This window comes from Scyliorhinus torazame, chromosome 17 (genome assembly GCF_047496885.1).
Source record: "Scyliorhinus torazame isolate Kashiwa2021f chromosome 17, sScyTor2.1, whole genome shotgun sequence".
In the NCBI taxonomy this organism is placed as follows: Eukaryota; Metazoa; Chordata; class Chondrichthyes; order Carcharhiniformes; family Scyliorhinidae; genus Scyliorhinus; species Scyliorhinus torazame.
Window position 1 is genome coordinate 33,186,006 of NC_092723.1, and position 131,194 is coordinate 33,317,199.

The 131,194-nt window shown below is 43.0% G+C and overlaps 1 protein-coding gene across 3 annotated transcripts; it reads right to left on the reverse strand.

Moving 5' to 3' along the window:
• Nucleotides 1-990: 990 nt before the first annotated feature.
• On the reverse strand, nucleotides 991-86,807 carry LOC140393817 (SRSF protein kinase 1-like). 3 transcript variants are annotated; one of them, XM_072480294.1, is made up of 16 exons: nucleotides 86,639-86,807; nucleotides 86,459-86,519; nucleotides 37,158-37,276; nucleotides 33,355-33,463; nucleotides 32,562-32,649; nucleotides 30,657-30,744; nucleotides 24,890-24,996; nucleotides 23,143-23,308; nucleotides 22,189-22,214; nucleotides 20,450-20,687; nucleotides 19,302-19,727; nucleotides 18,157-18,257; nucleotides 17,848-17,955; nucleotides 17,369-17,438; nucleotides 5,924-6,016; nucleotides 991-2,974 (listed from the first exon to the last, which is right to left on the reverse strand). In XM_072480294.1, the coding sequence occupies exons 1-16, from the start codon at nucleotides 86,652-86,654 to the stop codon at nucleotides 2,790-2,792; spliced, it is 2,001 nt and encodes a 666-aa protein (XP_072336395.1). In that variant the 5' UTR covers nucleotides 86,655-86,807; the 3' UTR covers nucleotides 991-2,789. The 3 variants fall into 3 exon arrangements, with proteins under 3 accessions (XP_072336395.1, XP_072336396.1, XP_072336397.1); XM_072480295.1 differs by having other exon boundaries at nucleotides 20,453-20,687; nucleotides 86,639-86,806; XM_072480296.1 differs by lacking the exons at nucleotides 86,459-86,519; nucleotides 86,639-86,807 and adding an exon at nucleotides 55,294-55,419.
• Nucleotides 86,808-131,194: the final 44,387 nt, after the last annotated feature.

A 131,194-nucleotide genomic window follows, 5' to 3' on the forward strand; every position in this document is an offset into this window, starting at 1 on the left:
AAATGAACCAGCAAGGCTTTTAAGTCAGACAAAACATTAGTGAACACAGCCATGCAAACGGTATACTATTATATTGCAGCCAAAGTGACATGCCACTGATCCAGAAGTATGTAGGAAAAAAGACTATTTATTTCTCCTGTCTACCTACGCTCACCCATGAAATGGGCAAACCAATTCATTAAATATGTTACACGAAAAATAATGAAAAACCACATATCGTTATTCCCATATTTACTCCTTGCAATGATTTTGCAATTTTAACGTAAGGAATCCTGCAGAGAAGAGTATGCATCTAGTTTAACTATTTTTCACTTCCTTTCAGTTCTGCAATGTTGTTCTTCCTGTGTTTTCTGTACTTAAATTCAAAAGATTTTTTAAAAATGAAAATCTAGGCTATTTTGCTGGTTTTGGAATCCCATCTGTCAATGGCCATTTTAAATTTTTTTAAAAGCTGGTTTCCCCCAGCACAGCCGGCGTGTGTATCATGCATGGTATAGCTGCCAGTGGACACTTGTATGACCACCAATTGATCTCCCGAACTTTAATTCTACGATTAATTTTTTTTAAAAATTGTTCCTTTCAGTTACAAAGCCAATATGCAAAGCGGACAGGGCAAGCCCCTAATCCATTTCCTTGCTTACTTCAAAAACCTATTCAAATTCAAACTGAATGCAATCATATTCTCCGCAAGAGAAACAGTTCCAAGCTGATAAGAGCTGGCACTTCACCTGATCTCAGACTTAGTCCTACTCTTGATTTTAGCCAAAATGATTGGAAGGTGAAGGGACATGGCATATCAACACATCTCTTATGCCTTAAAAGGTGAATATTAATTGAACCACTTGTAGCATTGCCATTAATGTGATTCTGTCATCCTATTTGCGTTAGTTTTAAATATTCCAGAAGGATCAATGGTGAAATCCATTCTGCAACAATTTATAGGTGCAAGTTTCTTTTCGGTGGGAGATGGTGAAGAAAAAGAACTGAGAATAGTGCCCGATCTGCTTTATTTCAAAATTTGCACAATTGGGTTCTTACTGTAAGCAGGAATTTCGAAGGGATTTACAAAACGACAATTGCTGCACAATTTAAAATTTAGATTGATCACTGTGGTGCTTTACATAAAAGTGCATTTCCAAAAAAGGAAAAGAAATAAACAGATTACTGCACCTCACAAATGTTGCTGGGACAATATATACAAAGAATCTTTGACAGAATATCTAACAGGCAGTTAATAAAGCAGTTCCAACCAATATAGAACAGAGTTGTTACAGGTGGATTTTTGATATAGCATTTTAAGGCTCACTTCAAGTGGTAGCAAAGCCATAACCAACACTGCCTGACAATATAGGACAATAGCGACACTGAAGGGCAGCACTTATTCATTTACCTTAGATTTTCTAAATATTCATTAAATACACAACCTGGTTGAATATTACTGATAGCAAAATAAAAGTTCAGCTAGCTGCGTTGGTCAAATGCAATTAATTTGAGATGTTCCACAGGATATTTTTCAACTAGGGGAAAAAAAAAAAATCAACACCTTTTCTGAAGATTTTGGATAAAGCACGACTTAAGAATAGATACCAGTGTAACCTTACATTATAGCCAAAAGCATTTTAATTCATTATTTAAAGGCAGACTTTCACTGGAAGTGTTTGACTGTCACTGGTTGAGGATCTCTTCCTCCAAAAATAGAGAATACAAGTTACAAACTCAACGTCCTTTCATGTATAATATTCACGTCAATCATATGCAAAAAGTTCACTTTATTTTTTTGAAATATAGTCTGTTCAGGTAAACAAGCCACATTGCAATGCAGTAGAACATGACCAAATTAATGATTAATTCCAGTTGGTTTTCCTGGACTATGCAGTGAAGCAAATTTTAAAAACATTTTCTGGACAGATGTTACACAAAACACAAAATGGGGAACCTTCATTAGAAAACAGTAATATTTAAATACAATGTTATCATTTCTAGATCTGCAGTAAATATAAACACAGAAGGGACAAATGGAAAGGATCAATTTCCTACTATATATCTTATAGCTCTTCCAATAATAAACTTGAGATTTCAAGTACTGATAAGTACTTTGGAACTTCAACAGTCACTGACAGAATGTTTCTTCTAAAGTGCTGTTCCAGGAATGGCAGTTGGGAAGCTGGTAAGTATGAACATATCTTAAACACTCAACTACATGAGTTACTCAGCCATCAACCTACCTACAGAAAACATGGTCAGAAGGCCAAGTGCACAGCCCAGATCTTAAGCAGGCTAACTTGAAAGCATGCAGACTGGCCACAAGTCATTCCAAAGCAAAAGCAGTTAATTTACTGGATACCTTAATCTCCATTTCAACGGTCAATATCCTACGTGTAAAACACAGCTAGCTATCTCTTTGGTACGAGTACAAGGTAAGATTTCATCTGGTTTCTACGTCGTATGCTGACACTTGTAGATTTTACAGTTTCTTGGCAAAAGACATTAAATTTTGAACTACTCATTTATACTCGCACTCATCATATACGTCATGAACAGCACAACTGGTGAATGTAGACTAAATTAGTGTTCATTAGCAGCTAACAACCTGCAGCTATTAATGACTATGCATATTTATCTGGAATCCAAACCCCTGCATAATCCCTTTTCTTGTATATATTTTTTTCAACTAAATATGTAAAATTTGCCTAAAGATTGGAGTAGCCTATACAGATATATTTGTACCTGTAAGACAATGAACCAGGTGCTGCACTAGTTTAAGGAAAGAGCAAATATGAATTTGGTTGCTATGAGTTAAGCCATGCGTGTCTGAGGCATTCTGCTGCAGTGGCTCGCTTCTCTGGTATCAGTTCCAGCATTGGTAACAGGAACTCTGTAAACGTAGCAGCTTCTTCCTGTGGCCATTCATACTTTTCCACCAGCACTTCATAGAGTCCCCAAGGTTTCAGTTTTGTGATGTGCCTCAGCTCACCTAAAGAGATAAACACCTTGGTGAGCATCTTAAATATTCCAGAATGATGAGTGGAATTACAAAAGATTATTAACTGAGTTTGTGTCATTTTCTTCAATGTCAAACTTCCCCCTCCATCAGGCTGTACAAGGCTTAGAGGGTACATCATGTCTGAGCCACAGAGCTCTTCAAGGCTGTCAATATAACAATGACAAAAACAGAAGAGCTATGCTCTGGGATGACAATGGACGTGTCAGGTTTCCCTCATATCACTGAAGATGAAACACTGCAGTTGCATCTAAGAAATTTACTGTAAATTAATCTAGGTGAGAAAGTCACATCTTAATTCATACATCCATCCACGAGACTTTAGTCATCTCAACTGCAGGCCTCAATTATTCCTTAAATTATTCCTCATGTGTTGATCGTATGAGTGTACTGATTTTGGTCCTAAACTTATCTTATACTTTGAATCCCTGTTCCTTAACCCTAGTTTTGCAACTTAATTTAAAGTAATGATCTAGATTTATCAACTCATTTTTACTAGTCATGTCTCTATCACCTTGCTAGACTGAAAAGCTGATGCTTCACCATTCGGTCTTCATTATTCAGACCCTCAATATTACTGACCAGCCTCATCATTATTCTTTGCACTGGCCCAGTTTAGGAATATCATCCTTGCATCTTGGCAATCAGCAGAGACATAATTCATGGTATAGCCAACCAGAGCACTGTGCAGTTAAGATTACAACTTTATCGGACTAGTGTGCCATTTTCTGCTGACTTTACTGAATGCTGCTCTACGTTTTCTGGACCTATTAGAAACCAAGACTATTAAAATTCCTAGTTATTTCTATATGCATGGAATATGTCTCACCTATTTTTCTTTTATACTTTTATACTTACCTACAATAAATTTCATCTGACAAGACCATGCCCACATATAAATGTTTAGATTTTCAAAGGACTTTTCATCAAGTACCACAGATTAGTTACTAAAGTCAAAGCATGTGCAGACAGTGTACAAGTAGCAGAATGGATAATAAGCTGGTTGTAAAACAGGAGGGTAGGTACAGAGACTGGGAAGAGTTGGGAAGCAGTGGGAAATAATTTTAGAAGATTCAAAATAAACATTGGCATGTTTCATGAGGTTTTCAATGTCGCAGAAATCACTGCTGTCCACGTTTTACAAAAGTGATTCTGACTCAATTTGTGGACACGGAATTGGGAATTAATCATTATTGAGGAAGATTATTGCAAATTGTAGAATGGGCATTAATGGGCAAATGAACTTCAATACAAATAGGAGTTCATTTCCAGAGGGAAAGGGAAAAGGTTCTGTTAAACCTTAAGAGTGCTATACACAGTTTTGGTGTCCATAATATAGAAATGACAGATGCACTGGAGGCAGGACAGATGAAGGCAGACCAGGATGAAATCATGTTCATGAGGGCAGATTGAACAGGCTGGAGCTCCTTCAAGAAAAAAAAAAGGACCAGGGTTAACCTGGTAGAGGGCTTGGAAACTATGAAGTGGTTTGAAAGTGTAGATGTGAGATATGCGAGAGAGAGTCCAAATATAAAAATAAGACAGGCACCAATAAATCCAATTGGCAATTCAGACAAAATGTCTTTACCCGGTGTGATTATGTGGAACTCACTTTCAAATGGGAGGAGTTGAGGTAACTAGCATTGATGCATTTAGGGAAATGCCAAACACAAGATTGAAATGATTGGAATGTTATGCTGATATGGTTCGATGAGGACAGGTGGCAGTAGGCTCATGCAGAACATAAACACTTTTTTTTTTTTTTTTTAATGCTGCTAATTCGACTACACATCTTGCCTAATTCATTCTGCAATTTCTGAGCTGCCTCAACTCGAGTGCCCCTCTTAGAGGGCAACATCTGAAAATATGACCTACTTGCCTGAACCTCATGTATTTATGTCATATAAATAAATTAACAGCTGTGGTCTCAGCATCAATCTTTGGGGCACGCCACTCATCCTCTGCACCATTTATAAATCTCATTAAACGGATTGTAAAATTTCAAACATTTTTGGAATCCTTTACGGACCCGAGCTTGCTGCACTATATACGCAACAACCCATAGCAACAGGCATCAATTTAGGCACAATGTTGGTGGCAGGAGAGAAATGGAATAGGTTTGCAATGTGTAACCGTCTATTATTTATAACAGATCTACAGCAAGAGCAGTGCTGTTTTAATTGAATACACAATTCCTTCTTCAAAATTTTCACTTCAAAAATTTACTTCAAGTTTTATTTAATAGAGCCACAATTTAAAAATGTGCAAAGTTAGACTATTACTATAATCTGAATTTACCTTTTGAGGTTAGATACCAAGTGACATTTCACAAGTGTGAACTATGTACAATTATACAAGAAACACTACAGACCTAGTTGCTTTCATTACTATTTAATAGCTGTGGAGAGGCCGGTGTTGGACTGGGGTGAGTACAGTACGAAGTCTTACAACACCAGGTTAAAGTCCAACAGGTTTGTTTCGATGTCACTAGCTTTCGGAGCGCTGCTCCTTCCTCAGGTGATAACCAATTACTGTGGTCCTAAACCACATCGTGCCACTCAGCCCTTGGTAGACCAATTGATCGACGAGATCAACATAATTTCGTAGGCCGTAGGCCATCACAAAATATGCAACAATTAAACAACTACCAACACTTTACCAAACTGAAAACCAATGGCTCATGAGTAGCATTGAATAAAATTGAGCATATTGGAACCTTGCAAGAAGCACAGTTGCTAAAGTACAAGTGTTTAATAGTTATTACTGCAAATTAATGATGGAATCTTTAATCATGCCGAGTTACTAAATTGTCTGCCATTGCATTCTTATAATATCCACAGAAATATCACAGTCATCTCTCAAATTCAATACAAGTTAAAAATATGTTTAAAAGTCTTACCATTACATTCTTGGATACTTTACCTTTTTTGGTGAAAAATTCCTTGGAATATTTCCCTGCGAGAATAAGCTTCCGAGGCATTTTCCCCAGCAGTTCAATAATCAAAGCAATGTGATCTGCATACAGGAATGTTGACAAAAACAAAGTAAGTTTTAGAAATACAGCTCCTACTGCATTACACACGAGGTTCAGACCCTCATGTAAATTAATTTCTAACTTTTCCAAACAAAGTGACTATGTTACATCCTTAAATATGGAGTTATAAGATATAAAAATGCTACCCCACACCAAATTTTGAACTTGCAAAATATTGAAGAATACACAAGAAAAAAGTCAAGTCTATACGGTTCTACTGGTAGCAGGCAAGTTATCCCAGATTTTCTTGGTGCCATTCATGCACTCACGCAAGGCCCTTTTAAATTGACAGCGAAAGGTATTTGAGTCAGGTTTATACCTGAATTACCTATATTGGATAAATGTCAGCTCAATTACAAGGCAAAAAACTGCATGGATCTCATTATGTAATAGGGCATGATGACCTATATTAATAGGTTTGACTTTAGCACTGACACTTGTAATTTTACCATGGGATTAGGTGACTTTAAATTCTTAACTTGAAGAATTTCTCTGAAGATGATGGAACACAACTGGTTCCAATATAAAAGATAACTAAATGAGTTGTATTTATGGGTAACAATTTACATTTAAATTCTTGAGCAATAAAACAAAACCTTCAACGCTCTACAGATATTCAATAGTATATTTCCCAATGTTACTGTCATTAAACCTTCAATGTGTGTGCACAATACAGAGCACTGCAAAAAAAGAAAACTGGTGATGCATCTGCAAGCCTAAAACAGATCATCTGGTCATTTACTTAATTGACGCTGGGTACAAATTGATTGCACATTTCCTACAGCACAGTAGTGACTAAAGTCTTTCAGTGACTGAAAAATGCTTTAGGATATTGTAAAATTGTGAAAGATTCTATATAATGCAAGTCATTTTTTCCAGTGTGCAACATGGTCCAGAAGAGAAAGAGATGAGGAAAGGGAACAAAATTAGGAATCACAGAAAACTTAACAAATGTGTACTTGATCATTGGGAAAATAAATTTTATAAAACAGTCAAACCAATTTGACATCTGCCCACGGCTAGTAAAGGAACAAAACAGTCGATTGTAGTCTGGATTAGAATGCATTCTACTCTCAAGCAGAAACAGATCTATTTTGTACAAACTGTCACACTGTCACACTGTAGGAATCTTATTGGTAAAGAGAACAGAATGGGTGACAGAAAACCTTGGAATGAAAAGGGTAACTGATCAAGTTAGCAAAAGCAGCGAGTAGTTGACAAGTAGTATCAATACAAAGTGGTGACTATTGAGGTAACATAGCAATTGTTTATTGTAATTTTTGATTTTGCTGAATATTAATTATTTGGAGAAAGGAAAACAATGAAATCGGAAAGCTTGTACATGCTACCAAATTAGAAGGGTGCAAATAATAGACATAAAAATTAGATATTCTTCAGAAAAAGGTATTATGAAGCTGGGAAGGAAAACAAATCATGGGAGTATAACACAAATGAAACCGTACAGGATCTGGAATTTTAGTGGAGTTTGGGGTTAATGATCAAACGTCCCTGTATCTTAGAGCAACAGGCAAGCGTTTTATGAGTAACATGGACAAGAAATGCTTGTGTGAAAGTTGTAAGTGATGGTTATTAGAACTTCACAAAAAGATTAGGGAGCAGCTAATTCAGGAAGACATATCTATGATGTACTTTTGATGAAGGCAAAACATGTCATACAAAAGAACAAGGTTTTCAACAGTTATTTGGAGGGCTTAGAAACTGAAAATGTAAATAGGTCAATCACCTGAGCTGTTATGAATAAAGCCTACTTCTTACACTCCACCATTAAGTGTTTTGTGGTGATCCAAACTGTATCATAGACATCCCTCGTATCAGTTGATTCTCAACAGGAAACACCATTTAAATCAGTAGTACACTATGCAGTGGCCTAGTGGCATTGCCACTGGACCAGCAATTCAGAGAATCAGTGAAATTTGAATTGAATAATTAAAAATCTAATGAAACAATTGTCGATTGTCATAAAAACCCATCTGGTTTCCTGGGGAAAGGAAATCTGCCATCCTTACCTGATCTGCCCTATGTGACTGCAGATCCACCGCAATATGATTGACTCTTAAATGCCCTCTCAAGGCAATTAGGGATGGGCATAAATGCTAGCCCAGCCAGCGGCACCCACATCCTATGAATGAACCTTAAAAATTGCAGCGGTAAAAGTAGGAAAAGGATTTACGGTGTTCAGGATCCCGCTGTTCCTGATCAAAGGGGGCAAAGGTATGATTTAGTATAGGATACCTCTGCCTCTGAAATCACCATGAATACTATTGTACAGTTCAGGAACATACAGAGGGAACACCAGCTTTGGAAGATAGAAGTGGGCAGCTGGACTTATTAGGGAGTCTTTGAGGTGATCTTATCGAAGGATTTAAAGACCTACAAGGGTAGACAATTGGATGATTAAAACCTCAGAAGTTTAAGTGAAATACGAAAGACCATTTCCTAAGTGCGTCAGTGACAAGCGATTATTACACGACCATAACAATGCATAACATGACATCATAAAGCAGCTTCCACTGATTTTGCTGAAACTGGCCACATTTTTCTTCTGAAATATATTGCATCCATTTGTACAATAGAGACAGTAAAGAAAATGAGTAATAAATGCAAGCTGTACATCCCCTAGAGCCTATTCTGCTATTCAATATTACAAACTTCACCTCCATCTCATCACGCTATCCCCCATCTCCCTCAATTCCCTTGATGCGCAAGAAACAGAGTTTTGAATGTATTCGTTGCTAGACTTAATATATACATATATAAATAGTCAAAATCTAGCAGGCACAATCCAAATTGAAATTCAGCTCACATGGCACACTGCAGACTTCCTCCACAATAAGCTTTCAATCGGTGATAAATGTCTCGTTCTGTGCAGACACTGGTGCTCACATGCAAAGTGTCAGAGTTATAAAGATTCACAACACATTGAATGAAGAAATTTCACATCTCAATCCTAAACAGCCACCCAGCCATCCCTTTATCCCGAAACAAAGCCCCCCCCACCCCTCTAATTCCAGACTCTTCCAGCCAGGAGAATCAGTCTCTCAGTATTTACCCTCTTAAACACTAAGAATCTGGTGTTTCAAAATGCCCATTCTGTTCAACCTCCCCTGTCCTCATTCCAGAAATTGATGTGATAATAATATTCATCTCAATCCTGAATGACTGACCTCCGATCTTGAAAGTCCAAATAGTAGATTCTCCATCCAGGTTAACAAACGCTCAACATCTGAAGAATTTAATTTTTTAATTTCTTATACAGTAACAATGATATAATACATAGAAGATAGGAGCAGGAGGAGGCCTTTTGGCCCTTCAAGCCTGCTCCGCCATTCATCACGATCATGGCTGATCATCCAACTCAATAGACTAATCCTGCTTTCTCCCCATAACCTTTGATCCCATTCTCCCAAGTGCTATGTCCAGCCGCCTCTTGAATATATTCAAAGTTTTAGCATCAACTACTTTCTGAATGAATGAATGAATTCCACAAGCTCACCATTCTTTGTGTGAAGAAATGACTCCTTATCTCTGTCTGAAATGGTTGACCCTGAATCCTCAGGCTGTGACCCCTGGTTCTGGACACACCCATGTTGAAGTGGGCAAGTGTGTGGTCAATTCCAGGCCCACTCGTCCCGGAGTCACAACACAATTGAATTAACCAATAGTTCTTAGAAAAATACTTGGCCCGTGGCTGCTCAGCAATTACAGGTTTGCAAGTTGAAACAAAATTACTGTTTATTTATAACAGGAATATGTATAACTCCTCTTATACATATGAAAGATGAAATATGCAGTAATTACAACTGGATAACAAGCTAACCTACTACCCCCTTTTACTGTTCCACGCTCCACCCACATAAAGACAGGCAAAAATTTGGGGGGGGGTGAAAACAATAAATATCAAGGTCAAAAGATAAGAGTCTTTGTTTCAAATGGTGGTTCTGTTGCAGGCATTTCTCACAGCACACTGGTTGATCAGTCATTCATTAAGTGCAATACTTTATAGACGGCAGGCCTTCTGGAGAGTCACTTTAGTTCTTATCAAACTGGGCCTTTAACTCAAGGCTCACACAGGCTTATTTCTTTCTTGAGGCACCTCATCTCACATCAAGCCCTGCTTCCAGCTCGTAGTTTGACTTCAAGCATGAGCAGTCTCAAGAGAATAACACCAAGTCTTGCTGGAGAGAGTCAGCTCTCTGAAGAGAGTTGAGCTGGATATTTTCAGAGAGAATTAATTAGAACCCTCCATCCATGCTGCAGAAACAAAAGTGAAACAAAAAACTCAACCCTTGAAGCTCTGAAACACTCCACTGGGATCAGATCTAATCCTCACATGTTACTGGGCAGAGCACAGCCTTTTGGGCCCAGTCACTGGCCTCCAGTGAAATCAAACAGAGTCATCAATGACATTGGCCAATAGGCAATCACTAGTGTAAGTCAGCACAGCCTCATAGATCCTGCTGTTTGAATTAAAGTTACAGGTTGCTTAGATCATAGAATTTACAGTGCAGGAGGCCATTCGGCCCATCGAGTCTGCGCTGGCTCTTGGAAAGAGCACCCAACCTAAGCCCACACCTCCACCCTATCCCTGTAACCCAGCAACCCCATCTAACCTATGGGCAATTTAGCATGGCCAATCCACCTAACTTGCACATCTTTGGACATAAAGTCACAGGGCCATTAAATATCCATGGATCAAAAATGTAACAGCAAAAATAAAAGGGGAAATAAGGGGAGAAACAGGAAGGAATAGTTTAACAGGAAATAGTGATCATTTTTGATACCTATTGCCAGTTTTTTTGATCAATTTATCTTTTCCTTTAACTTTACATCATACTTCATAAAACTGACATCAGTGTTAAGAAGTTGTGAAGAAATGAGAATTTGATGAAAGGGAACTGGTCAAGGAGTCAGCTGGACTGAGAGCTTGGATATGCAGATTAGCCAAGTAATGGTGTAAATAGATATTTACCCAAGCAAAGTGGATAATAATAGGGTGTAATAATAGGGTAAAGTGTAGGAGTTAAAGACCGACGGCAAGAGTTCAAAAGAGAATACAAGGATGGATGTCGTATTTACATGCTAAAAGGGGGAGCTCATGTAAGAAATATTAATGTAAATGCATAGCCTTCTCTCCCCTTTGAAAGCTGACTGGTGGGTCAACAGACCTCAGGCATGGTTGAGAAGGTGGCGCCTTGGCCTCGGGTTGGTCCCCGATTCGGGAGAACCATCGTTTTGTCCCGGGAAGGATGGATGGGGGTTTCGGAGCTGGCATCGGGCAGGGATTAGAAGAACGGGGGACCTGTTCATTGATGGGACGTTTGTGAGCCATGGGGCGCTGGAGGAGAAGTTTGGGTTACCCCCAGGAAACGCTTTCAGGTATATGCAAGTGAGGGCGTTTGTGAGGCAGCAGGTGAGAGGATTCCCGCTGCTTCCGGCACGTGGGATTCAGGACAGGGTGATTTCGGGAGTATGGGTTGGAGAAGGCAAGGTTTCGGCGATTTATCAGGAGCTGCAGGATGAGGAGGAGGCCTCGGCGGAGTTAAAGGGCAAGTGGGAGCAGCAGCTTGGGGAGGGGATAGATGAGGGTCTGTGGGCTGATGCCCTGAGTAGGGTTAATTCTGCCTCCTCTTGCGCCAGGCTCAGACTAATACAGTTCAAGGTTACTCACAGAGCGCATATGACAGGGGCGAGGTTGAGTAGGTTCTTTGGAGTGGAGAACAGATGTGGGAGGTGCTCGGGGAGCCCGGCAAATCATGTCCATATATCCATATGTTCTGGTCGTGCCCGGCACTGGATGGGTTTTGGAGGGGTTTTGCGAGGACTATGTCCAAGGTGGTGAATACCCAGATCAAGCCGAGCTGGGGATTAGCATTATTTGGGGTATCGGACGAGCCGGGAGTGCAGGAAGCGAAAGAGGCCGGTATTCTGGCCTTTGCGTCCCTGGTAGCCCGGCGGAGGATTTGGCTACTATGGAAGGATGCGAAGCCCCCTAGTGTGGAAGCTTGGATCAATGACATGGCAGGGTTCATCAAGCTGGAGAGGATAAAGTTTGCCTTGCGTGGGTCTGTGCAAGGGTTCCTCAGGCGATGGCAACCGTTCCTAGACTATCCTGCGGAGCGTTAGGAGGAGGTCAACAGCTGCAGCCCAGGGGCGGGGGTGGAGGGGGGGGGGGATTCTCTTGGGGTGGTGGTTGGGTTAAGGTGCTTTTTTTTTTCCCTATTTGTGCTTTTTACTGTTATATGGGGGGTTACTGTATATGGGGGAAATCCAATGTATAATTTCTACTTGTGTTCTTGTTGCTTTCTTTTTGTTTTGGGGGGGGGGGGGGGGGGGGGTTTGTTGAAAATCTTGAATAAATATATATATATATTTTTTTTTTTTTTTTAAAAGAGAAGGTGGAGTCTTTATGAATAACTTCAGCTGGGAGTGAACCCACGCTGCTGGCATTGCATCACGAACCAGCCATCCAACCAACTGAGTGGCTACTAAGATAGGTTCCTCAGATAAGTCAAGATCAAAAGGAATAAGCAATACATCAGTGTTGATTCTATAAGTGGAGGAGAGCTGACGTGCACCAAAGATCACAAGTGTGTTCGCTCCCAAAACAAGCTTTTGCCTGGGAAGTCCTATTAAGTCACCAGTTGTTGCTACTCTAAACCAGAAGAAATATCCCAAAGAGACATACAGGTCAAGTGTGATAATTATTGCTGTATTTGGCTCAGTGTTAAAACCTATGGGGTGTTGCATTGGGGAGGTAGATCTGTGTTTAGGAAAGTAGAGGGATTTAGAATGGGACCAATTAAAGTATACTCTGGGTGTAGCCATTATTGTAGTTCAGTGCAATCTTTTTCCTTCATTGTGGCCCAAGTGTGTTTTATTGCATAATAAATGTTTATTATTGTTGAATTATTACAACAAGGTTGGCACCTTCCAAACTGGTCTTCATCTCTTTCCTCACATTAAACAAATTGCAAAACAAACAGATAGGAACCGGTATTCCAGGTTTCCCTTCAGGGATTTGGAATACCTTAACATTTAATATCAGTAGAGTTCTTAACAGATACTCAACTATTATCCATATTCGAAATCACAAATCAATCTCTGGCTTTGACTCACATTTTATGAAAAATAAATGCTGGACTACTTATACCGTACTACTAAACTGGTTGAAAAGTGTCAAGACAATGGTGTGCGCAATGTGGATAAGGCATTTAGTTTCACTGGCTGGTGAAATACCCTGGATTGTTTTTGAAAAGGAACACTAGAACTCCAAAGACACGTATTTTTAAATGGCTGGACAAGTCAGCTGACCTTAATCTTAATAATGTAGGCTTACATTAACACTGCAATGAAGTTACTGTGAAAAGCCACTAGGCGCCACATTCCGGCACCTGTTCAGATACACAGAAGAATTCAGAATGTCCAAATTACCTAACAGCACGTCTTTCGGGACTTGTGGGAAGAAACTGGAGCACCTGGAGGAAACCCACGCAGACACAGGGAGAACGTGCAGACTCCACACGGACAGAGACCCAAGCCGTGAATCAGACCCTGGAATTGTGAAGCAACAGTGCCATCGTGCTGCCCCACTACAAATTGATCAAATTTCTAGTAGCCTCCAAAAGGAGATTACCCAAAGAGACATGTTCAGCCCCTCCCCAGGCCCGATGGATTACACACCTGCCATCGTCTGAACTCTAAAACCCAATGACAATAGGCCACAGATTTCTGGACTCCAGAAAATGCCAGGAACAGAGGACTAAAGAAACTCATTATGCAAGGAAGGTTCCAAGGCCCTATCTGTTTTGATGACATATTGAAAGCTTTGACAATCAGAAATTGAAACTTCTTCGTCAATATGGATTGCCCATTTGTAAACAAACAGTCTGTAGAATGCTTCATAACATCAAAGTAACTACAGACTTATGCCTGACATGCAATGTACATAGTAAATATTCAAGAGTATGACAGGAGTGGAACAGACTTTTTTGAGACAAGTCAAATTTTACTGCTCTCCTATTCAAGTTGGAATGTGCTGCAATGCACTTTTACACATTTTATGAATAAAATATCTTGCTGGAAAAGACTGCAGAATATATCATCTAAGGTTTGAGGACCTAATTTCAGAGATCTATGGACAAACACGCCAAGGTCCCTTTGTTCCTCGAACTTCCCAGTGTCAGGCCATTAATTGAATACCTCGTCAAATTACTCCTTCCAGAGTGTATCACCTCACACTTTTCAGGGTTAAATTCCACCTGCCACCTTTCTGCTCATATGACTATCCCACCCATGTTCCTGTAACCCAAGACACTCACCCTCACTGTTAACCACCCGGCCAAACTTTGCATCATCCGCAAACTTAATGATCCTACCTCCCCCCCCCGCCAACATAGTCAGCTATGTCATTTATATAAATGGCAAATAATACGTGACCCAGCACAAATCCAGGTGGTATGCCACTGGTTACGGACTTCCAGACAAGCAACAGTCTGTCATCACCCTCTGATTCCTAGTTCAGCCAATTTTGAATCCACCTTATCAAGTTACCCTGTATCTCATGTGCTTTTGCCTTCTTTACAAGTCTCTCATCTAGGACCTTTCAAAGGCTTTGCTGAAATCCATGTAAACTACATCAACTGCAGTACCCTCATCTACACCTGGTCACATGCTCAAAAGATTCAATCAAATTGGTTGGCATGACTCCCTCTGACAAATCCATACAGACTATTCCTGATCATACCTTGCCAAGTGGAGGTAGATTCTCTCTTCAGAATTGTCTCCAATATTTTCCCTACCACTGATGTGAGACTCACTGGTCTATCATTCCCTGGCTCATCTCTACAACCATTCTTAAATAGTGAGATCACATTAGCTAATCTTCAGTCCTCTGGCACCTCCCCTGTGGCTAGAGAGGAATTAAAAATTTGGGTCAGAGCCCCTGCAATCGATTCCCTCGCCTCCCATAGTATCCTGGGACACAATTCATCTTGACCTGGAGATTTGTTCACTTTTAAGCCTGCCAAATCCTCCAATATATCATTCCCGATGTCAATTTGCTCAATAACTCTCAGTCTCTCTCCCAGAGTTCCATATCTACCCCCTCATTCTCTTGGGTGAAGACAGATGTGAAGTATTTGTTCAACACCACATCAATATCCACTGGCTCCATCCATAGATTTCCACCTTGGTCCTTAATGGGCCCTACTCTTTCTCTGGTTAGCCTCTTCCCAATGATAGACTTTTAGAATATCTTGGGACTTATCCTACTTTTACGAGCCAGAGCTTTCTTGCAGCCCTTTGCTCTGCTAATTGCTTTCTTAAGCTCCCTTAAGAGTCTCTCTGGAGGAAGACTGTCAGCCCTCAGGCATGCAGGGTCAGCCATACTTACCACGTGGACGTGCCCCTGCATGCCAGGGTTTCCTTTTGTTGGTTAGCCATCCAAAATTTGTTCTAGTTGCCTTCATGTGTGACCTGTTGTAACCATCATTCTGCCCCCCCCTCCCCACGCTAACGTGGTGTTTTGGTCTCTTCCCCCCCTCCCCTCCCTTTGGTGTACATTTCCATCCCCTCATTCCTGAGTGGTTAGCATAATTGCTTCACAGCTCCAGGGTCCCAGGTTCGATTCCCGGCTTGGGTCACTGTCTGTGCGGAGTCTGCACGTTCTCCCCGTTTCTGCGTGGGTTTCCTCCGGGTGCTCCGGTTTCCTCCCACAGTCCAAAGACGTGCAGGTTAGGTGGATTGGCCATGCTAAATTGCCCTTAGTGTCCAAAATTGACCTTAGGGTTGGTTGAGTGGGGTTACTGGGTTATGGGGATAGGGTAGTGTGGGCCTCGGTAGGGTGCTCTTTCCAAGAGCCGGTGCAGACTTGATGGGCCGAATGGCCTCCTTCTGCACTGTAAATTCTATGATTCTATGATTCCTCCCCCCCCCCCCCCCCCCACAAAGAAATATTGTTAATGGTCCATTTTTGTCAGCTATTACTCTCTTTCCAGCTGTTTTTGCCGCATGTTCCCCAGAGTTTTGCCAGGTACATGTCAAAACGCACCTGTTTCTTGAATAAAGTCACTTTGGCCTCATTGAACCCCGCCCGGCACTTGGTCAAGTCAGCCCCAATGTCCTGATGATTGTGTCGCCCTCCCACGAGCTTCTCCTCAAATTCAGAATTCACGCCTAACCCTGGTATTTATGGAGCTGTGCACTAATCGCCGGTGGAGGTTCTCCTGCTTTGGGCCTTTACCAGAGCAACTGGTGGGCCTGGTCTACCTCTGGGGGCTTGAGGAAGCGTTCCTTCTCGACCAGCTTACCGAGCATCTACGAGACATCAGGTTTCTGCCCTCAGGTAGCCCGAATATCCTTTATTCTGCTCTCCTGATCTTACACCTTCCACTTGGGTCCAGCATGAGGTCCTCCTTGGAGTCCCTGTGTTTTTGGAATCTGTGCAAGAGCTCTATCCACTGCCCTGTCGGTGGGTGGGCCGTCGTTCACGTTGGTGATCCCTCTCAGTCTGCTATATTCTGCCATACTTCGCTCCATGTGTCTGAGGTCTGGATCTTTCTCTCCTGACTTTTGCTGCACTATTTTTCTGCCTCTGTGACTGGTTTGAGGACATTTCCTCAGGTGGTTGTTAGTTTAGGGCGAGGGTGGGGAGTTTTTTTTGTTTCAGTGTCCGATTTATGGGTAAAAAAAAAAAGTGTCTAAATTGAGGTTCCCAAGGGAGAGCCACCTTTCGTGCAACTGCTCCGGAAGTCCATTTTCTGTGAAGTTGATGTAACTTGCGTATTCATTAATAAACAAACCATGCAAATTAATAGCGCAATATGCAGAAAGGTTTAATAAACAAAAAAATGACCCGTCACATGCTATGATTCAAATATGATAAATGCAAACAATTTTTATACAATGGATGAATTGGAGCAAAACATTTTATGGAAACACCCAACATTAAAAAAAACTATGCAAAAAATACATGTTTATGTAATTAAATCAGAAATGGCATTTTGAAGGTAAAATTAATCTTTGTGCACGAAATGCATACCATTCATACGAGTACAAATCAATCTATTACTGATAAAGGTAGAATTGCATTAATATTCTTAAGTGGTTTAGCAAAAAAAATAAGCAACCCAATTTAAGTTTGCAGATGATAGCAATTGGCAACAACAATCACAACCATCTCCAGCATTCAAATTATATTAAAGACTTAACTGGAAGGATCTTATCGTCAAGCTGCGCATGCTAAAGCAACACTTATCTCAGAAATTAAGAGGGAAGAGCACGATTAAAAATATTCATCACCAAAAGATAATCACCTTCATCTCTGGAATAGTCTTCACCAGAATGAGGCTCAAACAAATAATCTCCAGTTGCAAGCTCAAATGCCTTTGGAGAGAAGGAAATGCAAGGAATATTATAATGTGTTTACCAAGGACACAATAAATACAAAATTTATTAAAATAATTCTGATCAAACATACCAGAAATGGGATTTTAAAAATACCACTTTGATTTGGCGCATGAACCTTTCTTCAGCTTTAATTTAAATAAAGCAAAAATAAACTGGACTAATTTCAAATAGTATAGCTGGTGTTTTAGGATTATTACTACATACCGAATGGAACTGTAGATCCTAAAGATAACAACTATTAGTATTTACCAACATTCTAGGGAAAGACTTTGAGAACATTAAATACAACAATATACAAATGGTTCTCATCTGGGTGGGCACAACCGGAAAATCCACTCCATGGTGTTTTGTCCGTGCAAAGTTTTCAGTATCCCATCTTACATACCATGCAAGCAGTACTCCAGATATCTGCAGGCGTACTGTATCCAGCACCAATTAGAACCTCCAATGACCGATATTGTCTCGTTTGGATGTCCTCTGTAAAATGTTTGTGCTAAACGAGATAAAATTAATATTCACCATAAGCAATGAGGTGCCAGATGTCTCGACGTGTTCTTGAAATTCCTTCCCCCCCAAATTTCCAAATAATGAAAAAATTACATGTTATCTAAGCTAACTACTTTAATTATCTAAAGAAACACACTTTGAAATAAATATAAAAGTAATTCAGAAATGAATCAAATTGCCCACTTACAACCCAGCAAGCATTTCCAAGATCTGCAATCTTAACTTGGATACCATCAGCATTCAATGGGTCGAGAGGATTGATGAGCAAGCTGGCAGCATCTGATTTTCCTACAAAATAAACACAATCCAAATATTAAATTCTTGGAAACATTCTATAATGACAAAGCAAGTTAATTTAAAATTAGACAACAGTGTGACTTTTGGAAAATTAAACTGTACAGAACAGGAGGAAGATTACTACTCTGGATTTCATGGAGTAGATATACCTCTGCACAATGGCTTCCTCAACCTAAAAGTGTGTAAACGTTAGTGTTACTATAGTTTGAATTAAACCAACACACACCTCTCCCTGTCTGCAACAGAGGTTTTGCACAATAATTCTAATTAATATTCCATCTGTTCAAAACTTAATGCTGAGTATGAACAGAAATCAAGTTGACCAAGCTTCGTAGAGCAATTGATGAAAAGCAGGAAACAAGTCATTTTAGAAAGAATTACAGAATAACGTTCAAATGCTTAATTTGCAGATGAATAGAAGGTTCGAGAGGTAAAAGAGACCCTATGAAAAGCCAAGAAAAAGTGAAGCAGAATTTTCACATTTGGCAGACTATAAAGAGTGGTGCAGAGCAATTTCAAGCACATTATAGAAAGGACATTAGAGCCACAGAAAGTGTACCAACACCATTGTTGGCAACCAAACTGAGCAGGCAAGCTTGAAAAACTGGACATTTCCTCACTGGAGCAGAGATGATTGAGGATGATGCTTATTAATGTTTGTAAATTTTGATATATTGAACAGTGAAGTTTTGTCCCATGTCAGATGGAACCGTACTAAGGAATAACATCCAAGTTTGTTGCGGATATAAAATTCAGAAACATGAGTTGCAGGGAAGAATGTATGCTGTTAATTGTAGGAAGACAGCCAGGATTCCAACTGGAATACTGAAGGATTAAATTAATGTCTTACAACCTTCACCTTTTCTACACACACATATTTATCATCACTATGCATAAAAAGTTAGCTCTCAGTAACTAACAGCCCATGCTGGAATATCTAGATGGAAATATAAATTAAATCCAAGACATACCAAAACTATTGTCCTACTTGTACCAAATATCGCATGCGTTTTACGGAATTGAAACAAAACTAACCATTGTCTCCAGAGCTGCAGACAGAATCTTCCCTACTTCTATTCTGCTTGGTCTCATTTTCATCTAATGGATTTCCATCAGAGTTCAAACTACAGGTCATTGATTCCAACATTCCAGTTATTAAAGGTCCACACGTTTCGGAGTAATTACTCTGGTTGTTTTGGTTCTTCTCTGTTCCATTTTGCATTAGTTCATTTAACACGTCATAAGCACAAGGGAAGGAGAAGTCTCCACCTCTGTAGGGTTCCTTGGGCTCACAATTGTTGGTGTTTTGATTAACATCTTCCTTATTTTCTTCTTGTCCATTATTAACTTGATTGGAAAGGGGACCAACCTCTACATGTCCATTGCAGTTTATTGATTCTGTCCTTGTGTTTTCAGTAGTAGTAACTTCTAAATGTTCTTTCTCTTGTGGTTCATTTTCATCTATAAACATTAATATAGTACAGAAATTTTAAACAATTTTCCGGATTTACAAACAAAGCAACCGTGCAACTGGGATACGAGAGAAAACACCACTGTTTATCTATAAAAAAGGTGGTTTCAACAAATGGATGCAAAAATCATTGGTATGCCAGTTTTAGGTTTATCAAGACACATTCAGAATTAAGAAATTAACAAGTCTCTTGTAAGTAATTCTAGCTGTCAGTAATTACAAGAGCAGGTCACAATATCAATACAATAACTCTGTATCAACTTCACCAATGCCCAATGTTTACCTCAAACCAGCTGTTAAATATACTTCGAACATTTCAAAAACATTGAACAGTAAAGCTCAAAAACATGAGAAATATAAATGCAATCATAAAGCAGAGAACCAGTCAATGTCAAGACAATAAAAAGCCATGGAAACCCTGTGCACTGCATCAACACAGAATTCTTGAAACAATAAAAAGGTCCATATACATTTTAAACATTCCCAAGAAAGCAAACGGCTTTAGATGCTCAACATCCAAATCACACCCAAAGCATTTAACCGAGCAGACAAAAATTCCTTCCATGAAACTTATGAGAAGCATAGAACACCACATTTATCCCTTACGTCAAAGACTTCATTCCCAATATTCAGATAAAAACGACAACTTGGGAGGAAAGCACTGAAAGTGCAACAGGAATTATTTGCAGATTATTCTAAGGGGGCTACAAACTACCTTGTTCTTCATTGGCCATATTATCCATTGTTTTATCCATTTGCTCGATGACGCATTGAGTCTCTTCATTTTCTGGCTCTCCATCGTCACCATCCTCCAATTCTTGCTCTTTATCCATATTTCCCGTTCCTCGTTCCAGCTCTTCAATTTCTTGCATTCTTTTCTCTAATAACTCTGCTTGCCGCTTCTGCTTTTTCTTGAGTTTCTTTTTTTTATTTCTAGACATTTTTCCAGCCTACATGAAAATGCAATATTTAGATTTACATGAATACACATCTGTTTTTTAAAATCTAAGTTTGAATGTTATTTCTATCATACTCAAGTCATCCTCAGGATCATCAATAGCCAAAACTCTACAGATTCATAATTAAATAGACTTTCCTTCAAGAACAAAGCTCTGCCATTTAGTTGCTCATTTTTTCTTCCATTTTTTTCTCACCTCGCAATTGTATTACATGCATTGGAGGGTGGCAAATGTAATGTGGATAACTGGAGTTATCCACTTCTGCAACAAAAAAAGCATGGCAGAGTACTACTTAAATGGTGAGAGATTGGGAAATGTTGATGTACAGGGATGATGCTTCCTCTGACTAGGGGCTTTCCAGAGCAAGAAGTCACAGTCTCAGGATATGAGGGAGGCCTTTTAGAATTGAGGGGAGGAGAAACTCTTCACTCAAGAGGGTGGTGAACGTATGGAATTCCCCATCACAGAGGCGGAGGACGCCAACCCACTGAATGTATTTAACAAGGAAACAGATACGATTTCTAGACTCTAAAGGCTTCAGGGAGAGTGCAGGAGTATGGCACTGGGATCAGCCACAATTATATTGAATGGTGGAAGAGGCTCAAAAGGGCTGATGACATACTTCTGCTGCCATTTTCTAGGTGTCTAAGTAGTGTTCCGAACAAAATGTTATCACCTGACAATTTTCCACCACCAGTTGGCAGCTTGTATACCTAGGCTGAAAAGTAGCTTTAACAATTATAAATGCCTGTTATCTTCAGCCATCAGCTGGATTGGTAGAAACTATAATTGTTCATATGTTTTGAAGTACTGCACTTAAAACTGTATTTCCTCATCTGTTGACGATAGAAAAATGGATTGTGTCTTGTTTAACAGAGTACAATTGTAGATGAACAGTTGAATGCTTAGGCCCTACGTGCTATTCAAGGAGATGCATTGCTGTAAATGCTAAATCCGTGGTTTTTTTTTTTTTTGCTCAAAGCTATTTAATATTCAGATGTGAGACCTGGAGATAGCAAGCTGTGAAATGGTAGCATAGAGGTTGAGCAGAGCAAACTGTTTTTAAAGACAATATTAGTATATGTTTCTAAACAAAAATAGATACCAATATCATAACCCGAATTGAGAAATCCCTCAAACTTTGAACAGGATTATTTGTAATTTACATTCCCATGTTGCATAACTTGGGCTGAATTTTCTATAAAAATCAACCCGAGGTGTCACAGAATTGAGACCTGGGTTATTTTTAAATGTGATGCACCCATTACTTGATTACAACGTGATAAACTGAAATTAATAAAAATCAGTGGGTTAAATGTGGTTCATATTTAGAGTCTATGTAAAACCTTTAGGATTTGACTGAACATAAAACAATGCCGGAATCCTAACTGGTTTACATTGAGGAAAATAGACATACATGTCCAGCCGGCTTTAAACAAAACTGCTAATGAGAACATTAAAACTCCAGAACAGAATCGAGAAGAGTACTTACAGGTTTTGGCTGTGGTGCAGTACTCACTACAAGAACAAGGAAAACAAAACAAAAATTATAAAGTTAAAATATGATTTTCTAAGCTTTGGCAAATCAGCTGCTCAGATACTCTGAAAAGAAAAATTCCATACACAGCATAGAGTAAAACAAGCTGAGCAGAAAGTCAAAGATTTATTTCCCATCACATATTTTGATACCATGACTTGGTGCACAAAAACATCACAACAAAAAAGCACAAGTCCTCCAAGCCAATGTGGCTTTTGCAGGTTCAGCCGAATAGATTAAAACAAGATAGAGTGCTTTATGAGCATAATGACAAAACTTTCCTAGCAGAGGCACAAAGGACAGGTTTGAATTTGTAAGGCATTCTTCCTGTGCAGGCTTCTTTCCCTCTTCTAGATTAATTCCTGCAACATTTGCCAGCAAATAGTGCCGTCTACCTTTCAAATGGATAGAAAAGTGGAAAAGCAGCATCTGAAGTGGAGAGATAGTTAGGGCAGAGTTGGAATACCAGATGCAATTTCATGCAGCCAGGAACAATTCAGATCACCAAGATACTCCCAATGATTGATGGATATCATTCAGAGCTTTGAAAAAAAATCTGGTTAGTCACCAGGAGCGAAAAGATAAAAGGGATGTTACGTAGAAGCATTCATAATTAAAAGGTTCGAGAAGAGCAGTCAGTGAGCTGAAACTTGAAACAAATGCATAAAATACAAGATTAACATTGGAAGCGTAAAGGGAGATGGCAATATTTTTTTTTCTATTTGGACACTGAAAAAGTTAATTGTGACATTTAAGAGGAAATTGGATAAATATTTGAAGAAAAATATAAAATCGCATAGAAAAAGGTCTGGAAAATGATTAAGTGCTGAAAGTTTGGATAACAGCCACATGAGATGAATGGTCTTCTCCTTTAATTTCTATCAGGAGCTGTTTTGATTAAAAACTCACCTGCAGAACCAGATGGTGGAGGAGCACCAGCCTTTTGCCATTCTGTCGCCTCTGCAGCCAGACGCCGCACGTAAGGCTCATTCACACACAACAGGATGTTTTCTGGTTTTATGTCCGTGTGGATAATCTTGCACTTGGAATGTAAATAATCCAGTCCTTGAAGGACCTATTAGGAGTGAGTTTAAAAAATGTTACACTATACCAGATCATGTTCACAAGTAAATCCCAATTGTCTTATCGGAAAGAACACATGACATTTTTGATGTTGGTTACACCCTTATAACCACCATTGGAATGTGAAGGAACACCTGAAACTTGAAGCTATCTTCCGGCTTCAGACTTGGGTGCATTTTTTCACCTTTTTGTAAATTTTCAATCTGGGCACACAGTGGCTAGCACTGCTGCCCCACAGCTCCAGGATCCCAGGTTCAATTCTGGCCTCGGGTGATTGTCTGTGTGGAGTTTGCACTTTCTCCCCATGTCTGCATGGGTTTCCTCCCAGTCCAAAGATGTTGTTAGGTGGATTGGCCATGCTAAATTGCCCCAGAGTGTCCATGAGGTTAGGTGGGGTCACTGGAATAGGGTGGAGGCGTGGGCTTAAGTAGGGTGCTCTTTCTAAGGGCCGGTGCAGACCAGACAGGCCGAATGGCCTCCTTCTGCACTGTAAAATTTTATAAATCAGCTTTTCTGTAGGCTTACTCAATTCATATTCAAGTTTATCGTATCGCCTATAAGAAATCAAGTGGTAAAACCTTCACCACAAAACTTATCCTTAAATTTAATGATAATTAAACACGTGTAATCAAATTCTCTGACAGCAGCCAATATGCACACAGCAAATACTCAAAAAGAACAATGTGGTAATGACTAGATAATCAGTTTGAGCGTTGCCAATAGCAAGGAAACCATTGCCCCTCTTTGAAAGTGCTGCAAGATGTTTTATTTCTACACAAGTGGGCAGACCCTGTTCAATATTGTATCCAAAAGACACAACACTCCAACAGTATTTGTTCAATATAACACCCGAACGTCAGCCCTGATTTGTGCAGTCAAGTCCAAGAGTAGGACATGAAGTCCCACAATGTCATATTCAGAGCGTGAGGCTGTTACTAGCTGAGACACAGCTAATGCTGATGGTTGCATACGAAGTTCCGAATTATATAACAAAAAATTCCCGGGGGGGGGGGGGGGGGGGGGCGTAATAAAAACTAAGCACAGATTCAGAGGAATTCCTAACCCCCATCTATCATACAATTTTAAGTTTAGTTACATGGAATAAGTAACATGTAAACCAAATAAATATTTCCTGCAAGAAATTGTAACACTGCAGTCCAGAAGCAGAATCAATGCAAACATCTCCAAGCAATGTGAGCTAATGTTAACAGAGCAGCTGATTATAGATTACAACATGAAATCGACAATGCAGTCTAAATTTCCGCATTTTAGACAACTATATTTTCAGAACAAAACTCACGGCCAACTTCCAAGGGAATCAGCATGCAACAAACCTCGCACAAATTGCTTCATACTGTGCAAGGAAATACATTCCCATCGGTAATCAGAAAAATGAACTGACCATGATTGCCACACGAGGGAGCATTATACAGCATAAAATTCAGTCAGCTACTGTGGGATTTAATTTATTATTGTTCCATTAATTTTCTAACGAGACCCCAAACTTAGGGATTTATAAATCCTCCCATTTATAATTTCCTTTTCTTAATAAAAATAAAAAGCACACACTTACTTGTCGAATGATGCTTTTGACACAATTGATAGGAAGTCCTTGGTAGTTTGATTTGATGATCCACTTTAATAGATGATGACCTAATACCTCAAACACCATACAAACATCTTGAACTAGGTCAAGGATACGTCCTACAGCCTTGAATCTTCAGATGCTGGCTACAATTAGCATTAAACCAAGCATGTTATCCAAACCAGAAAACTCACAATACTCCGGAGGGACGCTTACTTAGAACACAACGTCAATTACAGTTGCATGTACTGAGCTCACACTTATTCAAACAATTCAAATCTTCCAAAACAATCCTAAGAACATTGATCATATAGGTTATTCAAGAAGGTACTTTCACCAACACCACCCAAGCATTACCAGCACCTCAGCACAAAATCCAGAATAATGGAAGGATAATCATAGACTGCAGGTCACTTGTTCTTTAATACAAGATGAGTTTATGCAATATCTAACTAGTTTCTAATACATGTGCCTACATGCTCATGTGGAGGGTAAGCAACAGTGTGCACTGTTTGGGCTGAAAAGTCTGATTCAATGTGCTTACTTCTATGGCATGCAGACAGGTCTAAATATGGCTCGGAAATTAAAAAGATCCCACGCTGGTATAAAAGTGGTTGCTTTTCTGAGGCATGCTGTTGAGGCAGTGGGACAGTGATCTGACTGTATTAGCTGATCTACGAGTGTATGACATTGCATTTCTGAAGTTATTGAGCACAATTTATGAAATAAAAAGTTGTGCTTTTTTTTTTATATGACAAGAGTAGATGTGATTGTATCAGTCAGACAAGTAAAATCAGAGGATACACCAACAGGTAGTTCCAGAATATGGCCATTTTGTTCGCTTCATAATAGTTAACCATGTCTTGCTGCAATCATACAGGGCCTTGGCGAGGCCATACCTGGAATATTCGGTGTAGTTTTGGTCTCCTTATCTCAGAATGTTTTTGCTATAGAGGGAGTACAGAGAAGATTTACTAGACTGATTCTTGGGATAGCGGGACTAACGTATGAGGAGATAGAGTTGATTATATTTGCTGGAGTTCAGAAGAATGAGGGGCGAATCTCAGAAACCTATAAAATTCGAACAGGACTAAACAGGGTAGATGCAAGAAGGGTGATCCCGATTGGAGGGGTGTCCAGAACCAGGGGTCATATTCTAAAGATATGGGGTAAACCTTTTAGGACTGAGATAAGATATTTCTTCACCCAGAGAATGGTGAGCCTGTGAAATTTGCCAACAGAGGAAACAGTTGTTGCCAAAGCATTGTTATGTTTTCAAGGAATTAGATGTATCTTTTGGGGCTAAATGGATCAACGGACATGGGGGGGGGGGGGGGGGAGAAGAAGAGAAGCAGGGACAGGTTACTGATTTGGATGATCAATCATGATCATAATGAATGGAGGAACAGGCACAAAAAGCCAAATGGCCTACTTCTGTTCCTATTTTCCATGTTTCTATGCATTAATGTAAAACATTGCTCATAGCAACAATAAAACGCCCCACAGATTTACATTGATCATTTGAATGACAAACTAGATCAATCTTCAGTATTCTTATTTCTCCAACTGTCAGGAAAAAAAAAAACAGGCTTTCAGCTAAACAGCAAATATCCAAATGTAGGTCTTAGTTCCAGAATAGACCGTGGAGTAATAGAGGAACAGAAGACTAACAAACCAGGAATGGGCAGTCAAGAGGTAGAAACCCATCAAGGCAGAGAGGTCACTCAGCTAAATCTTCAGGCATGTTTATGAAATTGTTCTTGACCATCCTTGGATCAGTATGTTCTTAGCCCAACTAGAGAAGAGGCATTGCTGGATCTGGTTCTGGGAAATGAAGTGGACCATTTGGACAAGTGTTTTGGGGAAAAATTGGGCAAGAGTGATTATCGTATCATACAGTTTAAATTCGTACTGGAGAACAGCAAGGAACCATATTATACGGAACTCCTAAATTGGAAGAGGGCTAATTTCAATGTGATGAGAAAGGATTTATCTGGGATAAAATGAAGCCAGAGACTGCCAGAAAAAACTGTAACGAAGCAATAGTTGATCTTTAAAGTAAGTCAAGTCACCATAGACCCAGGTGACCATAGGCTGTTCTCCCCTTTTGAGGGGGAGAGTTGACTGGTGGTGATTTAACAGGAGGATCACCACACCTCAGGTGAGACGAAAGGTTGAGAATGCGGGGCCTCCATGAAGTGATCCCAATGAAGAAACGTTTCAGGTACAGGCTGGGTAGATTCCAACAAGGGTGATAGACAAGGGAGCCAAAAACAGAGTTCCTTGGATGACAAAGGAAATGGAAAGCAAGAAACAAAGAAAGGGAAGGGTATTTTGCTGCATGTCTGGTGAGAAAAGCATGTCAAATACAACAGGTTAAGAGGGGAGGTAAAGAGGAAAGAAAGACAGGCTTAGAGAGAGCATGAGAATAAGGATCACAGTCAATATAAAAGGAACCAAAAGATCTTCTGGCAGCATGTAAATAATAAGCAGGTAGCAAGAGGGAGTGGGTCCTAATAGGGGAAAAACGAGTGATGTATGCTCAGAGGCACAGGTCAATGTTAGAATACTTAATTTACATTGGTGCTTATTAAAGAAGAGGAAACCGACAAAACATAGGCAATTGCAGATAGTATAGGCAATAGATAGTGAATTGAAAGGGAGGAGGTACTAGACAGGTTGGCTCTGCTTAGGGTAGATAAGCCTGGGATGCATGGTTTTGGATATCAGGCAACAAAACAACATAGGGGTGGAGATAAAGGGCTCAGATTCATTTTGAGCTTCCTTAGTTGTGAGGAAATGGAGTGGGTAAAAATTGATAAATCCCCGGGCCCAGATGGGCTACATCCTAGAGTTTTAAAGGAGATAGCTGAAGAAATAGTGGAGGCGTTAGTTATGATCTTTCAAAAGTCACTGGAGTCAGGGAAAGTCCCAGAGGATTGGAAAATCGCTGTTGTAACCCCCCTGTTCAAGAAGGGAACAAGGAAAAAGATGGAAAATTATAGGCCAATTAGCCTAACCTCGGTTGTTGGCAAGATTCTAGAATCCATTGTTAAGGATGAGATTTCTAAATTCTTGGAAGTGCAGGGTCGGATTAGGACAAGTCAGCATGGATTTAGTAAGGGGAGGTCTTGCCTGACAAACCTGTTAGAGCTCTTTGAAGAGATAACAAATAGGTTAGACCAAGGAGAGCCAATGGATGTTATCTATCTTGACTTCCAAAAGGCCTTTGATAAGGTGCCTCACGGGAGACTGCTGAGTAAAATAAGGGCCCATGGTATTCGAGGCAAGGTACTAACATGGATTGACGATTGGCTGTCCGGCAGAAGGCAGAGAGTTGGGATAAAAGGTTCTTTTTCGGAATGGCAACCGGTGACGAGTGGTGTCCCGCAGGGTTCAGTGTTGGGGCCACAACTGTTTTCTTTATATATTAACGATCTAGATGGCGGGACGGGGGGCATTCTGGCTAAGTTTGCCGATGATACAAAGATAGGTGGAGGGGCAGGTAGTATGGAGGAGGTGGGGAGGCTGCAGAAAGATTTAGACAGTTTAGGAGAGTGGTCCAAGAAATGGCTGATGAAATTCAACGTTGGCAAGTGCGAGGTCTTGCACTTTGGAAAAAAGAATAGAGGCGTGGACTATTTTCTAAACGGTGACAAAATTCATAATGCTGAAGTGCAAAGGGACTTGGGAGCCCTAGTCTAGGATTCTCTAAAGGTAAACTTGCAGGTTGAGTCCGTAATTAAGAAAGCAAATGCAATGTTGTCATTCATCTCAAGAGGCTTTGAATATAAAAGCAGGGATGTACGTCTGAAGCTTTATAAAGCATTAGTTAGGCCCCATTTAGAATACTGTGAGCAATTTTGGGCCCCACACCTCAGGAAGGACATACTGGCACTGGAGCAGGTCCAGCGGAGATTCACATGCATGATCCCAGGAATGGTAGGCCTAACATACGATGAACCTCTGAGGATCCTGGGATTATATTCATTGGAGTTTAGGAGGTTGAGGGGAGATCTAATAGAAACTTACAAGATAATGAATGGCTTAGATAGGGTGGACGTAGGGAAGTTGTTTCCATTAGCAGGGGAGACTAGGACCCGGTGGCACAGCCTTAGAATAAAAGGGAGTCACTTTAGAACAGAGATGAGGAGAAATTTCTTCAGCCAGAGAGTGGTGGGTCTGTGGAATTCATTGCCACAGAAAGCGGGAGGCCGGGACGTTGAGTGTCTTTAAGACAGAAGTTGATAAATTCTTGATTTCTTGAGGAATTAAGGGCTATGGAGAGAGAGCGGGTAAATGGAGTTGAAATCAGCCATGATTGAATGGTGGAGTGGACTCGATGGGCCGAATGGCCTTACTTCCACTCCTATGTCTTATGGGTGCAAAATGTTATGTTTATTTCAAGAAATAGTGCAAGGACAGTCAGTTAGTCTAACATCAATGGTTGGAAGGTTTTGGCAAATTTGATCAGGGAAAAATCAACAGGCACTTGGAGGGGTTTCAGTTAATTAAGAAGAACCAGCATGGATCTGTAAAGTGCGGATTGTGCTCGACTAATCTAATTCTACTTTTTGAAGTAACAGAAAAGCTTGATGAACAAATGCGGTGGGTGTTATTTGTATGGATTTTAAAAAGCATTGACAATATACCACTTAAAAGGCTGGTTAACATAAATGAGGCTTATGAAATAGGAAGGCCGGTGTGCAATTGGACAAAATACTGACTTTCGGACAGAAAGCAGCGGGTTGTGGTAGATGGTAATTTCCAGATTGGCATATGGCAAATAAAGGTGTCCCCAAGTGTCAGTGCTGGGACATCATACTGGATAAAAATGACATGCTTCTTGGAATATGGAGCAAAATGACAAAATTTGCCTATACCACCAAACTTAAGTGTGAAAAACAGAACATGATATCAACAGGACATGGCTAAGCTACAAGGGATCGAATGAGGGCTGGGGGAGAATGGGAGGGGAGGGGAGAATGGGAGGGGAGAGGAGAATGGGAGGGGAGGGAGGGGAGAGGAGAATGGGAGGGGAGGGAGGGGAGAGGAGAATGGGAGGGGAGGGAGGGGAGAGGAGAATGGGAGGGGAGGGAGGGGAGAAAGGGAGGGGAGGGAGAAAGGGAGGGGAGGGAGAAAGGGAGGGGAGGGAGAAAGGGAGGGGAGGATCGGTTTCAGTTACACAGTGTTAAGTTGGAACGGCTGGGGCTGTTCTCCTTGGAGCAAAATATATTGACTGGAGGTTTAATAGTGTACAGAATTAAGTCAGGCTTAGATAACGTAGAGACGGAAAAATTCTTCCCATCAGCTGATGGCACAAGGAATAGTGGTCAAAGCACGGGGGGGGGGGGGGGGGACACAGCCTTAAAATTCTTGGCGAAAGATGCGGGGAAACGAGGGGAAAAACCTTTATATGCAGCAAGGAGGACCTGTTTCCGTGCTGTAAACATCTTTAACTCTATAAGTGGCAAAGATCTGGAACCTACAAAGACGGTGGATGTGGAAACAATTACTGATTCCAAAAGGAAAGTGGATGGGCACTTGAAGCAAATAAATCTGCAGGGCAACAGAAACCAAGGAGTGGGACTGGCTGGATTGCTCTGCAGGGAGCCAGCATGGGCTTGATGGGCCGAATTAGCACTTCCTGTGCCGTAAATGGCTATGACTTTACCACGGATACAGTCCACTGCTTTAATTTCAAAAAAGTACCCATCATTCAGCTGGGAATGCAAAACATTATTAAAAAGGATACGTGAACCATTCACTCCTGAAGTTTTGAAGTCATCCAATAACTGAACCACCTTCTCTTTATTAGGGTCATTGGGGTCACTATTGCGAACCTGAAAAAGGTGACCAAGAATTTTTTATTTTTTTTTCTCATCAACTTACCATTCTATATACGCAAGCATGGGCTTAACACAATAATATAAAGTTTGAGAGTTCAAAACTTATTTTCAAAGAACAATTATGAACAAAAGGCACAAACCCATACCACAACAGTAACAAAATGGTCACTGCTCACCCAGCAGCTTACTTAGCATATAACGCCTCTTCAGTTCATAGAAATATGTGCTTATCAATGAAGGCAGATTGTTTGTGAGGCCCAGGAGACATAATATGTGGAACAATCTCAAATCATAACAAGTACATACTAATAAAACTTTAGATCTGCAGCATTTGTAAATTAATAGCTAAATGCTTATTAAATCAATGAAAATTGCAAGTGGATTTTAATAAGTGCTTTTCATACAGAGGCCCCAGATCCCCAAGGAATCGTTGTTGGACCAGATCGATGCTTAGTAATATTTTAAAATATAATTAAAGTATGCTGTCATAACTGTTTTTGCTATCGATCTTACAGCTACTTCGAGAGGGAAGGTTTCAGCCAAAGAAAATGAAAATCCTGTCACATCACTGCTCACATTCTTGTTGGCAAAATTAATATATTAGCACCTGTCTAGCCAAGTCTTTAAAAAAACATTTTTCATGCAAGTTTAATTATAGATGCTTCAATTAAAAAAATAACTACTGGAGAAAAATAAATAAATGTCCCCAATCTAGAAATTAACTTGATTACCTTGCAGCGATCATAGGAGCAGACAATTTAACCCCGAGTCTGTTCTGTCACTTAATTAGATTAGAGCTGATCTGCCCTTAAGCTCTTCATTCCATTTCTTGATAGCCTTAGCTAACAAAAGTTATTCAGTCTTGAGCTTAAAAATTATATCTGTTGTAACAGTAGCCTTTGGGGGGGGGGGGGGGGGGGGGGATAATTTGCAGATTTCCACAACCCTTAGGAGTGAAGTGTTTTCTCTCCCGAGTGGTCTAGTTTGAATTTTAAGATTATATCCTCTTGCTTTTCACTCCCGCACCAAAAGGACATTATTTATCTATCCTAAATCCATTTTTATAAACATTGACGACATCCCCTTCCTCCTTCTATTGACTGTGTTTTATGACTTCCAAGGCCAAAATATTCTTTTTTAAGGCTCAGTGCCCAAAACCAACTCTAGTTTCTGACCAAGAATCTGTACAACCATACAAGATCTATACTTTTAAGAAACACATTTACTTGAAAACCTTTGTCTTATTAGTGGAGTGCAAGATTCAAAAGTGAAGCATAGTTTTTAAAAAAAAAAAAAATATTTATAATTTGGTAACAAACACTTGTGAATGTGAACGTAGGAAATACTGGGACTTATAACATGTCAAAGCTTCGAGATCTGTATTGTATGGAGCACTGTACATGAAGCTAACTACATTTTAAAAATCACTACAAAATGTACACCACATTCTTTTAACATTAGATGTTATTTTGATCTGGTGTGCAACTGCCAGAATTTCACATTGTACAAGCTCAGATTATAGTTGTTTCCATTTGCACCTGGACAGGCTACTTAAATTTATTGAAAAACTGGTCATCTCGGATAAGCCTCAATACTCCTCACCTTTTCACTACCATCAGAATAAACAGATCTCTCATTTAAAGTGATGAAATCAGTAGGGTCATTGTATAACTAGAAATAGTCACCAAAACAACTGGGCTGCACGTCCTGTCGCAATAACCATCAACAGGGCCAAGATTAGAGGCTGGGTTTAAAGGCCTTTATTAAGATGGCAGTCATTATTTATGTTCAAATTAAAAACCTATACTTACTGCTTTCAGTAGTTTTATTTCATCCAGGGCAGTTTCTGTGTAATGTTCAGCACTTTTGACAACTTTCATGGCAACAAACCTTTTCCCTCTAAATAAAAAAAAAAAATAGTTCAATATGCCTTTCAATACAAGATATAGAAATAATCTTTCATTTTTGACCATACTAAACACAATTGGCAGTTTGATACATCTCCCCAAGTTTTAAAATCAAAAACAAGTCTTGTGCTTTTGTTTTAATTTCAAGTGCAAATAATACACAGGAAACTTGAACCTCCTCTCAGATTTGATTTCAACTGACCCAAACAAAAACACACACTGGTCAGCCACCAATTATTTTAGTGATGGTAGGAGTGACATGATGACTGACAAGGAACTTCTCACTTCGTTTCCACAACAGTGTATAAATCCTGTGTATTAGATGATTGAATAGGACACGCCTAGAGACAACTCTAACCAAGACAACATATTAGGACTTCAAAGTTTGCAGAATTCCCCCAAATCGTAAGTCAGGTGCATCCATTTATGAAAGCAAGATTGCAGCACCATATTTGTTATGAATAAAGTGTGAAGTTAAACAATGCAGTTGTAGAGCTCCGCTACCAGTCAGTCTGTTAAATATGGTTGGCCTGGACTCTAAGACACCACCTGCACATGGGTCTTATGCCGCTGAACTCCAAACCATAAAAATATGCCTGCAGTAATCAATTGCACAAATTACTTAAAATTATCCAACATGGAAGCCACCACAGAAAAGATAGCTAGAGGTGTAAATCATTTGTTAAAATTTACTCACTGAATATCCCAACATAGCCAAACTGTAGAAAAATGGCCCCATCCCAGCTTTCGAATCACATGGTATCGTCCATTAAAAAGATCACCAATCTTGACATGATGATATCCACCTGTAAGATCCAAAAGGGACAATGTATATTTAAATACCAGCTGTTAAAATTTAAGAAATCTGTACTTTTGGTTTCATTATTGGCAGCAGCTTATGTATACGTTCTTGGAAAATAAAAGTTAATAACTAAAGTTAATACACTAAAATGCATCTAGTAGAATGCATCTCCACAACCTTGAGCAGAGTGCACTTTCACAGCTAGAGTAGACCTTGCAACCCTTCGATCATGCTTAATCTGTCAACTAAACTAATCTTCAACTCTAATTATCCACCCCGGCTTCATATTCCTTGATATCGTTATATAACACATTTTGTGGAGATGCTGGGCATTAAACCCAGGGATTTGGAGCAGTGATGAAACCACAGGAAGATTAAAATAAAAAGGATATCGAGATAGACATCATGTTTGCTCTCCTCCCAAACTACATAAAACCCATAAATGGGAGCCACTACACCAATTACGTTTTACCTGAAGTCAAACCGAAAACTAGGTATTTATTATTGGGGTAGAGTTTCTGCCTTTGGCACAATCAGCAATTCAGAAGGAATAGCACTGGTTTAGAAGAGCTCTTTTTGCATCTGCCATGAACTGCAACCAAGCAACTTCTAAAAACACAATTTTTTAAAATTCTGCTTTGAAAAAATATTCCAATATATTTAAGAATTGTAACTCAGTGCAGTTAGATTAACACAGCTGACAATGATAAAGCCACTGCATCAATCCACCACCTGTGAGTAGCTAATTAAAATGACCTGGGAAAAGACACTTTGCTCATCATCTTGGAGTACATTAGTCAGTTATTTAGTAAATTAAACAAAATTCAAAGATTTTTAAAAAGATCCAAAACTGTCTTTTGTGGTCAAACCGTTTGCTCAGCTTAATTTTTAAGAGCATCTATTAAGTGCTTCAAACAGATGCAGTTAACAAAACTCCTAATGGTGATAAATTTGTCCTGGGGCAGAGCTAGCTTTGTGGGTAGGGCCACATTCTTTAAAACTTGTGCAAAAAAATTGCAGAAACATGATTTGCATTAATCGGTGCTTAAAATTTCAATCTTTTAGGCTGATTTCACCAGATGTTTGGTGAAATGCATGAAAAAGGGCAAGGCCATTAACTGTACAAGAATTATTTTCCAGCTATGACTTGGGTGGTGGAATTCTTAAAACAAAAATGCATGGATTCTTGTTCCAGATAAAATAGAGAAGCAGCCTTGGCGAATCCCAAGGATCCGCCTCTCAAGGCCCAAATTAAATATAGCTCATCTGTGATAAGTGCTTGCAATTCAGTAACTCCTCGTCAAAAGTAACACCAATGTATGATATCCTTATATTTTCTCGTTAGAAAAACAAGTTCACACAGGCTCAAATAGTGAAGGTATTATTTGTTAAATGCCAAATTAATTGGGAAGTAGTCATGGACTAACTGGAGAGTTTAAAAACGTGCACGCAACAGGATATGAATGCATAATTCACTAACCACCCAAATTAGTCATGCAAAATTTTGTTTTTGTCTCCTGCATAGAAAGCAATCCAGCATAGTAAAATAGTCAAGTTTGAATTTATGAAGATGACAAACCAGGACAAGAGGGAAAGTGCACAACTGGTACTTTTTCCTAAAATCTAGAAACAAATGTCAACCAAGGAAATTACTGTAAAAACAATCTAATAATAATCTTTGTCACAAGTAGACTTGCATTAACACTGCAATGAAGTTACTGTGAAAAGCCTCATGTCTGCTGGCATAAGGTTATCTACAAATTGAGCTGCTTAATTTGAGGTCTTTGAATACCTCCAAGGTTCTTCAATATTTTGTGCTTTCAAAGATGATACATATCACATTAATGAACTATTAAAAATGTGCTTTCCAGATGACAGCATGGATAGGGTGGTGTGTGATTATAAATCCATGCTCAAAAAGTTCACCAAAAATGGCATATTAATTTCTTCAGAAGGCTTTATTACAGCAGCCATCTATTCAAGAGGTGATGCTGTCAGCACAAAACAGTTATTACGTTTCCATGCTGCAACATTGCGAGTCATTAAAGTCTACTCTTCTACGCTAGTCCTCTTTACAGATGGTACTGCCGTAAGTCACAGGGTCAGATGATGAAGCATGTGCAGTGTATTATTGTCCAGTGCAAGATCCTGGATATCAGGTACTTAAAAAAATGCATCAACTATGAATGGATAGGAGGATCTAGTGCCATTAGCAGTGCAATCACTAACCATGGGGTATAAATTTAAAGTAGCTTGCAGAAGAATAAGGAGGAAGTTGATGAGAATGCTTTTTACCCAAAAAGTGAAGGTCTGGAACCCGCTGTCTGAAAAGGTGGCAGAGAGAGCAATTCTCAACGTAATTTAGAAGCGCACGGATATTCACTTTACATGCCGTAATCTACAGGGCTACAAATCAAGAGCTGGAAAGTGGGATTATGCTGGATAGTTCTTTTGGCGAGCAAATACACGATGACTTTAGTAGTCATCTGTAGTCATAAGCTTATATATCTATGATCATCTCATTTTTAAAGATTTCTCAGCATTTCTGCCCACTTTACATTTTTTCTGCTTGGTATTCATGTACATTCTCTCATAATCACCTCCAAAATGTCACCCGACACTTCCCACATCCAACTAATCTCCTAACCAGTCCATTGCCCCAAAGTCACTTGGGGAACCGTTAGCAAATTTTGATATTGTGTTACCAATAACAAGTCCAGATTTTATGTATTAACCTCACCTGAGGGTCATCACTGGTTACTCTTTAGCCCAAAACATCGATTATTCATTGCATCCTTTTGGCACCTTAGGCAAAGCCAGTTTAAATGATTTGCAATGACCCAGCTTATCCCTTTTTACTTTTTTTGAACGGAGATACTGCAAATGAAACTCCCACCCTCAACCCTCTGGCACATCGCTCATATCCATATTGCACAAGACTTTATTTCCTCTTACTTAGTTGTCATGGATAGAGAGGGGCATAAAGAAATTGGAGATTTTATCAGGATGAATTGAATAGCTGCCTTCATTTGTACATCATGATTTTAAACTGCTGATACCAATGGATCTTGGTTATCAGACATGGAACTTGCTTGAAATGGGGTATATTTAGGCACAATTGCTTCATTGGTACATTTAGCCCCAGGAAAGTCCAACAACCAATTTAATGGTCTTAATGGGAAGGCCATGTCTCCCGCATAGATAATTATAGAATCCCCAAACACTTCTCTGGAGCAGGAAAAATGATGTCAAGGTGGTCAGTACAAACAGTCCAAGGACGCTCTTTTTTTTTTAAAAAAAAAAAGAGCCTTACATACATACATCTGCATTGCAGATGACCTCTCAGGGTAAAACACTTCAGCTCAGCAGACAAGCATGAAAATTTAGTTAAGTGCGTTTCAATGACCATTTACACCAGTCTCTCAAAATCTGATGAGTCCAGTGGGAGGCAAGAGGTGGTGAAGCTGCAGGAATTCCTCCAAGCACTAATAACAATAGCCAGTTCTCAGATCACCAATGCTGATCTTGCATCAGACTCTACAGCTTGAAGAGCAAGACAAAAATTATTTACTGCTTGGAAATCCATGAACACGGCTACCATGACGTTTGGTCTTCATGGGCTATACTGGTATGGCTTGTGGCTACAAATAAACTCACCCTTACAATAGTTATAACAGTACTGACTGAATTAAACTCGCCTTTACAGTAGTCACTTGGGTCTTCTTGTTCTTCATCATCAGACCCCAAAATTTCATCCTCTGGTTCTTGTGCCTCAGACTCTGCTGTAGTAGGATGGACTCTTTGTTGAGGCTCAGGCCTGAAAATAATAGCCAAATGTTTATTTACAAAATACTCCCACGGAGGAATTCCATAGTTACAGCTAAAACGGTTTTAACCTACCCAAGATTTATTTTTACCACTGTTGAATATCAACATCGAGTGGTGACTTACTTTCTATAAGATAATTTATTCCTCAATGTACCACTTATAAAGAGTACAGAATATGTTAGCATTCAGAAGCATTTGGAGACAGTAGAATCACAGAAAGGCAATGTGTAGGGACAGCAGGTAATTAGGAAGGGAAACAGTTGGTTAGGCTCTAATGCACAGGATTGCAGTTCTAAAGGAAATCTGGCTACAATGATATCGGGCTTTGGTGAGAACTGTGTACCGTTTTGGTCCCCTTACCCAAAGGAGGATATATTTTCCTGCTTGGACTTGCAATGAATGTTCACTAGATTGATTCTTGAGACAAGTGGGAAATTCTGCAAGCAGGTATGGAGTAGAATGTACAGGGGCCTCACTGAAACGAGTAATGCTTCGCAATTATCCTGTTGAGGCCTCAGAGACATAATTTCCCCTGGCGGGAGAGTCTCATCTCAAGGGGTTGACCACTTTGCACTGGGCGAGGAATGATTTCATTTGAGTGGATTGGGAATAATTAGAATTCCCTACTTCAAAGACTGTAGGCACTCAGTCATTAAATATATTCAAGATAGAGATTCATAGATTTTTGGACATTAAGAAAATCAAGAGATATGCATGTGGATGGAGCAAGAAGGTTGATAGTTCTGGTTAAATGGACTGTCAAAGCAGGCGAATTAAGGGGTCAGTTACTGGCAAGCTCCTATTATTGAAATAAGCCAACTTTTCTGGAAAAGTATGATTAGTAGATCGGCTGTATCCATGAATTTTTGCTCACAATACAATGGTACAATGCGCTGAAAAAAAAAATCATCACCGCACCAATGTATTTCAAGAAAGGGGCATTTCCCATCTTGCAATTATGTGGTGATGCATGTTTCCACTTCTCTTTCCAAATAAAATTTGAGTGCAAGCTACAGTATGACAGGAGAAAGCATAAGCTACCATAAACATTAAAAAAAAATAATTTCATAGGGCGTAGTCATCGCTAGCTAGCTAGGCCCGCATTTGTTGCTCAAGCCTAGCTACCGAGGAGTCACCTTCTTGAACTGCTGCAGTCCATGTGGTTAGGGTACACCCACAGTACTCAGTGACAATGAAGAAATGGTGATATACATGAAAGCTGGGATGGTGTGTGGCTTGAAAGGGAACTTGCAGAGGGTGGTGTTTCCTTGCACCTGCTGCTTTGTCTTTCTAGGTGATAGAGATCACAGGTTTTGGAAGATGTTATCAAAGGAGCAGTGTGACTGCCCACTGCTGCTGCCCCTGTCCATCATGCTGGAGGGAGTGAATATTTAAAGGTGGTGGACAGGGTGATAATCAAACAGGCTGTGTCCTGGATGGTGTCAAGCCTTTTGAGTGTTGGAGTCGCTTCATCCAGGCAAATGGAGAAATTCCATTACACTCTGACTTGTGCCTTGTAGGGGGACAGGTTTTGAGAGAGTAAGGAGGTTATAGTTACTCACTGCAGTATCCCCAACTTCTGACCAGTCCTTACAGCCACAGTATTTATATGGCTGGTTCAGTTCTGTTTCTGGTCACTGGTAACCCCCATAATGTTGACATGGGGCGATTCAGTGATGGTAATACCATTGAATGTCATGGGGAGATGGTTGGATTCTCTCTTGTTGGAGACGGTCATTGCCTGGCACCTGTGGAGTGAATGTTACTTGCCACTTTTCAGCCCACGCCCCAATGTTGCCATGGTCTTGCTGCATTTGGGTACAGGCTCCTTCAGTACCTGAGGATTCACGAATCGGGTCAACAATTTTGTAACCATCAGTGAACATCCCGCTTCTGACGTTATGATGGAAGATCATTAATGAAGAGGCTGAAGATAGTTGGGCCTAGGACCCTATGCTGGCCTAAGGAACTCCCAACAATGCCCTGGGACTCAGATGATTGTCCTCCTACAACCATGTTTTTGTGCTGGGTATAACTAACCATTTGAGAGTTGTTCCTCTCCAATTCCCAAAACCTTCAGGTTTGCCGGGGTTCCTCAATGCCACACTCTGTCAAGTGCCTTAATATCAAGAGTAGTCACACTAGTTCAGCTCCTTTGTCCATGTTCAGATTAAGGCTGTAACGAGGAGCCAAGGAGTCTTGGTAGAACCCAAATCAAGGGTCAGTGAGCAGGTCATTGCTCAATGTCGCTTGGTAGCACTATCAATGACCTCTACCAACACGCTGATGATCAAGACAGTAATTTACCAGGTTGCATTGTCCTGCTTTCTGTGGACAGTTCAGACCTGGGCAATTGTCTACATGGACGGGTGGGTGCGAATGTTGCAGCTGTGCAACATTCGCCCATAGCGCTTGCAGTCTCCAGTGCCTTCAGCCTTTTTTTTTTTAATCATGTGGAGTGAATAGAATCGGTCAGACTGGCTTCTGTGATGCTGGGGATATCCTGAGGCAGAGATGGATCATCCACTCAGCACTTGCAGCTAAAGATGGTTCAACCTAGTCTTCACGCTATGCGCTGGGTTTCCCCATCTTTGAGGAAAAGGTTATTTGTGGAGCCCCCTTCTCCAATTAGTTGTTTAATTGTCCACCACCATTCACAACTTTTTTTCAAACTTTGTGTCTTAATGATAAACTATTTATCCATAGTGGGTAAATTAGTAAATCAATATAGTCAGGCACAACCAGTATTATGTCCATTCACAATTCAAGCAAGTCATCTTTGCCCCATTTTCTGTCATTTTAATTTCACGCAGGAGCACTTAAATTACAGCATTCATTTCACCTCGAGTAAAGGGAACAATATCTGCTCTATATAAATACACGGACACGAAGACTGCCTATTTCCATCTCCCTTTCATCATCCAACTTCACTCTTGCTGCTGCTCAACTGAGGCTGAAGCCCTCATCTTTGCCTTTGTTCCCTAGAAATTTGATTATCCTGACACACTGCCCTGCCAGCTTTTACCCTGAGTAAACTTTAGCTCGTCAACTTTGTTGCCCACATTCCTACCCTCACAAAGTACAAATCACCCATCACCCATGTTCACTCAGCTACAATGGCTCATGATTGAACAACACATTCACTTTGAATCTCAACTTCATTTTCAAATCCCTCTACGTCCTCACTCCTCTCCCCCGAACTTCTACCAGCTCTACAACATATCATTTGTCAATGTGATTTAGGCGTCACTGGCCAGACCAGCATTTACTGCCCATCCCCAAGTGCCCTCAAGAAGGTGGTGATATGTTGCCTTCTTGAACCAATGCAGTCTAGGTACTATAGGTACACCCACAGTGCTGCTGGAAAGGGAGTTCCTGGATTTTGACCCAGCTGTGAAGGAACGGCAATATAGTTCCAAATCAGGATTGTTTAAGGCTTGGAGGGGAACTTGCAGGTGATGGGGTTCACATGCATCTGCTGCCCTTGTCCTTCTAGGTGGTTGAGGTCACAGGTTTGGAAAGTGCAGCCGAAGCAATCTTGGCGAGTTGCTGCAGTGCATCTTTTAGATGTTACACACTGCTGCCACTGCGCCGTGGCGAATGGGGTGCTAATCAAGCCAGCTGCTTTGTCCTGGATGGTGTCGAGCTCGTGTTATTGGAGCTGCACTTTTCCAAGCAAGTGGAGTATTTGCACTCCTCCAATTCTGGCATCTTGTACCCCCCAATTTATTTGCTCCATCATGAGCAGCCATGTCTGCAGCTGTCGAGGCCTTAAACGCTAAAATTCCCTCCCAAAACCTCTCCACTTCAATATCCTCCTACCAAACTGCTCCTGTGAAGTGTCTTGAGACATTTAACCATTTTAAATGCACTTAGATAAAAAAGTTGTTCAACCACTTCCTTTAGAAACTGAACTGAAATCTCGGTATTCCATTCTTAACTATCTCATGACATGGTAATAAAGCAGAATTAAATCCCAACTTTTAAATGGTTGGAACTCGATTCAGGGCATGTAGAGTAATTTACCCGAATTCCACAAAAACTAAGCCAGTTACTCCGAATGCTTGATATGAATGATTTAATACATTGACTATTATATATCTCATTAAATATTCACAACTCTAAACTATTAGAAGCTGCATCCAACAAGATGACAATAGAATAGCAAGAACTGTTATGTTTATTAACTGCTGCAAGCACAATTCTCTATTCTTGTGTATTCTGAGCATGTGGCTAAATGCAAAACATATCTGCTCAAAGATCTCTCAATAATCCCTTTATTCTGCCATTCAGAGAACATAAAATCATGAGAAGCTCTCCACCCAGCAGTGTACTCTTTCTAATCACTGCAAAGATCAACTAAAAAATTTAAGTTATTCCAAATTACTGAGCATGTCTAAGCACAATGTACGGCTTTTCTTAAAAATGCGATATTTGGGCAGCACGTTGCGCAGTGGTTAGCACTGCTGCCTCATGGCACTGAAGACGCGGGTTCGATCCCAGCCCTGGGTCACTTTCCATGTGGAGTTTGCACACACTCCATATCTGCGTGGGTCGCGCATCTACAACCCAAAAAGATGTGCAGGGTAGGTCAATTGGCCACACTAAATTGCCCCTTAATTGGAAAAAAAGATTGGGTACTCTCTTTTGTTCTCAAGGTGAAAATTCTAAGCTGGGAGTTCAATGGTTAAATTAATGAAGGAACATCTTAAGTCGACCAAAAGGGAAAAGCAATTTTAAAATCAATGATTCAATAGTAGGCTATATGTACAAGTGTTCTGGGAACAGTACTTGCACTTTGCTTTCTTCTTCCTAGATGTTGAAACTATTCAGGAAACATCCATTTTTTTTTTGTATTGGTCACTGGTAAGGTTTAAATATTGTATTTGAAATAAAGTAATCCAAGCTTTCTGCAAAGCAAATAACTGCCTTCAAGGTGAAACGTCCATAAATGGATGAAATTAGATTTGCTTCACCAAAGACCTTGGGTTATCAGGAAAACATCCTTTGTCTTCAAGATTGGCAACCAATAGGCTTAGCAATTCTCCAACACACCTACCTAGTTTTAGTCTAAATCAAAACCACTGGAGAACAGCCAACATTTAGCTTTAATTGCTACAACATACTTACAGTAAGTATTGTTATTGAAAATATGGAAAGATGTGTCATTTGAAACATGGAAGTCTGGCAATATCTGGTCTGAGAGAAACACGAGAGGATACAGGGAAAGATCCCGCAAAGGGTTAGCAGCTGCCAGGGAAGGATTGTAAAATGCAGGTATCCTTGGTCAAGCAGACTTCGCAAACAAGACAAATAGGATTTTGAATGAAGCCAAAGACAATGGCTCACACCTTCATTGAAAGTAACTATCTTAGTAAGGAGCTGAAAAAGAATGGATGAGGTTCAGTTGAATTTGGTGATAATTCTAGGTGTGAAAATTTGCTAATACCAGGACTATCATTCTACGAGAAACATAATTCGAAGCCAAATCAAAGTCAAAATTGAGCTGAGGACACAATTGGAAAATAAAACTATAGAAATGACAGGAATTAAAAGTAACACCTCTTGAAGTCAAAGCATTTTGAACATCACAAAGGAAACAATGTAATCAGATCTATGAGATGAAGTAATGTCAAAATGTATACGTAGTTGGATTAAAAGGGTTAGATCAAAGATACTTTTTACAATCAAAGAAAATAAGAGTTACTTTACATTAACATCATAAAAACTTAATTGTTGGCAAGCGAATATAAACCGAGAGACAAGAGCAGGAACTACCAGAACAACAACCAGAGCTCAGAGAGAGAGAGAGGGGAGAAGCAGAGACAGATTACAGTCAGCTCGGTCATGGGAAAGAGACAGGGCAGAGCAGCCGAGCTAAAATAGCTAAATACATCTAAGGAAGACTAGAATTTAAAGAGTAGCCAGAGTCAGCTCAGAGATAGCTCTCCCAGCTCTGAACATGGGAAAGATAGGACACAGCAACCGAGCTCATCAGCGAATACACCTAAAGAAGACCAGATTTTAAAAAGAAGATTGATTGTCAAGTTGGGCCTGAAGGTCCCTTCAACCAACCAGGAGGATACAGAAGCAAGATCTTTTTCCTTTCTGTAAAGAAAGTATTTTCAGCTTTTAAAAGAAAATATATAATAATAAAAAACTTAAAAGTTTTAACCTGAAACAGTGGTTATTAGTCTACTTTACTTACTTAGCAATGCGGGACCCAGGATCGATGCTACTAAATGGTAAGTAGATGAAATCTTCGGTGAAGGTATGGGTTATACCGGGGGAAAACTTGAAAATATAGTTTGACCTGAATAGAACCCACTGAAGCTTGCATCGGAGTCGGGGAGTGAGAATCCCTGATCACCATTTAGAATGTCGGCCCTTTTTGGTATAGGGGGAATTCTAAGAATAGTGGTGAGTTTTGAAAAACAGTATGCTGGGATTCACTCAATTCAGAGTCTTAAAAGAGATAGCTACAAAGATTATGATTGTAATCTTCCAAATTCCCTAGATTCTGGAAAGGTCCCAGAGGATTAGAAAGAGCAAAAATCGCACCTCTATTCAAGAAGGGATGGAATCAGGAAACAGGGAACTAAAGGCCAGTTAGCCAAACATGTTATTAGGTTCTGCATTTAGAAAATCATAATAAAACCATGTTGACTCTGCTTGATTGAATGAAAGGGAAACTGAATTTATGAGAATTCTTTGAGGATGTAACAAGGTGGTGGATAAAGTGGCAGCCAGTCGATAGTGTATTGGATTTTCAAACGATAGCCAAGACAGACCTTAAGACATAGAATTAGGCCACTCGGCCCATCGAGTCTGCCCCACCATTCAATCATGGTTGATATTTTTCTCATTCCCATTTTCCTGTCTTATCCCCATTACCCCATATTCCCTCATTGATCAAGAACTTATCTGTCTTAAAGACACTTAGTGATTTGGTCTCCACAGCCTTTTGTGGCAGATTCACCACCCTCAAAGGATCGCCCCTTCAGTCTGAGGCTGCACCCTCGGATTCTAGTTTTTCATACGAGTGGAAACATCCTCTCCACGTCCACTCTAGCCAGGCCTCGCAATATCCTAGTTAAGTTTCAATAAGATCCCCCCTCATCCTTCTAAAGTGTAACAATGCAAGTACAGCCCGAGTCCTCAATTGCTCCTCACATAACAAGCTCTTAATTCCAGAGATCATTCTGGTGAGCATCCTCTGGACCCTTTCCAAGGCCAGCAAGATCCTTCCTTCGATACGGGGCCCAAAACTGTTCACAATACTCCAAATAAGGCCTGACCAGGGCCTTATACAGCCTCAGAAGTAAATCCCTGCTCTTGTATTCTAGCCCTCTCGACATGAATGCTAACATTTCATTTGCCTTCCTATCGGTCGACTGAACTGGCATGTTAACCTTAAGAGAATCTTGAACTTGGACTACCAATTCCCTTTGTGCTTCTGATATCCGAAGCATTTTACCATTTAGAAAATAGTCTGTGATTCCATTTTTCCTTCCAAAGTGCATAACCTCACATTTTTCCACTTGTATTCCATCTGCCACTTCTTTGCCGCTCTCCTAGTCCTTCTGCAGTCCCTCCGCTGCCTCAATACTACCTATCCCTCTGCATATCTTTGTATCATCTGCAAACTTACCTCCTCAAAGAATTCTAACAGATTTGTCAGACATGACCTCCCCTTGACAAAGCCATGTTGACTCGGTCCTATATTATCATGCACTTCCAAGTGTTCCGCAATCTCATCTTTAATAATGGACTCTAAATGACCGAAGTCAGGCTAACCGGCCTACAATTTCCTGTCTTCTGCCTCCCTCCCTTCTTAAACAGGGGTGTTACTTAGCCACTTTCCAGTCCTCTGGGACCCTCCCCTCGGGTGATTCCTGAAAGATCACCACTACAATCTCCTCAGCTATCTCCTTTAGAACCCTGGGGAGTAGTCCATCCAGTCCAGGTGATTTATCCACCTTCAGACCTTTCAGTTTCCCCAGAAAGTTCTCCTTCGCGATGGCCACTACGCTCACCTCTGCTCCCTGATTCTCCTGGAGTTCTGGTATCCCACTGGTGTCTTCCACCCTGAAGACTGATGCAAAGTAGCTATTCAGTTCCTCTGCCATTTCTTTGTTTCCTATTACTACTTCTCCAGCCTCATTTTCCACAACCAATATCTATTCTTGCTTCCCTCTTATATATTGAAGAAAAACTCTTCCCATCTTCTTTTATATTACTAGCTAACAATCATATTTCATCATCTTCTTTCTCTTGTTTCTTCTCTCTCTCTCTTTCTCTCTTCCCCCCCCCCCCCCCCACAACCTATTACTTTTTTAGTTGTCCTCTGGTCACTTTTAAAGGCTCCCAATCCTCTGGCTTCCCACTAATCCTCACCACTCTGTATGCTTTTTCTTTTGCTTTAATGCAGTCTTTGAATTCCCTCGTCAGCCATGGATGCCTCTTCCTCCCCTTAGTAGGTTTCCTCCTCCTTGGGATGAATTTCTGTTGTGCCTCCTGAATAACCCCCAAAAACTCCTGCCATTGTTGTTCCACTCCCCTTCCAATCAACTCTGGCCAGCTCCTCTCTCATGTCTTTGTAGTTACCTTTATTCAATTGTAATACCGTTACATCCAATTCCAGCTTCTCCCCTTCAAATTGCAGGGTAAATTCTATAATATTGTGGTACTGCCTCTTAATCAAGTCTGCCTCATTACACATCACCAATCCAGAACTGCCCATTCCCTAGTGGGCTCTGTCATAAGCTGTTCTAAAATACTATCTCTTAGACATTCCACGAATTATTTTTCTTGGGATCCATTACTAACCTGATTTCCCCAGTCCACCTGTATATGTAAGTCCCCATGATTATTGAAATAGAAAGCGGCCACATTAAAAAAGGTTTCTGCACAACATAAGAGCACTTAGTTTTGGTGGTAATAATATTAGCACTGATGGAGAGTTGGCTAACTAACAGGAAAGAGTCTAGAAAAATAGGTCATTGAGGTTGACAAACTGTCACAAGTGGGATTCCATAAAGATCACTGCTGGGGCCTCGACTATTTATTGATAACTTGGATGAAGTCACAGTGTTTTGTAATCAAATTTACTGACAATACAAATATTGGTGGCAAAACAAATTGTGAGAAGGACACACAAGGGTCTGCAAAAGGGCATAGGTTGAGTGGGCAGATGGAATAGATGAAGTGTAATGTGGAAAAAGGAAGAACAGAAAAGCATATTGTGTAAATAGAGAGACACTACAGAATGCTGCAGTACAGAGGGTTCTGAGCCTCCTCAGAACCGAAACACAAAAAGCCAACATGCAAGAGCAGCAAAGTATTTTTAATTCATTTAAAACGTGGGCGTCACTGGCTAGGTCAGCATTTATTGCCCATCCTTAATAATTATCAAAGCAAATGGAATGTTGGCTTTATTGTAAAGGGATTAGGTAGTCTTGGTAAAAAAAAAAAAACAGGACATTGGTGAGACAAGAGAGTAAGAAGGAGCATAGAAAAACAAAATATCTAAATTAATAAAGACTACAAAAAGGATTGTACATGAATTACAAATAGTATGCAGGGACAGCAAGTGATTAGGAAGTCAAATGGAAATCTTCCCGGTGAACTGAGGGGTTGGACAAACAGCTGAAAATGCTGCCATTCAAACTGACCCAAATCAAGTTCAGATAACTGGGGACCCAGCTCGCCCACAGCTAGGCCCGGCTCCACAAGTGTAACCGGTCAAGCCTGGTGGAAGAGGTGAAGAGGGATCTTCAGGAGGTGGGACTCACTTCCGTTCTCCCTGGCAGGAATGCAGACAATAAAAATGAACATACTGTCAAGGTTCCTCTTCATATTCAGATCGCTCCCGATCTTCATCCCCAAATCCTTCTTCACCAGGGTGGACAAACAAATCTCAGCCTGTGTGTGGCTGGGAAAGCACCTCAGGATCTGCAAGTCCATCCTACAGAGAGGGTGACGCTCGGGGAGGGCGAGTTGCAATGCTGATCTTCCTGTTCTACCACTGGGGAACAAACACGGAAAGGGTGCGAGATTGGCTGGGACAGCCGAGCATAGAATGGGTACAGATGGAAGAGTCCACCTGTATCAGAATATCCCTGCGGGTATTGGCCACCACCCCGCTCTCATTTCCCCCAGCCAATACGTGGCGAACCCTGTGGTGGTAGCCACACTAAGAACCTGGAACCAGCTCAGCCACCATTTCAGACTTAAAGACATGTTTGTTGCAGCCCCCATCTGCTAATGCCATAGGTTCATCCCAGCCAATATGGACGCAACGTACAGAACCTGGAGAAGGCGGGGGGGGGGGGCTGTTGAGATTTACATTTAGACGGGTAGAGTAGCAAACCTGGGAGAACTAACAGAGAAGCTCGAGCTCCAACTCCAATATCTCCAAATATGGGACTTTCTCCGCAAAGAAGCCCCAGCTACACCCTGCTGGACAGACTGTTAGCACAGGATGAATTAGAGGAGGGTAAGCACACAGACACTTGCAAATGTCTTCTAGAGGTAAAGGCTCCACACAAAACAAAAGAGGAGTGGGAGGAAGATCTGGGCATCGAGGTGCGGGAGGACTCTGAAGCGAGATCTACACAGGGTGAGCTCCACTTCGTGCGAGAGGCGGAGCCTGGCGCAGCTGAAGTTGGTGCACAGGGCACACCTGACCAGGACACGCATGAGCAGTTTCTTCCCAAAGGTGGAAGACAGATGCAAGCAGTGTCAGGGTGGTCAAGCCAACCACTCCCATGTGCTGGCCCTGCCCAATCTGGCTGACCAGATTCTGGACCACCTTCTCGAGTCCATGTCCGAGGTAGTGGGGGTTAGGATGGAGCTATGCCCATTAATGGCAGTCTGCATGGTTTCAGAGCAGCCAGAGATCTTCGAGATGAGGGGGGCCGATGCCCTGGCCTTCACCTCCCTGATAGCCTGGTGACGACTCCTGCTCGGATGGAGATCGGCAGCGCCATCCAAGGTCTCAGACTAGCTGGGTGACCTGGCGGAATTCCTGAGGCTCGAGAAAATAAAATTGCCATCAGGAACGAAGGCTCCCACCTCAGTTGGAAAGAATTCACCAACATCTTTGAAGACCTGTTCGCAACCAGCACTTGGGGTGGGAGCGAGGCTAACATCCATTCACACCACTACGAAGGAAAAAAAAAAAAAAGTGTTTGCATACACCCATGGCACGGGAGCTTACAAGCAGCATTATGGTAGCATTGCCCTGTGAATTGCTGCATTTCCGTTCTTTTTTTCTTATCTACCTCTGATGCTGTATTTGTAAATACCCGTTTCCTCATGTTCCTGTTGTGTATTTTGATTATAATTTATTCTATTTGCTTGTTGTAAATGAAACTCTTCAATAAAAATACTTTAAAAAAGACGCCAAATGGAATGTTTATTGCAAGAGGAATGAAATATAAAGTAGGGAAGTTCCCCTACAGTTGTGAAGTATACTATGTATAATTTTGGTCTCCTTAAGAAAGCACATAATTGCATTCGCAATTCGGAGAAGGTTTAGTTGACTGATTCCTGGAATAAAGGGTTATTTTATGAGGAAATATTAAACCCATATCCATTCAAGTTTGGAAGAATAAGAGGTGATCTTATTGTACCCAAGATCCTGGGGGCTTGACAGGCTGGATGCTGAGAAGATGCTCCCCCTTGTGGGAGACACCAGAACTAGGGGAAACCGTCTAAAAATGAGGGAATCCCATGTAAGATAGAGATGAGAAAATTCTCTCAAAGGGTTGTTAGTTGATGAAACTCTTCCCCAGAATGGGGAGGCACAGTGGCACAATGATTAGAACTGCTGCCTCACAGCACCAGGGACCTGGGTTTGATGCCGGCCTCGGGTGTCTGTCTGTGTGGAGTTTGCACGTTCTCCCAGTGTCTGCATAGGTTTCCTCCGGGTGCTCCGGTTTCCTCCCACAGTCCAAAGATATGCAGGTTAGTTGGATTGGCCATGCTAAATTGTCCCTCAAGTGTCCAAAATATTAGGTGGGGTTACTGGGATAGGGCGGGGATTGGGCCTAGGTGGGGTGCTCTTTCAGCGTCAGTGCAGACTCGGTGGGCCAAATGGCCTCCTTCTGAACTGTAGGGATTCTACGATTCTAGAAGAGGCAGAGTCACAGAATATTTTTAAGGCAGAGTTAAATAGATTCTTGACTAACAAGGAAGCCAAAGATTATCGGGGCAAGTGGAAAGTGGCGTTGAGGCGAGTCAGATTAGCTATGAATTTATTTAATGGTGGAGAAGGGGTCAGGGGCTAAATGGCCTAGATCCACTCTTAATTTGTATGTTCATATGTAACACTGCATATAGTTTTGATTTTCTTTTCTAAGGATTTGATTGCAGGCAACTGGGATGAAGGGGTTGTCTTATGAAGAAATGTTGAACCTCTGCTTTATTGGAGTTTAAGAGAATGAATGGTGATCTTATTGAGACAAGATTCTTCTTTTTTTTTATATTTTAAAATAAATTTAGAGTACCCAATTATTTTTTTCCCCAATTAAGGGGCAATGTAGCGTGGCCAATCCACTGCTCATTTTTGGAATGTGGGGGTAAAACCCACGCAGCCACGGAGAGAATGTGCAAATTCCACACGGACAGTGGCCAAGAGCCGGAATTCAAACCCAGGTCGTCAGCACCGTAGGCAGCAGTGCTAAGCACTGTGCCATGTGCCGCCCATTCGAAACAAGATTCTGAGGGGGGCTTTACAGGGTGGATGCCAGAGGATGTTTCCTGCGGTAGAACAATCTGGAATAAGAGCATAGTTTCTGTACAAGGAGTCTCTTACTTGAGATGAGGAGGAATCTATTTTCTCAGAGGGTTGTCAATCTTTGGAATTCTCCACCCAAGAGCGCTGTGGAAGTTGAATCATTAAATATCTTCGAGGCTGAGGCAGCTAGAATTTTTGAACTGCAGGGGAACCAAGAGTTATGGTGAAAAGACAGGAAAGTACAGCTGAGGTGAAGATCAGGTCAGTTGTGGTCTTACTGAAAGGCAGAGGAGGCTCAAGGGGATGTACGGCCAACACCCAGTTTCTATTTATGTTCTTATTTCAGAGAACATTCATATCATGCACCATAGCATAACTGACATATATACACATTTTCTGTAAGGCAGGACATTAAATTAGTTTATTTGCTCGTCTACCTTGACAGCTGACCATGAAGCCGACAGAGAAACACCCTAATTATCACGCAAGAAGTTTCATATTGTAGAACTAGGTTCACGAGACCGATGAAGGGTTCAAAAATTAATTCAGACTATGATATTCAACCCTTCACAATCTTCACTTGTAGCAGTAAAGTCAGATATTAACAATAAACACATTCATAAGCTACTATGCAGTATATTCACTTGCTTACAAGGTCAAGACCACAGAAAACTAATCCCTTTCAGAAATGTTCTCCAGTAGCTTAGAAACCTCAATTATAGTTTGGGACAAAAACCTTCCTTCTTTTGTTTAATTCCTCATTAACCCCTTAATACAAAGAAAATATTCCCCTGGTGCAAGTGGGATACAGGGCTGGGAAAGCTAAAGGGGAAATATTAGTCCATGATAACCCTTGTGAAGAAAATGTTTTACATGCCATTTATGCAGCAGAATAAATGAGGCAGGACCAATTGTGTGCTCTAGTCAAAGAGCACAACCATACTGCAGAAAAACCTATACAAACCAAGGGTAATATTTGAGTGCTAAATAGGCAATCTGGATACATGCTTCTAAAGTAGAAATGCCACCAATACTGCCACTTTATATGTAATAAATGCTAATTGTATAGCACTGGCAGATGGTTAGCATTGTTGCATCAGCTCCAGGGGCCCCAAGGTCAATTTTGGCCTTGGTGACTCCCCATGTCTATATGGATTTCCTCCAGGCACTCTCCGGAGTCCTCCCACTGTCCAAAGATGTGCAGGTTAGGTGGATTGGCCGCAATAGGTGGGTTATTGGGATAGAGCGGGTGAGTGAGCTAGGTAGTGCGCTTTTGGAGGGCTGGTGCAAACTCAATGGGGCGAATAGCCTCATGCTGCGCTGTAGAAATTATTTGGAACATTGCGCTTAATCATAGAATCTCTAGAATCCGTAAGAGGCCATTAGGCCAATCGAGTCTGCCCCCACCCTCTGAAAGTACACCCTAGCTAGACCCACTCTCCCACCCTATCACCGTACCCCTTTGGACAGAAAGGGACAATTTAAAATGGCCAATCTACCGAACCTGCAAATCTTTGGACTGTGGGAGGAAACTAGAGCACCCGGAGGAAACCCACAGACACGTGGAGAACGTGAAAACTTGACAGTCACCCAAGGTCACAATCAAACCCGGGTCCCTGGTGCTGTGAGGCAGCAGTGCTAACCATTGTGCCGCCCCAAAATATTCTTCCAAAAATCACATTTTAGGTTCAATTATTTGCAGTATTGAATTCGACATTTCATCGGAGAAAATGAAAACATGGAACAACCGAGGCAGATTCATTCTAGGCTTTATGACTTGTCGTACCCTAAAGTTATATACTTTTTCTTGGTCTCTCTTTCCGCGCACCCCCCCCCCCACCCCCACCTCCCATTAATAACTCTTCAGTTAGTGCGGCATCAAAATAAATAAAATCAGAGAAAAAACAAACTGGATGAAATTCCTCAAAAGGCATGTGTCCCACTGAAATCATACATCAATCCAAAATGGCAGTTTTGAAAGTGTAGGAAAAAAACTATTTTGTAAGAACTTCACAGCTACATGGAGAAGTGCAGAGGGACTCCAAAATAACAGCTTGCAGACATAGCCCACATTAGGTAAACCAGAAGCAACCCATGATGACCAAGTAAAAGGGTTTTTAAATATTCCCACTGAATGCTAAAAAAAAAAAAGGATTTAACATCGGAGAAAAGACAAGGGATACACAGGAGCTGCCTCACCTGAATATTTCCAACATTTCTGTTTTATATTACAAGGGCAGTGGACTTCAGCGCCGGTGTAATTCCTTTATCAGATGGTAATGCAACCCGTTTGGGACATGTTCATAATTTATTTATCTCAGTTCCAAGCAAAGTTACTTCACGTGGCTCCTTGGTTTTGGGAGGAGCTGGATCACTCTCGACTACCTATTTAGAAATTTTCAAGCAGCAAGTAGAGTGCCTAGATACCTGCACCCCACCCCCAAAGAGTGGCTTTGGATCCAGCTTTAATAAACAAATTTCTTCCCATTTACATGCACTACGCTTGCAGCATAAACCTGCATAATCAGCATTGATAAAATCCACATTTACATGAATAGCATATCATTTTTTTAAATCCCAATGTGTGTTTTTTAAAAAAAACATGCACTTGGAATTGCATCGTTAGATTGCTACAACATTGTGTTCTGAAGTATTACTAACTCACACAGTGGCCCACAATATTTCATGGTTCAAACAACCGAAGATTTTATTCTGCGTTATAAGATCGGGACAAGGGATTTTTCTGAAATTTTGCAGCCATCATACTGTATTTTAACCTCTGGCACTGAAAGTGGGCGGAGGTGATGCTTTCACCCATTAATCTGTCTATAAACTGCACAACTCAGAAACTAATGGACAGGTTTCAATGAAACTTGGTACTCAGATAGGGGATGACCCAAGGAAGGAAGAGCTGATCAGCTTTGGCAATGGGTGGATCTGATGCCTGGAAATTTAGTTAAAGAATTTGTTAACATTGGGAGACAAGGGCAATTTTTTTTAAAATAAAAGAATGCGGTGGAGCTGTGGATTATCTTACTTAGATCTTACTTAGAATACTGTTGACTCGTTCGGAATTGGTCTCAGCTGCTATGGTGGAATTATTCACTGATGTCAGAATGTGAGCAGAGTTTTCAGGCCAGATTGTTGCATCTGGGTTGGCCTGAAGCCTCCCCAGTAAGGTGGAAACTCTGAATAAAATGATTTTTTTTCCAGTTTTGTAGTTACAGAGCAAACAAGCAGAGAAAACCTTCAAGAAAGAGCTACATAATTATAATAACACTAAGCTGACATAGCATGGGGGAGTTGTGTGCTCGACTGAGAGCCCTCTTCACTTCTTTGATTATATTTTCAACTCATTTACTGAAGGTCAAGCGAGGGCACAATGTGAGCTTCAAATCAACACCTCTTTAAATGCAAGTTAAAACAGTGAACATCAATGGGATATTAAAATCCCTAGAACATAGGATTTAAGAGCAGGACTAGGCTGTTCAGCCCTTTGAGCCTGTTCCACCATTCAGTAAGATCGTGACTGATCCAAGCTGAAAAGAGAAACCGTTACAGCCAAGTGCAAACTTATTTTCAGTTAGAAAATACAATTACTTTTGTAGGAATATCAGATGGTTAAAAAAAAAAACAAAAAAAAAAAAAACAGGTATACTAGCAAAATATCTCTTTTCTAAGAAATCCCATTGTTACCATCACTGGCAAAAGACCAGAGTCAAATTTGAGATTTATGATCAGTGATGTATCAGACTGTCTATTTACACAATGGAGCAACACAATCACTTTAGTTTGGCTATGTAACTAACTAGCATGCGTGAACATGGGTTGCGAAGGTCAAAACGGGTTTTCCTGCTAAAAATTGACAATCTTCCCCTGGGTGAGCTTTTGACAAAAAACTCACCCTTTTTCATTTTAAACTCAAGGAAGCTGGCCAGACTAGTTACTTTAAAATGAGCACATAAATGGTTAAACACAAACTGAGTAAATACCATCTTCCTTCTTTATTAAAAAAAATCCTGTTGCAGTCAGACTTTGCATGGTAAGACAGGGGAGTAAATTGTATCCCTCCCGTGGCCATTTATTTTTTCAAATCTCGTAAGCTACCTGGAGATTCCACTATAGCAAATTAAGGGGAAAAGTTAATATTGCTAGTCTGAAATTTGTTGGTGTGAACAAAATAGTATTTTAAATATTATTTAATAATGCTGTAAAGCTCTCATCTTTGCCAGTATCTATATTCCTTTCCAATGATCTAATTAATCATTCACTCAGTGCTCATGGCCTCCAGCTCCAAATGATCAAAATTCCAATATTTTCAAGTAAGCATTGATCCACCACACACCCCTCCACCAAAATAAAAATCTTCAAAGGGAGTTTCAGTCCTATATGTTAAGCACACTGCTCCCACTTCAGACAAAATGTCTACATGATAGGGAACATAAAACTGTATGTTTTCATCCGATGCTGTGTGCAACCAATGTCAAAGCATATTAAGTCAATATTCAATAACGCAAATTATAAGCCACCAACAATTCCATATTCTCTTTTGTGGTGTAGAAAGGAAAGCAATATTAATGACACACGACTCGCATCTGGATAGAGTCAATCTATACCAACACTCGACTAACCCCACCCCCATCGCTGCATGAAATAAATTGACAAGCCTGCAACACAGCTAAAAATAAATGCAATACATGGAACCAACAAAATGCCAATAACCAGGAAACCACAACAAATTGATCAATGAATGTCATAGAATCAAATGGCTAAAATAGCAATGAATGTAATAGAATCAACTGGCTAAAATAGCAATGTGTGCATATAAAGGCTGCATTCTCCCCTCCCAGGATCTAAACCCAATAATAGCAAGCTCATGTAGCCTTTTTCAAACAATACAAAGGCTTCGCAGTTTTGTTCACCTGTCTGTGACTACTAAGGTCAGTGCTTACATGAAAACGTGAACACTTCATCAGAACACTGTTTTCTCCACTGTATACCTGATCTGAATATCAATTCTCTGGTAATTCTTTAAAAACAGAGTTATAAATAAGATAGATTGTGGCAAACTGTAACTGTAAAAACCAATATTCATGTTACTTTATATTTCCCATAAAATCACAATCTATTTGTACAATTATCTAAAATAAACAAAATGCTGGCAATTAAAAGATTCAATCTTAATATAATATGAAAACAAGCTGTACAGAAACCTCAACTTAACAGCATTCTTAAACGGTTAACCTGCAAACAATTTACAATACCTGCATGAAGCTCTGATACCCATTGATGATGGCAGCCCTGAAGTCAGATCACAGATTCTCTGTAAAGCCATCGACAAATATTTCAGCTGCTTCTGCCAGGAAGCACTGCAGGCAGTGATCAGCTTTTGAGCTGCCAGTCTTCCAAAAGCACAAGCAGCAAATACTCCACCACCTAGCTGCAGAAAGACTATACTGCATTGCAGGTGAGCACCCTCAAAGTTCAATAACCAACCATTTTACTTGTATTTGAGACACAAACATCATCTGGTTGAAAAATATATCCCATCACCACATGGTGCAAAACAAAAATTAAAAGGTTATTAAAATAGTCATGTGAAAATACTGAGATCGGTAATACAATGTATTGCACTCCCAAATTTGGACTGATTGCGTAATGGCTAGTTGTTTCCATCTTCCAAATAATCAAATCCATGGAGTGCTCAGGCAACACTGCTCCCCCTCAACTCAATGAGTTTGCACATAAGCACGCTCTGGGTACTCTGCTCCAGGAAAATATTCCCGCACGAGCTCAGATTGCGCTGGAGCGAAATTCCAAGTCCATGTGGTCATTTGTTTTGAAAGCCAGGGTGCATTTTGGGTGACATATTCGATCATTGGCCGTACTCTTGCCCTACCCTGCAAATGCCAGCCCAATGAAGGGAGTCATGAAGACAGAGCGAACAAGCCAGGAGGTGCAGTGGTTACAACAGAGGTCTGGGGCAGCGGGACTGTAAGACAGAGGCGAGAGAAAGAACATTTTGCCACCTTCAGTCATCCCAAACTCCTCTGTGATATTAACCTCCAAGCCTCCCAGGCCTGGGAATGCGCTGGTTCCAAAAGGCCATAGCAGGGCGTAGACTAGTAAGATAGAGAAAGGAACAACGATGGGGCAGATGCAATGGTTAGCACTACTGCCTCATAGCACCTCAGACCTGGGTTTGATTCTGGCCTTGGGGTACTGTGTGGAGTTTACATATTCTCCACATGTCTGCCTGGGTTTCCTCTAGGTGCTTCGGTTTCCTCCTACAGTACAAAAATGTCCAGGTTAGGCAGATTACCCATCATATCTAGGGATGTGCAGGTTAGATTACAGGCAGGGACGGGGTAGTGGACCCAGGTAGAGTGCTCTTCCGGAGGATCAGTGCAAACTTAATGGGGTGAATGACTTCCTTCTGCACTGCAGGAATTCTATCCAGAAAAATGTGCCGTGATGTCACAAGAATAGAGAAAGAAAATACAGATTTCAAGAATGTAAGATGTTAAATGAAGCAGATGAATTTACTTGTGCAGATCCACAAATTTCTTAAAAAGATGGATCACAAGTACATTTGGTCATAAAAATAAACAAACAAATCCTTGGTCAAGTACGGAATACAAAAGAGGTAATATTGGAATTTTACAGATGCATAATTAGACTGCAATTTAAATTTGTTTAGTTTTGAGCATCCTCAAATAGAAAAGAATATTATAAAATATTAGAAAAGATGCATTTTAGTTAGGTTCGCTATTGAATGGCAAGGAGGCAGAATTAGGAAGAGAAACTTGAGTTTGAGCTTTTTCACTAAAGCTTCAGAGGGCAACTGAACGCAAAAGTACACCGGCGGCATGGTAGCACAGTTAGTTGTACTGTAGGAGGAAACCGGAGCACCCAGAGGAAACCCAGACACGTGGAGAACATGTAAACTCCACACAGTAACCCAAGGCCAGAATCAAACCCAGGTCTGTGGCGCTATGAGGCAGTAGTGCTAACCACTGCATCTGCCCCACCTTTGTTACTTTCTTTATCTTACTAGTCTATGCCCTGCTATGGCCTTTCGGAACCAGCACATCCCCACTTCACAGTTCCAGGGTCCCAGGTTCGATTCCCAGCTTGGGTCACTGTCTGTGTGGAGTCTACACGTTCTCCCAGTGTCTGTGTGGGTTTCCTCCGGGTGCTCCGGATTCCTCCTGAAAGACGTGCTGTTAGGTGATTTGGACATTCTGAATTCTCCGTGCACCAGAACAGGCTCCGGAAAGTGGCGACTAGGGGATTTTCATGGTAACTTCATCGCAGTGTTAATGTAAGCCTACTTGTGACAATAAAGATTATATATGTACACACAAGAAGCAGCTGTGTAAGGAAACACACCCACACACTCCACTCCCACAAACGCAAGGTGGGTGTTAGTTGAACCCAACTCCTTAGTTCCAACCCAGTCCTTCCCCTTCCCTGATGGCCAAAAGCTTTGGGCCTGGTTGGATTCTGCTTCTTCAGCAAAAATAGGTGTTATTAGTTGGCTGTGCTGCTTGTCATAGTTTAGTTATTTTTAAAATAATCAAATTATTGTTTTGACACTGATTTTTTTTCCTCAGCAAATTGTTTGTTTTCTTCATATTCTTGTTGCCAAGTCAGATCTCAGGCAACTGCTGCAGGGTTTCTTGCTGAAGGGGAATGAGAGGGTCACAAGAACTTGGATTGCTTTTTGGAGGGCTTGTCAAAGGGATTACCTTTGCTCCAATAGAAATGGGAAGTGTTGGAAATGTTCATCACATCTGGCACCATTTGTGTAGAAAATAAACAGAGATCAGAGACCCTTTGCCAGAACGAGGAAGGAAGATGTGTTGGGCATTTTGAAAAACTTGAGGATAGACAAGTCCCCCGGGCCTGACGGTATATATCCAAGGATTCTATGGGAAGCAAGAGATGAAATTGCAGAGCCATTGGCAATGATCTTTTCGTCCTCACTGTCAACAGGGGTGGTACCAGGGGATTGGAGTGGCGAATGTCATGCCCCTGTTCAAAAAAGGGACTAGGGATAACCCTGGGAATTACAGGCCAGTTAGTCTTACTTTGGTGGTAGGCAAAGTAATGGAAAGGGTACTGAAGGATAGGATTTCTGAGCATCTGGAAAGACACTGCTTGATTAGGGATAGTCAGCACGGATTTGTGAGGGGTAGGTCTTGCCTTACAAATCTTATTGAATTCTTTGAGGAGGTGACCAAGCATGTGGATGAAGGTAAAGCAGTGGATGTAGTGTACATGGATTTTAGTAAGGCATTTGATAAGGTTCCCCATGGTAGGCTTATGCAGAAAGTAAGGAGGCATGGGATAGTGGGAAATTTGGCCAGTTGGATAACGAACTGGCTAACCGATAGAAGTCAGAGAGTGGTGGTGGATGGTAAATATTCAGCCTGGATCCCAGTTACCAGTGGCGTACCGCAGGGATCAGTTCTGGGTCCTCTGCTGTTTGTGATTTTCATTAATGACTTGGATGAGGGAGTTGAAGGGTGGGTCAGTAAATTTGCAGACGATACGAAGATTGGTGGAGTTGTGGATAGTGAGGAGGGCTGTTGTCGGCTGCAAAGAGACATAGATAGGATGCAGAGCTGGGCTGAGAAGTGGCAGATGGAGTTTAACCCTGAAAAGTGTGAGGTTGTCCATTTTGGAAGGACAAATATGAATGCGGAATACAGGGTTAACGGTAGAGTTCTTGGCAATGTGGAGGAGCAGAGAGATCTTGGGGTCTATGTTCATACATCTTTGAAAGTTGCCACTCAAGTGGATAGAGCTGTGAAGAAGGCCTGTGGTGTGCTCGCGTTCATTAACAGAGGGATTGAATTTAAGAGCCGTGAGGTGATGATGCAGCTGTACAAAACTTTGGTAAGGCCACATTTGGAGTACTGTGTACAGTTCTGGTCGCCTCATTTTAGGAAGGATGTGGAAGCTTTGGAAAAGGTGCAAAGAAGATTTACCAGGATGTTGCCTGGAATGGAGAGTAGGTCTTACGAGGAAAGGTTGAGGGTGCTAGGCCTTTTCTCATTAGAGCGGAGAAGGATGAGGGGCGACTTGATAGAGGTTTATAAGATGATCAGGGGAATAGATAGAGTAGACAGTCAGAGACTTTTTCCCCAGGTGGAACACACCATTACAAGGGGACATAAATTTAAGGTGAAAGGTGGAAGATATAGGAGGGATATCAGAGGTAGGTTCTTTACCCAGAGAGTAGTGGGGGCATGGAATGCACTGCCTGTGGAAATAGTTGAGTCGGAAACATTAGGGACCTTCAAGCAGCTGTTGGATAGGTACATGGATTACGGGAAAATGATATAGTGTAGATTTATTTGTTCTTAAGGGCAGCACGGTAGCATTGTGGATAGCACAATGCTTCACAGCTCCAGGGTCCCAGGTTCGATTCCGGCTTGGGTCACTGTCTGTGCGGAGTCTGCACATCCTCCCCGTGTGTGCGTGGGTTTCCTCCGGGTGCTCCGGTTTCCTCCCACAGTCCAAAGATGTGCAGGTTAGGTGAATTGGCCAATGATAAATTGCCCTTAATGTCCAAAATTGCCCTTGGTGTTGGGTGGAGGTGTTGAGTTTGGGTAGGGTGCTCTTTCCAGGAGCCGGTGCAGACTCAAAGGGCCGAATGGCCTCCTTCTGCACTGTAAATTCAATGATAATCTATGATGAATCTAGGACAACGGTTCGGCACAACATCGTGGGCCGAAGGGTCTGTTCTGTGCTGTATTTTCTATGTTCTAATGTAGATTGGGGACCTGACATGTTCACTCAGTTTCTCTCTCCACAGATGCAGTCTTATTGGAGTACATGGCACAGTGGTTAGCACTGCTGCCTCACAGCGCCAGGGACCAGGGTTCAATTCCGAACTCGGGTGCGTTTGTCTGGAGACTGCACATTCTCCCAGTGTGTGGGTGGGTTTCCTCCGGGCGCTCCGGTTTCATCCCACAGTCCAAAGATGTGCAGGTTAGGTTAAATGACCATGATAAATTATCCCTTTAAAGGTTAGGAGGGGTTACGGGCATATGACCTTTCAGAGGGTCAGTGCAAACACGATCGGCTAAATGGCCTCTTTCTGCACTGTCGGTTTTCTATGATTCTTTGTTCATATTTTGGATGTCCAGCATTTAAATAATTTGCTCTCCTATTATATGCTCCAAGTTCGGAATTTGTTTCAATTTAAAAATCAAAAAATATTTATCACTTAATGCAAAGTGCAATTCTGCTATGAAAAGAGCCAATTTGTCACAGCTGCCTCACGGCACTGAGGTCCCAGGTTCGATTCCGGCTCTGGGTCACTGTCCGTGTGGAGTTTGCACATTCTCCCCGTTTCACCCCCACAACCCAAAGGTGTGCAGGGTAGGTGGATTGGCCATGCTAAATTGCCCTCAATTGGAAAAAATTAATTGGGTACTCTAAATTTATTTTTAAAAAAGAGCCAATTTGTGAGAATAGAAATAGCACATAATTGTAGGTGAATTGGTTGGTGCTAATTTACTGGTTGGTTCTGCCATTTTTAAAACTTGGAAGTGAAACCAGGAATCATGCACCAATGGAATACATCACTTAGTTTAAGATATTCTCATTTATATATGGGATTATTGTTTGCAGTGCTTGTACGGTTGAAGTCTTTTGGATGTTGCTGCCCAGATATTGTACAGGACCAGGTTCAAACAAGCAAAGCTTACTACATAATATGAATGACCAAGTTGTGTGTAATTGTTTGACAAAGCCATGGTTGCTGTAAAGTGTATCAAACTGAAACTTGAGCATTCAATGGGATTTATAAATAGATAAGAGTATAAAACCCAAGAGGTTTTGTTAAACAGATATAAAACTGCTCGTCCCACCATAACTACGGTTCCCAATTCTGAGCATCTGAAGGATGAAGGAGAGGGTTAAAGGTACATGGGTGGGAAGAAAGATAAGAGGCCCAGAAATAGGAAATGCATCAGGGCCCTAGATTTCTCTCCCTGGCCCTGCTGCTGGGCTGTCAGGCAAGTTCCCAAACAAGTGTTAAGAGGCGCAATTTTGCAAGTGGTGGTCTTCATCAGGACATTGTTGCGAGCTTCAACAACGAACAAAGTTAACACTGATGGATAAAAGCAAATTACTGCAGATGTTGGAATCTGAACCCAAAGAGAAAATGCTGGAAAATCTCAGCAGGTCTGGCAGCATCTGTAGGGAGAGAAAAGAGCTAACGTTTCAGGTCCAGCTTTGACAAAGGGTCATCTGGATTCAAAATGTTAGCCTTTTCTCTCCCTACAGATACTGCCCAGATCTGCTGAGATTGTCCAGCATTTTCTCTTTGGTTAATACTGATGGAACTCGGAGCACAAGATTTCTACCCTCTGCTTTAAAGTTAGCAGCTTAAGCAACAAAAAGGATGTAAAGCAAGGGAAATTAATTTCACCATGGTGGCAGTGAGCATTGCTGCCTCAATACCAAGTACTCGGGTTCAATTTGTCTGTGTGCTCCCTCCTGGTGTCTGCGTGGGTTTCCTCCAGGTACTTCAGTTCCCTCCCAGTCCAAAGATGTGCAAATTAGGTACATTAGCCAAGCTTAAAAAATTGCAACTGAGTGTCCAAGGGCGTGTAGATTAGGGCAGGGAGTGGGTCCAGGTAGGGTGCTCTTTCAGAGGGTCGGTGCAGACTCAATGGACCAAATGGCCTCCTTCTGTGCTGTAGGATTTCTATTCTATGGAATTTGCAGCTTGGCTGTAAGAAACAACTGAAGGCAAGGAAAATAGGGTCTGTGGAAAATCACAGGAAGATGAAGATAAAATCAGCTTTTCAACCAATGAACTATTAAACTGAATAGCTTACAATAACTTTATGCTGCGATTGATTACTATTATTGAACAGTTAGTAACTAACAATCTGCTCCATCTTCCATGCATTTTACCTGCTTAATTGCGTGAATTTGCATGCAGAGCGCCAGATCATCAGTTTGCAGCACTCTCTCTCGGATTTGGGGTTGAAGACAGTCTATTGATTGATTCAGTGTAGCGAGGAAGGGTTAGATCAACAGAACAAGAAGAAAAGTACAGCACAGGAACAGGCCCTTCGGCCAACCATGCTGCCAGTCTAAACTAAAATCTTCAACACTTCCTGGGTCCGTATCCCTCTATTCCCATCCTATTCATGTATTTGTCAAGATGCCCCTTAAATGTCACGATGGTCCCGGCTTCCACCACCTCCTCCGGCAGCGAGTTCCAGGCACCCACTACCCTCTGCGTAAAAAAAACTTGCCTCGTACATCTCCTCTAAACCTTGACCCTCGCACCTTAAACCTATGCCCCCTAGTAATTGACCCCTCTACCCTGGGAAAAAGCCTCTGACTATCAACTCTGTCTATGCCCCTCATAATTTTGTAGACCTCTATCAGGTCGCCCCTCAACCTCAGTTGTTCCAGTGAGAACAAACCAGGTTTATTCAACCGCAACTCATAGCTAATGCCCTCCATACCAGGCAACATTCTGGTAAATCTCTTCTGCACCCTCTCTAAAGCCTCCACATCCTTCTGGTAGTGTGGCGACCAGAATTGAACACTATACTCCAAGTGTGGCCTAACTAAGATTTTATATAGCTGCAACATGACTTGCCAATTCTTATACTCAATGCCTCGGCCAATGAAGGCAAGCATGCCGTCTGCCTTCTTGACTACCTTCTCCACCTGTGTTGCCCCTTTCAGTGACCTGTGGACCTGTACACCTAGATCTCTCTGACTGTCAATACTCTTGAGGGGTCTGCCATTAACTGTATATTCCCTACCTGCATTAGACCTTCCAAAATGCATTACCTCACAGTTGTCCAGATTAAACTCCATCTGCCATCTCTCCGCCCAAGTCTCCAAATGATCTAAATCCTGCTGTATCCTCTGACAGTCCTCATCGCTATCTGCAATTCCACCAACCTTTATGTCGGCTACAAACGTACTAATCAGACCGGTTACATTTTCCAAATCATTTATATATACTACGAACAGCAAAGGTCCCAGCACTGATCCCTGCGGAACACCACGAGTCACAGCCCTCCAATTAGAAAAGAACCCTTCCATTGCTACTCTCTGCCTTCTATGACCTAGCCAGTTCTGTATCCATCTTGGCAGCTCACCCCTGATCCCGTGTGACTTCACCTTTTGTACCAGTCTACCATGAGGGACCTTGCCAAAGGCCTTACTGAAGTCCATATAGACAACGTCCACTGCCCTACCTGCATCAAACATCTTTGTGACCTCTTCGAAAAATTCTATCAAGTTAGTGAGACACGACCTCCCCTTCACAAAACCATGCTGCCTCTCGCTAATACGTCCAAATGGGAGTAGATCCTGTCTCGAAGAATTCTCTCCAGTAATTTCCCTACCACTGACGCAAGGCTCACCAGCCTGCAGTTCCCTGGATTATCCTTGCTACCCTTCTTAAACAAAAGAACAACATTGGCTATTCTCCAGTCCTCCGGGACATCACCTGAAGACAGTGAGGATCCAAAGATTTCTGTCAAGGCCTCAGCAATTTCCTCTCTAGCCTCCTTCAGTATTCTGGGGTAGATCCCATCAGGCCCTGGGGACTTATCTACCGTAATATTTTTCAAGACGTCCAATGCCTCGTCATTTTGGATCTCAATGTGACCCAGGCTACCTACACACCCTTCTCCAGACACAACATCCACCAATTCCTTCTCTTTGGTGAATACAAATGCAAAGTATTCATTTAGTACCTCGCCCATTTCCTCTGGCTCCACACATAGATTCCCTTGCCTATCCTTCAGTGGGCCAACCCTTTCCCGGACTACCCTCCTGCTTTTGATGTACGTGTAGAAAGCCTTGGGATTTTCCTTAACCCTATTTGCCAATGACTTTTTGTGACCCCCTTCTCGCCCTCCTGACTCCTTGCTTAAGATCCTTCCTACTTTCCTTATATTCCACACAGGCTTCATCTGTTCCCAGCCTTCTAGCCCTGACAAATGCCTTCTTTTTCTTTTTGACGGGGCCTACAATATCTCTCGTTATCCAAGGTTCCCGAAATTTGCCGTATTTATCCTTCTTCCGCACAGGAACATGCCGGTCCTGAATTTCTTTCAACTGACATTTGAAAGCCTCCCACATGTCAGATGTTGATTTACGCTCAAACATCCACCCCCAATCTAGGTTCTTCAGTTCCCGCCTAATATTGTTAGAATTAGCCTTCCCCCAATTTAGCACATTCACCCTCGGACCACTGTTATCCTTGTCCACCAGCACTTTAAAACTTACTGACTTGTGGTCACTGTTCCCGAAATGCTCCCCTACTGAAACTTCTACCACCTGGCCGGGCTTATTCCCTAATACCAGGTCCAGTACAGCCCCTTCCTAGTTGGACTACCTACATATTGTTTTAAGAAACCCTCCTCGATGCTCCTTACAAACTCTGCCTCATCTAAGCCCCGAGCACTAAGTGAGTCCCACTCAATATTGGGGATGTTGAAGTCTCCCATCACAACACCCCTGTTGTTTTTACTCGTTTCCAAAATCTGTCTACCTATCTGTAGGTAGTCGAGTTGAGTGCTTTAGAGGAAAGAGCGGGGGGGGGGGGGGGGGAAGCAAAAGAAACAGGAGGGAAAATGTTAGAATGAAAAAAATGTTTTGTCAAGTTTCTGAAAGTGGAGGGGAGGGTGGCATGTTGTACTCGAGGGGCAGAGGTAACTAAATCCTGTTGGGGAAAGTAACAAAATCAGCTTTTCTTGGTTTCAAATGTCCTGGTACCCTTGCCATTCTTCATTTACAAGCATTGATAGTGCAAAGTATGTAGGTTATTAGGTTTGGGAGAGAGCATAGATGACTCTTTAAAAAAAAAAAAAAATCAAACTTTGAGTAACTGTAAAGATCAGATGCAAAAATCAGTCACTTGTCCCCCTCAAAAACCCTGTAACTGCAGTTGTCGACACTTCTCCAACTGCCTTAGCTAACCATGACAAATTGAGATGGAAAATCCAAACAAGGAATTATTATTCTGGGCTATTGTCATTGTGCACAACAGATAATTGCCCCCACTACTTGATTCAAGAACGTTTTTCTATATCTCTGGCCTAGCTTTAACTGAGTTTAGAAAATTAAAGACAGTGTTACTTGTTTTAAACAAGCAATTCCTACCCAAATATAATGGTAAATTTGCAATAAGTACTACATATTTTGCTTAACATGGTTTACTGGTAATTCCTATCAATTCCAAATTGATCAAATATAGTTGAATTTCCAAAACTAAAAAGGAGGTACAGGATATTGTATTTACCTGTTTAAAAAAGATCAGGTCATTAGTAATCGAAATTTCAAGGCTCTAATTTAACTTAAAATATCTTTTAGTGGCAAGTAGAGGGAAAGCGTAAATCCAAATTGAAAAATAGATTTGTTTCTGAAGGGAATTCTGGGTGCATAATTGCAATGGTTATATTCAATGCTTTCCTTCTTGCAACACAGATGGACGCAAGAACAATTTTAAACAACTTCTAGTAGAACAGAGCATAAACATATTATTGACAGTAATGGAAGCACCACAAGGTGGATAACAGAAATGTCACACCAACACTTGCCTTCTTCGTCCTGCTCCTGCCAAAATTAACTGTTGGAACACAAAATCCATCAGCTCATTGTTCATATCAAAGCTAAATTGAAGTCTTCCAAGACAAGAAGGTGCCATATCAGCGAAAGAAGGTTCACAAATGCTCCTGTGTGGCAACTATGCTCTCCCTCCAATAGAGCACACTCGCAAGAGTCAGAAGGATGTGTATTCAAGCCCCACTCCAGAGACTTGTACGGAACTCAGGAACGTTTTTGCAGGGGGGGGGGGGGGGGGGGGGGGAGAATGAAACTGAAGCCATGTCAGACATGCATAACAGACCCGATTGCACTTTGAATTTCAGCACGTTAATTTCCTCCAGCTTTCTTGCCTCAACCCACAAAGTACACACGTAATCTTGTCATTTTTCCTCCATCACAATGGTGATTATATTTCTAAAAGTACTTCAGTGGTTCTAAAGTGCTTTGAGGCATCCAGTGGTCATGAAAAGCAACATTTAAAAATAAAAGTCTTGCTCCTTTCAAAATTTTAGTTGTGTTCCAGCTATGAATTCATGCTACCCTTCTTCAAAGGTTGAAAAGAAGATCACAGACCAAATGGAGGATATAATCTGCAATTGTTTTGTTTACAAATCAATCTAACGAGCAAAGGAGTTTCTTTCATTTGCTCCCATCATACAGTTCTGCAGAGAATGATTTTGTTGCATTCCTTGAAACAAACACGGAGTTCATCAAAACCCATCTTTCTCTACGTATATTGAAAATAGATTTTTCTGAAAGGAATTTATACACAAGATTCTCAAGGGGTTTCATGCAAATAACAATGCATCGAGAAAATTCCAGCCCAACATATACTATTGACTTGAAGTAGGGCAAGAAGGCACAATACCACCAAGTTCAGGAGGACGTAGACAAGTTAATTTGGCAATGGTAAATTACATTTGATATGGAGAAATGAGAGGTGATACGGTAAGAAAGAGAGAATAATGAATCATACCCAAAAGTTACAGCTTTAAAAGCAATAAAGAATGGGCAACTAGCTTCAGATACATGTACATCAAAAAAGACAGCTAATAAAGAAGTTGTAAAATAAAAATATGCAATCTTAAGTTTTATAAAGTGCAACACAGAATACAAAGGCAAAATAAAAATGCAACATATGGTTGGGTTATCTTAAGAATGATGGCAATGTTGTGGTTGATGATGCAGAAGAGATTCTTTTGATAACACTTCAGATGACAAGGAGTCACAATAAGAGAAACTGGGTTCTGAAAAGGAGATATGATGGTAGCGTTCGAAAATAAAACGTTTTGAGAAAGCAACAAGGAAATACTGCCACTGTTTGATCAGTCAACAGACATACATTTAAAATAATCACTAGAATAAGAATTAAAAGTCTTTTTTTTTTTTTTTACATGCAGAGGGTTATTAGAATGTGGAACACTACCAAAAATAACAGGGGTGAAACTGTAAAAGTGATAAAGCAAATGGGACGAAGTGTATAGCACTTTGAGGGAGGCAGCACAGTTGTCAGTCTTGTAAAATGCCATGATACTGTGATTTATTTTCTACCAAAGTACAATCAATATGTGGCACAAAAAAAGTAGGACTTTTATACAATAATAAACAATCCCAATTTTTCTAGTAATCTCGTTTTTCAACACAGGTTTCAGTCTCCTGTAGCCAAAACTTACCTGGTCTGTTAAATGCATGCAACCCATTTCCTTCAATAACTTGCACAACCAGCCTTGGGCCAGTTCACACACACTGCATTTAAGGAAAGCGGTCAGCCAGAAAGCCACATAAATGCAAAATCAAGAAGAAAAGTTTCATCTGACTGGTCCCATTGCTGTATTGTGAAATGCTAATTTATAAATATATTAATGATAAGCCACATCTATGCATCCAAATGTATGTTTTCCAATCTTTATTTCACTGAAAAGTTATGTGAGCTAATGTTAAGATCAATATTTCTCTGGATATTTCTTTAAGATACCTGTTCCGCAGTCTAGCTTCACTTTGTGTAATGGTGAACCAGCGATGTGGTGATTATCCCTTCAAGGGCAACAAAAACCATTAAAAAAATATGCAGCAGCAGCCTCAACATAAATTAAATCTCCAATATCAGGGTGCAAAAAAAGAATTAATAATATTCAGTATTACACTATCTTAGATAATAGTCAAGTACCGATTGAGTCTGGCTTCTTCAAATATCCTTAAAGGTTCAGATTAGCTCGTTAGCACAAAAGATAAGGTTGAAGCAGTTGCAACTATCTTCAGCTGGGAGTGTGGAGTGGATGATCCATCTCCATCTCCTCCAGAGGTCCTTAGCATCAGAGATGACAACCTTCAAGATATTTGATTCAGTCCCTTGATTTCACGTGAATAGCTGAAGGCACTGGATAATGCAAAGGTTATGGGACCCGACAGTATCCCAATAGGGCCGGAGACTTGTGCTTCAGAGCGAACCAAGCTGATTCAGTATAGCTGTAACACTGGCTCGACAATGTGGAAAATTACCCAGGTTATGTCCTGTCCACAAAAAGGATAAATCCATTCAGCCAATTACCACTTTATCAGTCTACTTCAATCATTAGTAAAGGTGATGGAGGATGTCTTCAACACTGCTATCAATAACATGATACAGTTTGGGTTATGCCAGGGCTACTCAATTCCTGACCTCATTACAGTCTTGGTCCAAATAATCGACAAAATAAGAGGCAATTGCCTGTGACATCAAGGAGTTCAGGCAAAATATAAATCAATGAGAATTGGGAGAAAACATTCTCCACTGGTTAAAGTCATAAATAGCTAAAGTCATACATGGCAAAGAGAAAGCTGGTTGTGGGAGGAAAATCATCTCAGTCCAATGGCATCGCTGCAGGAGCACCTCGGGGTAGTGCCCTCGGCCCAACCACATTCAGCTGTGTTAATGGCACCCCTCCACGATCACAAGTTTAGAATTGAGGATGTTCTGAATAATTTCCAGGTCCATTTGAAACTCTTCAGATACTGAATCAGTCCATGTCCATGCACATCAAGGGTTAGACAACATTCAGGCTTGGGCTGGTAAGTAGCAATGATCATTCACACCAGACAACTGCTGGTCATATCCAGCAAGAGAGAACCCACCCATCTCCCCACGCCATTCAATGGCATTACTGTCGCTGAATCCCTCACCATCAACATCCTAGATATTATCGTAGACCCGAAACTGAACTAGACCAACTATATAAATACTGTGCCTACAAGAGCAAGTCAGAGGCTGAGAATTCTGAGGCAAGTAACTCACCACATCTTCACAAAGCCTGTCCACCATCTGTCTACAAGACACAAGAAAACAGTGTGATTGAATACTTCCATTTGCCTGGATGACTGCAGCTCCAATAGCACATTAAAAAGTATGACATTAACCAGGACAAAGCAGTCTGCTTGATCGCCAGTTCATCCAACACTGACACACAGTGCACGTTGTATGCAAGATGTATTGCAGCAATCCACCAAGCTTCATTCAACAGCACCTTCCAAACTTTCAATCTCTGCCATCTGCAAGGACAGTAGATGCATGGGAACACTACCACCTGCAAGTCCTCCTCCAAGCCACTCACACCATTGGAACTGTAATCGCAATCCTTCATTGTCGCTGGGTTAATGCCCTGGAACTCCCTCCTTAACAGCACTGTACTTACACCACATGGACTGCAGCGTTTCAAAGAAAGTAGTTCATCACATTCTTTTCAAGGGCAATTTGGGATGGGGAACACTCCTGGCCTTGGGTAGTGTCCTAGGCTCCTGCAGCGATGCCATTGGACGGAGATGATTTTCCTCCCACAACCAGCTTCCTTTGTGTCTTGTACAACTTAAACCTGTGGAGTGTTTCCCCCAATTCCCACTGATTTAAATTTTGCCTGAACTCCTGGATGCCACAGTCAAAACACTGCCTTGATGTTAAGGGCAACTGCTTTCACTTCACCTCTGATTTTGTCAATGTTTGGGCCAGCTGTTACGAGGTCAGGAGTTGAGTGGCCCTGGCAGAACCCAAACTTGTGTCCTCATCCCATGGGAATATAAAAAGTCTCAGCAACACTGTATTCAAGCCTCCCCACCAATCATAACTGAAGTTATTTTAGCTTTCAGTCAATCACATTAATTCCAAAAACAAAGGTCAGCAACAGACCACATCCATATGAGTAATGACAGCAATAGCTTCAATATATTATATTATAGCTGCATTATAAATCTATTTAAAATAGAAAAGATAAGCCTTAAGCAAATTTCCCAGTCATTGTTTTTCTGGTTAGTAGTTAAATTACTAAATTGTTTCTTCATTCTATTTGTAGCAACAAGTTACTGATCCAAGTTTTATCCACATCTGAAGTAAAATTAAAAACCATAAAGCCAATATTTGAAGAGGTTCTGTAAAACTCAACTTGCAGCACCTTAAGAAAAATACAAAAATGATAACTGTATTTAAAGGTAAGACAGACATTTACAGTAGCTAGAAGATTAGTAAAGAGTAAAAATGTTTCACTGAATTTAAGAAATATTTATTAAAATCAGTGTCCATCACCACCTAACCCAAGCAATCATTTATTGAAAGTGACTAATGCAGGCTACCCTGCACTTACACAAATTGCAGAATGGGGCATGCAATAGACTACAATATCAAATATATTGGTATTGGTTTCGTTTCTTAAAATAAAGTATATCTGCTCATCAAATTACATTGGAACAAGCCGAGAATATTATGTACAATTTATAAGATGCCAGCCATTTGAGAATATAGCATAACTGGAAGCTTCCAGGAGATCACAATCACTTTGCAGGTGTATCACCATTATCTTCCCACCATTTATGGTAAATAAATGCTGTTATTCTTACTGAAATGCTTTGCCAGATCGGAAGGCAAACAGCATGGTAGTAGTTTGAAAAGGTTTATTCAGTGCACGGGTTATGTAAAATTCTTGAGAGCATTTTCTCAAGTGTGATATCTTTCTTTGTAACTGAAAGATTGTCCTTGGAAATAATATCAATTAGAATTGGTACAAATAGTGACCCATGAGTTTAATTACAAGCCCGGTTGAAAAATTCACCATAAAAGAGAAACAATAAATGCTCAGCTGAAAAGCAAATATTTATTGTAGGTTGCATCAAGGCTAGTATTCATCCTGGGGAAAGGACTATTTTCCATTTCAAGCGCAGTTTAAATGCAAAATAAAAGCACCCGAAACCCTCTTATCAGAAAGCTTTTTAAAAACTTTTTCCACAAGCAAATTATTGCCAATTTAAATCAATTCCCAACCGGACTCCCCAAAACTCTCATATTACTTTGTATTCAGACCTCATGTTTTCATGGTGCCAAGCACGGCGTTCATTGGAATTAGAGCAAAGTATGAAGTTACTGTACTAAATTCCATCAATAGGACTATCATTTTCCAGGGGTTGCTGGAGGGCAGCTATTCACAGAACCTTATAGATTTATACATCTCCATCGAGAAATGTACAAACATAACACCAAAATTAACTTATGATTAGAGCAGCTAGATTCAGGCTATATTTTCATGGATCAATACTAGTCAATCTTCCATGTCAATGCATGTTTGCAGGCAATGAATACAAAAATATACATTGTGTTCTTATTTTACATTTTTACTAATGTTTCTGTTCATATTTGTCAATTGTCACAACCTGTAACTGCACCTTCCTGTCAAATAGGCTGGCCTAATTACCTCACAAGTTTGGGCCAGAAAGCCAATGAACGAAGAAACCCTGCAGTCAAAAAACACAAGGCTATATTGGAAGATGACAATAAGACAACCAAGTCATGTTTATTCAACCGCAACTCATAGCTAATGCCCTCCATACCAGGCAACATTCTGGTAAATCTCTTCTGCACCCTCTCTAAAGCCTCCACGTCCTTCTGGTAGTGTGGCGACCAGAATTGAACACTACACTCCAAGTGTGGCCTAACTAAGGCTCTATACAGCTGCAACATGACTTGCCAATTCTTATACTCAATGCCCCGGCCAATGAAGGCAAGCATGCCGTATGCCTTCTTGACTACCTTCACCTGTGTTGCCCCTTTCAGTGACCTGTGGATCTGTACACCTAGATCTCTCGGACTGTCAATACTCTTGAGAAGTCTGCCATTAACTGTATATTCCCTACCTGCATTAGACCTTCCAAAATGCATTACCTCACAGTTGTCCAGATTAAACTCCATCTGCCATCTCTCCGCCCAAGTCTCCAAACGATCTAAATCCTGCTGTATCCTCTGACAGTCCTCATTGCTATTCGCAATTCCACCAACCTTTGTGTCGTCCGCAAACTTACAAATCAGAGACCTAGCCAGTTCTGTATCCACCTTGCCAGCTCACCTCTGATCCTGTGACTTCACCTTTTGTACCATTCTGCCATGAGGGACCTTGTCAAAGGCCTTACTGAAGTCCATATAGACAGCATCCACTGCCCTACCTGCAACAATCATCTTAGTGACCTCCTCGAAAAACTATCAAGTTAGAGAGACACAACCGCCCCTTCACCAAACCGTGCTGCCTCTCGCTAATACGCCCACTTGCCTCCAAATGGGAGTAGATCCTGTCTCGAAGAATTCTCTCCAGTAATTTCCCTACCAGTGACGCAAGGCTCACCGGCCTATAGTTCCCTGGATTATCCTTGCTACCCGCCTTAAACAAAGGAACAACATTGGCTATTCTCCAGTGCTCCGGGACATCAGCTGAAGGCAGTGAGGATCCAAAGATTTCTGTCAAGGCCTCAGCAATTTCTTCTCTTGCCTCCTTCAGTATTCTGGGGACTTATCTACCTTAATATTTTTCAAGACGCCCAACTCCTCGTCTTTTTGGATCTCAATGTGACCCAGGCTATCTACACACCCTTCTCCAGACTAAACATCCACCAATTCCTTCTTTTTAGTGAATACTGATGCAAAGTATTCATTTAATACCTCGCCCATTTACTCTGGCCCCACACATAGATTCTCTCGCCTGCCCTTCAGTGGGCCCACCCTTTCCCTGGCTACCCTCTTGCTTTTTATGTACGTGCAAAAAGCCTTGGGATTTTCCTTAACCCTATCTGCCGATTACTTTTCATGACCCCTTTTAGCCCTCCTGAATCCTTGCTTAAGATCCTTCCTACTTTCCTTATATTCCACACAGGCTTCGTCTGTTCCCAGCCTTCTAGCCCTGAGAAATGCCTGCCTTTTTCTTTTTGATGAGGCCTACAATATCTCTCGTTATCCAAGGTTCCCAAAATTTGCCGTATTTACCCTTCTTCCTCACAGGAACATATCGGTCCTGAATTCATTTCAACTGAAATTTGAAAGCCTCCCACATGTCAGATGTTGATTTACCCTCAAACATCCGCCCCCAATCTAGGTTCTTCAGTTCCCGCCAAGTGTTGTTATAATTAGCCTTCCCCCAATTTAGCACATTCACCCTAGGACCACTTTTATCCTTGTCCACCAGTACTTTAAAATTTACTGAATTGTGGACACTGCTCCCCTACTGAAACCTCTACCACTTGGTCGGGCTCATTCCCCAATACCATGTCCAGTGCACCCCCTTCCCTAGTTGGACTATCTACATATTTAAGAAGCCCTCCTGGATGCTCCTTACAACTTTGCCCTGCCCAAGCCCCTAGCACTAAATGAGTCCCAGTCAGTATTGGGGAAGTTAAAGTCTCCCATCACAACAACCCTGTTGCTTTTACTCCTTTCCAAAATCTGTTTACCTATCTGCTCCTCTATCTCCCGCTGGCTTTTGGGTGGCCTGTAGTAAACCCCCAACATTGGAACCAAGGAGCACGCTTCTTATTCCCGATCTCTACCCATATAGCCTCGCTGCCCTCTTGAGGTGTCCTCCCGCAGTACAGCTGTGATATTCTCAAATAGAATAGAAGTCTGGGAATGTTCTGTGACAACCCACCATTAACGATCAAATAGGGAATTGCGATCATAAATGTCGACCATTCTTTAAATGTTAACATAAAAATGTTACTCAAAAATAACAGGAAGGAAAGTTTTGGTGACAGAAAATACATATGCATGATTTTTAGTATCAAAATAAAATCACAAATCAGAAAAATTAGTTGTCGGTTTCAGTGTAGTCTCATGGAACTTGCTTTGATTGTCTTTGGGGTTCAAACATTCGGACATGTAAAGAGAAACGTCTTTCAAGGTAAAATTATTTTTTTAAATATAAATTTAGAGTGCCCAATTATGTTTCCCCAATTAAGGGGCAATTTAGCATGGCCAATCCATCTACTCTGCACAGAGCTTTGGGTTGTGGGGTGAGACCCACGCAGACATGAGGAGCATGTGCAAACTCCACACGGACAGTGATCTGGGGGCCAGTATCAAACCTGGGTCCTCAGTGCCATGAGGCAGCAGTGCTAACCACTGAGCCACCGTGCCGCCTAAGATAAAATTATTTTACTCTGAAGTGGCTCAGGATGTTTGAGTTTTCTTTTTGCTTATGCCGATTCCATGGCTTCAACATGCCTGTATTGACAAGATGGATCCATTGAATATAGTGGGAGCTGTATGCACCAAACCCCACACAGACAAATTCTACCAAGTCTCAGGCAATTTATACAATCCACAAAGGCACTAGAGCACCTTGAGTAATGAACCACAAACTACTTCCAGCTTTACTTGCAAAGTCAGATGAGAAAGGTTTTTCATGGGATATGGGTGCTGATGACAAGGCCAACATCCATGGTGCTATTTGAAGAGCATGAGATTTATTTCTGGTTACCTGGCCAATATTAATTCCTCAAACAATATCGCCACGTTATTTTATCATTATCCCATTGTTGAGTGTGCCAAAAAAGAAATTACCCGTAGGGTCAACACTAAAAACAAGGAGCATAGCTATCCATTGAAAATGTCCAACAGAGCCAAAGGAGTCCTGTCCTGGCTGAAAGAGGCTGGGCTGCAGATGCAAGAAATAAATGAAATGATCAATGGGACTGAGGAATCAGGTGCCAAATAAAAGTAATAACTAGTCTACAGATCTGAACACACAAGGAGATGAAGTCTAAAGGATAGAACTTTTTTTACTGCAAAGCAAACCCCGAGTTATGGGGGAAGCAGAGGTTCAACAGACAATGACTGCATGGGTTGTTTGACAGCAGGAGGCACCATCGTGTCATAAAAATTCAATGGACTCCCTTCAACAAAAATATTTTTAATGTGTTGAATTTAACTTTACTGACGTTATATTATGTTTTACGTTTTTTTTAATAAATTTAGAGTGCCTAATTCATTTTTTCTCAATTAAGGGGCAATTTAGTGCGGCCAATCCGCCTACCCCTGCACATCTTTGGGTTGTGGGGGCGAAACCCACGCAAACATGGTGAGAATGTGCAAACTCCACATGAGCAGTGACCCAGAGCCGGGATTGAACCAGAAACCTTGGCACCATGAGGCAGCAGTGCTAACAACTTGCCACCGTGCTGCCCCATATTATGTTTTACTTAATGTGAATTTGGCCCTGAGCAACAATTTCCTTAAGACATGCAAGCATCGTAAAGAATCATACATGCATGTCACATTTAATGCTCAGCCTGAGTCCATTATGGTTTAAGTTAAATACTGTAGTTAGGATGGGTTGACTATCATTGAAGCTGGAAATGGTGAGGAGATAGTGTGTGTTGACTTCACTTTTCTTAATCATTAGTAACAAGCTGAGCATGTTTGCTGAGAACAGACACAGTCTCCTTGACAACACAGCACTGGACCGATGTATATATTCCTCTGGGGTCAATTGGCGGTCTCGAATCCTCATATCCTGTGCAAGGCGGAGGATTAATTAACACTGTACTGGGGTCAGCTGGTTAACTCAGACCGGAAGCTAAAACAGTGTGCCCTGGATACTGTAACAAACAGAGATAGGCATGACATGTGTGTTAAATTGGATGTGCCAGGGAAAAAGTGAGCAACAGACAGATCAGTGTGACCTCACCCACCTCAACTCTGCAATCTCCGGTGGCCCCACAAGATGTGCTAGTTCAAGAATTCCGTCCCTAAACTTCTCAGCTTCTCTACTTCACATTGATGCTTCTCGAGAGACACGGAGAAAAACAGTTACCTTTGGCAGAGGAGTTGAGAATAACACTAACTTAAGTCAATTGGCCAAAGAACCAACTTCAACATGAGGGAAAAAAAACTTCTGATGATTAGATCTGGAATACACTGCCAGAGAGCGCACAGGAGGCAGGTCCAATCATGATATTCAAAAGGGAATTGGATAATTATCTGTAGGGAAAAGATTTACAGAGTTACAAGGAAAACGAGCAACACGGGATTAGCCGAGCAGCTCTTTCGGAGAGTCGACACAGTCCAAGTTTGAACCAAGGCTATATATAATGAGATCCGGAGCTGAAGGACTCTGGCGACATATTGCTAAGCAAATGCCGCTTGATCGCACTGTTGAGACCATTTCCATCACTTTCATGATGATAGAGAATAGACTGAAGGTAATTGACCAGGTTGGATTTTTCCTGCATAACATTTCTGGGCAATTTTCCACATTGCCAGGTAGATGCCAGTGTTGTAGCTCTACTGGAACATCTTGGCCAGGGGCACGGCAAGTTCTGCAGCACAAGTAACATTGCCGGAATATTGTCAGGGTCCATAGCCTTCAGTTAATTCTTTATCTCACGCGGAGTGAATCGAATTGGCTGAAGACTAACATCTGTGATGTTGGGGACCTCCAGAGGCCAAGATGGATCATGCACTCCTTAGTATTGCCTTAACTTTCTGATGTACTGGGCTCCTCCATCATTGAGGATGGGATATTTGTGGAGCCTCCTCCTCCAGTTAAGTTGTTTAATTGGAGGGTTGGTAGTACTTTGTAATCAGCAGGCAACTCCCTTGCCTATGTTCGGCCTGATGCCATGAGACTTCATGAAGTCCAGATTCGATGTCGAGGGCAACACCCTGCCAAGTATATACCTACTGTGCTGCCACCTCTGCTGGGTCTGTTCTGACGGGTGGTTCAGGGATGGTGGTGTCTGGGATATTTTCATTGAGAATGATTGTGTCAGGTGGCTGCACGGCTCGTGTGTGAGATAGCTCCCCCACTTTTGGCACAATTCCCCACATGTTAGTAAGGAGGATTTTGCAAGGTTTGCCATTGTCCATTCCGGTGTCTAGGTCAATACTTGTTGGTCCGTCAGGTTTCATTCCTTTTATTGACTTTGCAGAAGATTGCTACAATTGAGCGACTCGCTAGGCCGCTTCAGAGGGCATTTAAGCATCAACCACATAGCTGTGGGTCTGGAGTCACATTTCCTTTCCTCAGGGACATTAATGAACCAGATGGGCTTTTATGACATTAGCAATTGTTTCATAGTCATCATTATATTTTTAATTCCAGATTTTGATTAAATTCAAATTCTACCGTCTGCCTGATGGGATTCCAGAGTATTACGCTGGATCTCTGGATACTAGTCCAGTGACAATACCACTATATTATAACATATTACTATAAAGTATTAGCATATTGACAAAGCCAGTTTCTCTTAAAATACTTGACTCCAGGTTCACTATTTTTAAAAAGTCAAATTAATCACCACACGATATGGAATCAAGAACTTCATAATTACTTCTGCTTTAGAAATACCAGTAAATATTAGGATGAATGCAGCAATTACAACACTTGTCTTTTTTTCTGCTTACAAGAAGGAATGCACATGATTCCAGGTGACGTATTCCATTTGGCCAAAATAAAACATAAAAATTTTCTTTTTTTTTTTAAAAAAGGGACCAAGATCAAATTGAGAATGAAATACTTGCAAATACTCTAACTTCCTGAAGCAGAACTCCTAAATCTACAAGACATAAATTGTACCCAATTGTTAAATGAAGAAAATGTGTAAAAAATTAAAAAGGGACAAGTGGAGATCCATTTTTGATTTTCACAAGCAGCAAAACAAACTTGTGCAGCAGAATGCTAATTGTAATAAATCATGAGAGAGAAGACTTCAATAGCATAGAAAATAATAAATTATGGCCAATCTGCAAATATCAAAAAGTTCAGTATTCTCTAAACCTGCCGAGACAGCACTAACTGTAAGGGGACACAAGTAGAAAACAAAATCTAGGGGTGAGAAACAGAATTTCTGGTAAACAAAATTCCATCAGACTGCACTCTTTGCTTTGGACCAAATTAATTAGACCATGTACAGCCATTTCAGTAAAAGAAAACATAAAAAACTGCTCTAATGCATTTCGTAGGTCTTGTCAAATAAGCATCAGCCACAACATACATGCCAGATTTGATTTTATGCCAGACTGAACACACTACTGCACTTAAGTGACAAATTCAGAAATCCCAGTGAACAAAGCAGTGAGAAGGCTGACAAGACTGCATGAAGATAACTTCCAGAAATTCAACAATGTTAGCGATAGTACAAACTCTGAAACGCAAGCATCACAGCGATTAAATTATACTGGGAAATCCAAATAGCGACTGCTCCTACTTGAAGTTCACCTATTGCATACTGTAAATCCTCAAACCAAGAGGAGGATATGAACATTGAATTGGCACAACTGCCCAGTTTGTTAAAGCCAACTTAAATAGTTCCACAAAAAGCGGAAAAGGGTTGGCTTATTTGAAGTTTCAGAGAACGATGTCTTCCAAGTCTAGACATCTTGGGAACAGAAAAACAAAAATGTTCTTCAACTTGAAGGTAGTGTGTCAAGCTAAGTATGACCAAAGTATGCCAACCCTCAAATTTGTGGCATATTACAAGCACTGTACTCATAACATCATAAGGGACATGCAAAGTACTAATATTTTATGCACACTTCCACATCTATAAAAGATAGCAGGTTGAAATTAATGGCTAATGGTTTCAATGTCACACTGCATATTGTTGGACAAAGATCAAACTGTCACCTGAACATGCCTTTTTGAAGCACAATGGATGGTGGTACTGGGAGCAGTGTCTGCTCTTCAAAATGTGAACACTAATTTCTGCAAACAGCATGGCATATGGAAAAAAAACTATCAGAAGATAACAATAAGGATGGGTTACATTCCCGACATGGCTCCTCTTCCTGTCAGACACAGAACACTCAGCAGAGGAGTGCGAAATGTGGAGATCTCAGCCTCTACCTCAGCCCTGGCAACATGCTACTGGTCGGTAGCTCAGAGACAGAGAAAGCAACAAGCGAGAGTCAGGGATTGCTGCTGGGCCCAGAGACCTGCCTTTACCAGACATTAGCAGCTACGGGCCTGGGAAAGCCACAAGTCCAGCCCTAGTCAAGAGATACAACCGAGAGCATGGAACAGACATAGGCTAACAGCCCAAGCCAAGGGAGGGGGCAAGGGCAAGAACAAAAAGATCCCATCCTGCCAAGAATTAGTCAGGAATGACTACAGTAACAGTGTTAAATTCAATTTTAAAAATCTGGAATTACAAGTCTAATGATGACCTTAAACCAGTCGTAAAGAGACATCTATTTCACAAAATGTTCTTTAGCCTGAACGTTGCCCAACTCCATGGACATGGACCGCTTCAGCATCAGTTATTGCAAATAGTACCTATGCTATCAACAGGCATTCCATTTTGACCTTGTGATGGAGGGAAGATCATTGAAGAGGCCGCTGAAGATGGTTAGGCCTAGGACAGGACCTTGAGAAACTCCTGCAGTGAACTGAGACGATTGAGCTCCAATAATCACAACTATCATCCTTTTTGCCAGGTATAACTCCAGCCAGTGGAGAGTTCCACCCCCCCCCCCCCCCCCCCCGCCCCAAATTTAAATGACTTGGACTTCTTGATGCCACTTTAGGCAAATGCTGCCTGATGGTCAAGGGTAGTTGTTTTCATCTCACTTCTGGAATCGGCTCTTTTGTCCATGTTATGACTAGGGCTTTATGGAGATCAGGAGCCAAATGGCCCTGGTGGAACCCAAACTGACCATTGGTGAGCAGGTTATTACGGAGTAAGTGCCGCTTGATAACACTGGCACTTTGAGTGAAGGGTGATGGGGCAGTCATTAACTGGCTTGGATTTACCCAGCTTTTTTGCCGACTAGTTCTGGAGCACACAGACTCCAGTACTCGTGCCAGAATGTTGTTCAGGGTCCATATCCTTTGCAGTATCCAGTGCTTTCAGCATTCCTTGATGTCACGGGGAGTGCATCGAATTGGCAGAAGACTGCAGTGAAGTTGGGGACCTCCGGAGAAGACCAAGATTCTGGCTGAAGATGAGTGCAACTCCTTCAGCCTCATCTTTTGCCCCGATATGCTGAGTTCCCCCATTATTGAGGATGGGGGTGAGCTTGCTCCCAGTTAGTTGTTTAATCGCCACCACCATTCATAAGCAAATGCAACAGACTGCAGTGTTTTGATCGGATTCATTTGTCGAGAGGTTGCTTAGCTCTTTTGCATGTGGCTTTTGCAATTTGGCATGCAAGTAGTCCTGTGTTACAACTTTGCCAGGTTGACACCTCATTTTTAGGTGCAGTTCCTGGCATGTCCTGCAAGGGTTGATTCCCTCTATAGTAAGGGGATAAGCCAGGTCATGTGATTACAGATTGTGGTCGATTACAATTCTGCTAAAGGCCCACGGCACCTTATGCATGCCCAGTTTTGAGCAGCCAGATTTGGTCTGAATCTATGCCATTTAGCACAGTGGTAGAGCCATACAGCACAATGAAGGGCATGTTTAGTGTGAAGACTGTCCATCATCTCTACCACAACTGTGTAGTGGTCACTTCTATTTACACTGTCATGGACAAATGCATCTGCAACAGGTAAACGGGTAAGGATTCCAGTAGATTTTTCCTCTTGTTAGTTACCTCATAACCTGCTACAGACCCAGTCTGGCAGATATATCCTTTAGCACTCAACCAGCTCAGTCAGATGTGATGTTTCCAATTCATTCTTGGTGATGGACATAGAAGTCCCCACTCAGTAAATTTTGTGTTCTTGGCACCCTCAGTGCTTCGTTCAAGTGGTGTTCAACATGGAGTACTGATTCATTAGCTGAGGGAAAGTGATTATAATAATTAGCCAGTTCCTTCCCCACTTTTAACATTAAACTTCTTGGGTTCAAAGTCAATGTTGAGGATTCCCAGGGTAACAACTTCTCGACTGATTCGGACTTTGCCCCCACTTCTGCTGAAACGGTCCTCCCAGTGGGACAGGCCATACCCAAGGACAGTAGGGGCTATTTCTAGGACACTGGCTGTGAGAGATGATTCTGCGACTATTTCAGGTTGTTGCTCAACTGGTCTGTGGGACAGCCATCCCAATCTTGACGCCCCCTCCCACCCACCCAAGATATTTGAACTGGGGGCCCACCTCCAGTCCGTGGATGGCTGTGCCAGAGGTTCCCTCCACTGGTAACATCCCACATCCTGAAGAAGACGTCAGGATTCCTCAACCGATGCATTCAGCATCATTTTACGAGACCACCCCCTATCTCCAGAGGGCTAGTAAAAATCAGTCCTGGATTTTCAATTCTGCTAAAATCCAGCCCAGACTGATGTGGAGAAGCAAAAGTGGGCAATTCAGCCCTTCGAGCCTGCAACACCATTCAATCAGATCATGGCCGATCTCTTCCTGGTGTCAAATCCACTTCCCTACCTGCTCCCCATACCCCTTTTTTAAAAAATCTCAAATGGATCGATCGATCTTCTTGAAACCATTTAATGACTCGCTCAACTGTACTATGGGCAGCGAGTCCCAGATTCACCACCATCTGAGAGTAGTTCCTCATCTCAGTTCTAAAATCTACCACCTCTCAATCTATACGAGGCCTCGCATTCTATTTGCCCCACAAGGGGGAAAAATTTGGTCTACGTTTACTCTCGATCAGATCCCCTCTCATCCTTCTAAACTCCAGCAAGTACACGCCCAAACTTTAATCACTCCACATACATCAACACTTTCATCCCCAGAATCAATCTGGTGTACTGCTTCTGAACTGTCTCCAATGCCACCACATCCTTCCTCATATAAGGAGACCAAAACTGGGCATAATACTCCAGATGTAATCTCACCAACACCCTATACAATTACAACAACACTTCTCAACATCTAAGAGTTTAATGTGAAATGAGTTTCAACAGTCTCAAATCTGGGTCCAAGTGGGGGACACAGTTTCAAGCACAAAATTACCCCAAATTCAGAACTAATTTGCAGTGTTACTCTGAGGCACCCAAGGATGGCTATCGTGAAATGCAAAGTATTGCACTGGTGCAGGAGAGAGCTCTCTTCTGAAGTTGGGCAGAGCACTGGAAGCTTTGTTTTGCATCTAGCGGTTTTATAACGGATCTGAAAAAAGTACTCGACACCCAAGCAAACAGCCTTCACTTTAATGTCCATTTTTTTGGGTACCGAGCACTTTATGCTTCATTTAGTGTAATCTGCCAGATATCTCAATCTGCTAATCTCACCCAGTTACTTCGAACAATATCCCACTAAAATTATAGTTAGTAGTGCTTCTAGTCAACAAAATCTTTTCCCAACCTGAACATTCAAGAAAAAATTGATCCATCCCATAAAGCTAACTCTGGGGACAATGAGATGTCCACAGCAGTCCATCCGTGGTTCTAATGTCCTTTGTACAAGTGTAGTAACTCTTGGCACACAAAGTTTGCACCTCTTCCCACCGCACAACTTTCATACCCAGGTCTAGTTAAACAATTACCCAACACAAGTTTTACAATGCCCAACAGGAATATACAGAAAGCAATATACTTTTCTGAAATCCAACCAGTATGCAACCTTCCATTAAATGACGAATACAAGTTGTTTCCTTCTTTAAATGAGGCAAACCCCTTGGTAATATCCAGCTTTCCCCAGCTCAAGTTTTCATTCATAGCCTGAAGCCAGTGAATGCCAAGTGATTGCATGGACCTACTTAAAGTGTTGACAAGCTACTTGATCAAGATAGCACAGAAGAACTTGATCTGGCTTCACCCAGAATATATTTTACAGGAGGATCACATGGCACCGAGAATCTATGTTGCAGGGACCAGAACACTATTTCCTCCATCTAGATTGCAATGGCAAATTCATTCAACATTAACTTAATTTGGACCACTTCATAGCAATTAAGTCAACTGCTAGATCACTGGTAGATGTTACAGCAAATTATTGGCATGCACGAACAACAAACAAATGTTATGCAGACAATTAATGTTTTTTTTTGGGGGGGGGGGGCGGTAGAATATAATGACCATGCGGATCACAATATTGTACCAGAAAATACGAATACAGTCAGAAAGTACCAGAATTAACATAGCTGATTAAAATACTGACCAACAGGAGATTATCTTGCTAATAAGACAGAGCACTGATTACCAGTGAACTCCAAAGTTATATATTTCTTAAAATTTAAAATACCCAATTCATTTTTTCCAATTAAGGACCAATTTAGCGTGGCCAATCCACCTACCCTGCACATCTTTGGGTTGTGGGGGTGAAACCCATGCAAACATGGGAGAAAAGTGCAAACTGCACACGGATAGTGACCCAGGGCCGGGACACCAGTGCTGTGAAGCAGCAATGCTAACCACTGCGCCAACTTGCTGCTCCTAGCTCAAGTTATAAATGAAAATTGCCCATTCTATTTCCTGTCACATCACAAAAGCAACAAGACACCACTTTTGAGATATTTCCTTTGCACTTACTGTATTGCAGAACGTACTAGAAAATATTACGGAAATTATTTGCGTGTAGAATATTTACAACCAATTTTGTGGAGGCCATTCGACCCAGTGTGTCTGCTTTGTTGGGCCAATTCAAAAGTAATCTTCCTTTTCAAAAGTTTACCCAATTTTCTGTTAAGAGGCAAATAGTCCCTGCCTCAGCCACGTGTTACTTTGTAAAGATATTTCCTATTTTCACCTGCGTTACAACCCCCTGGGCTGGTACACGGTCAATTCCAGCCCCATTTACCCGGACTCACAACATAGGTGAGATTAGATTTTATTTAAAATAACCTAGGTCCTTGGTTGAGCCCAATAAACTGCAGTCACCAGGATTGTAATTTACAGGGCGCCGGGTCACTGTCTGTGTGGAGTTTGTACATTCTCCCAGTGTCTGCGTGGGTTTCACCCCCACAACCCAAAGATGTGCAGGTTAGGTGGTTTGGCCACTCTAAATTGCCCCTTAATTGGAAAAAAAATAATAATTGGGTATTCTAAATTTTTTTAAAAAGGATTGTAATTTACAACACAAGTAACCTATTATGTACAGTATCATCAACAGAAAGAATATTTAACTATCTACTACCCCTTTCCCAACTCCCTCTACCCCCACCATCCCTTCCTAATTCACCCCACTCTGTGCGCACACACATCAAACCACACCAGTGGGGGGTGGAAAGGAAAATATAATAAAAAGTAGAATTGTGATGCACGGGGATGACTTCCAGTCAACGTCTGAGGTTCAGGCTTCCATTTTGGTAATTCCTTCCAAGCTTGAGGTTGTCTACTCCGTATCATTTCAGGCTCACAGCAGAGGATGTGCCAGACACTCACTGCTTTCAGAATAGAGCACTTCTTTGACAGAGAGTGTTCCTTTCACTTCCAAGGTCTAAAACGTCTTCTTTGACAGAGAGTGTTCCTTTCACTTCCAAGATCTAAACACTTCTAGGAAAGCATAATGCAGGAACCAATCACTGACCATCGTCAGGCAGAAAACTGTTGCTAGCCAGCCCACTGGTTGCCAGTTAACAAAGCTGGTTCCTAAGATCCACTCAAGTGTCCAAGAGTCTGGCTTCTCTCTTCCAAAATACAAAACCTGGGAATGCAGTGTCCTGGCAAGCAGGCTGTTTGAACTGAGTTTTCTGCTTAAAGGCACACCCCGATTTATGGGCCCATGGACCAAACAATAAAACTAAAGAAATGGGAACAAAGGAAATAAACAGGAAGGACTCTTACGCCTGTGAGGGGATTTCCAATACAAAAGAGGAGTATGTGTTTCAATTCCATAAAAACGAAACCTCAAGATGTTTCAAACAGATAGATCTTTTATCTTCTTGCTTGGTATTTATTGCTTTGTATCTACAGAAGTATTTGTTCCCTATTTCACTGGTGCCAAAGTATGTTGTCTTCTGATCACCACAGCGATGTAATGAAACAAAAATGCATTTTATTATGATGTCCCCCAGATACTTCAACGAGTAAGAAAAAAAAACTTTGACGGAGCACTGGAAATTGCATATGCCTACCAATATTGAGAGCAGTAATCGAAGCCTTACTGGTTGACCATTACCAACACAAATGAGGCCAACCACAGTCACAGGTAACAGAACTATGAGTAGCATAAAGCAAGCTCCACTAGTTGCTAAATGCTTATCGTAAATCATGCACACAGCTCACTTAAATCGAATAATCAAGGCTATGAATTGACATGATGTGGCAAATTATCTTTCAACAATATATCAATAAGACAGATTTAGAAGGCGAACTAGCAAATTATTTTCACATTAAACTATGGCAGTAATCTAATAATAGGAACAAGCAGAAACAACATTTTTATAGCCAGGCTTTAAAAACTGAGAAAATGTTCAGTTGAAACTGCTTTGTGATGTCATTGACGTTACAATCTTGCATCACAGAGACAGACTGCAGATCGGTAACCATGAAAACAAAAAGGGTAAGTAAGAGTGATTTATGCATCAAAAGCAATATCCTAGATTAGAGCACAATTAACTTAACTGATGTGCCATTATAATAAGCTGTGGAGCCAGCCCGTTGGGAACATGCAGATCTACTTCTTGCTGGCACTTTTGGACCCAAAGCAATGTCCAAAATCTTATTAACACAGCCTGCTTATTTTGAGCTCTCAACATTAGCAACAACCACCCTACCCTTACCCTCTCTGCTGTAGAAACTCTGATCTATACCCAGATCATCATCTCTAGACTTGACTTTGACAAAGCTCTCCTTGCTAACTTCAGGAGCACCACCCCTCACCAAACTCATTTGTTTAAAACGTTGATGGCCCAAGCCCACCTCACCCATTATTCGATTAATCAAATAAAAAATAATTGATCATAGTCCACAAATCATTCCATGGCATCACCAGATAGATATCTCTGAGCGTTGTTCCCACCTTGCAGTGCCCCACGTTTTCGGACTCAGCCTTCCTGTGGACCCCCCAAACCCAACCAACCATTTCCCCTTCATTGCACGTTTGACCACCTCAGTCCTACCATCTGGAACTCCCCAGAACCCCTGCAACACTTCTGACGGCTCAGTCAAAAAACCCATCGCAAGGTCTTCAGACAATGGGAGCTTGGAGACTCAACTGCAGAACCACAACCAAACAAAAGAGGTTTGCACCGGTCGGCCAGAAGACCCGCGCTCTCCTTACTGGATGACTCAACGTCAGAACCTAAAGATATTTAAAAGATTTTCCCCGCAGGGGGGGGGGGGGGAGACCCTAAAGAAAAACCCAACTGCGCACGAGAAAGTTGGCACAAACCGAGCAACTTTTTCCACTTCCAAACGTTGCTGCCGTTTTCTGTCGATGGGACTGAATGAACTTCAGAAAAGGAAAACAGTTCAAACTTCACCCCCATGGGGATGTGTGGACAAAGGTGATTGAGGGGTGTCAAACATAGCACGTTTGGGGCACACTCTCCCCACCTCCAACACACACTACACCCAACACAAAAGAGTCCAACCCAGAAATAACGACCAGCTACTCTCATCCCGCTCACTCGTGGAGCCAGGAGGGGAGAATGCTGCCAACTGAGGTCCGGGCCTCAAACCGAGCCTCGGCCTTGCGTTGTCCAGTGGCCCGGGGCGAGAGCGCGGGCCCGGCCCAGAAAACCACCGGCACTCACTTTTTCAGAATCTTGTCCTTTTTGATCCGGCTTCGCTTTTTGCGTGCTTGAAGGGCCAGAACTGGAATGGAGAGAGAAAACACACAAGAGTGAGAAGGGACTCTTCTCAGGTATCAGGTATCCCGGGGACGGTTACGTTCCGCCGCTTGAACGGGGGGGCGGGGGGAGAAACCCGCTCACCTTTTCGGGAGCTCATGTCGGAGCCGGTTCCTCGCCAGCCTCGCCTTGCAGGCGCAAACGCGCGAAGCCGCCGCTTTTCCTAACGTTCTCCGCTCGACCCACGGGCTGCCCTTCCGACCTCCGAACGCCGGGTGGCCCCCCTTCCTCCCTCGGCGCTACCGCCTTTTGACGTCGCAGGCTGCCGTTCCGACCTCCGGCCGCCAGGTGGAGGCGCGCCGCCCGCCGACGTCACCGGCGTGACGTGTGCAATCGCTCTGAGGACAACGAACCACCAAACCTGATGCTTCTCTTATTAACCAAAAAGCTGGAGATGCTCAGTCGGTCGGTCAAGCATCTCGCGGAGGGGAAAAATGACAGAGTGGACGTTTTGTTTTTAAGCTAGCTTGCCCCTTTGGTCAGACCTGCAAACGGTCAGAGGTGTGTAATGGTTGTTGGGCAAGGGGTGAGTGGAACCAGGTGAGGACCAGGCCTATTTATAGGATGGGAATTTGGGGAAATTGGATGACAGAGGGCCAGGAAATGGTGAAGTGCAAGAAAAGATACGCTTGGAGCCGCTTGTCCTGCTGTTGAAAACGAACTAGAAGAGTAAAGCCGAAACATGAAAAGTAAAGGAAGTAACGTAGAGGGACATTTACCGTCCTGAATTGTTCATCCCAGTGTTCACAGTCCAGAAGGCTATGATGAGCCAAATTGAAAGATGAGGTGTTGCTTCCTTACGTTGAGCATCATTGCGACCACTGCTACCGACCAAGGACCAGAGGTGTCACTGTGAGAATAAAGTGGAGAACAAAAATGACAGATGACTGCAGATGCTGGAATCTGAAACAAAAACAGAAAATACTAGGCAATCTCAGCTAGTCTGACAGCATCTGTGGAGAGAGAAGGGAGCTATCATTTCAAGTCTGGGTTACACTTTGTCAACGAGTCATCCACACTCTTAGAAAATAGGAGAAGGAGGCCATTTGGCCCTGGGAGCCTGCTTCGCCATTCATTATGATCATGGTTGATCATCCAACCAATAACCTAATTCAGCTTTCTCCCCATATCCTTTGATCCTCTTCGCCCTAGGTGCTATATCTAACTGCTTCTTGAAAACATGCAATATTTTGGCCTCCATTACTTCCTGTGGTTAACAAATTCCACATGCCGACCACTCTGGGTGAGGAAATTTCTCCTCATTTCTGTCCTAATTGGTCTACCACATACCTTCAAACTTTAGCTCCCTTCTCTTCACAGAAGCTGTCAGTGGTGAGATTGTCCAGTATTTTCTGTTTTTGAATTTAATAATAATAATAGCTTATTGTCACAAGTAGGCTTCAATGAAGTTACTGTGAAAAGCCCCTAGTTGCCACATTCCGGCACCTGTTCGGGGAGGCCGGTATGGGAATTGAACCCGCACTGCTGGCCTTGTTCTGCATTACAAGCCAGCTGTTTAGCTCATTGTGCTAAACCAGCTAAATGACAGGAGCTCAAAGATTGGGTTATAATAATAATCATAATATTTATTAGAGTCACAAGTAGGCTTACATTAACACTGCAATGAAGTTACTGTGAAAATCTCCTGGTCGCCACACTATGGGTATACTGAGGGAGAATTCAGAATGTTCAATTCACCTAACAAGCATGTTTTCGGGACTTGTGGGAGGAAACCAGAACTCCCAGAGGAAACCCACGCAGACACGGGGAGAACGTGCAGACTCTGCACAGACAGTGACCCATGCCGGGAATTAAACCCGGGTCCTTGGTGCTGTGAAGCAACAGTGTTAACCACTGTGCTACCATGCCGCCACACCAAAATGTGATTATGGAATGAATGGAGGTATTGCACAAAATCGTCACCCACTCTTGAGTTTGATACCCAGTGCATTGGAGACCACGTTGTTAGCAATAGATACCATAGACTAAATTGAAAGTACACTGTAATGACCTCCAATTGGCATTATTGGTTGGCCAATTGGAGTATGAGCTCCCTCAATGATAGCTCATTGAGTGGGCCTATATAAGCACCTGTGTAGGCTTTGTGAACCAGTCTTACGTTGACTGTAATGCTAGCAGCAGTGTTTGGAGCTGCTCTTGGATAGGGTTATTGCAAATAAATACTGGTGTAGTGATGGTACCCCTGCCTCCTGTGGATTATTACAGTGGCGACGAGGTAAACAAAGAACCTTGCAGAGACTCAGCTGCCGCACTCAGAGGGTAAGCCTTGCTATTTCAAAAATGCCGATTTTTGGGACGTTAGATGCATTCGACTCGACTATTGAGGACTGGTCCCAGTATGTGGAGAGAATGTGTTACTTCTTCCAGGCCAATGACATAATGAAGGACGAAAAGAAACGGGTTATCCTGCTGTCGGCATGTGGACCCTCAGCCTTCGCCATTATACGTAGTCTAACTTCTCCTGATACGCCGGACATGATACCTTTCCAAGAATTAACGGAATTGGTGGAAGAGCACTATGACCCAAAACCACCCCTCGTTTTGCGTAGGTACAGATTCTACATAACGAAGCGGGAAGACAGAGTCAGTCACTAATTTCTTGACCCGCCTGAGAAGGCTGGCGGAAAAATGTGAGTTCGGCCCGACGCTAAATGAAATGCTTCGGGACCGGTTAGTGTGTGGCATAAATGACCTCACAATACAGAAGCGCTTGTTGGCGGAAACGCAGCTAGACTGCAGGCGGGCATTACAGCTCGCATTGTCCCGAGAAAAGGCAGCAAGTGGGGTGCAGGAACTACAGGGCACGTCAATGGAGGTAGATACGTGTGAGAGGCACTACCACAATGGCTCCAGCTACCAGATAGCCGCACTCAGGAAAAGCCTGAGGAATAAAGGGCAAAAGGAAAACCCCAGAACTGCCCCCAAGTCTGCTAAGACTAACTGGAGACAGAGGGAACTACTGGCTGAGGCTCCCCCAACAGAGAAGGACCGTTTCTGGCACTAGACAGAGTGGGGTAACAGCGACAGAAACCCTAGAAGGAGGTGGCAAAAGAGGAATAGCAGTTGGGGACGCAGGGAAGTACACAACCTAGACGCCCCATTCTCCTCTGAAGGGGAACAGTTATATAATATTGCGACGAAGAAAGCAGAACCTATTAAGATTACCCCACGGGTGAACGGTCGGCCAACAATAATGGAAATAGACACGGGTGCGGCCATTTCAGTAATGGGAGTGGCAGCATTTTAAAAAATCAAAGATGGACTCCAGCCACTAACCCTAACAAAAAAATCGACAAAACTTAAAACCTACACGGGGGAACCCCTGGAAATTCTAGGCACGACTCAGATACCCGTGGAATATGACAAACAATTGCTCAGATTACTGTTGACGATAGTAGAGGGCTCCGGACTGAACTTAATAAGACGGAACTGGCTGAAAGACCTAAAATTAGATTGGATGAAAATTTTCCAGAGTGGAAGCGGGCAGTTGAGTGGAGTACTCCAAAAATACCCGGAGGTCTTCCAAGAAGGTTTGGGGGAAATTATAGGCGCCAAAACAACTTTGCACATGGACTTCCGGAGGTATTGGTGTCGGACAACTGAACGGAATTCACAAGTGGGGAATTTGGAAAATTCCTAAAGGGAAACGGAGTCCGCCACATCAAAATGGCCCCTTACCATCCAGCGTCAACGGCCTGGCAGAGAGAGCGGTCCAGACACTAAAAGCGGGACTCAAGAAGCAGCTGGCAGTGTCAATGGACACAAAGCTCTCCCGCTGGCTGGTTGATTACAGGACCACACCGCATTCCACAATGGGCATACCGCCAGCTGAACTCTTAATGGGAAGGCGGCTGCGAACGAGGCTGAGTCTCCTTTTCCCAAATTTAACAGGGAAAGTGGAGAAACAACAGGAGGTCCAACGTAGGGGGCATGATAATAGTCAGCAGCAGAGACATTTCCAGGTGGGGGCACCGGTTTGGGTCAAGAATTATGGGAATGGACCAACGTGGGACAAAGGCACGGTAGAGTCCCAAACAGGGCCCATATCCTATGAAGTTTCGATAGGAGGTAAGGTGCTGAAGAAACACCTGGACCAAATAAGGGCAGCGGAACCACACCTGGAGGCAGTTAAAGCAGGACCGCCTGAAGCTGGGATAGCTCAGACAGGAAAGATACCCATACCCCAGCCCCGAGCAATTTCTCCAGACCCCGTCATCCAGTCGTCGGAGATGGACACGTTCGACGAGACCGCCGTGACACATCTCCCCGAGGAGGAGGAAGAACAACTTCCAAGGAGGTCATCAAGGAAAAGACGGGCACCTATAAGGTACACCCCACCCACGTCGGAGAACGACCCGGCGGACGACACAGAGGTGACAGACCCGGACATGAGGAGCAGGAAGAAGCTCAGAGGAATGCCAGGTGGCCAGAATTCCTTGGACTTTTGGGGGGGGGGGGTGTAATGACTTCCAATTGGCATTATTGGTTCGCCAATTGGAGTATGAGCTCCCTCAATGATAGCTCATTGAGGGGGCCCATATAAGCACCTGCGTAGGCTTTGTGAACCAGTCTTAAGTTGACTGGAATGCTAGCAGCACTGTTTGGAGCTGCTCTTGGATATAGTTATTGCAAATAAATACTGGTGTAGTGACGGTACCCCTGCCTCCTGTGGATTATTGCATACACCTAAATCACTGCTTCACCTTGAAGGAATGTTTGGGGCCCTAGACGCTGAGGAGGTAAAAGAGCAGGTTTTAGATCTGCGTTATATGTAAAAGGTGCTATGGGATGTTGGGGGTGATTGAGATGTGGACCAAAGCATCATGGAGAGAACAGTGCCCTAAAAAGGGAGGAGAGGGTAAGGGAAGATGTTTCTGGTGGTGATGGAAATGGCAGAAAGTGATCCATTGAATATGGAGGTTGGTGGGGTGGAAGGTGAGGACATTGTACTGAGAAGGGATGAGAGCTGAGGTGCAGGAAAGGTGACAAACCGTTTAGGGTGCTGTCAACCCTGGTGTGGGGGAATCGTCAGTTGAGGAAAAAAGATTCCTCAGAAACTCTGGTGTGTAAGGTTGCATCATCAGAACAGATGCAAAGAGAGGGAAGAACTGGGAGAGTGGAATGGAGTCCTTACAGGGTGTACGTATGAGGAAGTGTAGTTGAGGTAGCTGTAAGATTCAGTGGGCTGATGATGAATATTAGCTGATGGCCTTGACATACAACCATGCAATAGATATAATAATTCTATAATATAATAATCACTATTCTATTGTCATTTGGAAAACATGCATACATGTTATTTCCAACTCATTGTAATTTCTGTACAATAATTTTATGTATCTATACATAGCTTCATGCTTTAATAATATAGCTACATTTTAAATATAATATTACTTGCAAAGTAACCCTAATAAATGGTTTGAAACACAGAAAAAGTTATGACACAGGAGGCCAGGCCATCATCATGTCCATGTTGGCCAAGAAAGTTTTCCATTATAATCCCACCTTCCAGCTCATGGTCCACAGCCCTGAAGGTTGCATATCCAAGGGCTGGATTTTACAGGGCACCATTGTCCCGTCCCCACCTGACTAAAAACTCAATCGGAAGCCTCCTCATAACAACGATGTTGGTTATGGAGCTGATTTAGCATTGGGCTAAAGAGCTGGCTTTTAAAGTAGACTAAGGCAGGCCAGCAGCACAGTTCAATTCCCGTACCAGCCTCCCCGAACAGGCACCGGAATGTGGCGACTAGGGGCTTTTCACAGTAACTTCATTTGAAGCCTACTTGTGACAATAAGCGATTTTCATTTAATTTAATTTAATTTTTCAATGGTTGCCCAGCTGTTATTATGGCCGTTAATAATCTGGAGGTGGGATTTCCACACCTTGGGGACAAGAAATTCCACCTCCGAGAACTGCCGGTCAGTCAGATGGGTCGGCAACTCTGTGGTGCCAGTAGCAACGGAGATCCATATTGGAGGCGGACACCAAGATAAATGGAAGGAATTTCACTCGGTCAGGCTGGGAGGTCCCAGTCAGGGGGTTGGGGAGGCCAGCTTTGAGAGACCATGGGGGGAGGGGTAAAGGAAGGAATGAAGGCTTGGGAGGGGAGTCTTCAATGGGCACAGGGGACCCACAAAGGAGGTGTCCGCAGCCCTTGCCCAATGCCAACCTGTGCAGCTAAAGTTGCCGGGCTTTCCACGGCATTGGGGTACCCCAGCCTTGGGTAAAATAACACCAGGGGCAGGATGATGCTGTGGTCATTATTTGGCCTCAATCGGCCAATGGCGGACTGGGCCACCTGATATTTCCATCGCCCAATAAAACTTTCATACAGTTTGGGGGCTGTTGGGTAAGGACACTTGCCAGCAGGGGACTGTAAAATCCAGTCCTATGACTTCCCTCTTCACCGGTAATGGAAGCAGTAATTTGTTGGTCATATCTCTCTTTCAATTTGACCTCTCTGTCTTCCTAAATTAACCTCACTTTAATTTCCAAGTTCCTTAAGTGTTGTGACCTCCCAGATCGCACATTATATGTACCCCCCCCCCCCCCCCCCCCCCCCCAGTTAGGGTTCTATCCCTCCATAATACAACCCAAATTCATCAATTAATCTTGCCTGTGACATGATGCATTAACTCTCCTGTACTGTTCACACAAGAATTAAGAGCAGGTAGGCCATTCACCCCCTGGCGCCTGCTCCACCATTTGATAAGACCATGGCTGATCTGGTTTTACGCTCAACCCCACTTTCCGCTATCCATAATCCTTAGCACCCTGTCTTAACAAAAATCTATTGACTGCAGTCTCTGCAATATGTGATATGAATGATCCTTGTATCCTCTTCAGTTGTATTCTGCCTTCAATTACTCTACTCTTACCTACCCAATCATAGCTAGAGCATCTTTAGCAATAGCTTCTCGTGTCCCTACTGCAACACCACTTCAAAATTGTCCCCTTTGGCCTCCTATTCCTCATTTACCTGCTGAACTTTAGACATCATCTACATGCATGGGGTTAGCTTCCCCATGTATGTTGACACCCCATGTATGCTGAGGACATACAGCAATATCACTGCCCTCCCCTCTCTTACCCTCATTCACATTTTTTTCTCCCTCACTCCTTTTCTGTGCTATCAGATTGCTTGCACAACATCCAGTTTTAGATGAGCCATGCACTGGTTTAGCACAGTGGGTAATGCTTGTAATGCAAAACAAGGCCAGCAGCGCGGGTTCAATTCCCGCCTCCCGAACAGGCAATGTGGCGACTAGAGGCTTTTCACGGTAACTTCATTGAAGCGTACTTGTGACAAAAAGCGACTATTATTATTACCTTCTCCAGCTAAACACTGAGAAATCATCAAACCATCAAATTTAGTTGTGACATAAACTCCATACCCATGACACCTACTCCATCCTCCTCTCTGGCTACTGGTTCAAGTTGAAACAGACTGTTCACAACCTTGATATCCTGTTCAATTTTTTCTGGGTTTCATAGAATTCACAGTGCAGAAGGATGCCGGCCAGCCCATCGAGTGTCCCCCAGCCCTTGGAAGAGCAGCCTACCCAAGACCACACCATCACTCTATCCCCGTATCCCAGTAACCCCACCCAACCTTTTTGGACACTAAGGGCAATTTAGCATGGCCAATCCACCTAACCTGAACGGGCAGCATGGCAGCATAGTGGTTAGCACTATGGCTTCACAGCGCCAGGGTCCCAGGTTCGATTCCCGCTTGGGTCACTGTCTGTGCGGCGTCTGCACGTTCCCCCATGTCTGCGTGGGTTTCCTCCCACAGTCCAAAGATGTGCAGGTTAGGTGGATTGGCTATACTAAATTGCCCTTAGGTTAGATGGGGTTGCAGGGTTACGGGGATATTGTGGAGGGTGGGGTTAAGTAGGGTGCTCTTTCCAAGAGCTGGTGCAGACTCGATGGGCCGAATGGCCCCCTTCTGCACTGTAAATTCTATGAAATCTTTGAAATCGAACCTGGGACCCTGGCACTGTGAAGCCATAGTGCCAGGGACCCAGGTTCGATTCCCGCTTGGGTCACTGTGCGGAGTCTGCATGTTCTCCCCATTTCTGCGTGGGTTTCCTCCGGGTGCTCCCGTTTCCTCCCATAGTCCAAAGATGTGCAGGTTAGGTGGATTGGGCCATTCTAAATTTTCCCTTAGTGTCCAAAGGTTAGGTGGGATATGGGATTACAATGGTAGGGCAGGGGAGTGTGGTGCTCTTTCAGAGGGTCAGTGTAGATGCGATGGGCCAAATGGCCCCCTTCTGCACTGTTGGGATTCTATCATTTTATGATCGTCTCTATATGTGCCTTAGACACTTGCATACATCATTATTTTAAAATGTTCTTCTGGATAACCAACCACACATTAAGTCAAGCTTAATCAAAACTCTGCTAAAGCAATGTATTCCATCTCCCAACTACTTGCTCATCACCTTTTCTTTAGCTCAAACAACGATCAGACAGACTTGAAACGTTAACTCTGTTTAGCTCAGAGATTTTTCAGTTTCTGTTATTGCACGATGCATGGTGTATCGGAAACGACCTCTGTCTAAATGTCGGCAGATCAAAGAACTGATCATCGACTTCAGGAAGCGTAGCACGACCGCCCCCCCCCCCCCCCCCCATCCCTCGTCTACATCATGGCTCCAAAGTGGAGATGGTCGATAGCTTTAAGTTCCTGGGGGTCAACATCACCAACAGTCTGACCTGGCGCAGTCACGTTGATGCAACAACCAAGAAAGCCCAACAATGTCTCTACGTCCTATGGAAGCTAAAGAAATTTGCCAGGTCTGCATCGATTCTCACAAACGTCTACAGATGTGCCATAGAGAGCATCACAGCTTGGTATGGCAACTGCTCGGCCTAAGATCGCAAGAAACTGTAGAGTGTGGTGAACTCAACCCAATGCATCACACAAGCTTGCCACCCTCCCATTGATTCTGTCTACACCTCCCACCCAAGTTTTGTCCTCTTCCAGCCCCTTCCATCAGGCAGTAAATACAGAAGTCTTAGACCCGCACATCCAGACATTGGAACAGCTTCTTCCCTACAGCTACTAGACTCGTTAACGACTCTCCCTTGGACTGATGAGTTCTCTTTAAGAACGCTATTCACCACGCCCTATGCGCTCTTGCTCACGTATTTGCTTTGTTTGGCCCTTGTTCTGCAATGTAATCAATCACTATTTGTCGATGTACTCTGTCGATTATTCTCTTTGTCTACTATTTACGTTCCCTTGGCCGCAGAAAAAGACTTTTCACTGTACTTCGGCACATGTGTCAATCAATCAAACAACCCTATCCTGCTGCCTGGTTCCCCAATGCCTCAAATTTAAAATGATTGTTTTTATGTTTAAGACTTCCATAGCCTTACCATTTCTTATCTTTATTATCTCTTTTCACCCGACAATCTTTTCCCAAATTCTGCATTCACCCACCCCCAACCTCTTGTACATCTGCTGGCAGTGCACCCCACTATTTGCAATCATGTCTTTAGCTGCTTAATCCCAACAATGTGAAATTCAATCCCTGTGCCCCCATCTTTTTTTAATTTTCCCAATTAAGGGGCAATTTAGTGGTCAATCCACCTACCTTGCACATTTTTGGGTTGTGGGGGTGACCCATGCAGACACTGGGAGAATGTGCAAACTCCATACGGACAGTGACCCGGGTCCTCCGTGCCATGAGGCAGCAGTGCTAACCACTCTGCCACTATGATGCCCAACTCTTCTCACTCTTTAACCTCCCTCCTTAAATCTAACTCTTTGACCAAGTTTTTTCTTTATACATTCCTTGGTATCTGCGTCTCCTAACACCTTTAGAAAATGCCTTGGGACATTTTCCTACATTATAAATGTTACAGAAATGTGATCTTTGCTGTTGCTATTCACGGTGGTATATTGTCCTTGAAATGGAAAGCAAAAAAGACAAATTATCCATTGCTACCCTAACAAGCAGTAATTGTTCTCCGAATGTAGTCTAAAATAATTGTGATGATTTATGCATGTAGTTACAGACCATATAAAGCATTTAAGGATGTGACTAGTTATCCTTCGAGTGAAAGTGTAAAGAACATTGCACTATCCCATTGACAATGATACTATGCAATAAAGGAATGTAATTCTGTGTCGGGGAGATACTTGTACACATATTTAGTACACTACATTCTTAAATTGTGTGGGTAGCTACTTCATAATTGATTGACACACTTTTTCAATTAGCTGTGTTTCAGCATTGGAATTGGCACTCACTTTCACAACTATATCTGGGAAGCTGAAGTTGGATCTCTCAGCTCATTTTTACTCTTTCATGGGACATGGGCATTGATGGCTACGCCAGCATTTATTGCCCATCACTAATTTCCCTTGAGGAGGTGGTGGTGAGCTGCCTTTTAGAACTGCTGCAGTTTTTGTGGTTTATGTACACCCACAATGATGTAACCACATCTGGTATCACACAATGCTGTGTGATGAACAATGTATAACTTTTAAGTTGAATTTTTATGCATATATATTTTTGTGTTCAGGAAAGTAGAGTGATTCCAGATTCGCTTAGGCTTTTCTGTGAGCCTTGATGCCTAGGAGTCTGGTGAGACCTGTGACTGAAAGGTCAGTTTTTTGGATTTGACAACTCCTAAAGTTAAAGAGAAGGATGAAAAAGGGTTTGAAGTTTGTGATTTGGGGGGAAAAAGCAAAATTGATACTGTAGCCTGGCAACAGTACTCGGGTGACACAGAGACTGAGAAAAGCAGATGCTGAGTGGCAGTTCAGTTAATGGGTGTCAGAGAGAGAAGACAGGAATTCTAAGCTCTCTTGATAAGAAATTGTGCAATGCTACTAGGTGACTGGGTTTAGCTGACTTGTATTTGCTCTGCAATTGAAGAAATTGTGAGGTTAGAGTGTGGTTCTGGGTGTCTTAGGGAGAGATACCAGTTGTGTGAAAAGCATTGAGTGAATGTTCAGAAATTTATCAGAAGAAAACCGTTTGCCATAGTGCCAACCCAAGTAAGAAGACCTGGTGTCAAGATAATGGTAAATCTTCACTGGGCTTTGTGTCTGTGTACATTGCTGGGGTAAAGGATTATTAAATCAGTTTCTTGTGTTTTTATTGAGATCTTTCCACATTGTTTGACTGCTGCAATATAGTTATTTTTTCCCCCTCACTTAATAAATGTTTATTCTTTATGTTACAAGTTCACCAAGATTGGGGTGGACTTCTTCCAACTAACCACAGGAGACCCAATAACAGATTACAATAGTTTATTTGATTCAGGCAAGAAGGGAGTTACTGTTGCGACACCCTGGGCTAGTGCGCGGTCAATTCCAGCCCCACTTGATCCGGAGTCACGACACAATTGAAATTAGCAATTATTTCTTCGAAAATACCCCAAGCCCCTGGTCTTTTGCTGCCCAATAACCGCAGTAACCAGGTTTGCAAATTTAAACACAACTAATTTTCATTAGTAACAACACTCGTAAAGAGGCACCAAATACAACTGGTTAACTATTATCTAATTCCTAACCCCCCACCCTCTACACACACCCAAGACATACAAACACAGGGGAAAGAGTGGAGTGAAGTAAAATAAAATGGATAAACGTCTCTGATTCAGATGGACATCTTCAAGTACACTTTTCTACAGTCGAGGCCTTCAGTTGGAGGTTTTTGCTTCCAGTCTGTAATGGTTTTCGCTGTAGATTCATCCAGTCTCAAGAACGTCACTGCAGGTTCAGAAAACAGCAGCTAAGCAGTATTTTGGTAGAGAGAGCAAGACAGACAGCAGTTCAGTTTCTCCTCTCAGCATCCAGAATCTGACTGTCCCTTCCTGGGTTCTCTGAAAACCATCCCACACGGGTAGGACCCAATCACCACCTGTCACCGGGCAGAAAATGGCCTTTGACCAAATCCCTCCAAGTGCCAGAAAGTCTGAGTTCTGCTGTTCAAAAGCTAAATCTCCAATAGCACTGTACTATTTTTAGCCACTTTTGAGTTCCTCACTTCCTCTTCTCAACTTAAAGGTATGTATCCATTAAATATCCATGCACCAAAATGCTAACCACAAAGTAAAATAAGTGGTAAATAAGGGAGTCAACAGGAAGGGCACTGATGCCTCTGGAGCAGTACTGTCCTCTTTTTTTTTAGCTCTCAGCTCTAGCAAAGCATTAACACAACACTCACAGGGACAATTTTTTAATAGTCTTCAGCTCAATACAGCAATCAGATGGGAACCAGATTAGGAAGTTAGAGGTCAGTAAAGAGGCAGCAACTAAAGCCAGGAAGGTACTAGATAATAAACTCAATGTGACTAAGGGGAAGAGTAGACCGGAAAGAGATGATGAACGCAAAGGGACAAGTGGTCTGAGGTGCATTTGTTTCAATGCGAGAAGTGTAGCAGGTAAGGCAGATGAACTTAGGGCTTGGATTAGTACCTGGGAATATGATGTTATTGGTATTACTGAGACTTGGTTGAGGGAGGGGCAATACTGGCAACTAAATATTCCAGGGTATATATGCTTCAGAAGGGATACAGAGGGAGGTAAAAGGGGTGGAGGAGTTGGATTACTGGCCAGAGATGATATCACAGCTGTGATTAAGGAGGGCACAATGGAGGATTCGAGCACTGAGGTAATATGGGTAGAGCTAAGGAATAGGAAGGGTGCAGTAACATTGTTGGGACTTTACTACAGGCCTCCCAAAAGCGAGTGTGAAGTAGAGGTACAAATATGTAGACCGATTATCGAAAAATGTAGGAGCAATAGGGTGGTCGTGATTGGAGATTTTAACTTCCCCAACATTGAATGGGACTCGTGTAGTGTTGGAGGCGTAGATGGAGCAGAATTTGTAAGGAGCAACCAGGAGAGATTTTTAGAGCAGTATGTAAATAGTCCAACTCTGGAAGGGGCCATACTGGACCTGGTATTGCGGAATGATCGCAGCCAGGTGGTTGAAGTTTCAGTCAGTGATTACTTTGGGAATAGCGATCACAATTCCGTAAGTTTTAAAATACTCATGGACAAAGACGAGAGTGGTCCGAAAGGAAGAGTGCTAAATTGGGGAAAGGCCAAGTATAACAAAATTCTGCAGGAGCTAGGGAATGTGGATTGGGAGCAACTGTTTAAGGGTAAATCCATATTTGAAATGTGTGAGTCTTTTAAGGAAAGGTTGATTAGAATGCAGGACAGTGGTGGGGCAGGTGTTTCATTCGGGGCTAGATGCAAAAAACAGGGGGGTGGCCATACTAGTGGGGAAGCGGGTAATGTTTGAGGCAAAGTGGGGGCAGATACGTGATGGTGAGTGGCAAATTACAAGGGGAGGCGGTGGTCTTAGTGAACGTATATGCCCCGAACTGGGATGATGCCAACTTTATGAGGCGCATGCTAGGACGTATCCCGGACCTAGAGGCGGGGAAGCTGGTAATGGGTGGAGATTTTAACACGGTGCTGGATCCAGGGCTGGACAGATCGAGGTCCAGGACCGGAAGGAGGCCGGCAGCAGCTAGGGTGCTTAAGGACTTTATGGAGCAGATGGGAGGAGTAGACCCCTGGAGATTTAGTAGACCTAGGAGCAAGGAGTTTTCGTTTTTCTCCTATGTCCACAAAGTTTATTCACGGATAGACTTTTTTGTTTTGGGAAGGGCGCTGATCCCGAAGGTGACGGGGACGGAATATACGGCTATAGCTATTTCGGATCACGCTCCACATTGGGTGGACTTGGAGATAGGGGAGGAAAAAGAACAGCGTCCACCCTGGAGAATGGACATGGGACTATTGGCAGACGAGGGGGTGTGCTTAAGGGTGAGGGGGTGTATTGAAAGGTACTTGGAACTCCATGATAATGGGGAGGTCCAGGTGGGAGTGGTCTGGGAGGCGCTGAAGGCAGTGGTTAGAGGGGAGCTGATATCAATCAGGGCACATAAAGGAAAGCAGGAGGGTAGGGAACAGGAGCGGTTGCTGAAAGAACTTCTGAGGGTGGACAGGCAATATGCGAAGGCACCGGAGGAGGGACTGTACAGGGAAAGGCAAAGGCTACATGTAGAATTTGATTTGCTGACTACGGGTAATGCGGAGGCACAGTGGAGGAAGGCACAGGGTGTACAGTACGGATATGGGGAGAAGGCGAACAGGTTGCTGGCCCACCAACTGAGGAAAAGGGGAGCAGCGAGGGAGATAGGTGGAGTGAGAGATGAGGAGGGAGAGATGGAGCGGAGAGGGTGAATGGAGTGTTCAAGGCATTCTATGAAAGATTATATGAAGCTCAGCCCCCGGATGGGAAGGAGAGAATGATGTGTTTCCTGGACCAGCTGGAATTTCCTAAGGTGGAGGAGCAGGAGAGGGTGGGACTGGGAGCACAGATTGAAATGGAGGAAGTAGTGAAAGGAATTCGGAGCATGCAGGCGGGGAAGGCCCCGGGACCAGACGGATTCCCAGTTGAATTTTATAGGAAATATGTGGGCTTGCTGGCCCCGCTACTGATGAGAGCCTTTAATGAGGCGAGGGAAAGGGGGCAGCTGCCCCCGACTATGTCAGAGGCAACCATATCGCTCCTCCTAAAGAAGGAAAAAGACCCGCTGCAATGCGGGTCCTATAGGCCTATTTCCCTCCTGAACGTGGATGCTAAGATTCTGGCCAAAGTAATGGCAATGAGGATAGAGGATTGTATCCCGGGGGTGGTCCATGAGGACCAAACTGGGTTTGTGAAGGGGAGACAGCTGAATACGAATATACGGAGGCTGCTAGGGTTAATGATGATGCCCCCACCAGAGGGGGAAGCGGAGATAGTGGTGGCGATGGATGCCGAGAAAGCATTTGATAGAGTGGAGTGGGATTATTTGTGGGAGGTGCTGAGGAGATTTGGCTTTGGAGATGGGTATATAAGATGGGTACAGCTGCTGTATAGGGCCCCGATGGCGAGCGTGGTCACGAATGGACGGGGGTCTGAATATTTTCGGCTCCATAGAGGGACGAGGCAGGGATGTCCTCTGTCCCCATTATTGTTTGCACTGGCGATTGAGCCCCTGGCAATAGCATTGAGGGGTTCCAGGAAGTGGAGGGGAGTACTCAGGGGAGGAGACGAACACCGGGTATCTCTGTATGCGGATGATTTGTTGTTATTTGTGGCGGACCCGGCGGAGGGGATGCCAGAGATAATGTGGATACTTGGGGAGTTTGGAGATTTCTCAGGGTATAAAATAAACATGGGGAAAAGTGAGTTGTTTGTGGTGCATCCAGGGGAGCAGAGCAGAGAAATAGAGGACTTACCGTTGAGGAAGGTAACAAGGGACTTTCGGTACTTGGGGATCCAGATAGCCAAGAATTGGGGTACATTGCATAGGCTAAATTTAACGCGGTTGGTGGAACAGATGGAGGAGGACTTTAAGAGATGGGACATGGTGTCCCTGTCACTGGCAGGGAGGGTGCAGGCGGTTAAAATGGTGGTCCTCACGAGATTCCTTTTTTCAAAAGAATTGAGAAGAGTATTATGAGTTGTGTGGGCCGGGAAGACCCCGAGAGTGAGGAGGGGATTTTTGCAGCGTAGTAGGGACAGGGGGGTGCTGGCACTACCGAGCCTAAGTGAGTACTACTGGGCCGCCAATATCTCAATGGTGTGTAAGTGGATGGGAGAAGAGGAGGGAGCGGCGTGGAAGAGATTGGAGAGGGCGTCCTGCAGGGGGACTAGCCTACAAGCTATGGTGACAGCGCCGTTGCTGTTCTCACCGAAGAAATACACCACAAGCCCGGTGGTGGTGGCTACACTGAAAATCTGGGGGCAGTGGAGACGGCACAGGGGAAAGACGGGAGCCTCGGTGCGGTCCCCGATAAGAAATAACCATAGGTTTGTTCCGTGGAGAATGGATGGGGGATTTGGAGCATGGCAAAGAGCAGGGGTAACACAATTGAGAGATCTGTTCGTAGATGGGACGTTTGCGAGTCTGGGAGCGCTGACGGAAAAATATGGGTTGCCCCAAGGGAATGCATTTCGGTATATGCAACTGAGGGCTTTTGCGGGGCGGCAGGTGAGGGAATTCCCGCAGCTCCCGACGCAGGAGGTGCAGGACAGAGTGATCTCAGAGACATGGGTGGGGGACGGTAAGGTGTCAGACATATATAGGGAAATGAGGGACGAGGGGGAGATCACGGTAGATGAGCTGAAAGGGAAATGGGAAGAAGAGCTGGGGGAGGAGATTGAGGAGGGGCTGTGGGCTGATGCCCTAAGTAGGGTAAACTCATCGTCCTCGTGTGCCAGGCTAAGCCTGATACAATTTAAGGTGTTACACAGGGCGCATATGACTGGAGCTCGGCTCAGTAAATTTTCTGGAGTAGAGGATAGGTGTGCGAGATGCTCGAGAAGCCCAGCGAATCATACCCACATGTTCTGGTCATGCCCGGCACTACAGGGGTTTTGGGTGGGGGTGGCAAAGGTGCTTTCGAAGGTGGTGGGGGTCCAGGTCGAACCAAGCTGGGGGTTGGCTATATTCGGGGTTGCAGAAGAGCCGGGAGTGCAGGAGGCGAGAGAGGCTGATGTTTTGGCCTTTGCGTCCCTAGTAGCCCGGCGCAGGATATTGTTAATGTGGAAGGAAGCCAAGCCCCCGGATGTGGAGACCTGGATAAAGGACATGGCAGGGTTTATAAAGTTGGAACGGATTAAGTTCGTTCTAAGGGGGTCGGCTCAAGGGTTCACCAGGCGGTGGCAACCGTTCGTCGAATACCTCACAGAAAGATAGAGGGAATGGAAAAGAAGAAGACAGCAGCAGCAACCCAGGGGGGAAGGGCGAGGGGGGGGGGAATCAGAAGGACTCTCAGGGATGTTATTGTATATGTATAGGTAGTTGGTATATGTAATTGTATGTTGGATTGTATTTTTGGAGAATATTTATCTTGGACAAGGCAGTTGCCATTTAGTTTTATTTGATTTTGTTCATATATTATTTATTTACTTGTTTAAAACTGGCCATTGTTATTTATATTGTTTTATTACTGTGTAAAGGAAACACTATGTGCTGTTATGTTTGGCCAAAAAAATCTTGAATAAAATATTTAAAAAAAAATAAAAAAGAATGCAGGACAGACATGTCCCTGTGAAAATGAGGGATAGAAATGGCAAGATTAGGGAACCATGGATGACGGGTGGAATTGTGAGACTAGCTAAGATGAAAAAGGAAGCATACATAAGATCTAGGCGACGTAAAACTGATGAAGCTTTGGAGGAATATCGGGAAAGTAGGACAAATCTCAAACGCGCAATAAAGAGGGCTAAAAGGGGTCATGAAATATCTTTGGCTAACAGAGTTAAGGAAAATCCCAAAGCCTTTTATTCGTGTATATAAGGAGCAAGAGGGTAACTAGAGAAAGGATTGGCCAACTCAAAGACAAAAGAGGGAATTTATTCGTGGAGTCAGAGGAAATGGGTGAGATTCTTTAATGAGTACTTTGCATCGGTATTCACCAAGGAGAGGGACATGACGGATGTTGAGGATAGGGATGGATGTTTAAATACTCTCGGTCAAGTCGGCATAAGGAAGGGGAAAGTTTTGGGTATTCTAAAAGGCATTAAGGTGGACAAGTCCCCAGGTCCGGATGGTATCTATCCCAGATTACTGAGGGAAGCGAGGGACGAAATAGCTGGGGCCTTAACAGATATCTTTGCAGCATCCTTGAGCACGGGTGAGGTCCCGGAGGACTGGCAAATTGCTAATGTTGTCCCTTTGTTTAAGAAGGGTAGCAGGGATAATCCAGGGAATTATAGACCTGTGATCTTGACGTCAGTGGTAGGCAAACTATTGGAGAAGATACTGAGGGATAGGATCTATTCACATTTGGAAGAAAATAGACTTATCAGTGATAGGCAGCATGGTTTTGTGCAGGGAAGGTCATGTCTTACAAACCTAATAGAATTCTTTGAGGAAGTGACAAAGTTGATTGATGAGGGAAGGGCTGTAGATGTCATATGCATGGACTTCAGTAAGGCGTTTGATAAAGTTTCCCATGGCAAGTTGATGGAAAAAGTGAAGTCGTATGGGTGTCAGGGTGTACTGGCTAGATGGATAAAGAACTGGCTGGGCAACAGGAGACAGAGAGTAGTGGTGGGAGGGAGTGTCTCAAAATGGAGAAAGGTGACTAGTGGTTTTCCACAGGGATCTGTGCTCGGACCACTGTTGTTTGTGATATACATAAATGATCTGGACGAAGGTATAGGTGGTCTGATTAGCAAGTTTGCAGATGATACTAAGATTGGTAGAGTTGCAGATAGCGAGGAGGACTGTCAGAGAATACAACAAAATATAGATAGATTGGAGAGTTGGGCAGAGAAATGGCAGATGGAGTTCAATCCAGGCAAATGCGAGGTGATGCATTTTGGAAGATCTAATTCAAGAGCGGACTATACGGTCAATGGAAGAGTCCTGGGGAAAATTGATGTACAGCAAGATCTGGGAGTTCAGGTCCATTGTACCCTGAAGGTGGCAACGCAGATCGATAAGAGTGGTCAAGAAGGCATACAGCATGCTTGCCTTCATCGGACGGGGTATTGAGTACAAGAGTCGGCAGGTCATGTTACAGTTGTATAGGACTTTGGTTAGGCCACATTTGGAATACTGCGTGCAGTTCTGGTCGCCACATTACCAGAAGGATGTGGATGCTTTAGAGAGGGTGCAGAGGAGGTTCACCGGGATGTTGCCTGGTATGGAGGGTGCTAGCTATGAAGAAAGGTTGAGTAGATTAGGATTGTTTTCGTTAGAAAGACGGAGGTTGAGGGGGGACCTGATTGAGGTCTACAAAATTATGAGAGGTATGGACAGGGTGGATAGCAACCAGCTTTTTCCAAGAGTGGGGGTGTCAATTACAAGGGGTCACGATTTCAAGGTGCGAGGGGGAAAGTTTAAGGGAGATGTGTGTGGAAAGTTTTTTATGCAGAGGGTGGTGGGTGCCTGGAATGCTTTGCCAGCGGAGGTGGTTGTGGCGGGCACGATACCATCAAAGATGCATCTAGACAGATATATGAACGGGCGGGGAACAAGGGAAGTAGATCCTTGGAAAATAGACAGGTTGAGATAAAGGATCTGGATCGGCGCAGGCTGGGAGGGCCGAAGGGCCTGTTCCTGTGCTGTAATTTTCTTTGTTCTTTGCTCTTTGTTTCACAGAGAGAGCATTCTAAAACCACTCTCTCCCAAGTCACAGATACAGACAGCTTACACAGTTATTAAGTACACAGAACATTGTTTTAAAATTCCAATCTTGCCTACATAGGTGTATTATTAAACCTTCATCCAAAAGATTGTCTGTAATCTTCCAACTTCAAACTGTCTGTTCTTTCAACAACAAAAAAACACCTTGCTGGCAGGTTCTGCTGATATTAGGACCCTGAGCTATGACATTTAACTAGCTGTGATTTTACTCTAATGCAGGGGTGCTACATCTATTCAGTTCACTCTTCCAATCAGTAAACTCCCGCCAATCTGTTCAGTAGCTATCCCCCATAGTTCTCAATAAAAATAGAATCTATCAAACCAGGTTTCACTCTCGGATCTGACTTGTCCAGCATTAACATCAGCTGGGATCGTAACTAAATAGGGGCCCTTGCGGGAGCAAAACTCAGTAGGATTAAAAAGCAGGATTTCATAAGGATGAAATGATTAACTAATTATCCAGCATTTAGAATTAAAAATAGGGAACCCAAAATCTGTTACTCGTAGCTAGAGTTGACATTCAGTTAAGAACAGAGAAAGAGAAAGAGAAAAGCGGAAGCTTGAACTTGAAAATAAGTGGAAATGAAAAAACTTGAACTGGCAAAAGAGGAAAAATAAATGGAAATCTGTTGAGCTTGAGTTTCAAAAAGAGAAAGTTATCAGACATGACCTGGCTAGAGAAATACTTCGAATAAAGGAAAAAGGAGAGAGAGTTGTTCAGAGAATGATTCTGATTCCACGGAGGTGTTCGATTGAACTAAAAATGTACATTTTAGTGCCTAAATCGGGCAACACAGTAGCACAGTGGATAGCACTGTTGCTTCACAGCTCCAGGAAACCAGGTTCGATTCCCGGCTTGGGTCACTTTCTGTGTGGCGTCTGCACGTTCTCCCCGTGTCTGCGAGTTTCCTCTGGGTGCTCTGGTTTCCTCCTACATGTCCCAAAAGACGTGCTGTTAGGTCATTTGGACATCCTGAATTCTCCCTCTGTGTACCCGAGCAGGTGCCGGAATGTGGCGACTAGGGGCGTGTCACTAACTTCATTGCAGTTTTTTTTTAATAAATGTTTTTATTGGGTTTTTGAACAAAGTATATTTACCGTTATGTACACAGAATAAGAAATATATATATACACATATATAGAAGAGAAGGGCACACCCAAACATACCAAAAGAAAAAGTAATAATAACAAATAAAATAGAATAACTGGTAGGGTATTGTGCACCAGCTCAACAGCAGCAACTCTGTACAACTGGCAAAATTATTTACAACACAAGTAGGCGACTGTTTGTGGGTTGGGGGGGGGGGGGGGGGGGGGGGGGGGAGAGACTAGACTGGGGAGGTAAATATACATTTGGGTGCCAGAAAACAGTGGACAATACTCGAATGGGTTTGGTGTTGGTGTTGTCACTTGCTTCTCCCGGACGGATCTCGCTGCCGTTTTTGCCTCGCGCTCACCTCCGCTTCAGCCGTTCCTCCTGCCTTTCGTCTGTATTCTCCTTGTTCTCTGTTCCTGGAGATGCCAAGTTTGTTATCGTATCCCGTGCCCTCCTTCCAGCTGTCATTTCCCTGCCTCCCCACCCCCCCCCCCCCCCCACCCTGTGGTTTGCCTTTCTTTCCTCTTAGGTTTAGCTGTCCCCGCCCCCCCCCCCCCCCCCCCCCCCCCTCTCCTGGTCTGTCGCTCCCTCTCATGCTTTGGCTACTTTCCCCTGATTCTTGCCTACCTGGCTATTCTTCCGCTTGTTCATTGGCCACAAACAGATCCCGGAACAATTGGGTGAATGGCTCCCACGTTCTGTGGAAGCCGCCGTCTGACCCTCGGATGGCGAATTTGATTTTCTCCATTTGGAGAGATTCCGAGAGGTCGGACAGCCAGTCTGCCGCTTTGGGTGGTGCTGCTGACCGCCAGCCGAACAGGATTCTACGGCGGGCGATCAGGGAGGCAAAGGCAAGGGCGTCCGCCTTCCTCCCCAGGAATAGATCTGGCTGGTCTGAAACCCCGAAGACCGCTACCTTCGGGCATGGCTCCACCCTCATCCCCACCACTTTGGACATTGCCTCGAAGAAGGCTGTCCAGTACCCCGCAAGTTTGGGGCAAGACCAGAACATATGGGCGTGGTTGGCCGGGCCTCCTTGGCACCGTTCACATCTATCTTCCACCCCCGGGAAGAACCTACTCATATGGGTTCTTGTTAAGTGGGCTCTATGTACCACTTTTAGCTGCGTCAGGCTGAGCCTTGTGCACGTGGAGGTGGTGTTGACCCTGTGCAGTGCTTCGCTCCAGAGTCCCCACCCTATTTCATTCCCCAGGCCCTTCTCCCATTTCTTTCTTGTTGCGTTCAGTACAGTGCCGGCCCTCTCTATAGTCGGTCATACATGTTGCTACAGTTTCCTTTATCTAGTATGCTTGCGTCCAGTAACTCTTCCAGTAATGTCTGTCGTGGTGGTTGTGGGTACGTCCTTGTCTCCTTTCGTAGAAAGTCTTTGAGTTGTAGATACCTTAGCTCGTTCCCCCTGGCTAGCTGGAATTTCTCTGTCGGTTCGTCCAGTGTTGCGATCCTGCCGTCCGTGTATAGGTCCCTGACTGTCAGTGTCCCTCCGTCCAGCCCCCATCTTTTGAAGGTGGCGTCTGTCAGTGCTAGTGTGAACCTATGGTTGTTGCAGATGGGAGCTTTGTCCGACATTTTGTTCAGGCCAAATTGCTGCCGTAGTTGGTTCCAGGATTGGAAGGTGGCTATCACCACCGGGCTTCTGGAGTGTTTTTTGGTTGGGGATGGGAGTGCTGCCGTGTCGAGGGCCCGGAGGGAGGTCCCCATGCAGGAGGCCACTTCCGCGCGCACCCACTCGACTTCTGGCTCCTTAATCCATCCCCTTATTCGCTCGGCCCAGTGGTGGAATTGTTTCATTGCAGTGTTAATGTAAGTCTACTTGTGACAATAAAGATTATTATTTTTATAAATTTACAGAGGATGGAGTTGAAAGATATTTCAACTTGTTTGAAAAGATAGATATGAAGTCAATGTGGCCAAAAGAGGCTTGGAACTTAATGTTACAGAATGTCCTGCCAGGTATAGCTAGGAATGTGAACAGTGTGTGTCAGAAGAGCAATCCATGGACTATGAAGTAGTTAGAAGGGTCATTCTCAATGCTTGTGAACTTGTTCCTAAAACTTTTCAAAGAAAGTTGAGAACCATAAGGAAAAGACTTAATCAGATATTTGTAGAATTTGGTAGATAAAAGGTTGCTGTGGGACCAGTGGTTTCGATCAGTGAAGTGAGAGCAAAAAATCTGAGAACTTGAGGGATATTGTGATAATGTAAGAATTCTGAAATAGCACTCCAGCAACCATTAAGACTTAAGTAAATGAGTGTCAAGTTATCAAATATCCAAATAACACAATGTTGGTGGATATCTATGATCACTCGCACAGTTAAATATGGGGAAATGTTACGTAGGAATCCAGAGGAAAATTGGAGGAATAGAAAATCTGATGATGGAAAAGACACTAGTTCTAGGGAACAGATAAAAGGACATCAAAATGATAACGGCTAGAACCTATAGGTGGTGTAAACAAATTCATATGTTTCCATTGTATTAAGACTGGACATGCTAAAGCCAATTGCTGGAAACTAAATGTGAAATCTATTGCAATAGTGGGAACACTTAAGGAATCCTCAGAAAAAGCTGTACCAGAAAAATAAATGGGTATTAAAACTGCAGCACGTGTTTTTTTCACCTTTTTGAGTCTTTTGTGCATGCCGGATATATTCCTGTATTTCACTGTGGAAATTATGTTGAATTATGCTAGATTCCATGAGCATGTATGGAGAAGTTAATGGCCCAAATCCTATGATCGGCACCAGAACCACTGCATCCAAAACTGATCAGACAGAAAACTGGACATTTACCTTGTTACATTTAAAAAGGCCAAATATCTGATGCAGCATCAGAAGAACTCCTCCAGCACCCAAACAGAAACCTGTGAAAAGGATCAGTGCAGAAGAAACCTCCCTTTTTATGGCTCGAGCTGCTGCATTCTGATAAATATTTAAAGTCCAATCTTTCAATGAATGAGTGAGGAATGGATGAGTGAATGTGTGAGTGAGTGGATGGGTAGGTGGGTGAGTGGATAGTCAGGATGGGGTCGTCAGCTGGTGAGGAGGTAGTTAAGTCTGGTCGGGTGCTAGTTGGTTGTACTTGGGGGAGTAGTTGCATGGTCAGATGGGCAATCGAGTTTATAGGGGGATGTCCGGGTGGTTGGGAGGGGGTAGTTAGATGGTAGAGGGAGAGGGGGGGTGGGGTGATTGGTGGGTCAGTTGTGGAGTCATACAACTATGCGACCAGGTTTTAATCTATCTTAACACTTCCAGGTAAGTACCACGGATCTGCACAGTGAGCTTTGCACACGAGCAGTGGGAGCGACCACTCCTGGAGTAAGACACAGCCAGAGTGAGTGTGGTTATCGGGAATTTGAAACAGTGGGAATTCCGTGCAGAGTGGGAAGAGACGCTTTTTGCTTTTCTCCTTGCTTTGTTACTTTTTAATTCTTCAGTAAGTGATCTTGCCCTGCTGCAGCAGTTGATATCAAGGGAGAGAGCTGATTGATAAGTAGTGGGTAAGGTTGGCAAGTCTTTATCACTTATCACGTGGAGATTTAAAAAGAGCAGGATCTGAGAGGGACAGCTCTGGGCAGCGGGCTGAGTTTGAAAAACAGTCCAGGAGAGATTGCATAGGAAAACGATAAATTCATTGGCTGGTAAATAACTGCTAATTTGCATTACCTATTCTAAATTGCTTCAAATTAAAGGTAAAAAGTAGAAATATTTCACAGGTTAGAAAGTCTAAAAATCAGCTGCAAATTTAAAAACGAATTAAATCAAATAGAGATGTGACCAGACGATGTGTTGTACCTGCATGATGTGGGAGCTGGTGGACCCCATTGTAGTGTCTAGTGAATACATCTGTAGCAAGTGTTGAATTACTTGAGGAACTTCAGCTCAGAGTTGATGAGCTGGAGTCTGAGCTTCGGACACTGACACATCAGGGAGGATTACCTGGACATTGTTTCAAGAAGCAGTCACATCCCTTAGATTAACTACCTTGAATTCAGCCAGTGGTCAAGGACAGGAGTGTATGACTGAGTGAGGTAGGTAGAGGGATCCAGCAGGGAGGGTTGCAGGAGCCTCAGTCTTTGTCCAACAGGTTTGAGATTCTTGTTCCATGTCTGGATGAGAGCGAGGACTATGGGGAGAATGAGCAAACTGACCAAAGCATCATGGTGCAGGGAGCCATTCAAGTTGGGGGAGGAAAAAAAATGTAGTCGTAATTGTGGATAGCATAGAGGCATACACTCTGTTCTCTGTGACCAGGATTCAGAGTCCGAAGGTTGTTGTTTCCTACCTGGGGCTTGGGTTCATGGCTCAAAGGTTAGTGTGGGTGAAATGTGTGTGAATCATGGAGATTGGCACCAGTACTGGGGAAGGAAGGAGCTGTTCCGATGGGAAGGTGTGCACCTGAATCATGCTTGGACCAGAGTCCTGGCAAATCACATAACTGGAACTGTCGATAGTGCTTTAAACTAAATAGTGCGGGGAAGGATTCAGTTGTATGGAAAATTAGAAAATCAATATTAAAGAAAAAGGTGGGAATGCCAGTTAATGATGAGGATTTTAAGCTAGTTAAAAGGGGGGGGCTCAAGAGAGGTTAGTAAAGTTTCCAGAACAAGTAATAGCATAAAGAGTCTTTAAAGTGGCAGGAATCACTGTTATCAGGGAGGACTGGAAAATGGCTCATGTACACCTCTGCTTCAAAAGGGAAAGAGGCAGAAAACAGGACATTATACGTCAGCTAACCTGACTTTGGTCGTTGGCAAGATTTTAGAGTCCATTATTGAGGATGAGGTTGCAGAATACTTGGAAGTGAATGGTGAAATAGGGCTGAGAAGTGGGGCTGTCAATGCAGGACTGAGGGTGTTGTATCTAAATGCGCGCAGTATATGAAACCAGGTAAATGAGCTTGTCGCATACATTGAAATTGGTGGGTACAATATTGTGGACATCTCAGAGACGTGGCTGCAAGGGGATCAGGGCTGGGATCTAAATATCCAAAGATATTTGGCCTATCGATAGGACAGCCAGATGCATGGGGGGGGCGGGGTTACCTTGTTAGTAAGAAACTAAATGAAATATATAGCAAGAAGTGATATAGGGTTGGAAGGCGTTGCATGGACCAGTTTGGGCTGAAGGGCCTGTCTCCATGCCATAGATTCTATGATATAATAATCATGCGGGAAATCAATATGTGGACTGGGAAAATGGTGGCGGATCCCAAGAGGGAATGTGTGGAATTTCTATGAGATGGTTTTTTGGAGTAGCTTGTGGTAGAGACCACGAGGGAACAGGCAATTCTTGATTTGGTGATGTGCAATGAGGCACTTGATGAGGGAACCTACGGGGAAGGAACCTTTGGGGGCAGTGACCACAATATGATAGAATTCACCCTGAAGTTTGAGAGGGAGAAGCTGGAATCAGATATAACGGTTTTACAATTGAATAAAGGTAATTAAAGACACGAGGGAGGAACTGGCCAGAGTTAATTGGAAGGGGAGCCTAGCAGGGAAGACAGTGGAACAGCAATGGCAGGAGTTTTGGGGGGTTATTTGGGAGGCACAACAGAAATTCATCCCAAGGAGGAGGAAACATGCTAAGGGGAAGCGTAGGCAACCATGGCTGATGAGAGAAGTCAGGGACAGCATAAAAGCAAAAGAAAAATCACACAATGTGGAGAAGATTAGTGGGAAACTAGAGGATTTGAAAGCCTTTAAAAGCAAGCAGAGGAGAATTGAAAAAGCAATAAGGGGGGCGGCACAGTCACCTAGAGATTAGCACTACTGCTTCATGGCGCCGAGGACCCGGGTTCGATCCCAGCCCCGGGTCACAGTCCATGTGGAATTTGCACATTCTCGCCATGTCTGCATAGGTCTTACCCCCACAACCCAAAGATGTGCAGGGTAGGTGGATTAGCCAAGCTAAATTGCCCTTAATTGGGGGGGGGGGGGGAAATCAATTGGATACTTTGAATGTATTTTTAAAAAGGAACAAATATGGGGGAAGAAGATAAGTGTAAGCTAGCTAGTAATATAAAAGAAGATTGTAAGGGTTTTTTCGATGTATAAAAGGTAAGTGAAAAGCAAGAATGGACATTGGAGCACTGGAAAATGAAGCTGAAGAAGTAGTAATGGGGAACAAAGACATGGCAGAGGAACTGAATAGGTACTTTGCATCAGTCTTCACGATGGAAGACACCAGTGACATACCAGAATGACAAGAGAGTCAGGGGGCAGAGGTGAGTGTAGTGGCCATCACTAAGGAGAAGATGCTGGAGAAGTTGAAAGGTCTGAAGGTGGATAAACCACCCAGACCGAATGGACAAACCCCATGGTTCTGAAGGAGATAGCTGAGGAGATTGTGAATGCATCGGTGGTGATCTGTCAGGAATCACTGGAGTCAGGGAGGTTCCCAGAGGACTGGAAATTGGCTAATGTAACACTCCTATTTAAGAAAGGAGGGAGGCAGAAGACGGGAAATTGTAGGCTGCTTAACGTGACTTCAGTCATTGGTAAGATTTTAGAGTCCATTGTTAAGGATGAGATTGCAGAGTACTTGGAAGTACGTGGTAAAATGGGGCTGAATCAGCATGGCTTCATCAAGGCAAATCTTTATTTTTTAATAAATTTAGAATATCTACTTTTTTTTTTCAATTAAGGGGCAATTTAGCATGGCTAATCTACCTAACCTGCACATCTTTGGATTAGTGGTGGTGAGACCCACGCAGCGTGAAGACTGTGCAAATTCCACACGGTCAATGACCAGGGGCCGGGATCAAATATGGGTCCTCGGTGCCGTGAGGCAGCAGTGCTAACCACTGCACCACCCTGCTGCCCTCTGCCTGATAAATCTTTTGGAATTCGTTGAGGAGGTAAGAAGGAAAGTAGACAAAGGAGAGACAGTAGACATGATCTATTTGGATTTCCTGAAGGCTTTTGACAAGGTGTCGTACAGGAGGCTGCTAAATAAGATAAGAGCCCATGGTATCACTGGCATGGATAGAGGATTGGCTGACTAGCAGATGGCAGAGAGTGGGGATAAAAGAGTCTTTTTCAGGACAGCAGCCAGTGACTAGGGGTCAGTGTTTGGACCACAACTATTCACAATATACATCAACAATCTGGAAGAAGAAACTGAGGGCATTGTTGCTAAGTTTGCAGATGATACAAAGATATGTAGAGGGACAGGTAGTGTTGAGGATGTGGGAGGCTACAAAAGGACTTGGACAGGCTAGGAGAGTGGGCAAAGAAGTGGCAGGTGGAATACAGTGTGGAAAAGTGTGAGATTGACGAATGTGATATAAAATAGTTACTTTAGAGTTACTAGTTAATGTAATGTAGAAATAAGCCACTTTGATTTTTGCAGTTAGGGACAAAGGAATTTGAGACCGCATGGAAAAAGCAGGAAGAGGTGTGTCTATGAGAGTGAGACTGCATTGATAGGGGCCAGAGAAAGGGATTGGAAGTGAGCCAATCAGAATAGATCGAACAGGTCAGGAGGGACATAGGCTGACCTATGTCCGTCGAGTATGTGAAACTTGATACCATTTGAATTGATTTTGCAGAGATCTCTTTGTCTTTTAGTCAGTCGTTTTCTGGAGTGTAAGAGGCAGGATGTCCTGTTACATTTCTGTAAGATGATTCAAGCTTGCAAGCTAAATAAATAACTTCTGTTTACGTGCGAATCCGTCTCAACTTTTATTGAGGCCAGACTGACAGAGAAAGAAATTTGGAGATCAACATTTGGTGCCGAAAACCGGGATTTCTCTGGGCGATCCTGATCCAACTGCGAAATCAGAATTAGACTGATTATGAACAGGAGGACGGGAACAAAGGGCCCTCAATGTAGAAATGGAAAACGACCAGCATTGATTGTTCCCCTCTTCTTATCGTCTGATTAGTCTGGTCACTCGCGGTTGGCACAGAAAGACCGCCTCGACGAAATCACAGGTCAGTCTGGGGATTAGCACTTTAATTGATGGGATTTCATATTGTTGTTTCGGCTTGGGTTAGGGTTTTGGGCTGATGGGACTTTAAATAATAAAGGTTCAGTCTATTATTAGGGTTCAGAGGCTGATGTGACTTAAATAATAAAGGTTCAGTCTATTATCGGGGTTCAGAGGCTGATGTGACTTAAATAATAAAGGTTCAGTCTATTATCAGGGTTCAGAGGCTGATGGGACTTTAAATAATAAAGGTTCAGTCTATTATATGGGTTCAGGGGCTGATGGGGGTTCAGTCCAGTATAACTGTTTTTAAATCTGAAGATGGTTCAACTCTATGTGTGAGTGTTTTAAATATATAGTTGATTAAGCTAAAATTGTCTCCTTGGACTGTAAAGTTCCGAGGTCTAGTTGAGATTGTGAGGTTGAAGCAGAAGTCTCTCAAAGGGTTAACAGCAGCAGGCGGAGTTGAAAGCAGACAGTGCTTCTCACTCAGGCCTTGAGATAACAGCACCAGTCTGCAGTGTAATCGGATACCTTTCCTTTGAGTCAGTGAACACCAGCAAAGTTACGTTTTGAATTAATTAAAGGAAACCAGTGGGTTTCTCCACCTCTTTGATAAAAGTTATTATTTTCGAAAGCAATTGATTGAAATTGCCAGAATCTTAAATTTTACTTACTTGAAATAAGGTTTATCTCATTTTATCTGGAGATTAATAGAAACTTAAAGAAGATCATGGACACCATTTTAAAAAGTGTCAATCTGGAGATGATAATTGATTTTGCTAATACTTATGATAGTTGATTTTGCTAATACTTATGTGTATGTAACAGAAAAAAAACTTGTTAAAAGAAAAAATTGTTAAGATAAAGAAATAATTAAGTTGTAAATGTTATACAAGTTTGTGTTAAGCAAATTGTAAATTTAGTTCTGAGTTGAGATCAGAGCTAAGCTTGCAAGTTGCAGTAATTCAATTTGAATTTTCAAACATTTTTAAGTTTTTAAAAAAGAAGAGAGCAAATAGAGAAAAGAAGGACACAGATCTTGAATGCGTTGAATAGCACATTTCAAAGGCCCATAAATCTTTCTGTTATCTTAGACCTAAAACCTAGGAAGATTGATGAGCCATAGGAATGTCTGGGGCGTTTTAATGAAATCTACCGGGGGCAGTCAGGCGATTTGCTGTATCAAAATGGTCAGAATTCCCCTCAATACTGTGCTATGTTAATGCATTGCCTACCACCTTCTGTGGTTACTGCTGTGAAATGTAATAACATGAATTGGACGGAGAACGACCCTTCCCAGATGGCAAGGGCAGTCAGATTTTACTGGAAGGAGGGTGAAGGCCAAGAAGGAGGCTCAGTTACAAAGGTTAAGACTGAGTATGTAATGAAAAAGGATGATCTGCGATCCCAACAAGCGGCAGAAATGGTAGTTTACCAGCAGGAGCTCCAATATAGTGACTTTGGGTGGGTGGATCAGCGAAGAGGAGGATGAGACAACAGTGCTATATTTCTATCACCCCCCAGTGGTGGACGTTAGACATTGAACAGCCACTATCACTGCATCACGTTACCCTGGCCTATGACAGAACTGGACGAAACAGGGAGTTGGAGGACAAATACCGGCCATTACTTGAGACCGAATGGCCAGTCAAGGTTACAGCCACAGTCACGGGAAAAGAAGGTACAGCCGATTTTGTTACAATATCACCACATTTATGGCCACAGTCAGCTTCGGTAAGCCCTCATATTACACGTCAGGTCCATGACCAGTACCATGCCAGGGATATGGGGCGAATGGTCAGCATCTTACCGCAGCTCGTCAGAATAGGTATGAGATATACCTTTTGAACAATCCACGTCTGACATTTAAACACTGTACCACTATCAATCCAGCCTGTTTTCTTAGTGGTCCCCCTGTCCATGAAGACGCACCTGGCCACGACTGTTTAGCCTTGATTCAGGAAACTACCACAATAAGGGGCGATTTGAGTGACATTTCGTCAGAACAACCTGACATGATTATGTGTGGTCAAATATCCCACCGGGGTTTAGTTAATGACCTACTGCAGGCCCTCCTTCTGCCAGCGCAGATTTCCGTTATTAAATGCGCTGCCCACACGAATGGTACAACCCCAGTTGACGTTGGTAATGAACGAGCAGATTGTGCAGCGCGCACAGCCGCACAAATTCAGCAAGTGATGGTGCCTAAAATGTTAAGTCAGACTAAACGATCTACTATGAATGTGTCTGCTTCTGACAAGCCAATGCCAGACGTCATAAGATTACAGGAGGACGCTCCTGAGAGTGATAAACAAATGTGGAAACGGTTAGGTTGTACATATGATTCTGTTTCCTCTTTATGGACCACGCCTGCACATCAGACTTGTATGTCTGATGTACTGGCTTTATGGGTCATCGAATGTGTACACTTTGCAACTCATTGTGGGGCTCGGGGGACTAGTGATTTGTTGCTGGACACTTGGTGGCACCCTAAAATGCAGGGGTTGGCCCAAAGTATCAGTAATCGGTGTTTGATTTGTCAGCAATATAACACCGGAAAAGGTATCCCTTGTGGGAAGGGGCAAACCCCGTTGCCCAGTGGTCCCTTTGAGACGCTCCAAATGGATTACATTGAGTTGGAAAGGTGTCAATGTTATAAATATGTTTTAGAACATAGAACATAGAACATAGAACAATACAGCGCAGTACAGGCCCTTCGGCCCACGATGTTGCACCGAAACAAAAGCCATCTAACCTACACTATGCCATTATCATCCATATGTTTATCCAATAAACTTTTAAATGCCCTCAATGTTGGCGAGTTCACTACTGTAGCAGGTAGGGCATTCCACGGCCTCACTACTCTTTGTGTAAAGAACCTACCTCTGACCTCTGTCCTATATCTATTACCCCTCAGTTTAAAGTTATGTCCCCTCGTGCCAGCCATATCCATCCGCGGGAGAAGGCTCTCACTGTCCACCCTATCCAACCCCCTGATCATTTTGTATGCCTCTATTAAGTCTCCTCTTAACCTTCTTCTCTCCAACGAAAACAACCTCAAGTCCATCAGCCTTTCCTCATAAGATTTTCCCTCCATACCAGGCAACATCCTGGTAAATCTCCTCTGCACCCGCTCCAAAGCCTCCACGTCCTTCCTATAATGCGGTGACCAGAACTGTACGCAATACTCCAAATGCGGCCGGACCAGAGTTCTGTACAGCTGCAACATGACCTCCCGACTCCGGAACTCAATCCCTCTACCAATAAAGGCCAACACTCCATAGGCCTTCTTCACAACCCTATCAACCTGGGTGGCAACTTTCAGGGATCTATGTACATGGACACCTAGATCCCTCTGCTCAGCCACACTTTCAAGAACTTTACCATTAGCCAAATATTCCGCATTCCTGTTATTCCTTCCAAAGTGAATCACCTCACACTTCTCTACATTAAACTCCATTTGCCACCTCTCAGCCCAGCTCTGCAGCTTATCTATATCCCTCTGTAACCTGCTACATCCTTCCACACTATCGACAACACCACCGACTTTAGTATCATCTGCAAATTTACTCACCCACCCTTCTGTGCCTTCCTCTAGGTCATTGATAAAAATGACAAACAGCAACGGCCCCAGAACAGATCCTTGTGGTACTCCACTTGTGACTGTACTCCATTCTGAACATTTCCCATCAACCACCACCCTCTGTCTTCTTTCAGCTAGCCAATTTCTGATCCACATCTCTAAATCACCCTTAATCCCCAGCCTCCGTATTTTTTGCAATAGCCTACCGTGGGGAACCTTATCAAACGCTTTGCTGAAATCCATATACACCACATCAACTGCTCTACCCTCGTCTACCTGTTCAGTCACCTTCTCAAAGAACTCAATAAGGTTTGTGAGGCATGACCTACCCTTCACAAAGCCATGCTGACTATCCCTGATCATATCATTCCTATCTAGATGATTATAAATCTTGTCCCTTATAATCCCCTCCAAGACTTTACCCACTACAGACGTGAGGCTCACCGGTCTATAGTTGCCGGGGTTGTCTCTGCTCCCCTTTTTGAACAAAGGGACCACATTTGCTGTCCTCCAGTCCTCTGGTACTATTCCTGTAGCCAATGATGACATAAAAATCAAAGCCAAAGGTCCAGCAATCTCTTCCCTGGCCTCCCATAGAATCCTAGGATAAATCCCATCAGGTCCCGGGGACTTATCTATTTTCAGCCTGTCCAGAATTGCCAACACCTCTTCCCTACGTACCTCAATGCCATCTATTCTATTAGCCTGGGGCTCAGCATTCTCCTCCACAACATTATCTTTTTCCTGAGTGAATACTGACGAAAAATATTCATTTAGTATCTCGCCTATCTCTTCAGACTCCACACACAATTTCCCATCCCTGTCCTTGACTGGTCCTACTCTTTCCCTAGTCATTCGCTTATTCCTGACATACCTATAGAAAGCTTTTGGGTTTTCCTTGATCCTTCCTGCCAAATACTTCTCATGTCCCCTCCTTGCTCGTCTTAGCTCTCTCTTTAGATCCTTCCTCGCTACCTTGTAACTATCCATCGCCCCAACCGAAACTTCACACTTCATCTTCACATAGGCCTCCTTCTTCCTCTTAACAAGAGATTCCACTTCCCTGGTAAACCACGGTTCCCTCACTCGACGCCTTCCTCCCTGTCTGACCGGTACATACTTATCAAGAACACGCAGTAGCTGATCCTTGAACAAGCCCCACTTATCCAGTGTGCCCAACACTTGCAGCCTACTTCTCCACCTTATGCCCCCCAAGTCACGTCTAATGGCATCATAATTGCCCTTCCCCCAGCTATAAATCTTGCCCTGCGGTGTATACTTATCCCTTTCCATCATTAACGTAAACGTCACCGAATTGTGGTCACTGTCCCCAAAGTGCTCTCCTACCTCCAAATCCAACACCTGGCCTGGTTCATTACCCAAAACCAAATCCAACGTGGCCTCGCCTCTTGTTGGCCTGTCAACATATTGTTTCAGGAAACCCTCCTGCACACACTGTACAAAAAACGACCCATCTATTGTACTCGAACTATATCTTTTCCAGTCAATATTTGGAAAGTTAAAGTCTCCCATAATAACTACCCTGTTACTTTCGCTCATATCCAGAATCATCTTCGCCATCCTTTCCTCTACATCCCTAGAACTATTAGGAGGCCTATAAAAAACTCCCAACAGGGTGACCTCTCCTTTCCTGTTTCTAACTTCAGCCAATACTACCTCGGAAGAAGAGTCCCCATCTAGCATCCTCTCCGCCACCGTAATACTGCTCTTGACTAGCAGCGCCACACCTCCCCCTCTTTTGCCTCCTTCTCTGAGCTTACTAAAACACCTAAACCCCGGAACCTGCAACATCCATTCCTGTCCCTGCTCTATCCATGTCTCCGAAATGGCCACAACATCGAAGTCCCAGGTACCAACCCACGCTGCCAGTTCCCCTACCTTGTTTCGTATACTCCTGGCATTGAAGTAGACACACTTCAAACCACCTACCTGAACGCTGGCCCCCTCCTGCGACGTCAAATCTGTGCTCCTGACCTCTATACTCTCATTCTCCCTTACCCTAAAACTACAATCCAGGTTCCCATGCCCCTGCTGCATTAGTTTAAACCCCCCCAAAGAGCACTAACAAATCTCCCCCCCAGGATATTTGTGCCCCTCAGGTTCAGATGTAGACCATCCTGTCTGTAGAGGTCCCACCTTCCCCAGAAAGAGCCCCAGTTATCCAAAAATCTGAAACCCTCCCGCCTGCACCATCCCTGTAGCCACGTGTTTAAATGCTCTCTCTCCCTATTCCTCATCTCACTATCACGTGGCACGGGCAACAACCCAGAGATAACAACTCTGTTTGTTCTAGTTCTGAGCTTCCATCCTAGCTCCCTGAAAGCCTGCCTGACATCCTTGTCCCCTTTCCTACCTATGTCGTTGGTGCCAATGTGGACCACGACTTGGGGCTGCTCCCCCTCCCCCCTAAGGACCCGGAAAACACGATCCGAGACATCACGTACCCTTGCACCTGGGAGGCAACATACCAAACGTGAGTCTCTCACGCTCCCACAAAATCTCCTATCTGTGCCCCTGACTATAGAGTCCCCAATTACTAATGCTCTGCTCCTCTCCCCCCTTCCCTTCTGAGCAACAGGGACAGACTCCGTGCCAGAGGCCCGTACCCCATGGCTTACCCCTGGTAAGTCGTCCCCCCCACAAGTATCCAAAGCGGTATACTTGTTTCTCAGGGGAACGACCGCAGGGGATCCCTGCACTGACTGTTTTTTCCCAGTCCCTCTTACAGTTACCCACCTATCTCCAATCTTTGGTGTAACTAATTCCCTGAAGCTGCTATCTATGACCCCTTCTGCCTCCCGAATGATCCGAAGTTCTTCCAACTCCAGCTCCAGTTCCCTAACTCGGTCTTGGAGGAGCTGGAGATGGCAGCACTTCCTGCAGGTAAAATCAGCAGGGACACTAACTGCATCCCTCACCTCAAACATCCTGCAGGAGGAACATTGTACTCCCTTCCCTGCCATTCCTCTAACTTTCTACCAAGATCTAGCTAACAACTAAATTAAATTTTTATAAAAAATAATAATAATATAATAAAAATATGGTACTTACCTCAGACCAATGGGTTTTATTATTAGGTTAGAGGAGGAGGGCGGGTGGGAGACACTACACGTGTAGTGTCTCGGGTTTCCTCTCCACCAGAATTTATTGGTGAGGGTCTTCCCAGACGTCCGCGGGTCGACTTCCTGATCCCGCCTAAAAAACTAATTTAAAGAAAAGAGAAAAAGTCTCAGCTCCTGCTGAAACTGACTCACCACTCACCAGCTGCTCTCACGCCGCCGAAATCGACTGGCCTGCCCCTGCAAAGAGAAGTGCTTTTAAAGGTTGACTTACCTCCCAGCACCCTCCTTCCGCAATGCTCCCGCTGAAACTGACTAACCAGCTGCTCTCACGCCGCCGAAATCGACTGGCCTGCCCCTGCAAAGAGAAGTGCTTTTAAAGGTTGACTTACCTCCCAGCACCCTCCTTCCGCAATGCTCCCGCTGAAACTGACTAACCAGCTGCTCTCACGCCGCCGAAATCGACTGGCCTGCCCCTGCAAAGAGAAGTGCTTTTAAAGGTTGACTTACCTCCCAGCACCCTCCTTCCGCAATGCTCCCGCTGAAACTGACTAACCAGCTGCTCTCACGCCGCCGAAATCGACTGGCCTGCCCCTGCAAAGAGAAGTGCTTTTAAAGGTTGACTTACCTCCCAGCACCCTCCTTCCGCAATGCTCCCGCTGAAACTGACTAACCAGCTGCTCTCACGCCACCGAAATCGACTGGCCTGCCCCTGCAAAGAGAAGTGCTTTTAAAGGTTGACTTACCTCCCAGCACCCTCCTTCCGCAATGCTCCCGCTGAAACTGACTAACCAGCTGCTCTCACCCACCGAAATCGACTGGCCTGCCCCTGCAAAGAGAAGTGCTTTTAAAGGTTGACTTACCTCCCAGCACCCTCCTTCCGCAATGCTCCCGCTGAAACTGACTAACCAGCTGCTCTCACGCCACCGAAATCGACTGGCCTGCCCCTGCAAAGAGAAGTGCTTTTAAAGGTTGACTTACCTCCCAGCACCCTCCTTCCGCAATGCTCCCGCTGAAACTGACTAACCAGCTGCTCTCACGCCGCCGAAATCGACTGTTTTGGTCATTGTGGATGTGTTCAGCAGATGGGTTGAGGCGTATCCGACTATCTATAGTAAAGCTGTTACTGTGGTTAAAGTCTTGATGAGGGAAATCATTCCCCGGTACGGTATACCAGCTCAGTTAAGTTCTGATAATGGGCCTCATTTTATTGGACAAATTAACAAGGAGTTTTGCTCCCAGTTGGGCATACGCCAGCAGTTACACTGTGCTTACAGACCGCAGGCAGCCGGGGTGGTTGAGAGACACAATCAGACCCTCAAAACTAAATTGGCTAAATTAAGAGCAGACACGGGACTGACATGGCTTAAGTTGCTCCCCGTTGCCCTCTTCCAGCAGCGGGTTACACCTGCGGGACCAGCCCGGCTCTCTCCCGCCGAGATTCTTTATGGCAGGCCTCTTAGAACTCCTTGGAGCCTGCAGGTTCCCAGACGGGTTCAGTTTCATCAGATGACTGAAGAAATGACCACCTATGTTCTAGCCCTTACACAAGTGCTCAAGGAACTCCATGGCCCAGTCCGTGCGGCTCACCAGCCATTGCCCAGTACCTAGCTCACTTTCAGTCCAGCCCGGTAGTTATGTAATGGTCAAAAATTGGACTAGGAAGGGGTCGGAGCCGCGATGGGACGGGCCCTTCCAAGTTCTCCTTACCACCCCCACAGCAGTTAAAGTGGAGGGGCGAAGTGCTTGGGTCCACCTACATCACTGTAAATTGAGTCCATCTCCACTACCTTAAAAGGTCGGATACTAACCTGCCTCCCTTCTCCAGTGCTATTTTACAGGTGTGGAGCATGATGGAGTGGCTACGCATCGTCTGTCTGATATTTGGCCTCACTTCGCTTGGCGTGTTATTGGCGATGGACATGGAAAAGGGGAATATTATGTATCTGTGTAGCCCCAACCAATCTACAAGGATACATCACCTATGCACAGGTGATGTTCTTCACTGCCCCCATATACGAGGACATGGTATCGACTCATGGAAGGTCATCAAAGTTAAGGAGAATGCGGGAGTCATGAAGCAGCTGCACCGGCCCCGGCGATGGGAAGGGAACATTATATGGACATTGCCTTGTTTTTGGAATACATGTAAATTTGATTTTGGATGTGTTAAAAGTGGTACAATAAAGGTAACATCAGGCTGTCAGAAGAGTGTAGGAAGAGACCATGAGAAAGAGAAAGGGACTAGAGAGAGGACGGGGCGTGTGAGAAGGGAAGTACAGCTAGAACGTAGGTTACCGGGAGATGCACTTAAGTTAATTAAAGGCCAAACTGAGGAAAACCCGGGTAGTATGAATCTCTTCTACCAGATTTACCACCGTCTGTATGGCCAGGGACGGGTTGTCTGCTACCCAAACCCCGCAACGGTGTCTAGGTTATTTTCTGTTTCACCGCTTTGGGGCACTCCCCAAACGGTGGTTCATTGTCAGCGTTCCGAGCCATTGCCCGAGCAAGTCACTCTTCCTTACGATCCGGATTCAGCACCACCGGCTATTTGCCTTCCCCTTCCTCGGGATAATTCCCATTCACAGTACGATAGGCTGCGACGGTGGAAGGCGTACATACCTAGCCACTTCACTCCCAATAGGGATTCCCGGTCGTACGAGAATTGCTTCAGCAGTGAAGGATATGGCTGTTTGCTGGTAGAGGTGGACACAAATATAACATGTCTGTTTCCCACCTGTACGGACAGGAGGTGCCATATCACCCAGGCGTCTGGCCAATGCGTTTGTTATAGCACCACTTGCGTTCCATTGAACGCTGGCCTCCAGCTCCTTTGTGGCTGGGCGAATGTCTCTCATATCACTGTCGGGAATAGGGCTTTCCGCATTGCTGGGCGGCCCGAATGGGCATTTCAAAATTGGATAAACTGGGCTACTGGGAGGTCCTTACGCAACCGATATGCTGATTGTGATGCTAGTCTCCACACGGAACAAGGATACTACTTTTTATTTAATGGTACGGCGACCAACGTTTTGTCACCCCATTTCCCCGCCGAATTGCTATAGGGACTCTAGTCCCTACCACAGTCCCCTGCCCTTCGGCGTGGAAGCTGCATAATCAGTTAGCACGCTGGGCAGTCTCTGCTGAATTTTGCGAGAACTGGAAAAAACCTCAGGTTCTTGCACCCAACCGGGGCCACTCAGCCGGGTGGGGCATTCTGAGCGTATTGACACTGGGAGGTGTGGGGGGTTCCTTGGCTGTTAGTGATCGGAATTATTTTATTTGCGGCCTTACCATCTTGGGAAATGAAACCTTGGGAGCCCTCGGGGCAATAACCAAGGAGTTGTCTCAGCTGCGGTTGTTTGCAATGCAGAACCGGTATGCTCTTGACTATCTTCTGGCCCGTGAGGGTGGGGTATGCGCCATAGTGCAGGGCAAGTGTATCATGGGAGTTCAAGACTTGACCGCTAACATTACTAAATTTATGGATCGCATACGGGATCACTTGGACGGGATGCAGGATCCTGACTCTTGGGGTAACTGGGGATCTGGAGGATGGAAGGACTGGTTGATAAATATGGCCATGTATCTAGTGGTAGCTATCGGCTGCATCTTTGTGGGCCTGGCCATCCTTAAATGTGTGATGGGTAGAATGCTGGGTGCACTGGATCAGATCACCGCCCCAATCACCGAGAAAAAAAATTTAACTGTTAAAATCCATGAGGGTGAAGCAGATGAAGGGGGGCTAAGACAGGAATTGGAAATGCAGCGACGAATCTTTTGAGATGAGGAACCGTAGCTATAGATTGGATAGTTCGGTTATCATGGAATGATAAAAGGAGGGAATGACGAATGTGATATAAAATAGTTACTTTAGAGTTACTAGTTAATGTAATGTAGAAATAAGCCACTTTGATTTTTGCAGTTAGGGACAAAGGAATTTGAGACCGCATGGAAAAAGCAGGAAGAGGTGTGTCTATGAGAGTGAGACTGCATTGATAGGGGCCAGAGAAAGGGATTGGAAGTGAGCCAATCAGAATAGATCGAACAGGTCAGGAGGGACATAGGCTGACCTATGTCCGTCGAGTATGTGAAACTTGATACCATTTGAATTGATTTTGCAGAGATCTCTTTGTCTTTTAGTCAGTCGTTTTCTGGAGTGTAAGAGGCAGGATGTCCTGTTACATTTCTGTAAGATGATTCAAGCTTGCAAGCTAAATAAATAACTTCTGTTTACGTGCGAATCCGTCTCAACTTTTATTGAGGCCAGACTGACAGAGAAAGAAATTTGGAGATCAACAAGATTATGCACTTTGGTCGGAAGAATAGACGAATTGACTATTTTCTAAATGGGAAAAGGCTTTGGAAATCTGAAGCACAAAGGGACTTGGGAGTCCTGGTTCAGGATTCTTTTAAGGCAACATGCAGGTTCAGTTGGCAGTTGGGAAGGAAAATGCATGCTGCCTCATGGCGCTGAGGACCCGGGTTCGATCCCAGCGCCACGTCACTGTCCATGTGGAGTCTGCACATTCTCCCTGTGTCTGCGTGGATCTCACCCCAACAACCCAAAGATGAGCAGTAGGTGGATTGGCCACACTAAATTACCCCTTAATTGGAAAAAAATAATTGGGTACTCTAAATTTATTTTTTTAAAGAACGGCAAATTCAATGTTGGCATTCATTTTGAGAGGGCTAGAATCACAGGAGCAAGGATGTACTGCTGATGCTGTATAATGCTTTGGTCAGACTCCATGTGAAATATTGTGAGCAGTTTTGGGCCCCATAACTAAGGAAGGGTGTGCTGGCCTTGGAGGGGTCCAGAGGAGGTTCATAAAAATGATCCAGGGATTGAAGGGCTTGTCACATGAGGAGGGGTTGATGGAGTTTAGAAGGATGAGGGGGGAATCTTACTGAAACTTACAGAATACTGAGAGGCCTATATAAAATGGACGTGGAGAAAATGTTTCCAGTAGTAGGAGAGACTAGAACCGAGGGCACGGAGTCAGATTGAAGGGACGATCCTTTAAAACTGAGATGAGGAAGAATTTCCTCAGCTAGAGGGTGGTGAATCTGTGGAACTCAATGCCACGGAATGCTGTGGAGGCCAAGTCACTGAATATCTTTAAGACAGAAATAGACCGTGGCGCAGTGCTGTCTCACCACGCCGAAGTCCCAGGTTCGATCCTGGCTCTGGGTCACTGTCCTGTTTGTGAGGATTTCGCCCCCACAACCCAAAGATGTGCAGAGTAGGTGGATTGGCCATGCTTAATTGCCCCTTAATTGGAAAAAATGAATTGGCCACTCTAAATTTATTAATAAAAAGACAGAAATAGATAGTTTCTTGATTGATAATCAGGGGTTATGGGGAGAAGGCAGGAGAATGAGGATGAGAAACATATCAGCTATGATCAAATGGCGGAGCATACTTGATTGGCAGAATTGTCTAATTCTGCTCTATCTTATAGTCTATGGTCTCAGTCTACGACTTTACCTCCGAGTCAGAGACGTTCACACAGGGTCCAGGGAGCAGGGGAATTGCCCATTGGAAGCTTAAACTTCCTGGACAATTCTCACAAAGGTCTGCATGTCAAGATTTCCCCAGGGTCCTGACGCACATCTTCGGTCGTATTCCCGAACATCTGATGATCTGGAGACCATAAAACGTGGACCAAGTAATGTAGTGGATACAGTAAATGGCAAGGTAAAACATGGCGTAGTAATGACAAAGTGAAGCATAACAACATCAGTCAACAGGCTAAAAGTGATGATTAATGATATTCAAAGGATTATAGCAGTTTGCCTAAGAATGGTAGCAGTACTGCAAGTATGATCATTTCAGATAGCATAGTGTTCTGCCAGGCTTGATTGCCTCTTAGAGAATATTATTAACACATCAAATGAGTTGAAACAGTTTTCTGGTACCTTTGACCAAATATGGTATAATACCAAATGTAAGTTGACCTGATTTGTGAAAATGGAACATGCCTGCAAACCTATTAATGGAAACATACCTGCAACAATAGGTCTGTCATACTGGGACAGCAAACTGTCCCAAAATAGCTGGTCAGGATACCGGGGAAAGTATATTAAAATTAGGACTGTCATGGTCAAATGTGATCATCACAATTATATAGAATGCCTTTTAGACCCAAAGCAGAAACCAGTGGATGTGCAAGAAGAAAAAAGGACACATCCATTATTTCACATATCCTTTTTCTAGCAACAGAATTTTGTACATAAATATACATTTATGAAGATGATAGTGGTTCTTCTTGTGGAACTGCTGTTGCTGTTTATTCTTTTTGTCACAAGTCTGAAGTTACTATGAAAAGTACCTAGTCGCCACATTACGGCGCCTGTTCGGGTGTTGATAAAATCGAGTGGCTTTCAGAAAGCAGCTGGATATGCAACAATTGACAAGTGCGACTCCCAATCCTAGAGCTTTTATGTGCTGCAAATATTGGTTAAGTGTAGCTTCTTTACAGGTATCCATGAAGCATGTGGCAACTGGACTGGAATCAGCAGCAGATCCCAATTCAAGAATCAGCTGGGGTCCACCTTAACAAAAGCACGCCCAGCAGCTCTGGCGACATTTGGGGACAGAATAAAAAGCAACCTGTATTGTGGCTTCATATCTCTCATGTCCTTGAGGATGGATCAGCCAGTTGGGACAGAAATCAAGGGCTCAGTAGAGCCAACATGCCTGAAATTGCTATCCCTGAATACATCAGACATGTCAGGACTTTGGCTCTATTCTTTTAGAGATCTCCACCAATTGAGTGTGGGAGGCGATAATACATTGCCTACATTGCTACAGAGCTGTAGCGAACAATTGTTCTCTGTCCGGACCAATCTTCCATGAAAGGCTGGTTGCAGGGTGGTCACGACTGGGGGTTAAATACCAGGGGTATCAGACTATTCGGAAGAACAGACAGGAAGGTAAAGGAGGTGGTGTAGCTCTGATATTTAAGGATGATATCAGGGTGATAGTGAGAGATGAGATAAGTTCCATGGGGGAAAAGATTGAATCCATTTGCGTGGAAATTAGAAATAGTAAGGAGAAAAGGTCACTGATAGGCGTAGTCCAAAGGCCACCAAATAATAACATCACGGTGGGGCGGGCAATAAACAAAGAAATAGCTGATGCATGTGAAAATGGTACTGGAATTATTATGGGGGATTTTAATCTAATGCATTTTGGAAGGCCTAATACAGGAATTTAATACAGAATATAATACAGGATGTGGAGGCTTTAGAGAGGGTGCAGAAGAGATTGACCAGGATGTTGCCTGGTATGCAGGGCATTAGCTATGATGAGAGGTTGAATAAACTCGGTTTTTCTCACTGGAATGACGGAGGTTGAGGGGCGACCTGATAGAAGTCTACAAACTAATGAGGGGCATAGACAGGATGGATAGTCAGAGACTTTTTCCAGGGTCGAGGGGTCAATTACTAGGGGGCATAGGTTTAAGGTGCGAGGGGCAAGGTTTAGAGGAGATGTACGAGGCAAGTTTTTTATTTTTTTTATTTTTACACAGGGTAGTGGGTGCCTGGAACTCGCTGCCGGAGGAGGTGGTGGAAGCAGGGACGATAGTGACAATAAAGGGGCATCTTGACAAATACATGAATAGGATGGGAAAGAGGGATACAAACCCCGGAAGTGTAGAAGATTTTAGTTTAGACGGGCAGCATGGTCGGCGCAGGCTTGGAGAGCCGAAGGGCTTGTTCCTGTGCTGTACTTTTCTTTGTTCTTTGTTTGTATGTCGGATTGGTCAAACCAAGTCGGTTAAGGCAGCCTCGAGGAGGAGTTTATAGAATGTATCCGCAATGATTTCCTCAAACAGTATGTAATGGACCCTACGATGGAGCAAGCCATTCTAGATCGGACCCTGTGTAATGAGACAGGAATAATTAATGATCTCATAGTTAGGAATCCTCTCGGAAGCAGCGAACGCAGTAGGATTGAACTTAAAATACAGATGGAGTGTGAGAATGTAAAATCCAATACCAGTGTCTTGTGCTTAAACAAATGAGATTACAATGGAATGAGGGAGGAGTTGGCTAAGGTAGACTGGGAGCAAAGACTTTATGGTGGGGCAATCGAGGAAGAGTGGAGGACTTTCAAAACAATATTTCACAGTGCTCAGCAAAGTATCAGTGAAAAGGAAGGACTGTACGAAAAGGGAGAATCAGTAATGGATATCTAAGGAAATAAAGTAGGGTATCAAATTGAAAGAAAATGCATACAAAGTGGCAAAGATTAGTGGCAAACTAAAGGATTGGGAAATCGTAAAGCTATAAAGAAAAGTAAGATTGATTATGAGAGTAAACTAGCTCAGAATATAAAAAGATAGCAAAAGGTTCTACAAATATATAAAACGAAAAAGGGTGCCTCAGGTAAACATTGGCCCTTCAGAGGATGAGAAGGAGGATTTAATAATGGGAAATGAGGAAATGGCCGAGGCAGTGAACAGTTTACAGTGGAAGACACAAATAACATGCCAGTAATCGATGGCAAGGAGGCTATGGCAGGTGAGGACCTAGAAATGATCATTGTCACGAAGGAGGTAGTGTTGGGCAAGCTAATGGGGCTAAAGGTAGACAAGTCTCCTGGCGCTGATGGAATGCACCCCAGGGTACTAAAAGAAATGGCGAGAGAAAAAGCAAATGCGCTCGTGGTAGTTTACCAAACTTCGCTGGTCTCTGGGGAGGTTCCGGCAGATTGGAAAACAAAAATGTGATGCAATTGTTTAAAAAGGAGGTAGACAAAAGACGGGTAACGATAGGCAGATTAGTTTAACTTTGGATTTGGATTTGTTTATTGTCACGTGTACTGAGGTACAGTGAAAAGTATTGTTCTGCGTGAAGCTCAAACTGATTATTTAGTACATGAAAAGAAAATAGGGCAACACAAGGTACACAATGTAAATACATAGACACCGGCATTGGGTGAAGCATTCAGGAGTGTAGTATTAATCAGATCAGTCCATAAGAGGGTCGTTTAGGAGTCCGGTAAATAAGCTGTTTTTGAATTTGTTTGTGTGTGTTCTCAGACTTTTGTATCTCCTGCTCGATAGAAGAAGTTGGAAGAGTGAGTAAGCCGGGTGGCAGGGGTCTTCTGCACTGTAAATTCTATGATTATGCTGCCCAGTTTCCCAAGGCAGCGGGAGCTGTGGACAGAGTCAATGGATGGGAGGCGGGTTCATGTGATGGACTGGGTGTTCACGTTTCTTGCGGTCTTGGACCGAACAGTTGCTATTCTGTGATGCAGCCATATAGGATGTTTTCTATGGTGCATCTGTAATATCCAAATGATTATGTTTCCCCCTTAAATGTTGCCTGACTATCGATCTGCTCCTCTTCTGTGGCCATTGTAACAGCATACAAGAATATGCTCACAGAGAATGTCATAATTACTGCTGATATGTACTGACTGCAGATAAGGATTGGAGACAAAGCAAAAATCAGCTGGTGTGGTCTGACCCTGTCAGGAGCAGTGAGAAACAAGTCCATGTGTATCGGTGCTGCAATTTGTCTTTCTTCACATTGAAATTCACTTATAATTCTCCCCAGACTCCAAGCTCTGAAATTCTTCACTTCTGCAGGTGTGCCTTGTAACTCTCCAAGTTAACTTCCATACTCTGTGGGGCAAAAACACTGGAAACACTGAGCAGTAGTGCCATTGACATCCATGATAATGTATGC

Bases quoted from the DNA above. Each gene is read 5' to 3' on its own strand.
- LOC140393817 (XM_072480294.1), bottom strand. The intron at 22,215-23,142 runs GTGAGTTTTTAA...TTGTTCTTGTAG, and splicing joins TCCACCATCTGGTTCTGCAG to TGAGTACTGCACCACAGCCA. The intron at 2,975-5,923 runs GTAAAGTATCCA...TTATCTCTTTAG, and splicing joins GGAATTTTTCACCAAAAAAG to GTGAGCTGAGGCACATCACA.